The 144179-nt window shown below is 42.1% G+C and overlaps 3 protein-coding genes and 1 pseudogene across 5 annotated transcripts in view; 2 read left to right on the top strand and 2 right to left on the bottom strand.

Annotated features, from left to right (window-relative positions):
• The first annotated feature begins 2753 nt into the window (after positions 1–2753).
• Positions 2754–3785, top strand: LOC105712715 (nuclear pore complex protein Nup88-like; annotated as a pseudogene).
• A 23424-nt stretch (positions 3786–27209) lies between these two features.
• Positions 27210–105657, bottom strand: WDFY1 (WD repeat and FYVE domain containing 1). Of its 2 annotated transcripts, none has more exons than XM_021666521.2 (12): positions 105470–105657; positions 78485–78552; positions 72719–72792; positions 66466–66520; positions 61504–61654; positions 58992–59104; positions 55574–55700; positions 54356–54461; positions 45252–45353; positions 42131–42261; positions 40475–40583; positions 27210–38457 (listed from the first exon to the last, which is right to left on the bottom strand). In XM_021666521.2, the coding sequence occupies exons 1-12, from the start codon at positions 105604–105606 to the stop codon at positions 38398–38400; spliced, it is 1233 nt and encodes a 410-aa protein (XP_021522196.1). In that variant the 5' UTR covers positions 105607–105657; the 3' UTR covers positions 27210–38397. The 2 variants fall into 2 exon arrangements, with proteins under 2 accessions (XP_021522196.1, XP_064229016.1); XM_064372946.1 differs by lacking the exon at positions 27210–38457 and adding an exon at positions 38464–38735 and having other exon boundaries at positions 105470–105618.
• A 12880-nt stretch (positions 105658–118537) lies between these two features.
• Positions 118538–144179, top strand: part of MRPL44 (mitochondrial ribosomal protein L44) — a 37740-nt gene continuing 12098 nt past the window's right edge. The window contains exons 1-6 of the mRNA XM_012445880.2: positions 118538–118779; positions 121367–121835; positions 125889–126067; positions 128181–130880; positions 142740–142870; positions 143449–143560. Coding sequence (XP_012301303.2) covers positions 118601–118779; positions 121367–121835; positions 125889–126067; positions 128181–128352 — 999 coding nt within the window. The 5' untranslated portion in view covers positions 118538–118600 and the 3' untranslated portion in view covers positions 128353–130880; positions 142740–142870; positions 143449–143560. The remainder of the gene's footprint in view (positions 118780–121366; positions 121836–125888; positions 126068–128180; positions 130881–142739; positions 142871–143448; positions 143561–144179) is intronic.
• Positions 138840–144179, bottom strand: part of SERPINE2 (serpin family E member 2) — a 64035-nt gene continuing 58695 nt past the window's right edge. For both annotated transcript variants that reach the window (XM_064372944.1, XM_064372945.1), the window contains exons 7-9: positions 144098–144179; positions 141217–141300; positions 138840–139550 (exon numbers count right to left, since the gene is read on the bottom strand). The exon at positions 144098–144179 is cut by the window's right edge and continues 5 nt beyond it. In XM_064372944.1, coding sequence (XP_064229014.1) covers positions 139513–139550; positions 141217–141300; positions 144098–144179 — 204 coding nt within the window. In that variant the 3' untranslated portion in view covers positions 138840–139512. The remainder of the gene's footprint in view (positions 139551–141216; positions 141301–144097) is intronic.

The following is a 144179-nucleotide window of genomic DNA, read 5'->3' as shown; positions in this document are numbered from 1 at the left end:
TTTCACTTCTCAGATCACTCTATATTTAAATATTAGCAGAAGATGTAGAGAGAATGCAGTAAAAGCCACCATCAAGGCCACAGCAAGGGAAAAGAGTAAATTAGGGACATGATAATAAAGTAAAATAATAATGATCTATAAACCAAAATACTAACTTCCTAGAAATTGAGGAAGATCAAGCTATGAGTTTAAGAAACTGAAGAAGCAAAGGAGAGGCCAACTTCAAAGTCAGCTTAGGCAGTGCCTTCACAGGCATTAATTGAAGGCTGGTCCTGCTGTTCTTTAATGCCCTCTTATTAATGTCTTAAATAATCAACATCTCCAGTAATCCCTTCGGCAGTGTTCAGGAATTCATCTTGTCATGGTGAAACTTTTAGTATGAGGCCTTATGCTCTTTAGAAACCCCCCTTACTTTTCAAAAGATGGCCTATTATTCCAAATGGAAAAACTCTACTTAATCTATTTCTAAAGAATATTTTCAGAATTTTTTTTTTGAGACAGAGTCTCGCTTTGTCACCCAGGCTGGAGTGCAGTGGCGTGATCTCAGCTCATTGCAACCTTCGCTCCCCAGGTTCAAGTGATTCTCCTGCCTCAGCCTCCCAAGTAGCTGGGACTACAGGAGCCTGCCATCACACCAGGCTAATTTCTGTATTTTTGGTAGAGATGGGTTTTTCACCATATTGGCCAGGCTGGTCTCAAACTCCTGACCTTGTGATCCACACTCCTCGGCCTCCCAAAGTGCTGGGATTATAGGCGTGAACCACTGCGCCCGGCCAAAAATTTTAAATTATAAAATAATAAAGGTTCATTGCAGATTTGGAAAGCACAGGAAAGTGTTATTTTAAAACCTCACTCCAGGCTGGGCACCGTAGCTCACCCCTGTAATCTCAGCACTTTGGAAGGCTGAGGCCAGCAGATCACCTGAGGTTAGGAGTTTGAGACTAGCCTGCCCAACATAGTGAAACCCCATCTCTACTAAAAATACAAAAATTAGCTGGGCGTGGTGGCAGATGCCTATAATCACAGCTACTTGGGAGACCGAGGCACGAGAATCTCTTGAACCTGGGAAGCGAGGGTTGCAGTGAGCCAAGACCACGCCATTGCACTCCAGCCTGGGCAAAATAAACAAAGCACCATCTCAAAAGAACTAAAAATAAAAATAAAACCTCACTCTAATTCTACCAACAAGAGGCCAGGCACAGTGGCTCATGTCTGTAATTCTGGTACTTTAGGAGGCTGAGGCAGGCAGATCACCTGAGATCAGGAGTTTGAGACCAGCCTGGCCAATACATTGAAACCCTGTCTCTACTAAAAATACAAAACTTAGCTGGGTGTGGTGGCACATGCCTGTAATCCCAGCTACTCAGGAGGCTGAAGCAGGAAAATTGCTTGAACCTAGGAGGTGGAGGTTGCAGTCAGCCAAGATCGTGCCACTGTATTCTAGCCTGGGCGACAGAGCAAGACTCTGTGTCAAAAATAATACTAATAATAATAATAATTCTACCAACAAGAAATAACTATATTTAGTGTATTTCCTTGCGTATTTGTATTCTATAGAGACAGATATATATATGTTTAACCTGCTGATGCCTTGATCTTGGACTTCCAGCCTCCTCCAGAACTGTGAGAAATCAATTTCTTTCTTTCTTTTTTTTTTTTTTTTTTTCTGAGGTGGAGTCTGGCTCTGTCGCTAGGCTGGAGTGCAGTGGCGCCATCTCGGCTCACTGCAACCTCCACCTCCCAGGTTCAAGCGATTCTCCTGCCTTAGCCTCCTTAGTAGCTGGGATTACAAGTGTGTGCAACCATGACCAGCTAGTTTTTGTATTTTTTTAGTAGAGACAGGGTTTCACCATGTTGGCCAGGATGGTCTCAATCTTCTGACCTAATGATCTGCCAGCCTCGGCCTCCCAAAGTGCTGGGAGCCACCACACCCAGCCCTACTGGGTTTCTTGTAGTAGCATAGTTATGGAACAAATATTGATTGAACATCTACTCTGTGCTAAGAACTGTGCTTGGCACTGAGATAGAACAGTGAAGAGAGGAGTCGTGGTCCCTCTCAGGGTGAAGGTATAGTGTTACGGGGGAAGACAAATATGAAATAAATAATAACATACATAAATGTTTAATTACCATGAATGCTGTGAAAGGAAAGGATAAGATGCCAGCAAACATATAACAAAGAAATTCCTGGTGGACATTTGCTGTTTGCCTCTCCAGCATCCATTCCCCTGCTTCCTGTAATTTTCAGTTTGTGTTTGGGGACCCAACCCACACATAAACTCTTAACTTTAGGGGTGGCACATGGGGCTCTCCTGACCAATCAGAATATTGCTTTCCCATAGCAACAATGATTGGTTCTGGTTCTAAAATAAGCATATTCCCAGAGTCAAATAACTCAAGGCAGTAAGACTAAATTCTGGGGAGACAGATTTAAGCATCCGAGCGAAATGTGTGAGGCCGGCCCAACCTGCAGTAAGGGAGGTGCATGACTTCGAGCAACACCACCATTCTGTTGACTTCTCATCCAGCCCCCTTGGGCTTCAGAAATAATGCTGGGCTGGTGATTGGCTTTCCCTTGGCGACCCCACTGCCTGATGGGCTTGGCCTCGCTTTCACCCCTCCCCTGACACGAGCCTCTCGAGCTTCCGGGCCAGTTGCTCGGTGATTGGCCGAAGCAGTGAGTGAACGGCCACGGATTGGCTGCACTAAACAGCGGGCTGAGCAACTGGAGGCAGGGGAGTAGCTGGGCCAAGATGGCGGCCGCTGAGGGCCCTGTGGGCGGCGGCGACCTGTGGCAGACCTGGCTTCCTAACCACATCGTGTTTTGGCTGCTCCGGGAGGAGTCGACTGAAAAACCAGAGCTTAGCTGAAGCTGAGAAACCAGCTTCCTCGTCGTTGCCTTCGTTGCCGCCTTCGCAGTTGCTGACGAGAAACGTGGTCTTTGGCCTTGGCGGAGAGCTCTTCCTGTGGGGTGGAGAAGACAGCTCCTTCTTAGTCGTTCGCCTTCGGAGCCCCAGCGGCGGTGGTGAAGAGCCCGCCCTGTCCCAGTACCAGAGATTGCTTTGCAGAAATCCACCCCTGTTTAAAATCTATCAGGTCTTGTTACGTCTAAAACAACATCATATGGCACTTACAGGAATAAAAGGACTTAAGGTATTAGAATTACCTAAAAGATGGGGGAAGAATTCTGAATTTGAAGATGGAAAATCAACAGTGAATTGTACTACAACTGCTGAGAGATTTTTCACCAATTCTACCTCTCCGACTCTAAAGCATGCTACGTGGTATCCAAATGAAATACTGGATCCCTACATAGTGCTGTTAACATCAGACAACGTAAAAGAATTTACTCTCTACGTGAGCCCCAGACACCCACTAAGGTGATTATACTTTCAGAAGCCGAAGAGGAAAGTCTAGTACTCAATAAAGGAAGGGCGTATACCGCATCTCTAGGAGAGACAGCAGTTGCATTTGACTTTGGGCCATTGGCAGCAGTCCCAAGGAATATATTTGGATAAAAGGGCAAAGATGAAGTAGTGGCATACCCACTATACATCTTATATGAGAAGGGAGAGACTTTCCTAACATATGTTCGTCTGTTACACAGCCCTGGAAATACTGGAAAGCTGTTGGGTCCGTTGCCCATGCATCCTGTGGCTGAAGATAACTATGGTTATGATGCTTGTGCTATACTCTGCCTACGCTGTGTCCCCAGTATCTTAGGGGCTCATTGCATCACTGTCTATTCCTCAAGGAAAATTGTATCAGTATCCACTGGTATATGAGAGCCCTTATTTCACCAGTTTCTGCAGTAATGACAACCTATGTGACTCTTGATTTGAGAATAAATTCCAGCTGAGCATGGTTTAATCTCATCCCACATTCTTTCAATCTACTCTCATTAGGCTTCTGCCCTCACACCCCATCAAGCTACTTTTATAAGATTATCAATGAGATCACCATGAGCTTGTACTGTCTGATCCAATGAGCACCACTCAGCCTTCATCTCATTTCACACATCAGCAGCATTGAAGAAACCGCTCCTGAACCCCACCAGGAAAAAAAACACTGTTTTCTTTTTTTTAGATGGAGTTTCACTCTTGTAGCCCAGGCTGGAGTGCAATGGCACAATCTTGGTTCAACCTAATCTTGGTTCACCTCAACCTCTGCCTCCCGGGTTTAAGTGATTCCCCTGCCTCAGCCTCCTGAGTAGCTGGGACTACAGGCACCTGCCACCATGCATGCCCAGCTAATTTTTTGTATTTTTAGTAGAGATGGGGTTTCACCGTGTTAGCCAGGATGGTCTCGATCTGCCCTCATGATCCACACGCCTTGGCCTCCCAAAGTGCTGGGATTATAGGTATGAGCCACTGCGCCCGGCTGAAACACTGCTTTTGTACCCCTCTCTGGGACCCCCTTCTACTTCATTGGCCATGTCCTTCTGTCATTGTTGAATCCCCCTCATCTTCCAAACCGCTACATGCTGTCATATCCACACTCAATCTTTGGACAGCTCTCGTCTGCACACTCATCCCTAGTTTAGCTGGAACATGGAGTAAGTTAGGAAAGTGGGTGTTTTAAAGCTACTAGTGTAGGTTGAGATCAATACTTTGAAAAGAACTTATGCCAGTCAAATAATTTAGACAAGGAAGATTTGTCGCAGGGTTTTGAGTCGTGTTGATGAAAAGAGTCAAACTCTGTAAAGTATTTGAAAAGATTTATTCTGAGCCAAATATAAGTGACCCTAGCCCGTGGACACAGTCCTCAGGAGGTCCTGAGAACATGTGCCCAAGATGGTTGGGGTCAGGGTACAGCTTGCTTTTATACATTTTAGGGAGTCATAAGACATCAATCAAATACGTTTAAGAAATATGTTAGTTTGGTCCAGAAGGGTGGGACAACTCAAAGGCGGTCAGGGGGGCAGCTTCCAATATTTTCTGGTTGACAATTGGTTGAGTTTGTCTAAAGACCTGAGATCAATAGAAAGGAAATGTTCAGGTTAAGATAAAAGACTGTGGAGACCAAAGTTCTTTTGAAGTCTTATAGTGGCTGCCCTTAGAGACAATAGATGACAAATATTTCCTATTCAGATATTTAAAAGGTGCTAGACTTGGCCAGGCAAGGTGGCTCAGGCCTGTAATCTTAGCACTTTGGAAGCCTGAGGCAGGTGAATCATGAAGTCAGGAGTTTGAGACCAGCCTGGCCAATATGATGAAACCCCATCTCTACTAAAAAATATGAAAATTAGCTGTCTCAAAAAAAAAAAAAATGGTGTTAGGCTTTTAGTTAATCTCTTTGCTATTGGGAGGGCCTGGAAGAAAAAGATCTAGCTATGTGAATAGAGATTCTTTACAGATGCAAATTCTCCCCCACGAAGGACAGCTTTGAAGGACCATTTCAAGATATGGCAAAGAAACATGTTTTGGGGTAAAATATTTTTATTTTCTTCCTTGTCTCATAATGTTATGCCAAAGTCAGGTTGGAAAGTAAGTCATGATATATGGGGCTAAATAAAACCCATCTGATGAGAATGTATGGTTTGTAGGACATCACTCTCCAGACCTCTTAGATAGGAATTTGGGCAAGATAAAAAAAAAAAAATCATAGCTTAGTTATCAGTTAGGATGAGGATGGTGGGGGCAGGATACAGGGCAAGGGGCTGGAACAAGGCTGTGCCTGGGAGAGATCAACATGAGAAGGTATGAGGCCGCAGGGCATAGGGACATAATACAAGAAGAAACTGTTCTAACAGGTGCGAGCCCAGTTGGGTGAGACTTTAAATGTATTTTTTTCAGATTTGAGAAGAAGCTGGTCATCTGGCCAAGAAATTAAGAGTCTGTATATAACTTAATTCATAGACATGTGCACAAGTACACACACACATCCCCCCACAGAAGAGACTCTTTGAATTCCTCAAACATTCCATTCCTTTAGGTTGTGGCTCTTATCGCCTATTGAAATTAATCACTAGGGAAGGCCAGTATACAAATTCTCGAGTTGTTTCCATTTCTACATGAGCATGTTTACAACATATGTTCCATGCAGTCAGGATTTATGAAGAGAGAGGTACGCGTTCAGAGCCCGAGCCATGGTGGGTGCCAGACAGATCCCTAAGGAAAGTGCAAAAGCCAGCAAGCCAGATGCCACAGGTTTACAGTCACCAGGGATGTGTTCTGCAGTGGATGCCTGGAATAGGTCCCTCCTATTTCCCTCTTCAGGAAAAGGGAAAGATTCCCCTGCCCCAACCAATCTGCCAGGCCCCAGGTCCATCCATAAATTACTTTTGTCCATTATTGCTAAACACCACAGATTCATTAAAATGAAACAAAACATAGCTACATACATATCACCAAGGGGGGTTCTGCCTTACTGTTTCTTCATGACATCCTAAAGGATTTGTGTAGACATAGCACAATGTGAAATTGTGAGAATGTACAATTATTAAAGAATGAAGTAAATATACCTAGAGTCACTTTCATCTTTTGCACTAGGGGTTTAATGGTATCTTAATCCAGGTAACCTATCATATTAGTCCATTTTCACGTTGCTGATAAAGACATACCTGAGACTGGGCAATTTACAAAAGTAAGAGGTTTAATGGACTTACAGTTCCATGTGGCTGGGAAGACTACACCATCGTGGTAGAAGGTGAAAGCCATGTTTCACATGGTGGCAGACAAGAGAAGAAAGCTTGTTCAGGAAAACCCTAAGCAGCAAAGCATTCGAGAGGTGACTTAGGTGCTGTTGAAAGCATTCAGTTTTAAAAGGGAAACAGCATAAATGTTTGGAAAATTTGCAGCCTGATGGTGCCATGTGATAGAAAAGAAAAACCAATTTTCCAAGAAGAAATTCAAGCTGGCTGCAGAAATTACCATAAGTAATGAGGAGCTAAATGTTAATCGCCAAGATAATAGGGAAAATGTCTCCATGGCATGTCAGAGAACTTTGAGGCAGCCCCTCCCATCATAGGCCTGGATGTGAGACATGGAGTCAAAGGAGATCATTTTGGAGCTTTAAGATTTGACTGCCCAGTTGTGTTTCAGATTTGCATGGGGGCCTTTAGCCTTTTCATTTTGGCCAATTTCTTCCATTTGGAATGGGTGTATTTACTCAATACCTGTACCCCCATTATATGTAGGAAGTAATTAACTTGTTTTTGATTTTATAGGCTCATAGGTAGAAGGGACTTCCCTTGTCTCAGATGAGACTTTGGACTGTGGACTTTTTTTTTTTTTTTTTGAGACAGAGTCTCAGCGTCTCACTCTGTCACCCAGGCTGGAGTGCAGTGGCATGATCTCGGCTTACTGCAACCTCTGCCTCCTGGGTTCAAGCAACTCTCCTGCCTCAGCCTCCTGAGTAGCTGAGACTACAGGCGTGCACCACCACACCCGGCTAATTTTTGTATTTTTATTAGAGATTGGTTTTCACCATGTTGGTCAGGCTGGTCTTGAACTCCTCACCTCGTGATCTGCCCGCCTCGGCCTCACAAAGTGCTGGGATTACAGGCATGAACCACCACACCCAGCCTGGACTGTGGACTTCTGAGTTAATGTTGAAATGAGTTAAGACTTTGGGGGACTATTGGGAAGGCATGATTGGTTTTGACATGTGAGGACACGAGATTTGGCAGGGGCCAGGAATGAAATGATATGGTTTGACTGTGTCCCACCCAAATCTCATCTTGAATTGTGGTTCCCATAATTCCCATGTGTTGTGGGAGGGACCTAGTGGGAAATAATTGAATCATGGGGGCAGTTCCCCCATACTGTTCACATGGTAGTGAATAAGTCTCTCAAGATCTGTTGTTTTTGTAAAAGCATTTCCCCTTTCACTTGGCTCTCATTCTCTCTTGCCTGCTGCCATGCAAGACATGACTTTGCTCCTCCTTTGCCTTCTGCCATGAATGGGAGGCCTCCCTAGCCATGTGGAACTGTGAGTCAATTAAGCCTCTTTCCTTTATAAAATACCCAGTCTTGGGTATGTCTTTGTTAGCAGCACGAGAACAAACTAATACAAAATGCTAGATTGTCTTTACAAAAAAAAAAAAAAAAAGGGAGTGCATATTCAAAGGAAAAGAGGACTTTTTCGGAGGGCGGGGGAGATGGAGTCTGGCTCTGTTGCCCAGGCTGGAGTGCAATGGTGCAGTCTCAGCTCACTACAGCCTCTGCCTCCCAGGTTCAATTGATTCTCATGCCTCAGCCTCCTAAGTAGCAGGGACCACACCACTCACACCACCACAACGGTTAGATTTTTTGTATTTTTAGTAGAGGTGGGGCTTTACCATGTTGACCAGGCTGGTCTCAAACTCCTGACCTCAGCAGATCCACCTACCTCAGCCTCCCAAAGTACTGGGATTACAGGTGTGAGCCCCCATGCCCACCAAAAGAGGACGATTTTGTCTGTGTGATTATGCAAAGCCTGCCCTAATGGCTATTGAATTCTTTTCTTTTCTGAGACAGGGTCTTACTCTGTCACCTGGGCTGGGGTGCAGTGGTGCAATCTTGGTTCACTGCAGCCTCGACCTCTTGGGCTCAGGTGATCCTCCTACCTCATCCTCCTGAGCAGCCGGTACCACAGGCACTCACCATCCCACCTGGCTAATATTTTTTTCTTTTAATTTTTTGTAGAGATGGAGTCTCACCATATTGCCCAGGCTGGTCTCAATTCCTGGGCTCAAGTAATTTGCCCATCTTGGACTCCCAAATTGCTGGGATTACAGGCATGAGCCACTACACCCAGCCTGAATCCTTAACAATAATCTTTGAAATCTGCAAATAGACATGACTTACTTGGCATCATCAAACAAGATTTATCAGGTCTTTCTTTCAGAACAAAGCCCAGTCATAATGACAATCTGGTTAAAGTCTAACTCATCTAAAGATATGTGGCCCAGGGAGGAGCAGCTCCTGAGTTTCTCATCTGGTGTTACTGAATATGAAGTACTTGAGCAAAGCATGCTGATGGTTATCACGGCTCCATCAAAAAGGAAAAACCATGGCATGCAAATACACCTGAGATAGGGGCTGGCAGTTATAGTCCCAGTCAAAATTGCAGTATCTGTTGGAATAATGGGTGCTAAGATTTAAAGCCATTAGAGCAACCAGAATGTGGTCCCATGTGAAGACTAGCTGTTGATTTGATCCTACAGTCAGCATTGGTTGACTTGCCTTTCCCATTCAGGGTCTTGGTTTAAAAGAATGGGCATCATTCCTGACTGCTGCATCCCACTCTTATCTGAGTTTTGCTACCATTTACTTACCACCCACATGCATCCTGCTTTGGAAAACTGAATGCTCAAACAATCGCCACACTGTAAAAAGTGCTTAGGCCAAGCCCAGTGGCTTATGCCTATAATCCCAGCACTTTGGGAGGCCAAGGCAGGTGGATCACTTGAAGTCAGGAGTTTGAGACCAGCCTTCCCAGTCTGACATGGTGAAACCCCATCTCTACCAAAAAAAGTACAAAAATAAAATTAGCTGAGAGTGCTGGCATGCACCTGCAGTCCCAGCTACTTGGGAGGCTGGGGCATGAGAATTGCTTGAACCCAGGAGGAAGAGGTTGCAGTGAGCTGAGATCATGCCACTGCACTCCAGCCTGGCAACACAGTGAGGCCATGTCAAAAAAAAGAAAGAGAGAGAGAAGAAAGAAAGAGAGAGAGAGAGAGAAAGAGAGAAAGAAATGAAAGAGAGAAAGAGAGAGAGAGAAAGAAGAAAGAGAAAGAAAGAAGAAAGAAAGAAAAAGAGAAAGAAGAAAGAAAGAAGGAAGGAAGGAAGGCAGGAAAGAAGGAAAGAAAGAAAGAAAGAAAAGAGGGCTTATGGCTATTTGATATATCCAATGGCCTAGAACTCCAGAAGGTATAGGTAATGTTGATAAATTGCTCAATACAATGAACTTATGTTTGGGGCTGTGTTTAGAGCTGGGTAGGAGAGAGCTTCATACATGGAAGGTCTTTAGTTTGGTTTGAAGCTTGCTGGTATCACACATTGCCAACCCCCTAGCCAACGTACTGTACTTCATAGTTGCTGTTAAATTTCAACATCAGCCAGAGAATCGTTAGTTAGCCCTGGTGCTCCTGATGAGTAATCTTTGGTTTTGTAGCTTTTAGATGAACTCCCTATGTAATCCTATGACCATGTGTAGGCTCAGCATAAGTGCAGTCACTAGATAAATGTATATATTGGGCAAGGGACCGAAACCTCAAGGACGGTGATTCAAAATCCATAGCATGGTTGGGGCTTGGAGGGTTGGGAAGGGCAGAGAACAATTAGTCACCTAGCCCTCAAGCGAGTTGGAAAGGGAAACATTTGAGAGCTAAGCACCACCCAGGGTAATGTGCGTTCATAGCCCTGTGCTGAGCCCTGGATTGTCTTACAGGAGGAGAGAGGCATCTGCAGCCAGAAGCCTTGAACACTGGTCCAGCTTTTCCAACCAGCAAAGTGACTTTGGGCAAGATACTTCACTTCATTGTGCCTCAGTTTCCTCATCTGTAAAATGAAGATAATAATTTTTATGCCTTTTAAAGATGCTGGTAGGACTAGTCAGTACTTAATAAAAACAGCTGTTATTACTACTAATGTCAGAGGTGGTTTGTTTGTTTTTTGAGACAGAGTCTCTGCTGCCCAGGATGGAGTGCAGTGGCGTAATCTTGGCTCACTGCCTCCCAAGTAGCTGGGATTACAGGCATATGTCACCATGCTCCGCTAATTTTTGTATTTTTAGTAGAGATGGGGTTTCACCATGTTAGCTAGTCTGGTCTCAAACTCCTGACCTCAGGTGATCCAGCCGCCTCGGCCTCCCAAAATGCTGGGATTACAGGCGTAAGCCACCATGCCCATCCATCAGAGGTATTTGAACCCAAGTGACTCCATCTTGAATAGGGGCTGGGAAAATAAGGCTGAGACCTCCTGGGCTGCATTCCCAGAAGGTTAGGCATTCTTAGTCACAGGATAAGATAGGAGGTCAGCATGAGATAGAGGTCACAAAGACCCTGCTGATTAGACAGGATGCAGCAAAGAAGCTGTTCCAAACCACCAAAACCAAGATGGTGATGAAAGTGACCTCTTGTCATCCTTTCTGCTCATTATATCCCAGTTACGTTAACATGCTAAAAGGCACTCCCACAAGTGCCATGACAGTTTACAAGTACCATTTGTAAAGTTACCCTACATAGAAGTTATCCTACATAGTCTAAATGACTATAGTCTATATAGTCTAAAAGACCTTATATAGAAGTTACCCTATATAGTCTGTTCCCTCAGTTGTGGGAAATCTCTGCCCTTTTCCCAGAAAACTCATGAATAATCCACCCCTTCTTCAGCATATAATCAAGAAACAACTGTAAGTATACTCAATTGAGCAGCCCATACTACTGCTCTGTCCGTGAAGTAGCCATTCTTTTGTTTCTCTACTTCTCTGATTAACTTGCTTTCACTTTTACTCTATGGACTTGCCCCGAATTCTTTCCCATGTAAGGTTCAAAAATCCTCTCTTGGGTCTAGATAGGGATCCCTTTCTGGTAACACTAGAAGTAAATGTTAATTATTGTTTGTTTATTTGTTTTTCTGAGATGGAGTCTCACTCTGTCACCCAAACTGAAGTGCAGTGGTGTGATCTCAGCTCACTGCAACCTCCGCCTCCCGGGTTCAAGCGATCCTGCTGCCTCAACCTCCCAAGTAGCTGGGACTACAGGCACACACCACCACAACTGGTTAATTTTTGCTTTTTTTTTTTTTTTTAGTAGAGACAGGGTATCACCATATTGGCCAGGCTGGCCTCAAACTCCTGACCTTGTGATCCACCCACCTCAGCTTCCCAAAGTGCTGGGATTACAGGCATGAGCCACCATGCCTGGCCAATTATTAAAATTATAAAATTAAGCATGAAAAAACTTCCTTGTATACTCACTGTGCTCAAAATACCTTTTTCCAAAGCATCTGAATATGTGTAGTCTAACAAGTATGTTTAAAAGCAATGGTTGGCTGGGCGTGGTGGCTCACGCCTATAATCCCAGCACCTTAGAAGTCTAAGGCAGGCAGATCACAAGGTCAAGAGACAAAGACCATTCCAGCTAACATGATGAAACCCTGTCTCTACTAAAAATATGAAACTTAGCCAGGCGTGGTGGCATGCGTCTGTAATCCAAACTATTCAGGAGGCTGAGGCAGGAGAATCGCTTGAACCTGGGAGGTGGAGGTTGCAGTGAGCTGAGACTGCACTCCAGGTTAGGTGACAAGAGCAAGACTCCATCTCAAAATAATAATAATCATCATATAATTGGATACGGGATAAAATTTTTGATGGATAAAACCAGGAGGCAGAGGTTGAAGTGAGCCGAGATGGCACCACTGCACTCCAGCCTGGGTGACAGAGTGAGACCCCATCTCAAAAAAAAAAAAAAAAGCAATTGTGCTCTGGGTGCAGTGGCTCATGCCTATAATCCCAACACTTTGGGAGGCCGAGGTGAGTGGATGACTTGAGGCCAGGAGTTTGAGACCAGCCTAGGCAACATGGCAAAACCCTGTCTCTACTAAAAATACAAAAAAATTAGCTGGGTGGTGGGCACCTGTAATCCCAGTACTCAGAAGGCTGAGGCTCAAGAATCATTTGAACCCAGGAGGTACAGGCTGCAGTGAGCTGAGATTGAACCATTGCAGTCTAGCCTGGGTGACAAAGCAAGGCTCTGTCTCCAAATAAATAAATAAATAAATAAATAAATAAATAAAAATAAATAAATGCAATGGTGAGAGCTGAGTGGAACGCCTTGGGATATCACCAGCAGTGCGAGCCCCACTTGAATTTCACATGAAACTTAACAAACAAGCAGAACAGTTATTGCACACAGGAGCAGGGTTTGGGTGGTCACATGCATAGGATTCTGCAGAGTAAGTAATACAAAAGCATACTGGTATTTGGTAGATCTGTAAAGTGGAGATTGTTACCTGAAAAAATGCCAGTAGGCTGCTTCCCACATTCAGAAATATATGTGAGAAAATACTTTACCTTCTTCTATTTAAAACAATCAGGGCTATTGCAGTGGCTCATGCCTGTAATTCCAACATTTTGGAAGCCCAAGGCAGGAGGGTTGCTTGAGCCCAGGAGTTCAAGACCAGCCTGGCTAACATAGCAAGACCCCATCTCTATTTAAAAATTAATAGTAAAGGCTGGGCGTGGCTCACACCTGTAATCCCAGCACTTTGGGAGTCCGAGGCAGGTAGATCTCAAGGTTAAGAGATCAAGACCATCCTGGCCAACATGGGGAAACCCTCTCTACTAAAAATACAGAAAATTAGCCAGATGTGGTGGCACACGCCTTTAGTCCCAGCTATTCAGGAGGCTGAGGCAGGAGAATCACTTGAACCCAGGAGGCAGAGGTTGCAGTGAGCTGAGATCATGCCACTGCACTACAGCCTGGTGACAGAGATCTTATCTTTAAATCAAACATTCTATTCCTTTGACCTAGAGTTATAGGCGTGGGTGAAGCAATCAATTGCCAGAATTCAATCAGCACGGAGGTTTTCTCTGCAAACTCATCCTCCCCATATCTATTTTCTTAAACCACATTCTTTTCCTTGACATTTTTTTCCTCTTTCCCTACACATTTTAGAAAGCACTGAGATAGTTCCAGGTCTTTTGTGTAGGTTATTATTCCTCTTTTATCAGCAAGAAAACAGACTCAGAATGATTAAGTAACTTGTTAAGATCATCTCACTAGCCAAGCACTGGCATTCAAGTCTGGGTTATCTTGACTCTCCAGCCCGTGGTCTTTCCACTGCTGTTATCCATGCAGCCTCCAGTTCATGTTTTATCTGGACTTAGAGCTTTCCTTTATATCTGTTCATCTTCCACTCATTCGGCTGTATTTATTCTACCCAAACCTTGGATGTTTGTGGGCAAAATTCTGAAGAGGGCACCCTGTCCTGCACACCACGTTCACACCTCTTCGTCCAGCCTGAGGTGTAGAGTTGCCACCCGGGACATGGGCCAAGGTTCTAAGGGACTGTGTTCACTTCCTGGGTCCACAAGGGGGCGTGGTTTCAAAGGCAAGAACTTCCCAGCGATCTGCCTGACCTGCTTTCTTTCACGTCTCCATCCGGGAACTTAGAGGTCGGTCTTCGTGCGCGGAAAGATAGCCTGACCAGGTGGGCTTCTTTTGTTTAGAAAAACCCGCAAAAAGCTATGGGAGGACTCTGGGCCAAACAACCAATCAGATGTCAGAATCAAAGATCAGGCCGGGCGTGGTGGCTCACACCTGTAATCCAAGCACTTTGGAGGCCAAGGCGGGCGGATCACCTGAGGTTGGAAGTTCAAGACCAGCCTGACCAACATGGTGAAAACCCCGTCTAAAAAAAAAAAAAAAAAAAAAAACAGAATCAAAGATCAGTCATTCCAACGGAAGCTGGAAGGAACTCCTCTCATGGGAGGAGAACTTGAATGGGGCGGGAGTAAGTACTAGATTAAAAGACCTCATGCCCCTCACCTGTGCGGATTTTCTCTCTAGGGGATCTCTTCCCACGACAGCATGGGAGCTCGCTCACTCTCTCTGTCTCTCCCTTTCTCTCTGCCTAAATAAATCATTCTCTGCAAAATTCTTGGGGTCCGATATTTATTTGAAAAATATCCCCGTGCCAGAGCCCACCTGGCCATTCTTGGTTGGAGGAGAGCCCAAAGACCTGAGCACACCGGGGCACCTCCCATGGGGGAGCTGAGCCTCCTCCGCGTCCCTCAACCCGGTCACAGTTCCACTGATTCAAAGAGAGAACTCAAACCCCCGTGGGCCAAGTCCTGCTGAGGCTTTATGGAAGCCATGGAAACTCTTCCTCCAGAGCAGTGTCCCCAGGCTTGGTGTGCACAGAGTCACTGAGGCAGCACACTGAAGCCACAGCGACCCTGGACTAATTACAGCACTCTCTGTATTAGTACCCTACTCGTAGATTTCTTGTGATAATTCACCACAATAATTACCTGAAAAGTGTTTAGCATGATGCCTGGTACCTACCTAGCAAGTGCTTGATAAAAAGTTAACTGTTCTAGGCTGGGCGCGGTGGCTCATGCCTGTAATCCTAGCACTTAGGGAGGCCAAGGCGGGTGGATCATCTGAGGTCGGGAGTTTGAGACCAACCTGACCAACATGGAGAAACCCTGTCTCTACTTAAAAAAAAAAATAAAAAAAATTAGCCGGTCGTGGTGGTGCATGCCTGTAATCCCAGCTACTCAGGAGGCTGAGGCAGGAGAATCGCTTGAACCTGGGAGGTGGAGATTGCAGTGGGCTGAGATCAAGCCATTGTACTCCAGCAGCCTGGGCAACAAGAGCAAAACTCCATCTCAAAAAAAAAAAGTTAACTGTTCTAGCCAGGCATGGTGACTCATGCCTGTAATCCCAGCACTTTGGGCAGCCAAGGTGGGTGGATCACTTGAGCTCAAGAGTCCAAGACCAGCCTGGGCAACCTGGTGAAACCCCATCTCTACTAACAACAACAACAACAACAACAAACAATTAGCTAGGTGTGGTGGCACATGCCTGTAGTCCCAGCTGTGAGGTTTGTTCTTGGGTTCTTGCTGAGTTTAAAAAGAAGAAACTGAGGCCAACACAAGAAGATCCAATATGAAGGGTTTATTCAGGCTCCCGGGCGAGGTTCTGCTGTCCAACAGGAGGTGCCTGAGAAGTTGGGCAGACTCCTCTCAGACGTGGGGTTTTATAGGGAGTGAAGGAGCTCGATTGGTTGTGGGAGAGCAGGACTACTATTGGGTAAGGTTACAAGCCTTTGTTTGCATACAGGACTTGGCTGCTATTGGTTAGAATTGCTCAGCTGCTATTGGCTAGAAAGACTCAGCTGCTATTGGCTAGAAAGACTAGGCTGCTATTGGCTAGAAAGACTTGGCTGCTATTGGCTAGAATCACAAGACCTTGCTTGCATACTGGGTTCTTTAAGGGAAGGCCAGGCTATGCGAGAAGGGGAGAAGGGAACGTGCCCAAGCACGTCCAAGCTTTCAGACAAAAGAAGGGGGGGTGTGCATCCGAGCTCCCGGCGAGGCAACTGGCCTTACACCAGCTACTCAGGAGGCTGAGGTGAGAGGATCACTTGAGTCTGAGAGGTTGAGGCTGCAGTAAGCCAACATAAAGCCACTGTGCCCAGCCTGGGCAACAGAGTGAGGCCCTGTCCCAAAACAAAAATTTTGTTTTCATCTTGTTGTGTTCCTGAACTTTAAATCTCCTCTCTCCTCCTTCAGGGCACATAGCCCATCTGTTACAAATAAATAAATAAAAGTTAACTGTTCTTGTTGATACCAAAGTTTGTGAACCATTGTCCTAGGCAAACACAAAGAACTTACTTGGACTGTATCTGACTCATAAACAGTAGAGGCATTAGAGTTCCAACTCTCTCTGCCCGTGACAAACACATTCCACAGGCTTCAGAGTGCATTATTTTTCTGTTCAGCCTCAAACTCGCAATGACTTGGTTCATACTCAGTTCTCCCATCACAAGTGAAGCCTTGAAGGTAGAGAATCTAGGTAGAGAATACCAGATCTAAGGCAGAGAATATACCTAGCTTTTTGACATAAATGACTGGAGAGCTTGCATTAATTGTCTATTAATTTATTAATAACGGTTAAATGATTAGAGACTCCTAGAGCCCCGTTCCTTATTCACAACCCCTCATTCATCCACCATTACTTATTTCCTTATTAAGTTCAATTCAGCCATTCTATTTTAAGTACCTACTATATGCTAGGCGCTGTGCTAGGTACACATTGTTAAAGCAAACTAAATATGGCCTGAGAAGGACTCCATAGTTCTATATTTGAATCCTTATAGACAAACTGTAACCTGGCCTAATAGGCAGGCAAGATTGAAAACCTAACTTGGGAGCATATGCCTGCAACAATACCTGAGTCAATCCCAGTGGCCGTACTTCAACCATTCATAGACTGCTGAGTGTTCCAACTGTGTTCAAATAAGGCAAATGCCAACCTGTAACCAATCCAGCTGTTTCAGCATCTCACTGCTGATTTCTGTACATTGCTTCCCTTTTTTTGTCTATAAGTTTGTTCTGACCATGAGGCATCCCTAGAGTTTCTGTGAATCAGCTGTGATTCTGGGTCTGTGGACTTGCGAATCATTCATTGTCAACTAAACTCCTTTAAATTTAATTCAGCTGAAGTTTTCCTTTTTTTTTTTTTTTTTTGGAGGACGTGTGTCAAGGAGAGTAGAACCTGGGGGTGGGGAGGGAGGTGCCTTTAGGAAAAATTTATTTCTAGCAAATCCTAGTTAAGAAAATATTAGCAGCCGATTCCTACTTACGGTAAGCTTTGTCTTTTAAGAGCCAAGCCATTTGTCTGTTCAGACCCCAAAGCTCAATGGATACTTTACGTGGTCCCAAACCACGAAGTTTTCCTTTTAACGGTATGTACCGGTGAATGAAACAGATGGTACTTCTGCCCTAGGTGAGTTTATAATCTAGTGGAGGGACCAAAAATAAACTATATGCAAACAAAAATAATGTAACTGGGCCGGGCACGGTGGCTCACGTCTGTAATCCCAGCACTTTGGGCGGCCAAGGTGAGTGGATCACCTGAGGTCAGGGGTTCAAGCCCAGCTGGTCAACATGATGAAATCTCACCTCTACTAAAAATACAAAACCTAGTCAGGCTTGGTGGCATGCGTCTGTAATCCCAGCTATTCGGAAGGCTGAGGCAGGAGAATCGCTTGATTCGGGGGCAGAGGTTGTAGTGAGCCGAGATTGCACCATTGCACTCCAGTTTGGGGACAAGAACAAGACTCTGTCTCAAATAATAATAATAATATAGTTGGATATTGGATAAGATTTTTGATGGATAAAACCAGGGTCCAGTGATAGAGAATAACGGAGAAATCTACAGAGATGGGGGAATTCTGGGAGAGACTCTCTGAGGAAGAAACCTTTAACATGAAGCCTGAAAGGGGTCCAGCCAGGTGAAGGACGTGGGAGAGACAGAGAATGCCTGAGACTGAATGGAGACAAGACCAAGTGAGAGATCTAGACCCAGGTGAGGCAAGCCTGCTGGGTTCTGATAAACAGATTGAATTTTATTAGAAAAGAACCTCTTTCTTTTAGCTTATGGCGCAGAATGGCACCTAAACCTCATTAGTCCTCATCAATAAAGAACTTGTCAACACAGCCCCGCTCCTCCCTCTCTCTCTCACTCTCTCTTTCTCTCTCTCAACACAGGTTCTCACTCTGTCACCCAGGCTGGAGTATAGTGGTGCAATTATAGCTTACTGCAGCCTCAACTTCCTGCACTGAAAAGGTCCTCCCAACTTAGCCCCACAAGTAGCTGAAACCACAGGCATGCACTACCATGCCCAGCTAATTTTTCTATTTTTCTTTTTTCTTTTTTTTTTTTTTTAAATAAAGACAGGTCCTCACTGTGTTGCCCAGGCTGGTTTCAAATTCCTGGGCTCAAGTCATCTTCCTGCCTTGGCTTCTCTAACTGCCAGGATTACAGGCATGAGCCACCGTGCCCACCCTCATTCTTCTCTCTTTGAATCCCTTCTCAAATGGTGTCCCCCCTCCCAGGCCATGGCAGTGGGGTGTTTGCTTACCCGAGCCTCCCTGTGCAACACAGGAAATCATTTTTCTTAGGAGGTTACTGGGAGAGTCTTACAGTTTCCATCTCTCCCATTTAGTCATTGAACGTTTGCATAGATCGTTCTCTGGCATAAAACCTACACTTTCAGGCAAAGTGAGAGTCTGAATATTAGCTCAGAGTTGGATATCCATCTGGTAAAACGAATCTCCCAGAGCAGCACATAAATGTTTTCTGTTTTTGTTCTGGACCTTAAAGACTAAGTTAACAGTCATATGAGGTAGATGCAGGCGACTTTCAAGGAAAACCAAGGTCATTTTAGGCCAAGGCATGGCAGGGGAGACCTCCTGTGTTCATTTCAAGTAATAGCTACCAGTAAGGGCCTTTTTCCCTGCTCTGATCTAAAGAAAATTGAAGGCATTATGTGGGAAAATGTTCTTTCTGCACCAGGACTTTATGAATGAAATTCTTAGAAACTTCATTCATTCATTCTATATTTTGTTGCTGCCTTTCCAAATATTTCCTTTTTTTTAATTAGACAGTTTCATTCTGTCCCGTCTCTACTACAAATACAAAAAAAAAAAAAAAAATTAGCTGGGTGTGGCGGTGAGTGCCTCTAGTCCCAACTACTCAGGAGGCTGAGGCAGGAAAATTGCTTGAACCCGGGATGGGGAGGTTGCAGTGAGCCAAGATCACACCACTGCACTCCAGCCTGGGCGACAGAGTGAAACTCCATCTCAGAAAAAAAAAGATTCCCCCTGAAGAATGTTCCTGGGCTCTAGATACTCTTCCTTTCTGGACTTTGATTCTCAGCCCAGAAGCTCCATTGGAGGATGTCTCCCATGCTGGGCCATCCTGCCCACACTTGGAGAGTGGGGCCTCACCTACACCTCCAGCCCTTTTCATTCAGTCTTTATAGTTCCTTCATCCAGGAGACTAGAGGGTAACAAATGTTTTTTTAAGATGGAGTCTCACTCTGTCATCCAGGCTGGAGTGCAGAGGTGCGATTTCGGTTCACTGCAACCTCTGCCTCCCAGATTCAAGCAATTTTCCCGCCTTAGCCTCCTGAGTAGCTGGGACTACAGTTATGCACCACCATGCCCAGCTGATTTTTGTATTTTTAGTAGAGATGGGGTTTTACCATATTGGCCAGGCTGGTCTAGAACTCCTGACCTCATGATCTGCCCTCCTTGGCCTCCCAAAGTGTTGGGAGGCATGAGTCACCGAGCCTGGCCTGGTAACAAGTATTCTAAGGACTGGGTAAGAGAACGGACTGGCCCTGTCCAGTACCAGCCTTTTGTAAAAACACCTTACATTCTTTCTCTTTTCTTTCTTTTCGTTTCTTTTTTGAGACAGGGTCTCACTTCATCACCCAGGCTGGAGTGCAGTAGTATGATCTTGCTCACTGCAGCCTTAGCGATCCTCCTGCTTCAGCCTCCTGAGAAGGTGGAACTATAGGCACGCACCATCACGCCAGGCTAATTTTTGTATTTTTTGTATAGATGACATCTTGTTATGTTACCCACGGTGATCTCAAACTCCTGGACTCAAGAAATCCTCCCACCTCAGCCTCCCAAAGTGTTGGGAGTACAGGTGTGAGCCACTGTGCCCAGCCTCACCCTACATTCTTTTTAGGCCATGAACCAGGAACTCGGGATGCAACAACCAGTCTACACATGGCAACTCGCCACTGTGGGGTGATTTGCCTCCCAAGGTACTTCCCATGAAGGCTCCGTCTCCTCCATCTCCTTCCACAAAGCAGCTTCAAGCTCCAATAACTCCATCATCTCCAATTGAAAGAAGGAAGCAGAAAGAAACCAATATTTATTATCCACCGTGGGTACTGGGCTAGCTACTTTACATGTCTTAATCTTTACATACATTATATTATTGTACACTGGTTTTGATTTTACAGATAATAAAACCAGTGAATGTCCACAATGTTTGCATAACTTGCAACTGCTAACATAGCCAGTCAGTAGCAGCACTGGAATTCAAACCAAGATAAGTCTGGGGCCAAAGTCCAAGCTCTTTCTACCCTAGGCTGTCATGAACGTGTTCCTCAGCCCCTCCTTTTGGCCACCTCTGGGATCTCAGAATTGCTGGGCAGGTAATAAAAGGATATGTTTGGGAAGGGGAAAATAGAGGATATGAGGATCATGTTTTTAACCTATAAAATGGGAATAAAAATAAATTCCTACTTCAAGAGGTTCTTAAAAGGATTAAATAAATAAAATAATCCGGGTAAAGAATTTAGTACTTTGATTGGAAAAGAATAACAATGCATATTAGGAATTCTCCTCCCCCTCCTTCACATTTACCTTCTCTGCCCCCTCTGGACTCAGGTGCTCGCACAATAGAAGCAATAACTCTAGGCCATTTGGAAAAGGAGACAGCAGCCTGCTTGTAAAGAAAGGTGCCCAACTTTGCATCCAGACAGGCTTGGCCTCAAAGGAACACAATCTAAAATTATAGGCTGATAGCAAATATATATACACACAGACACACATACACACACACACACACACACACACACACACACACATATATATATATATTTTTGATGGAGTTTCACTTTTGTCACCCAGCTGGAGTGCAATGGCATGATCTTGGCTCACTGGAACCTCCGCCTCCCAGGTTCGAGCGATCCTCCTGCCTCAGCCTCCTAAGTAGCTGGAATGACAGGCAACTGCTACCATGCCTGGCTACTTTTTGTATTTTTAGTAGAGACAAGGTTTCACCATGTTAGCCAGGCTGGTCTTGAACTTCTGACCTCAGGTGATCCATCTGTCTCAGCCTTCCAAAATGCTAGGATTACAGGTGTGAGCCACCGTGCCTGGCCTTTTTATTTAATTTAATTTAATTTATTTGTTTATTTTGAGACAGAGTCTGTCTCACTCTATGGCCCAGGCTGGACTGCAGTGGTGCAATTTTGGCTCACTGCAGCCTCTGCCTCCTGTGTTCAAGCAATTCTTGTGCCTTAGCCTCCCACAAAACTGAGATTACAGACATGTGCCACCATGTCTGGCTAGTCATTTATTTTTTAGCATATAATGGAAAATATTTCTGACACACACAGACTGTATTAGTCCATTTTCATACTGTTATAAACAACTGTTTGTGGCTGGATAATTTATAAAGGACAGAGGTTTAATTGGCTGGGGAGGCCTCAGGAAACTTACAATCATGGTGGAAGGTGAAAAGGAATCAAGGCACCTTCTCCACAAGGTGGCAGGAAGGAGAAGTGCCAAGTGAAGGGGGAAGAGCACCTTATAAAACCATCAGATCTCGTGAGAACTCACTCACTATCACAAGAACGGCATGGGGGAAACCGCCCCCATGATCCAATTACCTGAACCTGGTCTCTCCCTTGACATGTGGGAATTACGGGGATTACAATTCAAGATGAGATTTGGGTGCGGGGGGAAAAGCCTAACCAAATCACAGACTAAAAACATAATCGTCTCCCAGGCATTCTTCCTTAAGAAGTTTATGGAAGGCCAGGTGTGGTGGCTTACACCGGTAATCCTAGCACTTTGGAAGGCCAAGGCGGGTGATCATGAGGTCAAGAGATCAAGACCATTCTGGCCAAGGTAAAACCCCGTCTTTACTAAAAATACAAAAATTAGCTGGGTGTGGTGGTGGGTGCCTGTAATCCCAGCTACTGGGGAGGATGAGGCAGGAGAATCACTTGAACTCGGGAGGTGGGGGTTGCAGTGAACCAAGACAGCACCACTGCACTCCAGCCTAAGCGACAGAGCGAGACTCCATCTCAGAAACAAACAAACAAAAAGAAGTTTATTGGAGGTGTTCTACCGAAATGAGGATGTGAACAGACAGGAAAGGAAAGGGGAGGGGAGGAGGAAAAGGAAAGAAAAAGAAAAGGGAAGGGGAGAGGAGACGAGAGGAGGAGGAAGTGAGAGAGAAGAAAAAGGAAAGGGAAGGGAAAGATAGAAGGAAAGAAAGAGAAAGGAAAGAGGAAAGTAAGGAGAAAGAAAAGGAAAGAGAGAAGAGAAAAGGACCCAGGACACAGACCATCCAACCCAAGTGAGACCACAGCCAGCTCTTCTCACTATCCTCCCCACTTAGGGCATCAACCACTTCTTTTTCAATCATGTCTCTTTAGCCAAAATGCCAATAGGATGAAGCAGGGAAAGGCTTTTCTTTTTCCCTCCAAACCTTTTATCCTCCTGTACAAACCATATGGACTTTACCTCCACAGTGGCTTGTTTCACTATTTTGCTTGGTTTCTCTTGAATAAATTTGAGAATGACTGACACAACCCCCAGGGCCTTTTCACCCATCCATCCAACTGGTCTTTAACAGTTTCCATGTTCTGTTCAATAATCCCCACTCAACCTAAGTAAGGAGTCATCTCTAATTAACTAAAGTTTCTCAGGAAGATGGACTTTTCCTTCTTATAAAATCCTGTGTATTCCTCAGACTTTGGAATTTTTATTAAGATGTAAATAGATTATCAATTGTCACTTGACTCCAGACTTTCCGCTACATTTCCCTATTTCATTTCTTTATATTGCAATGTAATGTCCAGGAGGCAACTGCCATATCTCCAGTGTTTTGCTTAGTGCCAGCACCTAAAAATGTGAAGAGGATATCTGAATCAATAAGTGGATGAACAAATGAATAAATATGTGTCTTCTTAGACATGCTGTATCTTCAGTGTCCTATCTTTTAACTTGACTTTGTTGAAATCACCAATTGGCTTTAGGTAATAACCAATTTCCTTCACTTCATCAGAGATGCCTAGAAGAATATATTGAATCATGTTTTTTTGTTGTTCACTAAATTAACTCTAATAAGGCCCCTGATGGGGAAAAAAAAAAGTTAAGTAGGCTTCAAGACGTATTCAAAGCACACACACTTCCTTTTATGTTCTTTTTAGTATTTGGCTTCTAGACACGAGTGTAAACACTGGAATAAATTCTGTAATGGTGTTTTATTCTCTGAGATGTAACTGCTTTCATGGATCCTGCTGTGACTTGGTTTTGAGACTTGGGCAATAGGTGGAAATAAATCCAGCACTATGCACTTAATTAGAAGCTTCCACTGGATGCATTAAGATGCAGACACAGTTTAGAGAGATTAAAGAGCAATTGAAATGATTATAAGAGCACAGAAGCAACTTCACAAACTAGGGAGACTTTTTCTAAATGTGTAGTTGCATTTCCAACACAATTAGGCGCTTAATTGTATACTCTTCTTAGTTAATACCTTTCAACGTATAAAACACCAGATTTACAAATTTTTTTATTTTTAGTTTTTTTTTAAAAGAAGACATTAGATTGTTTTAAAAAACTACCTTTGTTTACTGGCTTTGAAGATTTGAAATCTAAATATATATATATATGTTTCTTCTTACTCTTCATCCATTATGTTACCAAAGTTTTAAATGGTTCAAATTCACACAAGTATAATCTCAGTCTTTGTAAAATGATGTTAAAGTTTTTCTAAGAAATTTGTAAGGAGCCATGTGAATGATATATACCTCACATTTTCAGAGACCAGGTACACATTTTACATCATTGCATAATCAGGAGTTCGTTTTTTAAACATAATTAAATAAGAAGGGCCAAGCACAGTGGCACATGCCTGTAATCCCAGCACTTTGGGAGGCCGAGACAGGTGGATCGCTTGAGCTCAGAAGTTCAAGACCAGCCTGGGCAACATGGCGAAACCCTGTCTCTAGAAAACATACAAAGAATTAGCTGGGTGTGGTGGCACGTGCCTATAGTACTAGCTACTCGGGAGGCTGAGGCAGAAGGATCACTTAAGCCCAGGAGATAGAGGTTGCAGTGAGCCAAAATCATGCCACTGCACTCCAGCCTGGGCTACAGAACAGAACCTTTCCTCAAAAAAAAAAGAAAAAGAAAAAGAAATAAAGAAAAAGAAGATTTGAAATAACCCTATGTTAAAATGTACTTTTTTTTTTTTTTGATACAGAGTCTCGCTCTGTCACCCAGGCTGGATTGAGGTGGCGTGATCTCAGCTCACTGCAACCTCCACCTTTTTTTCCACCATGTTGTCCATGCTGGTCTTGAACTCCTAACCTCAGGTGATCCACCTGCCTCAGCCTCCCAAACTGCTGAGATTAGAGATGTGGGCCACTGGACCTGGCCAAGATGAGTAACTCTAAATATTGAACGTGAATTAGAAAACAACTTCCTGTTTTCCCTCCTCCTCCTCCTCCTCCTCCTTCTCCTCCTCCTCCTCCACCTCTTCCTTCCACTTTCTCCTCCTCTTCTTCTTGGAGGTATGCATTAGGAGTTCTGAAACTATTTTCTGTATATTCTAGGATTCAACAAATAAACAGATTTATTATGAATAATGGGAGATAGGTTTCTCACAGTTGCAGAAGGGAGTTATAAATCTAGAAAGGGAGGATGACATATGAGCCCTGTAGTGTTAGAGTAGAATTAAAGTTAAGAAGAATGCAGAATAGAGGTATGGAAATACACATCTGTGTGTGCAGGTATGTAGGTATACGTGTGTGTAAGTATATCTGTAAGTGTAGAGATATACAGCTATTAATATTTCCTAAGCTCTCTCCATTGAGAAGGCCTAGAAGTAGAGCCACCACAGAAGCAGTGAGCACACCCACACTGGATCTGGTTTCTAATTGCCATGAAATGAACCACAGCTTTTTGAAGAAATGGCAGATACCACAGCTGACATGAGGAGAGTACAATGAAAAAACTGAAATTCTCCTTGTGCTAGAAAGCAAGGAAGTGCTCAAAGAATGATAGTGACACATCAAGAGGACAAAGGAACCAGTTAGAAAGGGCTCCCACTGGCAAAATTTGGAACAATTTGACCAAGAAAATAAATAGTAATAGTTATATTATATAACCTATTGAGCAAAATAAAAACTCATGGGTCAATATGGATTTATTTATTTATAAATAAACAAACAGATGTGTTGCTATAAAACCTTTGGAAGGCCGAAAGGTTTTATTGGGGCAGGCCCGAAGGCAGCCGGCCAGTCCTCTAAATTAGGGTGAGAGAGAGATGATCAAAGGCCGTGAAGGCTGTTTACCCCACATCCATTTGTCTCCACACTAACTGTTTACTCATGTTAATGCTGTGCTAGGTGGCTCTGGGAAGATCAAAGGGGAATTACCTGTTAATAGTATTTACTCTGGGCCCCGGAACCTAAAGCTTTTACCAGCCTTAAAACCATTCTCTTAACCGTTAATTATCCACAAGTGTGTTAACTTAGAACCTCTGTTGTAAAACCTTAAAGGAATAAATGTGTGGACAGACAAAGGGCCTGGGTCGATTGGTTGCATTTCACCCTCTGAAAGCAGCCGAAGGCCATCCCTAGCCCACTTGAAACACTGTAATGGTGTGAGAGTGCATTCACTCATCCCTCGTGGAGTCAGGGTCTGCAGGTCAGACTTCCGCAGGTGGGGAGACCCACGTCTCACAGATGAGGTAAAGAAAAAGCTCTTCTTACAGCAGAAGGCAGCTAATATATGTAGAAGGATGCTGGAATTAGAAAATCACCAAGCATGGTGGCACGTGCCTATATTCTCAGCTCCTTGCAAGGCTGAGGTCAGGAGATCCTTGAGCCTTGGAGGTCGAGGCTACAGTAAGCCATGATTGTGCACTGCACTCCAGCCAGGGTGACAGAGCAAGACTCTATATCAAAATAAAATAAAAGACTATGGGCTGAACATGGTGGCTTACATCTGGTATCCCAGCACTTTGGGAGATTAACTCCCTTGAGCCCAGGAGTTGGTGATCAGTCTGGGCAACATAGGGAGACTCCATCTCAAATAATTTACTGATATTAGTAAATAAATGACCAGGGTGGTTTCAGATTGTGATAAGCAGATCAGGGTAATGTGACTCAGGGTTGGGATTAAGGTGAGGAACATCTGGCCGTCAGGATGGAAAATGTAAGGAATCAAGGCTGAGCGATATCAATCCTGCTCTTGCAGGATGCTGAGAGGCAGAGCCTCCTTAAGTTTTGCGCCATTTGAGAACACCAGAGAGTGACTGAAGGTGAACAGGATTCCATTTAGTTTAAGTTATAATTGAAACTAAAAAGCTAAGGTTGAAAAGCCTTGAGGCGTTCTGAGCAGATGTAGTTTGCACATAGCCCACATGCCAGAGGAAGTACTATATATACTTACTGGCTTTCTTAATCACGAAGCTCTCAGTGGACAATGCTGCTCTTCTATTTATTCTTTCTTCCTTTCTTTTAAAATTTGAGACAGGGTCTCACTCTGTCACCATGCTGGACTGCAGTGGTGTGACCTAGGCTCATTGCAGCCTCCACCTCCAGGGGTCAAGCCATCCTCCTGCCTCAGCCTCCCAAAGTGCTGGGATTATAAGCATGAGCCACCACACTCAGCCCACATTCACCCTTCTAAAATGAAATATTTGGTATGACTTTCTGCAATGGGATAATAAAATGTCTGTAGCACCCTCTTCTCAATAGACAATAAAGGCATCTAACCAAGTATTTCAGACTAGTTCCCCCACCCTACACCACACATGCTCAAGGCTGAAGATACTAGCAGGCAAAGCATTCATTCATGTGGCCTAAGCTGCTCTCATTTCCAGATTTCATCAATATCTTTTGTTAAATACGGCCATGCAATAATAATAGAAGTCTAACAAGGTGTAAAAACATAGTTTATCTGGCATTTCTGATTAACAGATCATCTGTCGCTATTAAGTCCAGACATAAAAAATAAATATAATGGTTCAGAAGACAACATAGCAAAAATACAGTAAGCTACAGGTTGGTCATTCACACATCAGTACTTGGAAACCAGAGATATTTAAATACTTATAGTTAGAAATTATTTATCTACAATTTAAAAATGACAGCACCAAAAAGCAAAAAACAACCTGGCTTTAACAGTTTTAAGTAGCAGTGTGTTCAAGCTATATTAGACCATAAACAACAAGAAAAGAGACCATTCAAATTGAATAAATAGCTATATTAATTAAGTGGGTTGTAGATACGAAGACATTAAAATATCTATTGACATGGGAGAGGGGAAATTCAGAAGGCAGTGACATCCATTAATCAACAATTAATTTTGACTGATATAGAGACAGTAGTATATATGAGAAAGAAGCAGGCTGGGCAACATGGCTCACACCTGTAATCCCAGCACTTGGGAGGCCAGGGTGCGAAGATTGCTTGAAGTTAGGAGTTCAAGACGAGACTTGGCAACATAGGGAGGCCCCGTCTCTACAAAAAATACAAAAATTAGTTGGGCATGGTGGTGCATGCCTGTAGTCCCAGCTACTTGGGAGGCTGAGTCAGGAGGATCACTTGAGACCAGGAGTTGGAGGCTGCAGTGAGCCATGATTGCACCATTGCACTCCAGCCTGGGTGACAGAGTGAGAGCCCCAACTCAAAAAAAAAAAAAGCAACAAATACTAAGAATGCCAGCATGTAAGATTCCAATTGAGAAAGAATGTTTTTAGAGTGCTCTAGCAGAAGGAATAAATGCACATTGGAGCCAACAAGGGCTGGAATTGAATCCTGGTTCTACACTGACTAGGTTGGGCAGGTTCCTTAGCCTTACTGAACTTTAGTTTCCTTGTCTGGAAAACAGAGATCCATGCTCATACATGAATGTTGTATGAGATAAAGAAAAAAGTGCATATGGAGTATATAGGCTGGACATCCGGTCAGTTCTGAATATGTTGGTTTTTTTTCCTAGCACAAATATTGACTAGGGTTTCACAACATCGCCTTTCAGCATAACAGCTGATCATCACCATAATTCTGAGCTGATGGCAGTCCCACCTTTCCAGTTGTTAAGGCCAAAGCTTGGCATCTTCTTTGATTCGTCGATTTCTCCTGCACCTCACATCCAGGACGTCAGGAAATCGTGCTGGCTCTTCCATCGAAAAGCATCCCAAACATGACTACCTCTCACCGCCTCCACCACCACTGCCCTTGACTGAGCCCCTGGGATTACTCCACAGCCTCTTCTGTGGCCCAGCCCCACGCCCTGCCCATGTACATGAGCCCCTGAAGACAACATACAGCCCAGAAAACAGAAGGACCCTAATAATACACAGGACGGATCACATCACACCTGTACTCAAGGTCTTTTGGTGGCTCCCATCTCTCTCTTTAGTGAAAGCCATCATCTTTACAAGGGCTCACCCTACGCGTCCCAGCCCCCTACCGAGTTCTGACCTTCTTTGCTCACGTGTTCCTCGTCACTCACTCCACGGTGGCCACTCTGGTCTCCTTGCTCTCCCCCAGACGCATCAAGCTTGCTGATGTCTTGAAGCCCTAGTTCTTGTTATTTTCTCTGCCTGGGATGTCTTTCTGAATTGCAGCTTAGCTATCTCCCTCCCCTCCTTCCAATTCCTGTGTATGTATCACCCTGATCGCTTGGTTTATTTAGGCAAGTTGCCCTCCAGCCACTGCCATCTCTGGTTATCTGCTCTTTATCTTTTCTCCATAACATGCACTACCTCCTAGCATACTGTATAATGTATCTATTTGTTAGGCTTATTGTTTACTGTCTGTCTGAAAGAACATACAGTCCACAAGAGCAGGATCTAATTTTTTTTTTTTTTTTTGAGATGGAGTCTTGTTCTGTCACCCAGGCTGGAGTGCAGTGGCATAATCTCAGCTCACTGCAACCTCTGCCTCCCAGTTTCAAGCGATTCTCCTGACTCAGCCTCCCAAGCAGCTGGGACTGACTACAGGCATGCACCACCACATTTGGCTAATTTTTGTATTTTTAGTAGAGACAGAGTTTCACCATGTTGGCCAGGATGTTCTTGAACTCCTAACTTCAGGTGATTCACCTTGGCCTTCCTAAGTGCTGGGATTACAGGGGTGAGCCACTGCACTAGGCCTCAATATTTTTTCGGTGAATAAATGGTGTTGGCCAGGTGTGGTAGCTCACACCTGTAATCCTAGCACTTTGGGAGGATCACGTGAATCCAGGAGTTCGAGACCAGCCTGGGCAATATAAGGAGACTCTGTCTCTAGAACAACAACAACAGAATTGTGTTGTATCTATAAAAGTATAATCAGGCTGGGTGTGGTCGCTCACACCTGCAACCCCGGCACTTTGAGAGGCTGAGGTGGGGAACAGCCATTGAAAACTTTCACTACAGGCTCACTCCCTAAGCAAATCCACATAATTTCCTTGTCATTTATGCATATAGCACCCAAATTATACACACACAGGCATCACTAAGTACCTACTACGTGCCTGACACTGTGCTCATGCTGTTGTATGCACAAATTCCCTGTCCTCATTGAAGTTAGAGGGAGGATAACACGAAGAACTGTGTGGCTGGATAGGAGTCAGCAGGGAGACCGTAGTGGGAGATGTCAGGGGGAAATGATGGATATTTTGGACTTGAACTTCTATGAATGGGATGGGAGCTGTGAAGGTTTTTTTGTACAGGAATGGCATGATTTGAGTCATGTTTTGATAGCTGCATTGAAAACAAGCTGATAGTGGCAGGGGCAGGGACAGGGAGACTGGTTAGGGGTGTGATGGTTAATATTGAGTGTCAACTTGATTGGATTGAAGGATGCAAATTACTGTTCCTGGGTGTGTCTGTGAGGGTGTTGTCAAAGGAGAGTAACTTTGAGTCAGTGAACTGGGAGAGGCAGACCCACCTTCAGTATGGGAGGGTGCCATCTCATCAGCTGCCAGCGTGGCTAGAATAAAAGTGGGCAGAGAACGCAGAAGGACTAGACTGCCTGAATCTTCCAGTTTCCATCTTTCTCCCATGCCAGATGCCTCCTGCCCTCAAACAACAGACTCCAAGTTCAGCTTTTGAGCTCTTGGACTTCAAGCAGTGATTTGCCAGGGGCTCTCGGGAGGCCGAGGCGGGTGGATCACTTGAGGTCAGTTCAAGACCAGCTTGGCCAGTATGGTGAAACCCCATCTCTACTAAAAATATTAAAAATTAGCCAGGTGTGGTGGCACATGTCTGTAATCCCAGCTACTCGGGAGGCCGAGGCTGGAGAATCATTTGAACCCAGGAAGCGGAGGTTGCAGTGAGCCAAGATCGTGCCACTGCACTCCAGCCTGGGTGACAGAGTGAGACTTTGTCTCAAAAAAAAAAAAAGTACCTGAATAACTTAGATATAAAGTCTTCAAATCACCTGAGCAAAGAATTGTTTTTATCCAGGTAAATCCAGAAATGAACGAATTTCTGCCTGACCATATGTTTTCTTTTTCCTCTCCCTTTCTTCCTCTTTTTAATACCACAGTGGGTTCATTCAACCAGATGTTCCTACTTATAAAAGTTGCTCGTTAATGAGTTCCTCTAACACCAACAGCTTGAGGAAAAGCGCACTACAGAATTTTCCACACATTCAGTCTAATGTGGCGATTTCAAAGCATGGAAAGAAATGTATCCAGTTTTGCTCTCCAATGTTGAATAAATGAAGAAAACAAGACCTAAATCAAAGGTCTAAAGATCAGGGACTAAGCAGGTCTTGTGTGATGGACACTGAGCATACAAAGACCAGCCCCTATCTTCCAGAGGCTTCCAAGTTAGAGCAGAAACGTAGGTTATAGGCCATTATCATGCATGGGTCAAGTCTCACGACAAGAGTTAAAGCATGCGGTGGATCTAGAAGACCATTTAAATAAATGTGAAATTGTTCAAAAATAATTTTCCTTTCTCTGAGTTAAGGGTTTTTTTTGTTTTGTTTTGAGACCGAGTCTCACTCTGTCACCCAGGCTGGAGTACAGTGGCATGATCTCGGCTGACTGCCACTTCCACCTCCCAGGTTCAAGCTATTCTCCAGCCTCAGCCTCCCAAGTAGCTGGGATTACAGGCACCCACCATCATGCCTGGCTAATTTTCCTATTTTTAGTAGAGACAGGATGTTAGCCAGGTGGGTCTGGAACTCCTGATCTCGTGATCCAGCTGCCTCGGCCTCCCAAAGTGCTGGGATTACAGGCGTGAGCCACCATGCCCAGCCTTTTTTTCTTTTTTGAGATGGAGTCTCACTCTGTCGCCCAGGCTGAAGTGCAGTGGTGCAATCTTGGTTCACTGCAACCTATGCCTCCCAGGTTCAAGTGATTCTTCTGCCCCACCCTTCCAAGTAGCTAGGATTACAGGCACCCATTATCATGCCTAGCTAATTTTTGTAGAGACAGGGTTTCAAAATGTTGGTCAAGTTGGTCTTGAACTCCTGACCTCAGGTGATCTACCTGCCTTGGCCTTCCAAAGCACTGGGATTATGGGCATGAACCACAGTGCCTGGCCAAGGTATTTTGAATTCAACAAATTATGCAAGCCTGTAAATCTTGGTATCACCTAACCAAAGAAATCTACAGCTATTAAAATATCTGGTTGTTTACTATTATCTTGCCAAAACTCAATATCACATTTATTTAATAAAGGAACAATACCTGGAATTTTGAAAAACTAAAATCATGTGATTGTTTTGTGACTTTTATTAGTTGTGTTTGATTTTCACGGTAGAGTCTGCAAAGCTATTGGCTATTCTCAGTATTATAGGTGCAGATGATAATCCCTGTTACAAGGGAGGATTTAAGTCAAAGTCCTTTAAGAGCATCATAGGTTTAACAGCCGTACTCTAGAAGACTGATTCCCAAGTTCTTTCAAATTTATTAGCTCGATTTTGGGATACCCCTCCATTCTTTGCTGTGCAGTAATGTTAATCTATTTTAGATAAAACTCAGGCCAGGGGTGGTAGCTCGTGCCTATAATCCCAGCACTTTGGGAGGCTGAGGCAGGCAGATCACTTGAAGTTAGGAGTTCAAGACCAGCCTGGCCAACATGGTAAAACCTTGTCTCTATTAAAAATACAAAAATTAGTCAGGTGTGGTGGCAGGTGCCTGTAGTCCCAGCTACTCAGGAAGCTGAAGCAGGAGAATCTCTTAAACCTGGGAGGCGGAAGTTGAAGTGAGCCGATATCATGCCACTGCACTCCAGCCTGGGTGACAGAGCCAGACTTCATCTCAAAAAATAAAATAAAATTTGCTTTCTAGAAGAAATTAAGACAAACATATACGTATGTTTATTACAGCACTATTCACAATAGCAAAGACTTGGAACCAACCCAAATGCCCATCAATGATAGACTGGGTAAAGAAAATGTGGCACATATACACCATGGAATACTATGCAGTCATAAAAAAGGATGAGTTCATGTCCTTTGCAGGGACATGGATGAAGCTGGAAACCATCATTCTCAGCAAACTAACACAGAAACAGAAAACCAAACATCGCATGTTCTCACTTATAAGTGGGAGCTGGACAATGAGAACACATGGACACAGGGAGGGGAACATCTCACACCGGGGCCTGTTTGGGAGGTGGGGGCTAGGGGAGGGATAGCATTAGGAGAAATACCTAATGTAGATGATGGGGTGATGGGTGCAGCAAACCACCATGGCACATGTATACCTATGGCACATGTAACAAACTGCATGTTCTGCACATGTATCCCAGAACTTAAAGTATAATTTAAAAAAAATTTTTTTTCAAAATAAAGAAAATAGGGTATCATAAAACACCAATTAAGAATCACTGCTTTTTAGAGAATATAGGAAGTGAATAATTGGTTTGCAATACAGGGTTACTAGAAAATGAGGTTGGACTTTGACCTCAGAATCTCCAGTTTTCCACTTGGGAAATTGATATAATTTTCACTGTAAATTAACTCCCAACCCATAAATTAAGACACTAAGAGATACCTTTTTATTGCCTATCCAAAGACACTAATTCCAATCTCGGCAACAGTGTGAGGATATTAGCAATAACAATAAAAACTTAGTAACACGCATATTGTGACCTGGCAATTCCCACTTTTTAGACTTTATCCTCAGAAAATAATTGGAAGAGTGGGCAAGATAACATACAAGCATCCTGAGCTTGTATGTTTTTAAATTAAAAAAAAATTTTTTTACTATTTAGTGTTTTAATTAAAATGATAATCTAAACATATATAATCTCATTTTATCATGAGATTAGTGAAATAAATGATTCAGCCACATATTAGGACAATGGAACACTGCCATACATGCTAGGATTATGCTGTAGTTAAAACACACACACACAAATCCCTAGCCACTCTCCCACCCCTGACACACACACCACACACCCCCACCTCAGTGAACTAAAACAATGAAGATTTATTTCTCGATCATGTAAAGTCTGCTGCAGGCCCAGAGTGGCTGCACTCTGTGGAATGGCTTAGCGTCACACTTCACCAACACATGCTTCATGGGGGCATGGAAGACCCTCTCCCCTGCAGTAAAGAGCTTCTGCCCACATTTTCATTTGCTAAAGCAAGTTACAAGGGCCTTTCTTGACCTTGACTGGAGACATGTGATCCCAACATATGCCCAGATGATGTCAAGAGCAAATGTCTACTGCAACCACGCAGCCATAAAAAATACTAATATGGAGCTCTACTTTTTGACATGGGCAAACTATCCATAATGTATCAAGTGGAAAAACAAGTATGGTCCCATTTAAAAAAAATCTAAGTGTGTGTTACAGATGCATGGAGACATTGAAAAAAAACACTGGGAAGACATACAAGATAAGTTTAATATTGTTTTCTCCAGGTAGTAGGATTACATGATTTTAAAAACAATTTGTGGCCCAGGTGCAGTGGCTCATGCCTGTAATCCCAGCACTTTCGGAGACTGAGGCAGGCAGATCACGAGGTCAGGAGCTCGAGACCAGCCTAATCAACATGGTGAAACCCTGTCTCTACTAAAAATACAAAAATTAGTCGAGCACAGTGACACACAACTGTAATCCCAGCTACTCAGGAGGCTGAGGCAGGAGAATCACTTGAATTCAGGAGGTGGAGGTTGCAGTGAGCAGAGATCACACCACTGCACTCCAGCCTGGGTGACAGAGCGAGACTCCATCTCAAAAAACAAAACAAAACAAACACAAAAAAAACAGCTTGCTTTATACTTTTTGGTTGTATCTTTTTCTCTTCCATTTTTTATTATATTATTTTGATGATGAGAGAAAAGAAAGCTATATCTATTTTGAAAAATACACAATTCACTGCCTTTGTGGTTTTTAAAATCAATCTCTTACCGGTTTAGTTGAGGTATCCGTTCTCCTAAATCTCAACCACACATGTTCACTCACAAAACTGAGCTGCTGAGAAGTAGAGCTTGATCTTGGTATCACTCGACAGAACTGTATAGTCAGAGAGCCTAAATACCCTGCACTATGCTGACTGCTACCTCAAGCAGCAGAGATAGTAATGTCCACCTCCCTTACAGACAACACAAATGACATGCTAGCACATTAAGGCCAGAGGCAGGAAGAAGGCCTGTGCTTTCAAGTCAGACAGACAGACTTCATAACACAAATTCTCTTGGTTTTCTCATCTGTAAAATGGGAGGACTAATGCGTTTCGCAAGTGTTGCAAGGATTAAGATAAGGTAGTGAAAGCACCCAGCACACAGAGGGTGCTGAAGAAATAGTTGCTACTGTTACTGCCCAATGTCCAGGTTGACTACAACAGAAGTGATACTAGGCAAACATAGTAACAAGCAAGGAATGTTTTATTGTGTGCATTTTCTAAAAACAAACAAACAAACAAACAAAAAAAAAAAAAAACAAAAAACCGAACCCACAAATAGGAGCAAAGAACAAAGTTTTCTAGCATCTCTGGGATACACAGGGCACCATGTCTTATAGAAACATAGCTAGTACAAGAACAAAGTGTACTAAGTAACATTACCCTTTGCTTCCCCAGTCAAAAAAGGCTATAGAGAAAAACACTTTAAATTGTACTCTAATACAAATTTGTTGCACAATTAAACTGCAACTTACTCAAAGAGTTATTGTATTGTAAACTGCAGAAAATAGAATAAGCATTCAATAAATCTGCTCACAATTAACAATTAAGCAATAGACACTTGAATAAATATAGCATGTATTACTTATTTGTTAAGCCTCATGTTTATGATGAGCAGACGGTTTATCATCATAGTTACAGGGTTTTTTACATTTTAGGAGATACCATATCCAATAACGGAAGTAGAAAGTACTTTAATGAAAAATGATTTTAGAAAAATATCTCCTTGGGTCCGAGCTACTATGGTATTTATCACATATTTGGGTCAGTTTCACTAGTTTAAAAATAGAGGTACTAACACACTGAATTTTTTCACGGGAGAACAAAGTGATACATTCTAGAGCAATATTATTTCTTCATATCCTTTAGGTAGCAGGACACAGCTAGGACGTAGTAAAGAGATTTAAAATGTAAGGAATAATTTGTTTCTACCTAATACTATAGGGGTATTGCTATCATTTGAACTAAGAAAGAGCAATTTTACAACTTGTTTATAATGAAGAATTGGCATTTCCTTATCACATACATACTAGATCTAAATATAAGGGTTTTCTCTAATAGTCTGTATTCCGTGATCCTTATCTATACAAATTAGCCTGCATAGTCACCAATGGAAAGACCAGTAAACTGTTACTTGAGGAACTAATTCAAATGACTCATTTAAGAGAAATGCAGTCAAAATAAGGCAATAACTATCAGCCTATCTGAACTTTCCTTCTGAGCAATTGAGTAAAATTGAGAAAATAATTTTTGCCCACCTCTATAAAAATATTACCCCATTTGCAACCTAGCTTGTGAGAGAGACAAGTCAAGTCCATCATGTTTGTCTCTAAAAAGAAAAACGATGATAGGCCTGGTGCAGAGCAAGCTATATGGAAACATCCACCTTTCCTTTTCTGAGATATGTCACTCCAATTCTTCCTTAAATATAAATTTCCTCCTTGATTTATATTAACCCCTTAGGAGGCACTCTAATAACTTTATGTTCCCTAGGGAACATAGGGTTTTTCAAGAATTTTTTAAAATAAAAAAGGTTTGAAAACTCAGCAGCTGTGATATTCCGTTCAGTCTACCACAGATGTCAAACAAACGGTCACATTTTACAGAAGTCGAAGGAAAACAAAACCACAGTTCTGCATTCTTCCACAGGGCAAGGAATTGATCATATTCTATTTTCCTTTCAGGACTTCATAAAATCCCTAGGATAGCACCTCTGTATGGGCTGAACCGTTAACTGAACTAAAATTAATACAGGAAGCTTAACATTCAACATTGTGCTTCAACAAAACTTACCACTACTCAATTTTTCTTCCAAACTATGTTAGTAATATACGTTTTGCAAAGAGTCCAGGGAGTTTTTAAAAGAATCTCTTTAGGTGATATAACACAAAAACTCTAAGGAACAACAAAACCCTTCAGTCTTATTTCTGAAGACAAGTCAACGTTTAATGTAGATCATTCCAGAACACGATGTACCTAACCCCCTCTCCTTTCCTTACGTGTGTCACACAGCCATTAAGACATCTTAGTTTAATTGCCTCCTTGAACTTTTTAGTCCCTCTAAGACGTCGTTAAAAAACAGATTTAGTCCTTTAGTTTTATCGTACGCAATGACCGTATTGTCTGGTATGATCCCAACACAGTGATGCAGTACTGAGGTTGTTTTTTTAAAAATCAATATCCATTAGTAAGATTAGCAAAGATACTGTTCCTATCTATTTTTATATTTGTCCTTTAAAAAGGTAGTCCCTTCTCCACTTACTTCCATGTCCCTAGAGAAACATATATACGTACTGCTGTTTAAAAAAATCAAACATACAAATACTGAAGTATTAAAAGACAGGCCCATTTCCTCTCTTCCTCATCCTGGTACACAGTGCCCAAAAGCTTTAGAAATGCCATTATGAGCAACAGCTTTTGCTAGTTGTTAGGAAGGCAATTTACGAGTTGGGAATTATTGTGCAAGACTTGACCGATGATGACAGCTCTGGGTCACTAACTTCCTTTTATGAAAACATGAATAATACTAGTTATAACTCATAGTGTAAAAGCTGTAGAATGCTTTTGTGGGGGGTATATTAAATTGCAAGAATATTGCAGAGCCCCGTCTTAGAACGACAAATAGAATGTTGGTTTAGTGAAGAGGACTGGGCTGTTCCATGCAACACTCTGATCATTTCACATCACAATGGTGGCTGGGTTTTCCATCAGTCATTGCTAACAGCAATGAGAAGAAGTCAGGCGACTTGTGTGATTCACATGTTAACAGCACCATAAAAGAGTTTTGTCCTCGGAATTTAGGGGAAAGGGTTACAAAAATTTCACAACTTAATGACAACCTCAAAAGTTCACCCACGGCATACTGGCTGGGAAGAGAAACAATTGAAGCAAGCCAATGCTAAGTGCAGATTATGGCACTACCCAAAAATAACAGATCTCTTTAAGAAGTGCATCAATAACTAAGCATAGAGGATATTCACATACTGCCAGCTCACAGGGAAAGATCGAGGTTTTGTAAGTTCCCAATGCCTCCCCTCAAAAAAGAGAGAACAAGTCTTTCTTCCCCCAGTTTCTGCTCTGACAACAGCCGCCTTGGGAGGCCCCCTAGGCTAAGTGAAGTGTCTGTACTCACAACTGCTTTGAGAAAGTTCTAAGCATTCACTTTTTCATTTGATTTTTTTCCCTGCTAAAACTCATTTGCTAGATCATTCTTTCATTACACATTAGCTCACTGTTTATGGGGAAGTTTCACTGAAGTAATTCCAGGCTTCAGGGAACCACTACGGATAGACCTTTTCCATATCAGTCCCCATGGGTAAGTTCCACAAGTGCCCCAAAACACACCTTTACATTTTCTTTTTAAAAACGTTGATTTGTTTGTAAGTGGCTACTGTCCATTCACGGGACAGCGCTGTGGAGCTGCGTGGGAAGGACTTCATTTGGTGGAGTTGCTGTTCTCAGGTGTGGATGTCGCCCAGCTCTCAGATCAGTGTGGAGAAAACCCAGTTGCCAGACTGCAGCCCACCACAGGCGTCATGTCCCAGATCTACAAGGAAGGAAGAAATGCAGAAAAGGCAGCAGTGATGACCAGGTCTAATGGCAAGAGTCAACACAACAAATGACTGTGAAACCTGAAAAGGTGTCACAATAATGAATTCTCTCTTTCTCTTCTTTCATAACACCTCCTTAAGATTTATAGGAGGCTGGATGGCTGGGTGCAGTGACTCATGCCTGGAATCCTAGCACTTTCGGAGGCCTAGTCGGGTGTATCGCTTGAGCACAGGAGTTCGAGACCAGCCTGGTCAACATGGCAAAACCCTGTCTCTATCAAAAAAAAAAAAAATACAGAAATTAGCTTGACGTGGTGGCACATCCCTGTGGTCCTGGCTACTCAGGAGGCTGGTGGAAGGATCACCTGAGCCCAGAGGCAGGGGTTGCACCCAGCCCAGATCACACCACTACACTACAACCTGGGTGACAGAGCGAGAACTTATCTCAAAAAATAAAAGAGTTTTAGAAAGATAAAACAATGTAGTTTCATTAAAATGTGAACAAAGCATATAAGTAGTGTCTTTACACATAAAAATTACATAATAATAATGTTTTAGTATAAATTCAATTTTTTTTAGAAAAGCCCATCAGGAATATAAAGTATTTCAGAGTTTCAGCACTCAAGAGTGGTACTTAGGCGGGCCGGGTGCGGTGGCTCACACCTGTAATCCCAGCACTTTGGGAGGCCGAGGAAGGTGGATCATGAGGTCAGGAGTTCAAGACCAGCCTGGCCAAGATGTTAAAACTCTGTCTCTACTAAAAATACAAAAATCAGCCGGGCGCAGTGGCAGGCGCCTATAATCCCAGCTACTCAGGAAGCTGAGGCAAGAGAATCTCTTGAACCCGGGTTGGGGGGGTGGGCAGAGGTTGCAGTGAGCCGAGATCATGCCACTGCACTCCAGCCTGGGCGACAGAGTGAAACTCTGTCTCAAAAAAAAAAAAAAAAAAGAGTGGTACTTAGGTTAGGCATACTGGCTCATGCCTGTAATCCCAGCACTTTGGGAGCCTGAGGTGGAAGGATTGCTTGAGCCTAGGAGTTTGACACCAGCCTGGGCAACATAGTAGGACCCACTCTCTACAAAAAATCCCCCCAAAATTAGCCAAGCCTGGTGGCAGGCACCTGTAGTTCCAGCTACCTGAGAGGCTGAGGTAGGAGGACTGCTTGAGCCTGGAAGGTGAAGGATGCAGTGAGCAGTGATGGTGCCACTGCACTCCAGCCTGGACAACAGAGCAAGATCCATCTCAAAAAAAAAAAAAAAAGAGGGGTACTAAGTATGAAAGACTTCATTTCAATTTATGTGTTAGAGACCCAGGGATTTAATTTTTAAAAGGTGTGGTTATTCCTTATATTGAGGATGTATTCTGCCCAGGATGAAAGGAACGTTGGCAAGGGAAGGAAGGTCTTGAGATGGGTCAAGGGTGAGGGCCAAGGCCAGCAAGAGAGGAGAACCCTGAGGTCAGCTCCACCAACAGGGATATACAGGGTGCCCGACTCACTCTGTCAGACACTGCAGGGGGAGGCACCACTGGGATCAACCACCACTGAGTGCATGGAAACTCACAGGCAAGCAATTTATTACTCAAGGTTTTTCTTTTTTGAGATGGAGTCTTGCTCTTGTTGCCCAGGCTAGCGTGTAATGGTACAATCTTGGCCCACCACAACCTCCACCTTCCGGGTTCAAGCGATTCTCTTGTCTCAGCCTCCTGAGAAACTAGGATTACAGGCATGTACCACCACACCTGGCTAATTTTGTATTTTCAGTAGAGACAGGGTTTCTCCATGTTAGGGTGGTCTCAAACTCCCCACCTCAGGTGATCCACCCCCTCAGCCTCCCAAAATGCTGGGATTATAGGCGTGAACCACCATGCCCGGCCATTACTCAAGGTTTTAAACTGGCAATCGGTTGCTTATAAATGCTTGCCAATCAGAAAGAGTGACTGTCTCCTGCCCATTCACAGCATGATAACAGGCAATCTCAACTGAAATGCTGACAGACAATTAGCCAGCTTACCTTTACAATGCGGTCGGTCCCACAGGTCACCATCAGTCCCCTGGCAATATCCATAGACATGTGGGAAATGTTATGTTTTCCTTCATGAAAGGTTGCTAGAGAAGTCCGACTAACAAAGAGAAAAGAGATCACTGAAAACTCACTTTACTGTACCTAGAGCTAATGGGGTAAGTTTTTTTAGCAACATAAAATAAATAAATGTGGCCAGGTGCAGTGGCTCAGGCTTGTAATCCCAGCACTTTAGGAGGCTGAGGCAGGCAATCACTTGAGGTCAGGAATTCAAGACCAGCCTGACCAACATGGTGAAACTCTGTCTCTACAAAAAATACAAAAATTAGCTGGGCATAGTGGTAGACACCTGTAATCCAGCTACTAGGGAGGCTGAAGCAGGATAATTGCTTAAACAAGACTGTTTTATAAAACTTTCAAAATAATTGATTTTTTTTTTTTTTTTTTTTTTTTTTTTACTGGAAAGGCCGACACATTCCCAGATATAAAAACAAGAATCTTCAATATAAAAGAGGAACTGCATTGAATAAAATCACACAGCATGGGCAAAACATTCATCAGAGCTGCAGTTTTCCCTGAAACCTCTGCCATGCACAGGAGCAGTGCCTCTCACAGCATTGGCTTCAACTCTGCCCCCAAGCCCAGCTGCTCCAGTCCCATCACTGGTTCATTTACCAACACCAGTGGTGATGCACTAGCTTTCCAATTTGGTCCTCTGCCAACGTTTGCCTCTGCTGCTTTAAAAGACAATTCAAAGGGAAAGAAAGAAAACGGTGGTTCTGTTCTAACAGATTTGCCTAAAAGTCAGGGTAGAATGGGGTATACAGACAGATGTGTCTCACACACAAAGAACAATTTAAGAATAGACTGTTAGGCCGGGTTTGTGTGAAAGAAAGAACGTTGGTCTCTAGAGTTTTTCCAGTAGTTAAATTCACATGCATGTGTGAGCAGAGGTCTGGGCACTGGATACTTTTGTAGAAAACCAGCTCAACCACTGCCATCCACATGTGCATGGACTTTTCCCTGCACACCAGCTGGTGGGATGCAGAGGCTCAGGGTGTCCACTCAGTTACTGGACCATGTAACTTAGCATTCCTCACCATGCAAAGGAGAAAGCTGCCCAGTCAGAGGGGCAGATTGAGATGCACAGTGCTTGTCTTAAGTCATAAAGCTAAGGCACGTTCTCTCTTCAAAAATGGCTTGGGGGCTGTACGCTGTGGCTCACGCCTGTAATCCCAGCACTTTGGGAGGCTGAGGTAGGCGGATCACTTGAGGTCAGGAGTTCGAGAACAGCCTGGCCAACATGGTGAAACCCCATCTCTACTAAAAATACAAAAATTAGCCAGGTGTGGTGGTGGGCGCCTGTAATCCCAGCTATTCAGGTGCTAAGTCAGGAGAATCACTTGAACCCAGAAGGTGGAGTTTGTAGTGAGCCGAGATCATGCCACTGTACTCCGGCCTAGACGACAGAGCAAGACTCTGTCTCAAAAAACAAACAAACAACAAACAAAATGCTTTAAGAAATTCAGAAGAAACAAACATATATGGTTAAACATATATCCGTATCACTTCTCAGGCTCCTCACATTTCAGAGAACCATTAGACAGCTTTTAAGAGGCAATGAGACAAAAATATGCAAATACTCACTCTTCGTCTTTGATGGAGTCATAACAAGAATCACAAACCCGGACTTGGAACTCGAAGCCCATGACGGGGTAACTTGAGCGCTTGCTGCTACACTTCCCGCAGACAGCCTGCCCGCATTTCCTGCAGTGATGCTTCATGGGTGATCGGGAGGAGGAAAACAGGGTGTTAGCTTTCGCTTTGAAGCACATGGTTTCCCTCTAGAGTAGGGAGGATATGCCTTGAATTATAATCACCCCAAATCAATGTATCAATCAACACTCACAAGATAGACGATTTTGACACTAGTCAAGGATTTCCCAAAAATCTTGGTGCACTGGTCAAATGTTTTGCTTTTCATTCACTCATATTATCTGCCTACATGTTAATAAACAATATTATTAACATTAAGTTTAGTTCACTTAGGAGCCTAACCACTGCAGATTTTGGGAAGGAAAAATCTATTCCTCCATCAAAAAAAGGTTGTTTTTTTTTTTCTTTTTAGAGACAGGGTCTCATTCTGTCACCTAGGTGGAATGCACAGATACAAGCACAGCTCCCTGCAGCCTTGACCTCCCAGACTCCAGCGATCTTCCCGCCTCAGCTTTCCAAGTAGCTGGGACTACAGGTGTGTGCCACTATGTCTGGCTAATTTTTTGATTTGTTTGTAGACATGGGGTCTTGCTGTGTTGTCCAGGCTGGTCTTGAACACCTAGGCTCAAGTGATCCTCCTGCCTCGGCCTCCCAAAGTGCTGGGATTACAGGTGTGAGCCACCATGTCCAGCCTAAAAGGTTTTAAAATAAGGTTTATTTATTTTTATATAGACAGGGTCTCACCATGCTGCTCAGGCTGGTCTCAAACTCCTGGACTTAAGCCATCCCTTCCATATTAGCCTCCCAAAGTGCTGGGATTACAGGCGTAAGCCATGATGCCTGGACTAAAATAAGTTTTAAATGCACACTATGCTCTCACTAAGAAACTAACATCCATAATCATATGTTTTGCTTTTTTTTTTAAATCTCTCAAACTGTGATTCTGGAAATAAGCCTCAAGAACATTACAAAAGAAACCAATTATGACTGATTTTGACATATTCTATTACCACCAAAAGTTTAGTGACCAGCACCTCTTCCCTCTTGTATTAACTGTTTATACATGGAAGTAAAATCCATTTCTCTGTGCTTCGTTTAGAAGTAGGGAATACTTCACCTATTAGTTATATTGCACTAATTACCACCAGCCACGCACTGTGAGAACTTGGCTAATGACAGACAGAACTCGGGTACTATTTCAGAGCTTCATAATGGTCTGAGAACTAAAATAAGTCCTGCCTTGCCTGCCAGTCTCATATGAGACCTTACCATGGAGTAGCTCTGTAAGTAAAATTTTTAAAAGTTTATTTATTGGCTGGTCCAAGTGCGGTGGTGTTTACAACTAATTGATCACAACCAGTTACGGATTTCTTTGTTCCTTCTCCACTCCCACTGCTTCACTTGACTAGCCTTAAACTAAATAAATAATTAATTTAAACATTTCTAAAAAGTTTATTTATTTATTTTGAGATGGAGTCTTGCTCTGTCACCCAGGCTGGGGTGCAATGGCGTGTTACAGTGAACCCCAAGTTTCTCTTCAAAGAATCAGTATGTCACTATGTGCAACTCTCTTATTCTTTAATTCTCTATTTTAAAGTTTAACTTCCTTGTAATTCCAGTAAACAACCTTCTCCACCAGTTCTAATCAGTAGTTCACATCTGTTTCCTGGCCTCCGGCTCCATCTTGACTCATCCCAGTCACTGCTCTGGTCACCTTCTTTGACCTAGGTCACCCCTGGCTACCTGCTCTGACCCACCCATAACCATCCTTCCTGCCAAAACACCCACCCTGCCACTCCAGCTCAGACCCCTGCTCTCTTTAAAATAGCCAATCAGGATTAGTCTAGCTTGTGCAGTCTAACCCTAGCCAAAAGGGGAACAACACAGCAGTAGGGACAACCCCCATCAGGCCTAAGTGCCCCTCCCTCAACTTGTCCAAGTGTGCGGCCGCCGTTGCTCCATCCATGAGCCACACCCTTCTATAGAAGTACTGCCTTGCTGAGAGGATTTATCTTTAAGTGCTATTTCTTTTGCGGCATCGAAATTTTACTTATAACAGGTGCAATCTTGGCTCACCACAACCTCCACCTCCTGGGTTTAAGTGATTCTCCTGTCTCAGCCTCCCGAGTAGCTGAGACTACAGGTGTCCACCACCATACTCAGCTAATTTTTGTATTTTTAGTAGAAACAGTGTTTCACCACATTGGCCAGGCTGGTCTTGAACTCCTGACCTTGGGTGATATACCTACCTTGGCCTCCCAAAGTGCTAGGATTACAGGCCTGAGCCACCATGCCAGAACAAAAAAGTTTATTAACACATACTAACTTTAGGTTAATCTCTCATAGAGGTGCAACCAATAATAAAAGAAATAAAATCAGCATTCTTTTTCACTTACCTGCACAAATTCATATTTGCCCTAAGTAACTACCTTCAAGGTTGCTTTGAAAATGTATTTTTTTTTTTTGGAGAACTTTAGTATTACAAGAATCCCAGGAGTTAAGAGCATCTTTGAAATCTACAGGCTACTTGGAACATATTTCTTTAATTAAAAAAATAAAAAAGAGTACTCAAAACATGCTTACTAAAAATGTTCCAGGTATGCTTATAATGGAGCAATTTAAAATAATCTACAACTCATACGGTCAGGCATTCAAGTGAGGACTAAATTATCACTTTTTATCTGTTTGTGACAGCATAAGGTATATAGCTGTATAACCTAATTTATCCTAATTCTGTTCTTGGCTAGCATAAAACACTGACTTTAATAAGTAATAGTCTTAAACTGAAAGATCTTGTGCCTAGTAAAAATAGGCTCTCAGGATTTTCTACACACCCCTGCCTTTCCAATACAGGACAAGTATTGGAACAGTGAGGTAATAGTCTCATTGGCCCCAGGAAAGGTCTTCCTCATTGTTAGTCACACAATGATAAAGACACAGAAAATGTAGGAATTAATAGCATTTGCAAAAACCAAGTGTGATTCAAAAAACCCAGATTAAGTATGCAAATAGTGAAATACACAATCAAGCCAGCTCGACAGTGTCTACTCACTTGTCTCAGCCCCAGCGTCTTTGTGTCCCACATCTGCTTTATGTTCCAGAAAAAGGGCTGCTCACATTTCTGACAAGAATCACTTTCCAACCACTGAGGAGCCTAGGGGAGCAGAAAGTCAAAGCCGACATCAGTGTGTCTATATGTTTACTCCCATGTTTCAAAATTAATATGACAGTTCTAGACCTCGCCGGGGTTAGCATTTATTTTTTTCTTTTCTTTTTTTTCTGAGAAGGAAAGGAGTCTCAATCTGTCGCCCAGGCTGGAGTGCAGTGTGTGATCTTGGCTCACTGCAACCTCCGCCTCCTGGGTTTAATGACTCTTCTGCCTCAGCCTCCCGAGTTGGTGGGACTACAGGTATGCACTACCATGCCAGGATAATTTTTGTATTTTTAGTAGAGATGAGGTTTCACCATGTTGGCAAGTCTGGTCTCAAACTCCTGACCTCCCAAAGTGCTGGTATTAAAGGCATGAGCAACCACACCCAGCCAGTTAGTATTTCTTTTTAATTCCACAAAATATTTTAGATAGTTGTCATATTTAGTATTATGTTTAATTGTGTGTGGGGGTGGGTTTTTTTTGAGACAGGGTCTCACCCTGTCACCCATGCTGGAGTGCAGTGTTGTGAACATGGCTCACTGCAACCTTGACCACTCAGGCTCCAATGATCCTCCTGCCTCACCTCCCAAATACCTGGGACCACAGGTGTATGTCATCATGCCCAGCTAATTTTTGTTAATTTTTTGTAGAGACAGAGTCTGTTTCCCAGGCTTGTTTTGAACTCCTGGCTTTAAGCAATCCTTCTGCCTCAGCCCCACAGAGTGCTGGGATTACAGGCATGAGCCATTGCACCCAGCCTTAATTGCGTGTTGAGTAATTATAACAGTTTTAGCCGTGGTTACAGGATTGTTCAATTTGTAATCTATAGATAAGAGGAAGTAAATCAGTTTTTATGGTGAGAGGGTTGTCTTTATGTATTTCTTTTGTATGCCAAAGATATTTGAACTCTAAATCCAGTTGAGTAAAAACCCAATACATGCAGCAGAATCTGGTGACCTAATGCTTGGAAAGGTTTGCAGGGTCACGGGTGACTAACAGAAGAGATCTGACAAAATCCCATCACTAGTTGCTCTGGGTAGGGACCATGCTGGCAGATTTGCCCCACTTTCCTTCCCAGCCACAGCAGCAGGTCCCTTCCTCCTGAGGCCACACGGGCATCCTGCAGCCTCCACTGAGCAGCAAGCTCTGGTATTGTAAATCTTGGTGCACTTGATATATCCACAGCCTGTCACACAGTAGGTTCTTTTCACATTTTTGTTGAAACAGAGGAATCAGTCTCAAAATTAATTTGTTAAAAACTCAGAAAACAGGCCGGGCGTGGTGGCTCACGCCTATAATCCCAGCACGTTGGGAGGCCAAGGCAGGCACATCACCTGAGGTCAGGAGTTCGGGACCAGCCTGGCCAACATGGTGAAATCCTGTCTCTACTAAAAACACAAAAATTAGCCAGGCATAGTGGCACGCCCTGTAATCCCAGCTACTTGGGAGGCTGAGGCAGGAGAATCACTTGAACCCGGGAGGTGGAGGTTGCAGTGAGCCAAGATCATGGCATTGTACTCTAGCCTGGCGACAAGAGCGAGACTCTGTATCAAAAAAAAAAAAAAAAAAAAAAACACTTAGAAAATATTTCTCTAAACAAAACATTTAAAACTATTATACTCAATTCTAAGACAAACCTGTTAAAAGCCTGTTTAGGCCAGGCGTGGTGGTGGCTTGCGCCTGCAATCTCAGCACTTTGGGAGGCCAAGGCAAGAGGTTCACCTGAGGTCAGGAGTTCAGGACCAACCTGGCCAACATGATGAAACCCCATCTTTACTAAAAATACAAAATTAGCCGGGCATGGTGGCACACGCCTATAATCCCAGCTACTCAGGAGGCTGAGGTGGGAAAATGGCTTGAAACTGGGAGGCAGAGGTTGCAGTGAACAGAGATCGCGCCACTGCACTCCAGCGTAGGGGACAACAGCGAAACTCTGTCTCAAAGCAAACAAACAAACACAAAGCCTGTTTAACCTCAATCACTTGTTATATAGGTGCAACGAAAATAGTAGGAAATATTTTTTCTAAATATATATTAACATATTTGGTGGTTTGAAGGATGGGTGCCCCAGTTCTTCATTTTGTCTCCTATTGCATCAAAACTTTTGGCCTTCCTATTTATTTTGGATCTGTCACTAGAAATATTTCCACATATAACAGACATTAGAAAGGTCTTTGGTTGAGGGGGGTGCAGAAGGCATTCACAAGTAGACTGAAATAGGCTGAGATAGAAGAAAGGTTTCCTTTTTTTTTTGAGACAGAGTCTCAGACTGACATCCAGACTGCAGTGCAGTGGTGCAATCTTGGTTCACTGCAACCTCCACCTCCTAGGTTTAAGTGATTCTCTTGCCTCAGCCTCCTAAGTAGCTGGGATTACAGGCGTGCACAACCACACCCAGCTACTTTTTGTGTTTTTAGTAGAGATGGGGTTTCGCCATGTTGATCAGGCTGGTCTCAAACTCCTGACCTCATGATTCGCCCACTTTGGATTCCCAAAGTGCTGGGATTACAGGTGTGAGCCACGGCACCCAGCCCAAGAAAGGTTTCTTTAAATAACTGGGGAATGTTGGAGATGAGAAGGGATGAAAGAAGAATAGAGATGTGTATCTATGTGAGAAAAATTATTTTCTTGATGTAGAATTACTTCGTTTCTCTGATCAATGGAAGACAGGTGGTGATAGAGGCTGGTGATGTGTGAGGATACTACCTGGGGACACTGTCCCTAAGAGAGACGCAGCAGTCCGAGCTGCCAATGGCATGGGATATTTAATTGCAGGAGGAAGAAAAGTAAGTACAGCTTCCTAGACTTATGTCTGGGACATGCCCAAGTGTAACTCTTGCAAAACCACAGCCATGTGGACCAAAAAACAGCACAAAAATGTATTCACTAAGCCATTTCCAAACAATTCCAGTAAAGGCTAATGTGCTTTAGGGACGCTACAATGAAGGCTTTAATGGAAACAGAATAATAAATGAACATTCATTTCAGTTTACACTTCCCATACTTAGCAGCAGAGAATTCGATGTTTAATTTAGTGCACAAAAATGTTAAGTGTAAAAAAGAACTGATTTGCAAACTTGCCCATTATTGCTCAGTGCTTTAGAAATTTACTTCTTTCTTTTGTCTACAGTTAATGGCTGATTTTTCTATTTCCCTTGACCACACAGTGTCTATTAGGTATTACTTAAAATAAAAATCTTAAAGCGGGAGGCCGAGGCGGGTGGATCACAAGGTCAAGAGATCGAGACCATCCTGGTCAACATGGTGAAACCCCGTCTCTACTAATACAAAAAATTAGCTGGGCATGGTGGCGCGTGCCTGTAATCCCAGCTACTCAGGAGGCTGAGGCAGGAGAATTGCCTGAACCCAGGAGGCGGAGGTTGCGGTGAGCCGAGATCGCGCCATTGCACTCCAGCCTGGGTAACGAGCGAAACTCCGTCTCAAAAAAAAAAAAAAAAAAAAAAAAAAAAAAAAAAAAAAAAAAAAAAAAAATCTTAAAGCAAACTTTACCAGTCTGGAATTCAGAAATCTGGCTCTCAACCAAAACAGAGTGGGGCTTAAACTCTCTATTTTTCTTGAGTTAAAATTTGGTTAAAAAAGAAAAGAAAAAATTCCTAAATGAAATGTCTGCATTTTTCCCCCTTAGTCTCTCATTTATGACATTATTGGCCTGGTTTGATTCACAAATTTTAATTTTTTTTTTTTTTTTAGACAGAGTTTTACTCTTTCACCCAGGCTGGAGTACAGTGGTACGATCTCAGCTCACTGTAAACTCCACTATCCAGTTTCAAGTGATTCTCCTGCCTCAGCCTCCCAAGTGGCTAGGATTACAGGCATCTGGCACCATGCCTGGCTAATTTTCGTATTTTTAATAGAGTCGGGATTTCACCATGTTGGCCAGGCTGGTCTCGAACTCCTGACCTTGTGATCTGCCCACTTCAGCCTCCCAAAGTGCTGGGATTAGAGGCGTGAGCCATTGCACCCGGTCCTAAAAATTTGTTTCCTAGGACGTAACAGAGTAAAGGAACTAAGGTGGGCAGAATTGAAGGCAAGATAGTTTCGGGAAAAACTTTGTCAGTCCTACATGAAATAGTTTTTACAGAGATACGAAATTGTATTACCATGAAACACACATGCAACATTTGTGGTCAGAATGATGAAACTGCATCATCAAGAAATGAGCAAATTATATCAAATTCAGACTTCTTTTTTTTTTTTGTTAAGACAGGGTCTTGCTTTGTCACCCAAGCTGGACTGCAGGGGTACAATCATGGCCTCACTGCAGCCTCAGTCTCTGGCTCATGTGATCCTCCCTCCTCTCAGCCACCCTAGTAGTTGGCACTATAGGCATGCACCACCACGCCCAGCAAATTTTTTGTACTTTTTGTGAAACAGGGTTTCACCAAGCTGCCCAGGCTGGTCTTGAACTCTTGGGCTCAAGTGATCCGCCTGCCTCAGCTTTCCAAAGTGCTGGGATTATAGGCGTGAGCCACTGTGCCCAGCTGTACATTTTCATCAAAGTGATTGTCTTTAGAAGGGGATGGCATTTGAGTTGTTTCAATTACCCAGAGCATTCTTTTAACACAAAAGGCCTCTATCTCCAGCAACGTCTGAAGCAGTACATCAATGGATTTCCTAACATTTTAGTTTTCAAGTGACTCAATTTCAAGCAAGGATTTAAAAATATATATACAGATAAGCCATTTTTAAATTCTCAGGTTTTTTTTTTTTGTTTTTTTTTTGAGACAGTCTCACTTTGTCACCCAGGTTGGAGTGAGTTGGTGCAATCTCAGCTCACTGAAACCTCTACCTCCTGGGTTCAAGCAAGTCTCCTGCCTTAGTCTCCCCAATAGCTGAAATTAGAGGTACCCACCACCACACCCAGCTAATTTTTGTATTTTTAGTAGAGACACGGTGTCACCATGTTGGCCAGCCTGATCTCGAACTCCTGACCTCAAGTAATCTGCCCACCTCGGCTTCCCAAAGTTCTAAGATTACAGGTGTGAGCCACTGTGCCCAATCTAAATTCTCAATTCTTTTTTTTTTTTTTTTGAGATGGAGTCTTGCTTTGTTACCCAGGCTGGAGTGCAGTAATGCAATCTCAGCTCACTGCAACCCTGTCTCTACTAAAAATGCAGAAATTAGCTGAGCTTGGTGGCACATGCCTTGTAGTTCCAACTACTTGGGTGGCTGAGGCATGAGAATCACCTGAGCCCAGGAAGCAGAGGTTGCAGTGATGAAAATATATGCTTAAAATAATTTGAGATAACAAACTAAAATAAAAATCAGAAACAAATAGCTTTTTAGAACACATTTTAATATAAGAGATACCCCTAACTTGATTTCACTTAAAACTCAGAATATAGCATTATACTTTAAGCTAACATGAACCATCCTAACATATACTTACTATCTAAGGAGAGACTTTAGTGCTGAGAAGAGCAAGAGAGAATATTAATTAGGTACACAACGGCTTCACTCGCGTTTCTACATCTTTTTCCACCTGCCAAATCTGAACAAAGATGACAAGAATCAATTCCATTGCTCTACTATCACTAATTGCTGTACTCATCGACACTGCACTAGTATACAAAATGCTATATATTCTATAACCTACTAGTTTTAAAATAAAGTTCTCTTTCAAGAAGATTCATTCTAATCATTGTTACTTGCTCATTTACATTTCGTGCCTACTTACAGAGAAGGAGCCCTTCTAATTATCATCTGGTAGGGAGGCAAATCTGCTCCAACGTGACAGCATAGTGGTTGAAGCCACAGTGGGTAGGAAACGGTCCAATTAGTATCGACAGGGGCCTTGGAGAGAAGAAATTCCAGGCATGCATTGCAGAGCTAGAGAATCTGGGATCAATCCTCTATGCCATCGCCTAAGAAAGGCCTATAAAACCCTAAAGGCCAGGTACAGTGGCTCATGCCTGTACTCCCAGCACTTTGGGAGGCAGAAGCGGGCGGATCACTTGAGGTCAGGAGCTCGTGACCAGCCTGGCCAAGATGGTGAAACCCCATCTCTACTAAAAATACAAAATATTAGCCAGGTATGGTGGCGTGAGCCTGTTGTCCCAGACACCTGGGAAGCTGAGGTGGGAGAATCAGTTGAAACTAGGACAAGAAGGCTGCAGTGAGCTGGGATTGCACCACTGCACTCCAGCCAAAAACCCTAAGGCAGGGTCAGAGCCTTAGAGATCACAGGCTGCTTATCCTTACAGTACATTTTCTCAGTTATTAAAAAACAAACAAAAAAAACCTACTAAAAATAATGCATCTTTTTGACACAATTTGCCCTGTCTCTTCTACAGATGCAGTTTGTATACACAGGAAATGCCTTGGTTGATGAGACTATTTTTTCTTTCTCTAGATATATAAATATACTCCATAATGATACACTTTGAAGGTAGGAATCCCACTACTACTTTCTAAATACTTTTTCTAAAAAGAATTTACCAACGATAAAAACAGCAGATTAAAATCTAAGTTGTGAAACCCTTGGGAAAGCCACCAGCAGTGCTGGGCACCAACGGTCTCCGCCCCTCATCACCCAGGGAATACAGCCTCTCTCTGAGTTTTCTGCTCTCTCAGAGTAAGACTGAAAAACAATAGGCCAAGAGCCAGGAAACAGAACAGTATACTAGCTGTTCTTGGTTCATATAACTAGTAGCTGATAAATATAAAACACAGTTCAAAGAAATCTTTGCAAATATAGTACTAAATATCCTATAATACACACACACACACACACACACACATACACATTTAGATGGATTTTTGCTCATCGTCCAGATTGGGGTGCAATGGTGTGATCTCAGCTCACTGCAACCTCCACCTCCTGGGTTCAAGTGACCCTCCTGCCTCAGCCTCCCAGGCAGCTGGTATTACAGGCAACCGCCACCATGCCTGGTTAATTTTTGTATTTTTTTAGTAGGGACGTGGTTTCACCATGTTGACCAAGCTGGTCTCGAACTCCTGACCTCAGGTGATCCACCCGCCTCAGCCTCCCAAAGTGCTGGGATTACAAGCATGAGCCACCGCACCTGGCCACATCCTATAGTATTGAGCCAATGTTATCATGTTTAATAATAAAATATTATAAGCCTTACCAAATAATTTTTAGAAAATTCAAGAAGAGAAATTAACCAGCAGACACGAAATCCAAATTTCCTCTATTTGACTTGTCTTACAAACTTACAAAAAAATCTCACAAGCAGTATATCTCTGTTATGGACTGCATTTTATTATTTATAAGGTAGTCTATTTCTTTCATTAGATTACAAATTTCTTGGGGACAAGAATCTTTGTATACAATAGCCATAAAGTCTGGAAATGAGTAATGTCACCATGTGAAAAAAAATAGATGAAAGCCCCTTGATTACTTCCACCGGGATATGCTAAAACTGAAGGTTTAATAACTGAGAATCAGACTCACAAACAATCAGAGACAACACAAAGCAGACACATGCAGGGACTGGTGGGAATTCTGCATCAACGCATAATGTCTGTTGCAGTGGTGCACAGCACACTGAACAACATACTGCCATAAAGCACAGGACACTGAACAGAACATGTGATGTCATGTAACATATATGACATCATATACGGTACTGCAATGCAATATCAATAAGCCATTTATTATACACATTCACTTAAGTTTCCTGGCTGTAAAAACACCCTGTAGGTGCCCAACACATTTTTTTGAAATTAAACTATAGGTCATGAACATCCCTTATGGTCTAAAATCTTCTCTGGCATCAACTTTTTTGCTTTTTGCTAACAACATCATAAGTTGTAGATGTCACTTAGAAAAGAAAGATAATGCCAGTGCAGGCAGAGATGAGAATGGAAACCTTGATTGGAAATCATTTGACATCTATAAAAAGCCTTAAGAATGTATATATCCTCGGACCCAGAAGGTCTATTTTCAGAAATTCATCTGAAATAAATAATTGATCAATCACACAATGACAAGGTCAAGAATATTCACTGCAGCATTATTCAAAATATTTTAAAAAGAGGATATACACAGTAGCTCATACCTATAATCCCAGCACGTTGGGAGACTGAGGCAGGAGGATCGCTTGAGCCCAGGAGTTTGAGATAAGCCTAGACAATATAGTGAGACCCTGTCTCAACAAAAAAAAATTTGAAAAATAAAGTGTGCATGGTAGCGTATGCCTGTAGCCCCAGCTACTCAGAAAGCCGAAGTGGGAGGATTGCTTAAGCCTGGGAGGTTGAGGCTGCAGAGAGCTACGATCATGCCACTGCACTCCAGTCTGGGTGACAAAGCAAGACCCTGTCTAAACAAAAAAAAAGAGAGAGAGAGATTTTTTAGACAATTAGACTGTCTAAGAACTGGAAGAGAACTGAGAAGTCATTTCATTCTACAATTCCACTTTAGAAGCAAACAGATACTTAGAGAAATTAAGGCACTTAACCAAATAAGGTCTCACAACTAGTTAGTGGCCCAACCAAGTTAGAAATTAGGTCACCCAAAAAAAAACCCACTATATCAACATGGACTCAGTGAATTAGAACTCAACAGGAAGTAAAAGCAGAGAAAAGAAAATATACTTTCCCAGAAACATGTCAAGTGTCTAGCTACATTTCTGATAGCAGTCACTGATGCACCTCTTAGGGTTTCCTACAGGAATGCTTTGGGACCACAGTGGTGCTTCGGAGGACCTCTATGCAGTCCAAATCCCTGGATATGCCAGAAATCTGTCTCAAAGTGTTTTCTCAGTGTATTGCTCAAGGTTGAGAACCAGCCTAAATGCTGTTTGTAGATACTGCATGTCATTGGTAGAAACTCAAATGAGTAGAGGAAGCAGTACAAAATGACACACAGGACCTTATCAGAAATAACACATTAGCAGGAGAAGGAGAAGCTGGCACTGTCTGCACCTGGACCAGCATTTACAGCTTGCGGGGTGAAAAACCAAGAAGCTAGGTTCTTGGGGGTCTCTCCTGATCAGCCTGGACTTGCCCTTGCCTCTTACCTCTTCTCTGCTAACATCCATGTTCCACACTGCAATTCCGCCGTCCGAGGAACAGGAGACGAGCTGCCTGGTGAGCTGAAGGTAGCACAGCGACTGCACCTTGTCACTGCAAACAGCACACACAACAGTTACTTGTCTCCACGTGGAAAAACACAGAAACTGTCTTCATTTAGGCTCAAATAGCTCTCCTGATTAAAATCAGCAAGTGGTAGTTTACCACCGACTATTTAGTATGGTAACACGAATTCCAGTGTAAACTTTGCTTGGCATTTTATAACTCATAGTACAGAATGATACTTTCTATAAAATCCTTGACTACTTTGAAATCAGTCATTAAGAATTGTAGGCCAGAAATTTGATGAGAGAGGTATGGTTTTCGGGACCAATCACCATGATTTCTCTTTCAGATGCATAAGGTTTACCTACTTGTTCAGAAACGAAAAAGAACAAAGGAGGTATAATTCCCTTACTGAACACAATTCATATGAACAAGTAGTCAAATACTACAGAGATCACTAGTGTGCACACACACACATAGACACACACATAGTTGGGGTGAAAACCTCTGTCCCCTCCTGCATGCCTGTCAGACTACCCCTTAGGATGCCCCAGGAAACAAGCTCTCGGCCTGTTATACTCAGGTACAATATGCCTCCTCAGCTAATTTTCAGTTTGATTGTGATTACAGTAACAGCTGCAGCCTAGCCAAAAAGGAAAGAAAGGAAAACAGAGTGAAACGGTCTTTCTTTTTCTTTCAGGGCTAGAGGGCAAGATCCTACATATACAATGGTGAATTCCACTGTCAAACTAGACATTATTTCTTAAGTTAGTATGTTTTAGAACTGAAAAAAAAAAAGAGTTAGGCTCCCAGCTCAGTAATAGTATCACGTTACATGCACCCTTCCATGGTCAAAGTCCTCACTGTGTCTCTATCCTATGCCTGCCTTCCTCAGATATTTCAGCCGTGTGATTCCCTGAAAGATAAAGTGGCAAGTGTTCTTTGGACTAAGAAGGAAGAAAGCCCCCTTTTTTTTTTTTTCGCTACTAAACATCAGACACTCAGGGCTGACAGACAGCAGTTAAAAGTGAACTGAGCCCTATCAAATTGCCATCTTAGAAGAAAGTTTGCAGAGAGTGATATCAATCAGACTACTAATGCCCTTCCCTGGCTCTCCACCAACTTGGATTCTTTCCCCACCCCCACAAGTGGTCACGCACTGATGGCCCTGAAGTAAGAGCGTCCGGCCTTTTCTTCCTCCGATGTCCCACATGATGATGCTGTTGTCAGATGCTCCTGAGAAGAGTAACCGCTGAATAGGGTCCCACCAGAGGCAGGCGACACTACCTAGGGATTTGTGAGAGAGAGAGGGAGGCAGGGGAGAGGGGAGGGAGAAGAGGTAAAATATATCTACGTCAGGATGTACACATTTGACAGCTGAAGACCAAACAAGGACCAGCTGAGTCTTTATCCAAAAGGTACCACCTTCATGGTGTATGATGGGTCATTCAACCACGCTATCATGAGTCATACAGAAGACACAGCACCATTATCCACAGTTGTAAGATTAGAATTTTCAATTGTGCATCCAACTAGTTGGGGCCAGGCATGGTGACTCATGTCTGTAATCCCAGCACTTTGGGAGGCAAAGGCAGACGAGTCACTTGAGGCTAGGAGTTCAAGACTAGGCCTAGCTAACATGGTGAAACCCCATCTCTAAAAACAAACAAAAAAAAATACAAAAATACAAAAATTAGCCAGGCATGGTGGTGGGTGCCTGTAATCCCACCTACTCAGAAGGCTGAGGTGGGAAAATTGGTTGACCCCATGAGGTGGAGGTTGCAGTGAGCCAAGATCACACCACTGCACTACAGCCTGGGTGACAGAGTGAGACTCTGTCTCAAAAAAAAAAACCTGCTTTGAATACAAAGATTTTTAAAATAAGTTTTTCCTTGTTCTCTGGCAAAAAAAAATTATAAAGTAGTTACATATGAAATGTTCAGAAAAAGTTTCTGAAGAAAGAAAATGCTACTAATATTTAATGAGAAAAACCAGTAAAGTTTATGGTGTCCATCCTACACAAGATAAAAAGTCTAGATTATTCTGGGTCTCTGGGACCTTGCAGGCATTTTACTCCAAGATGTCTATGTTTAAGAAAATTAAGTACCACAGAAAAAAGTCTGTTGGACACTACACAATTATGTCAAGTAATTTAAGTGAAAATTCTGAACCTCACAGTTCATACTTTATACTGGCTAACTTAAATTTGAATCCCTTGGAGACTCTTTCTTTTTACAGGTTTATCTTTCAGTAGATCCTTTCCTTGTTCATCGACTGCTGTTTGTCTAGAAAAAATATTATTAATCAACTTAGTAAAACTGAACCAGCCACACAAGCTAATAATTTTGGTAGGTATACAGAAAGTTAATGATGCCATATTCAAAAGCAAACACACACTACTTTCTCACATACACTTTCCAAAAACAGAACAAAGGAAAAACAAAGAAATACTCTGCAAAGACTTCAGGGGTTAGTTCACATGACTTTTGACCCTGTGTAATCTATGTGCCATCCATTTCAGTTAGAGGCCTAAGGGCAGATAAATACGGTCTTTCAACATGAAAGCTACTAAGTAGTTACCGGAACCCATTCTGCCCTTAGCAACCCTGAAAAAACTGAAGAGCGTGGGGGTCATGAGAAAATTAGTCATAAACAGAAAGTGGTTTTTTCACGGGCCTCTGCTTTCCTGCCCAAATCTATTCTAACTTGCTGTTCTCTTTTCTTCTTTTTCCCCTATAGGGTCCTTGATCTGATATACTCTATTTCACCTAAATAGATTACATAGAAAGCATAGTGTACACTTATTATTTAGTAACTGTAGTCATAAATAAGTCCATCATTAATTCTTTCCGCAATTCTCCAGTTCTCCATAAACCAGATGGCCTCAAAGCTTATACTTTGTGACACATATCAGAATTTGATCCTGTGATGTGTATGAAAACTGCAATCCATTACAGCTTAGCATCTGACATAGTTTAGACATGTGCCCCCTCTCAGTTTCATTGATTTTTTTTTTTTTTAAGACAGAGTCTCCCTCTGTTGCCCAGGCTACAGTGCAGTGGCATGATCTTGGCTCACTGCAACCTCCACCTCCCAGATTCAAGCAATTCTCCTGCCTCAGCCTCCCAGAGCAGCTGGAACTATAGGCGCCTGCCACCATGGCCGGCTAATATTTTTTTTTTTTGTATTTTTAGTAGAGACAGGGTTTCATCATGTTGCCAAGCTAGTCTCAAACTCCTGAACTCAAGTGATCTGCCCACCTCAGCCTCCCCAAGTGCTGGGATTACAGGTGTGAGCCACCGGGCCTGGCTTCTAAATTTCATGTTAAACTGTAATCCCCAATGTTGCAGGTGGGGCCTGGTAGTTGGCTCATGGGGGTGGATTTCTCACGAATGCTTTAGTGCCATCCCTTTGGTGCTCTTCTTGAGATAGTAAATGAGCTCCTTTGAGATATGGTTGTTTAAAAGTGTGTGGCACCGCCACACCCCTACTCCTGCTTTTGCCATGTGATATATCTGTTCACGCCTCACCTTCTGCCATGACTATAAGCTTCCTGAGGCCCTCACCAGAAGCATGCCGGCGTCATGCCTCCTGTACAGCCTGTAGATTCACGAGCCAATTAAACCTCTTTTCTTTATAAATTACCCAGTCTTAGATATTCCTTTATTACAATGCAAGAATGGCCTAACACAGTATCCAATGAAACCTCTTTATTACATATGTGTATGTGGCAAATCACTCAACACAATCAATGGACTTTTAAAACCCCTCCACAGAGCTTCACCTACTCACTGCACTACAGAAATAAAATTCCACCCAGTCATTCTTTTCCCTCAGTCCCTACCCAGGATATGTTTCCCAAGCAGTGGCTGAACCAGCCCATACATTCCTTCTAATTGTATTTATCAGATCTCGCTCAGGGGCTTAGAAACTGATACATTTTTTGAAGTAATAATAACAATTCTTCCAAAGGTCTTACCACTTAGAAGTAATTTTAAAGGTCTTCTGAACACAGTAACTTATTTTATTTTTATTTTTTTGAGACAGAGTCTCACTCTGTCACCCAGGCAAGAGTTTAGTGGTGTAATCTTGGCTCACTGCAACCTCCACCTCCCAGGTTGAAGTGATTCTCCTGCCTCAGCCTCCCGTGTAGCTGGGGGTGGGATTACAGGCATGCACGACCATGCTAGGCTAACTTTTGTATTCTTATTAGAGATGGGATTTTGCTATGTTGGCCAGGCTTGTCTCAAACTCCTAGCCTCAAGTGATGCACCCAATTTGGCCCCAAAAGTGCTGGGATTACAGGTGTGAGCCAGCACACTGGCCATAACTTAATTTAAAAAGGTAAGCAACATAGAAATTATTATCCACACAAGCAATTTAGAAGGGATTTCAACAATATGAAATGAACCCATCACCCCACCTTCAGTTAATTTTCACTGTAAATCCGTATCTGGCCAATCAGAATGAAATCTGACAGATCATGAGGAATACAGCATTCATGAATCCACAGAGTGGAGAACTGAATTTGGATGCCCAAGTTAGGCAAAAAAACTATTGGGTGATAATATAGCCTACCTTCGTGTCCTTTGAGGGTTGTGATGACTGAACACGTGTTCTGTTCAAGCTTCAGCAGGGTGATCTGTCCAGAATAATCACCAACAAAAGCATACTGAGTGTCAAAGTCATATCTGAGGAGATGCAGTCAAGGATGTAGAACAGAAATCACCTGAAAATCCTCTCATAAGAGAGATGCCAGCATTAGTCAAAGTTAGTTTTCAAAGTTAGAAAACATGCATTTTAAAGAGAATAAGCATACACCTAAAACTATAAGAAGAAAGGAAATACCCAATGGAAAACCATGCAATATGTAAATATTGAAGGAAAAATTTAAAACAGCTGTTATTACTGGGAAAGTTTATATTTATTCATTTAACAAGAATTCATTGAGTGCCTGTTACTATATCAAACAAGATCCCAGGAACTGGCAATAAAAAAAGATAAAAGCTGGTAGGGCAGACACACAGGAAAACAAGTAGATATAATCAAGTACAATAAAGTGTCAAAGAATGAAATTTCTAACTAATGGGCCCGGGTGCGGTGGCTCACGCCTGTAATCCCAGCACTTTGGGAGACTGAGGCAGGCAGATCACTTGAGGTCAGGAATTCAAGACCAGCCTGGCAAGCATGGTGAAACCCCATCTCTACTAAAAATACAAAAAATTAGCTGGGCGTGGTAGCACATGCCTGTAATCCCACTTACTTGGGAGGCTGAAGCAAGAGAACAGGTTGAATCCAGAAGGCAGAGGTTGTAGTGAACCGAGATGACGTCACTGCACCACTGCAGCCTAGGTGACAGAGCAAGACTGTCTCAAAAAAAAAAAAAAAGTGCTAACTACTGAAAACAGCAAGAATGCTCTGAAACATAATAGTTATTTATGAAATATCTCTGAAAACAATGTAAATCTGACAGCTAATACAAGAAATGAATCCATGTCTCTTTTGGCCTAGAGAATTTAGCTGTAAATGAAGGGGATGATTCACTTTAAATTACTTTGGTAGTTTAATAATCCAAAACACAGTTATTTGTGGCAGTAGTACATTTAAATTTAGAAAATATATTAACTATCAGTCACAACTCATGACTTTCTCAATTTGTGGCCACAGATATTTGTGGAAAACCAGAAATTTATATACAACGGGTTAACTACTATTTATATTAGGAAAGCTATTTACAACAGGATAACTATCACTCTTCCAAAACACCGGTCAAAAGGAGCACCGTAAACTAGGGCATGACTGTGATTCTGTCTCATTTTCTACAAATCCATTATGAGAGGCCTAGCACATAACAGAAATGCTTATGTGGCACACACTATATCTGTTTTTTTTTTTTTTGCTTGATTCTAAACCATATGGTACTATTTAAAATATCTCATGCTGTGCATTCATTTGTAGCAAACATTTTAAAGAAAGGCTTTCAATGGATGGAATTTTACTATGCCAGACACTCAACTCTGAGAGAGAAACTACCGAGGGGTGTTTGCCTGTTATTGATAACCTTGATCTTGCCATCACTGAGATACACAGCAGGCAGAGGGAGCCTCAGGTAAAGGTGAGCTCTATATGAAGCAAATTCCACATAGTAGCAGGAATTTTTTAGGCAGTGATTTTTTGCATTTTTGGGGATTCTGAGGCATTTTTGAGAGTATTATAAGGATTACGGGCCCTCTCCACACACAAAAAAGCATTAGGCAAAAGTTTTGTGTAAAACTCCTTGTAGTCCATTTAGGAACAAATCTCAGGGCTATAAACCCTTAATATTTGGTATATATGCTTACAGGGTCTGCAAATAACCAATTACCAGAACACAAATTCCATTTTTTTCTTCTTCACACAATAAAAAGTCTTTCCATTAGAAACACAAAGATGTGAGAGGAGGGGTTTGCATTAATGAACTTGGGTTTCCTACAATTTTGTATTAAAACCCTATAGCAGCCAGGTGTGGTGGCTCACACCTATAATCCCAGCACTTTGGGAGGCCGAGGTGGGTGGATCATGAGGTCAAGAAAACGAGACCATCCTGGCCAACATGGTGAAACCCCGTCTCTACCAAAAATACAAAAATTAGCTGGGCCTGGTGGTGTGCATCTGTAATCCCAGCTACTCGGGAGGCTGAGGCAGGAGAATCCCTTGAATCCAGGAGGTGGAGGTTGTAGTGAGCAGAGATCATACCATTGCACTCCAGCTTGGTGACAGAGTGAGACTCTGTCTCAAAAACAAAACTATAGCACCTCCCAGCAGAGAACAATTCATTTCATTATTATTTTTAATAAACCCAGTTTACAGCAAAGAAAAGCAAATATGGAAGTTCTTGGATTTTCGGTGAAATATGTATTAGGTTGGTGCAAAAGTAATTGCAATTTTGGCAGTTACTTTCAATGGCAAAAAACACAATTACTTTTTGCACAAACTTAAATAGGTTTCATTCAGTCTTTAGATCTCGGTTAGCAATTTGGGATGAGATTCAGAACCAAACACTGAGAAGCAGAGGCCAGGAGAAGGAGAGGTCCATGGCTCTGAAGGATACTGCAGACACGAAGCCCAAGATGTGAAGAAATGCCTCCCGAGCATGTTCCCGCTCCGCGTGCACATCCAGCTCACACACTTGTCGTGGCCAGTACTGATCACCCACTCTGTGGCCAAGCTGAAGATAATCGCAGATACCCGGTTCTGATGAGCTGCAGGAACAGAAAGGTGAAGAGATAACATCTTCAGAAACAGCACTCCACGGGGAAGAACTCTCAATCTGATCAGCTGGGACAGAGCTGTGTACAAGAGTGTATCGGAAATGCCTGTCCTCTGTGAGGAGATTTCAGACAACCCGCCCCAGCTCAACAACTCACTAGCACAGGCTCTCTCTGAGGCCCTGCCCTCTGCCCCCCCATAGGCGTGGCCACCAGAAGCTAGGAATTGAATAATAGATTAGAGAGTATATATTTTTTTTGCTATGCTCAAGAGAACATTTTTACCTTGCTCTAAAAAACTGTAACTATGAATGAGAACCATGTAGGAAGCAGCAGTCATAACAGTTCAATTTTTTTTAATCGTTTGTTTTGAACCCTTAGAAAACAATGGCATTCTAAATAAGAGCAACTGCAGTTTTCTAAAATTAAAAAATGATGTTACGTGTTTTGTTTCTGGAATACTTTTTATCAGTGTTAGCCTTTTATTATTCATAAAGACAAAGCATTTGTAAAGTTCTCTGTTCCAAAATAACAGTTGAGAATGAGGAAGGTATTCTCTCTATTACCCAACTCTGGAAATATTTCCAGGTCAATTATAAGCCACACCAGGGCAGTGTAACCTGCCTTCTACTTCATCTGGTACAGACTTTGCATGCAGTAGATGTTTAATGAATGAAGTCAAAGGCCAGACAAACTGCTGACCTTGCTTTCAGCTGTACAGACTGCTTAAGAAGAACTGAAGGACTCTCCCCAAAAGTCTCCATGAAGGTCAGATTCATCCACTGCTAAAAGGTTACATTGAAAAATTAAATACTCATGAAGGATTCTGAAACTTAAAGGATGCTATGACACCTATTAATCTTAAATTCAGCTGGGCCAAGTGGTTCACACCTATAATCCCAGCGCTCTGGGAGGCCAAAGCAGGAGGATTGTTTGAGGCCAGGAGTTGGAGACCAGCCTGAGCAACAAAGCAAGATCCCATCTCTACAAAAAAATTTTTAAAAATCAGCTGGGTATGGTGGCACTTGCCTGTAGTCCTAGCTACTCAGCGGGCTGAGGGGGGAGGATTTCTTGAGCCCAGGAGTTGAAGGTTACATTGAGCTATAATTGCACCACTGCACTCCAGCCTGGGTAAGGCAGCAAGACCCTATCTCTACTTAAAAAATAAAAATTTAAAACTGAAAAACATTAAATTTGAGTCAATTATGTCTCGCAAGATCTGTCTCAGTGTCTGATGTGGAGCCTAATGCTTTTTCTGCTTTAATGATATTTAATTTGCATGAATACTTACAGGGTATGTATTATTATGCCCATTTTCAGATAAGAAAACCAAGAAACAAATATTAAATATTAATATATGCTGAAAGTCTAATAATGGATAGATTAATTTGGGCTGTCTGACTCAAAATGCTTTTTCCACTAAACCTGTAGTTGTTAAACTCAGGCCAAAGAGTCATAAGGTTTAAACCAGTTTGTGGTAAAGATTTTGTAGCGAATAGTCAACTATTTTTTCCTGGGAAGAGCCATCCTATTTCTAAGATTATATCCTTTCTGCTGTTGTTGCTTTTGTTTTTTTTTTCCAGGTATCCTTTTTTTTTTTCAGACAGATTCTAGCTCTGTCGCCCAGGTTGGAGTGCAGTGGCACTATCTCGGCTCACTGCAACCTCCGCCTCCAGGGTTCAAACAATTCTCCTGCCTCAGCCTCCTGAGTAACTGGGATTACAGGCTTGTGCCACCACACTCGGCTAATTTTTGTATTTTCAGTAGAGATGGGGTTTCATCATGTTGGTCAGGCTGGTATCGAACTCCTGACCTCATGATCTGCCCACCTCGGCCTCCCAAAGTGCTGGGATTACAGGCTTGAGCCACTGCACCTGGCTAGGTATCCTTTCTTTTATGAAAGTATGGTGAGATGTGGTCATGCTTATTTTGCTTCATTTTTCAGTTTTTAAACTTTCACCTGGCAAAGAATATAGCAATCCCTCTATTAGTCCTCCAAATATTTTCTAAAATTAATCAATGAAATATAAAGGTCCAGGAACCACTGCAAAAGAAAGCTATGCTGCCTGATATCCCATAAAGAACTTTGACAACCAGTGGGGCGTGGTGGCTCATGCCTACAATCTTAGCATTTTGGGAGGCCAAGGTAGGCAGATCACTTGAGGCCAGCCTGGCCAACATGGTGGAACACTGTCTCTACTAAAAACACACAAAAAAATTAGCTGGGAGTGGTGGCTTGAGCCTGTAATCCCAGCTATCAGGGAGGCTGAGGCAGGAGAATCGACTGAACCCGGGAGGCAGAGGTTGCAGTGAGTTGAGATCGCTCCGGTGTACCCCAGCGTGGGGAATGGTGCAAGACTCTGCCTCAAAAAAAAAAAAAAAAAAAAAATTGACAAACAAAATACAGATAAAAATAACATGAGATGTGAATATGAAATAATTTGATCAAGAACTTAATGATAGATGAAAAAGTACACTCACAGAGAGACATGTTATGATTATTTTTTTTAAAGAGACAGGGTCTCGATCTGTTACCCAAGCTAGAGTGAGGTGGTGTTATGATGGCTCACTGTAATCTCTAACTCCTGGGCTCAAGTGATCCTCCCACCTCAGCCTCCCAAGTAGCTGAGACTACAGTGTGTGCCACCATGGCTGGCTAATTTTTTTAAAGAGGTGGGCTCTAAGTTGTCCAGGCTGGTCTCAAACTCCTGGCTTCAAGGGATCCTCCCACCTTGTCTTCTCAAAGTGCTGGGATTACAGGTGTGAGGTAACACACCTGGCTAGATGAAATAATTTATGAAGGAATTTGCCTTTTGACAAAAACATTGACCAGGCATTTAAGTAAAGGTCTCCAAACTCATAGGTATATACTTCATAAAGGAACTTACAGATTCTTGATTATTTTAAAGATAAACCTATACATGATAGCTGATAATTCAAAGCTGTTTCTGGTATTATAACAACACCATAATGCTAGTGCATTATTCAACAATGCAAGACTGGAAGGTGTCATTGTTCAATGTTACAAAACAGTTTCCCTGACCAACATACTCCAAGTGCAAATGTATAGTCATTGTTGCATCACTTTTCTTCTATTTTATTTATTTCTTTATTTTTGAGATGGAGTCTCACTCTGTCGCCCAGGTGGGAGTGCAGTGGTGCAAACTTAGCTCACTGCGATCTCTGCCTCCTGGGTTCAAGCAATTCTCCTGCCTCAGCCTTCTGAGTAGCTGGGACTACAGGTGTGTGCCACCATGCCCAGCTAATTTTTGTTATTTTTAGTAGAGACAGGGTTTCACCATGTTAGCCAGGCTGGCCTTGAACTCCTGACCTCAAGTGATCCATCCACCTTGGCCTCCCAAAGTGCTGAGATTACAGGCGTGAGTCACTGCATCAGGACGCTTTTCTCCTATTTTAAATTTGGAACAGGTGAAACAATATGTAGGGAAAAGCAATCAGGCCTTATGAAAGTATCCTATTATTAGACCACATTTCGCCAAGATGAACAACACGTATGTAAAGTATCTAGACTCTTAATTTTTACTTTTATCCGCAAGCATTAAATATAACATTTTAGGAGTACAGGGTGAATAAAATGAGGCTAAATGTATGTCTTCTGCTGAAGTTTCTGGGAATCAGCTAATTGGTCTGATAGGAATCCACAACTTAATCAAAATGCTTTACTTTTGCAACATCAACCTGAAGTTGTCATTGGGATCTTGCTTTTGTTAAGTTTTAAAACACTGAAATTTAATATTCATCTAGCCAATTTTACATAAAGTAAAAACTGAAAAAAGGTATATGTCACAGATGTCACAAATCATTGATAGCTTTGTCGTGAAAAGTGCTTACAATTCCATCAGAAAACACTACAACTCCCTGGGAATATGCGCGAAAGCATAAACAGACATTCAGAAAAGATGACAAATGGTCAACATTAAATAAAGCTTAAATAATTTTCAAATTGGGAACTTTCTTGACTATTAAACAGGAAGAAAAAATTATAAGGCGGCAATGTTGTGAAGACTTCATGAACAGGTATTCTCAGCCACGATTCCCAGGACTGTAAAAACTTACACTATTGCTGTGAAGCAGTTTGCAAAATAAATCTAGGGCATTTAAAAAACTTTTAAGGTCTGATCCAATTATTCCACTTTGTAGGAATTCATCTTTAAAAAAAAAAAAAAATCCTCACTGAGCACCTAGGGACTTGTCTTAAATAGAAGTAATCAGAATTACAGAATTTGGCCAGGTGTGGTGGCTCACACCTGAATTCTAGCATTTTGGGAGGCTGAGGTGGGAGGATCACTTAAACCCAGGAGTTCAAGACCAGCCTGGACAACATAGTACGACCTCATTTCTATTTAAACAAAACAAAACAATGGATTATAGGATTAGAGTCAGAATAACAGTCGAGAATACACACACACACACATACACCCAGGTATACACTTATTCAAGAATATACACACACACACACGTGTATACACATATCAAAAATTGTATACACACTCAGCTATATATATACACAGACACACATATGAAGAGTAGTTTGTGTTATCAAAAAATGGAAGCAGTACACATATCCAATAATAAAAGAATGGTTAATTAAATCTGATACATGTACCCAATATACAAAATTTTAAATGCTAATGAGCAAGCAAAAGCTGAAATAAAGACAACACTCTTTCATACAGTGGAGGTAACAAAACTAAAAAGTTATAATTTTCATCATAAGAGATGATGTTCTAGTTTTGTGTAGGTCTGCATGTATGTGTACCCAAGATAATGTGCATTATAATTACCTGGGTAGGTCTTGATAAAGTTCATTTTATTAAAATCTTCAGAAACGTGAAATTCCTAAAAGTAAATGAACAAAATAAAAAATTAAAAGAGTTATGGTTTTAAAAAAATAACAGAAACTTAACTTTCAAAAATGAAGTAAAATCCAAAAATGATTATCACAAGACCTGGGACTTAAGATGAGTTCTTTAGGAATGATATGAATTGCTTCTTTCATCAGACCTGTCCTCAGGCCATCATTGCTTTGGGAGAACAGACCAAACTGAATGAAGTAAGTGCTGCTGATCAGCATGCCATTTCTGTCCACTTCTTTCTCCCCAAATCAGCACTCTGCATTCCTTTGCCCTCCTACTACACAATTTTATTCTCTTAATTACATGAAAAATCCCTCAAGACACTGCATTTTGAAGCAAAACAGCAAAGACCCCTCACTAACAGAGCTCTCAGCTACAGTAAAAACAGGGCACTGAGTAGCTCAGAAATTTAGTGGGAGAAAGTACACCTATTTAATATACAAACACAACGACCAAGAAATTTAGAGATTGTGGGTGGTTTTCATCTTATTTTTATAGTCCTGTATTTTCAAAATTTTCTTGTATTATTTATTTATTTTTTTACTTATTTTGAGATGGAGTTTCACTCTTGTTGCCCAAGCTGGAGTGCAGTGGCGTCATCTTGGTTCACTGCAACCTCCGCCTCCGGGTTCTAGTGATTCTCCTGCCTCAGCCTTCCAAGTAGCTGAGATTACAGGCATGCACCAGCATGCCCAGCTAATTTTTGTATTTTTAGTAGAGATGGGGTTTCACCATGTTGGCCAAGCTCGTCTCAAACTTCCGACCTCAGGTGATCCATCCACTTTGGCCTTCCAAAGTGCTGAGATTACAGGCGTGAACCACCGCACCTGGCCTCAAATTTTCTATAGATGTAATACTTTATAACTTGGAAAAGAAATTTAAAGTACATAGTTTTTATTGAAAAAAAAATCAACCTCAACATGAAACTGTGAAGATAAAACTTTAAAGAAAAATCACTAATTAATATTATTATTATTTTGAGACAGAGTCTCGCTCTGTTACCCAGGCTGGAGTGCAGTGGTGCAACCTCCGCCTCCCGAGTTCAAGTGATTCTTGGGCCTCAGCAGCCTGAGTAACTGGGTCTAAAGGTGCGTGCCACCATGCCCAGCTAATATTTTTGCATTTTTAGTCCAGACAGCATTTCACCATGTTGGCCAGGCGGGTCTCTAACTCCTGGCCTCAAGTGATCCACCCGCCTCAGTCTCCCAAAGTGCTGGGACTACAGGCATTAGCCACTGCACCCAGCCAAGAATACTATTATTGATCAATGCTGAATTGACATTGATATTATGAATTGCTGACAGACCAGAGTGAGGGGAAAATAAGCGCACAAAAGAGTAAAGATTTCTTGTTCTTCATCTTGTTTTTGCAAAGTAGAAATATGTATCAGTACTGTATATATTAAACTGTATTCAGTGGAAGAGCAATTGATTGATTGCTAACTAATGCTAAACTGGATTTGCATTGCCCCTTTCCATCGAACAACTCTAACAGTTTTTATGTGCCATCCTATAATGACAGTCTCCCCTTGAACCAAAGGCCACCAGAAGGGTCTGTAGGGAGATAAATGCACCAATATTGCACCACTGCACTATGTGAAGCTTGTACTTAGTGGCTTCTCGTTATGTATGCACCTGCACATCGTCATGATATTCCTACAAAATTGTCAGGAGAAGGGGAAAACAGAGAGCTTCAGCATTCACTACCATGGCATGCATTACCGGCGCCATCAGCTGTGGCCTGCTGCTGTGAGAACTGTGCAGGCAGGGAGCCTGTCCCTTCCACCGGCTCTTTCTTCCTAGCCCTTAAATCAAGGCTTTTTTTTTTTTTTCCTTCTTTTGAGACAGATTCTTGTTCTGCCATCCAGGCTGGAGTGCAGTGGTGCAATCTCTGCTCACTGCAACCTCCACTTCCCAGGCTCAAGTGATCCTCCCACCTCAGCCTCCTGAGTAGCTGGGGCTATATGGGTATGCCACCACACTAAGCTAATTGTTTAAGTTTTTGTAGAGATGAGGTCTCATTATATTGCCCAGGCTGATCTCCAACTCCTGGGCTCAATCCTGCTGCCTTAGCCCCGCAAAGTGCTCAGATAACTGGCATGAGCCACCATACCTGGTCCAAGGTTTCTTCTTTCATTAAGAAAAACAATGAAACTCTCATAACTATACTTCTACTTTCCTTGTCCCCTTCTCAGTCAAAAGCTTCTCTAACGACCAGCCCACTCCGGTTACCCTCAGGCTCTCTGGCTCCCTCATCTCCCAGTCACATGTCAGTCCATGGCTCACCAGGGCTGCACCACCACTGCATGGAGAGGCTCTTGTTGTTATCAGTAGCTGCCCTCTAATGCCTTCGCAAGGGCACCACCCAGACCCGATTTCATCCTCTCCCTCCTGCCCTTGACACGGTTATTCACCTACTCCCTGAAACTCACTGGCTTCCACAGCTGCACTGTCCTGTCTGGCTCTCCTCTCACTTTGCCCATTCTTCCTGTCTCTCCTTTAGGCTCCCAGTCCTCTGGCTTTCCTTTAAATATTGACATTCTGCCAGGAATGTGACCTTTGCCCTCTGCTTTTCTCAATCTACCCACTCTCTAGTTCATGGCAGCCACCATTGTAGTTTCCACTGACATCCAGGTTCAAAGAACTCCCAACCTCTGCCCAGACCAAACCCTGAGGTTCAGGCACACGTGCAAGTTCAGTTCTCAAAACTGATCTCATCACCTTTCCCCAAAAAGATCAGCATCTTTTCTGTCTCTGAAGACAGCTAACTCCTGGCTAGAAACCTGTAGGTCACCTTAAAGCTCATTTCAACATGCACATTTATTCAAACACCCAGCCCTGCTTCCCAGACAGTTCTTGAGGCCACGGCCTCTTCTCCATCACTGCCCCGGTGTTTCATGACTACATTGGGGTTCGGAGGCAGCCTCCTAACTAGCACCCGTACTTTCAGCCTTGTCCCCTCAAAGCCTGCTACACATTTGTCACGCTGAGCTGACAAAAACCAGAAACCTGCTCCTGCTCCTCAATGGTTTTAAGGAAACTGTGGAGTTTCCCTAAAGCACTTGGTCCTAGGGTTCACTAGAGGACTTGCTGCTTATTATACAAATTCCCAGTCCCCTCCCTAGAGATTCTGAAGCTCTGGGTCTGGTGTAGAGCCAGGGAATCTGTATTTCAGCAAGTTCCCTCAATGATTAGTATGACCATGCAAGGTCAGGAAATTCAGCTTACATGAGGTGGTCTGGACCCCTTAAAATCACACTCAAGGATCATCATTCCCCCTCCTCCCTGTCTGACCTCCCCTTCGACCCCACTCTAACACACTGTCATTGTTTAGGCCTCAGTCTGGGCCCCGGCTTCTTTCATTCCCTCCCCAGCTACTCACTGTCATTCTTGTGGCTTGAAAAATGACCTGATGATGATGCCCTCGGCCCAGACCTCTCTGGGGCTCCAGTTTTGTTTATCTTGTGCTGACCTCACATGGCCGTTCAGAAACTCACTGGTATCTCAAACTATGGCTGGCTCTCACTGTTCCCTCTCCCTCCAACTGCCTCCCCTGCCCAGCCTTGCCCTTCTCAACAAATGATACTACTTCCTACCCAGCTCTCAAGCCAAAAACCTGGCTAGCACCCGACTTCTCTTCCTCTCTTCTACACAGCCAACTTATCACAGATGTCTCCAAGACTTATCTCAAGTCCATCCACTTGTCCCCTTCTTCATGGCCACCAAAGCTAGACCGCTATAACAGCCCAATTCCCCCACCACTACTCTGGCTGCCCTTCAATCTCTTCTCCACCCAGCAGCTAGAGGGATCTTTGAAAAATGCAAACTATATCATGCTATTTATCTGCTGAAAACACTTTAACAGCTTCTCATTGCAATTACAACAAAATTTAAAGCTTTATTTTTTTGTTTATCCCAGACCTATAAGACCCTGCATGACCTGGCCTCTGCCCACTCCTCCAATTGCCCAAGGGTGCCCCACTACCGCCCAGCACCATCAAGCCACAATAACCTCCTCTGATGCACAGAGATCCTTCCCACTTTGGGTCTTCTAGACTTTCATTTCTGGAAACTCTTCCCTGGCTCACTGCCTGGCTGGCTCTGTTACAAAGATGCCAATAAAATTAAATGGGGAAAAAAATAATCTTTTCAACAATTGGAGCTGGGATAACTGGATGTCCACATGCAAAAGAATAAATGTGGAACCCCTCCCTGATACATATAAGAATTAACTTACAGTGAATCAAAGATTTAAATGTAAAGCTAAACTATAAAACTCTCAGAGGTAAATATAGGTGTAAATCTACTTATCTTCATAGGTATACATGACCTTGGATTAGGCAATGGTTTCTTAGATACGATATCTAAAGCACAAGTAGCCAAAAAAAAAAAAAAAAAAATAGATAAATTGGACTTCACTAAACTTAAAAAAAAGTAAAAAGGCAGCTTTTAGAATAGGAGAATATATTTGCAAATCATATATCTGATAGGGGTCTAGTATCTAACATACAGAAAAAACTCCTACAACTCAACAATTAAAAAATACTCTGTTAAAAATGGGCAAAGGACTTAAATAGGTATTTCTCCAAAGAAGATACACAAATGACCAACAAGCACCTAAGAAGATCCTCAACATCACTAGTCATTAGGAAAACGCAAATCAAAACCACAATCTGGCACCATTTCACACCCACTAGGATGACCATAACAAAAACAAAGCAAAACAAAACAAGCAAAAAATAACAAGTGTTGGCAAGGACATGGAGAAATCGGAAACTTGTATGCTGCTGGTAGGAATGTAAATGGTGCAGCCACTATGGAAAACAGTTTGGTAGTTGCTTAAAAGGTCAATATAGTTACTGTATGACCCAGCAATTCCACTCTTAGGTATAGATACACAATTGAAAAAAATATGTTCATATAAAAACATATACATGAATTTTCATAGCAACTTTATTCATGATAGACAAAAAGTAAAAACAACTCAAATGTCTATCAACTAATAAATGGATAAACTAAGTGCAGTATGGAATACTATTCCACTGCAAAAAGAATGAATGAATGAATTCAAATAAGCATGAACCTTGAAAACATTATGCTAAGTGAAAGACAGACATAAAAGGCCACACATATTGTACAAGTCTATTTAATATAAAGTATCTAAAGTAGGCAAATCCCTGGATTCAGTAAATTAGTGATTTCCAGGAGCTGGGGGAAGGAGCAATGGAGAGTGACTGCTAATGGGTATGGGATTTTTTTTGCAGGGAGGAGTGATGAAAATATTCTGGAATTACAGAATGGGAATGGTTGCACAATCTTATTAAACCACTGAAGTATATACTTTAAATGATAAATATAATTTTTATATGTTATATTTCAATTAAGAAAAAACAAATATATGCATACGATTTGACCCACAAAAATGCCAGTCTCTAATAGACTAGAAATTTAAATACCAGGTCCTTTGCCAAAGATAGTTTGGGAAATATTGCCTTAAAGAATTCTGTGAGTTGCTGTCTGAATGGCCACACACACAAACACACACTGGCAGAGGCTCTCCACCATCACAGCTGAGGGATGGGGGCTGCTGTAGGTGACATAATCACTCTATGAAGGCTATGCTCCATGGGTCAGCTGCAGCATCCAGCCATCAATTATGACAGCATTCTGAGCTCCATGGAACTAGTTCAAAATTAAGCAATAGTTTAATTTAATCAATTTATGACCTAATGTCTATACTGAATTAAACTTTTTCTTTTTTCTTTTTATTTTTTAAACATGGTTTCCCTCTGTTGCCCAGGCTGAAGTACAGTGGTGCAATCTCAGCTAGCTGCAGCCTTGACCTCCTGGGCTCAAGCAAACCTCCCACCTCAGTGGCTGGGACCACAGGTATGCACCACCAACAACTAATTTTTTTGATTTTTTGTAGAGACGACATCTCACCATGTTGCCCAGGCTGGTCTCAAACTCCTGGGCTCAAGCGATCTGCCCGCCTCAGCCTCCCAACATGCTGGGATAACAGATGTGAGCCACCGTGCCTGGCCTAAATTAAACATTTTTCATGCCAAACAATCAAGCATCCATTATTAATCTAAAGTTAACTAGTCAACATGATACATGAAAGGTCAATATAAAGAATATAATTTAAAAAATATAATAAATGCATTCTAAAAGTTGCCTACCATTACGGCTCCATTATCCTGGCCCACGAATATCCGTCTGCTGTCATGATGGTAAGCCATAGCAGAGCAAGGAGCTGCCAGAAAGACAAAGACCATATTACAAGCAAAACTAAGCACTTTAAGTCATTCTTCAAAGTACATTATGATTAAGAACGATATAATTTAGGTTCACAGAAAGAGGGTAAAAATGTTTTACAAAAAGTACATAAATTGACAATGTTATTAAAGTTCTCTCTTGTCTTAGTTTAAAATCTTAATTTTACAAATCTTCTCAGTTATTTCAATAATGTTGGGTGAAGCAAGCCAGCGTGAAGTTTCATCTGACTGAAAGGCCTACCTGTAGCTTGGCAAGCCTTGGGGACAAGCACTTATGGTATGTGATCTGCTGCCCAAACGCTCAGGAAGTCATCCCGTCCCTGCCAACCTTCCCATCAAATGTCAAAGAGTAGCTAGAATCTGTGCAAAGATGGGTTCCCAGCACCAGAATTCCCATTCTATGGCATATGTGAGCAAGCTGGGAAAGTCACCTTGGGATTACTTTTTCCCCCTCAATGGTCAAAAAAATGCTCCCTTTTGCAATGATACACACAAACCCTGTTTATAGTAAATGGAGTTGTGAGGTACAGACAGATTTTCTTGTCCATAGCAGTCTTATGTGACTGGGAGAACAGCTGCCTCTCCTCACGTAAACACTCCTTCCATGTTCTACCTACCCTCTTTCAGAAATCACAGGCTAAAGAATGAGTTTCAGAAAGGAGAAACTCTAAAATTGCTTTCTTTTACCAAAAATTAGAATTAAAGTGACTATAAATTGGAATATTTGGAAAAAAATGTTTGGGTTTGTTTCAGCCCAAGGAATTTTAGTTAGCAATGGAAGAACTGAAACAAGAAAACATATGCCAGGGAAAAAACAAAACAAAACAAATTTGAATTTACTTTGGAATAAAACTTCTTGTAAAAGGCAGCTGGATGTCGTGGCTCATGCCTGTAATCTCAGCACTTTGGGAGGCTGAGGCAGGAGGACTGCTTGAGGCCAGGAGTTATGACCAGCCTGGGCAACACAGCGAGACTCCCATCTCAAAAAACAAAGGTAAAAGAAAAAAATGTCTTTTAAATGAAGTCACCATTTGAATATAGTTTAAAGTTCTCTCTCTCTAGTAGGCTGATATCTTTGCCAAAGGAAAAAAGTAAACTATAATACTGGATTTTACCCCAAAGTAAAACATAGCTAACTACATAAGCAGACCATAGAGACTGTTTCAGTTGCATCCAATAACTACGTAGTTGGCTCTGAAAGGTAGGTACTGGAATTGTGTACAAAACAATTAGAATTGACTATGAGCCTGTATACCTTTATCCACCATATTGATGTTTAAGATTAAAAGAGTGATCATGTTTAAGAATTATGACCACAAAGATATATATACATATCTGTATACAATCAAAATGCTCTTTAATAACCATGCATACACTTATCTTTGACAAATCAAATCATGCTTTGATGAGTTCAGAGATTCACTGCCATCATTTTGCTTGCTTTTTAGCTGATACTAAATGCATTAAAGTTTTTTTTCAATGTTTTGAACACCCAACCCTGTAACAAATGACATAAATATATAAAATCCCTCTTTTGTGTAAAAATTACAAAGTGCTGGGTGATTTTATCAAGCTAGACAATTTTTACATTTGAAAAAAGAAAAAAAAAGGCTTCCTTTGTTTGGTATTATACAGTGATATCCTAGCTCTCTCTCTAGAAAGGGGGTTTCTAATTGAGATAAGCACTATAAATTTCATGTAGATGGAGAGGAGTTGGATACAAAGCAAAACAAAAATCATCTTTCAAATCAGTTAACCTTTTTTTTTTTTGAGATGGTGTCTCACTTTGTCAGCCAGGCTGGAGTGCAGTGGCACGATCTTAGCTCACTGCAACCTCTGCCTCCTGGGTTCAAGCGATTGTTCTGCCTCAGCCTCCCAAGTAGCTGGGATTATAGGCACCTGGTTAATTCTTGTATTTTTAATAGAGACAGGGTTTCACGATGTTGGCCAGGCCAGTCTTGAACTCTGACCTCAAGTGTCAGCCCACCTTGGCTTCCCACAGTGCTGGGATTACAGGCATGAGCGACTGCCCAGCCACATCAGTGAACTTTTAAAAGGCATCACTGCAGTCCAGAATCAAATGTTTAAAACTGTGGATCACACTAAATCCAGCTGCATATTTTGTTATTAGTTTTTTCTCCCTTTGGAACATGATCAGAACCCTTCATTTATGATTGCTTGCATGCTACATTTATGTGTAACTTAGGATTGCTCACATGCCATATTTATGTCTTGCTTATGACTGCTTGCATGCTAGGAAGGGAGACTTGAGTAACTGCCACAATGATTGGCCCACACAGCCCACATGTTTACTGTCTGGCCCTTTTCATAAAAAGTTTGTGGACCTACCCCATCACTGTGGTGGAAAGCATAGGTTTGGAGTCATAGATCAGCGTGGATTGGAATTCAATGACAAGCAATCAACTTAACCCTTCTGACCTCAGTTTGCTTGTTCACAAAATGGTAAAAGTATTATCTGCCTTGCATAGCTGTTATGATGATTTCATAAAATTATATTACCAAAAAAAAGGCATGAAGTACACAGTAGAGACAGAAGCCAAGAGTTACCATTTTTCTTCAGCTAAACAGATTCTGAAAGTTCTTTTTTTATGTGAGGTAATGTTATAGAACATAACTGGACTATGGTAATATACTAAGGCTTGGCTTATTAATCACTCTTGTCAAGTCACAGGAAAATGTTTAAATTAGTGGATAACCACTAAGACATCCTGCAGATAGCTTTTAGAACCAACATGGCATTCTTTTCTTTGTATTCTGAATTTAATTTTGAAATAAAAAGTCATTCTAAAACAGACAAGCAGTTATTTCTCATAATTCATTCCCTCTGTTTTCTTCTTGTGGTGTACCTGCAGTTTTATCAGTAGATACAGGTCCAAATAGTAGCAATAAAGAAGCATCTAGAAGTAACACACTGAACATGTGTAGATACAAACATGCAGGTGTTGACTATCCACTGCGGAGAAGCTGTGTCGGTTCTTTCAAGCTCCTTCTTCCTGAGCTAGAAGCTCCTTGAGGAGGTGACAGTTAAGCCAAGTTAGAAAGGGCTGGGGACCGAGAGATCCACTGCCACTTGCCCAAGAGCTAACAGCCAAGAGAGCACACACATTTCTACTGCTAAGGTTTTGGTGCCCTGGGAGAGAAATTAACTACAAAGTTGTACTAAATATTTGGGGGAAATGCAAGCCAAGGAGTAACTGAAATAAATATAGGACAAAATCCATCTCAGTCTCTGTCTCTATTCTAATGAGCATGAACTTCGAGGTTAAGGACTTGGGGAGATTACGCTATGACCAAAATATTAATGATGGAGGAAGGGAAGGGTGGGAAGCATAAGAGCCATGGTATTAACAAAATTTTCCACAATGATGACAAAACATTTCCCAGCACTGATATACATTCACTGTTGCTCCTTCCATCTAGCAGATCTATCTCTGGGTCACCGGAAAGCAAAGAATTAGCCTAACAGAAGTCTTTTTGGGAGACTGGGATGGGTTGGGTAACAGCTGGGCTCAGAGGCCCAGGATGTCTCACCCACCTCTGCCCTGCTGCCAAAATTCCCAAGTCAATTTATCAGACAGGCTCCACAAGCATCTTCACTAAGACATCAGTCACTTCATACCTCAAGGTGAGAATTTAGTGTGAGAACCAAGGCTATGCATCCACAGTACATACAGACATAGGCAACAGAAGAGATGCCTCTGCTTGGCATAATAAATTATGATCAGGTGTTCAAGAAGTCTTCAAATGTCCTATGTATTATAAAGCTTTACTATTTCTTTCAGAATAGTTATCTTCATACCAGGGTTCCCAACCTCTCAATTTCACTGAATGATTACCAAGGCAGAGAAGCTGGCCAGTCTGCCCAGGCATAGGTAGAAGACAGAAAAATAAAAAAAACCCTAATAAACGACTAACTTTTTGTGAAAATTATTACAGAATCTTAATGCTGCATGCACAATGGAATATATGTGCAAAGGAGAAAGTGCTACCAGAGGAGAGAGTTGCCCGAAAGAATGACTCAAGCTGATGAGATATAGTTTGCTGAATAACTGGCTGCTGTCTTTATAACAAACTCCACAGCCCTGGAATACCTCTTAAGAAAGTGGTGAACAGCATCAACAACATCTGCAACCACTGTCAAGAGCTCTTCTTTGGAAAACTTTATAATGGTCTTCAGTAACAAACCATCAAACATGCACTAAAGCCTTTTTTTTTTCTTAGGGGGTCCTCTTTGTGTTAAAACGCTTAACTGAGGAAAATCACTCATTAAGAACCAAGCCTCAAGGAAATTAGCAGCTACAGAGGCCTTCTGTCTGGCTGGCTACTTGGCATGGCGGGAGTTGACTCGCCATCTGAACTGTGGTGACATCCAGGCATTCTCTGCAGGGCTTTCTTTTCCCGAAAGGTTGAAGAAAAGAAGTGGGAGACAAGGATGGTGACGCTGCTTAGATTCACATGAAGGGCTAAAGTTTATGTGTCTTCTTATGTCACTACATCCTAGGGGGGCTTTAAAGTCTCAAAGCAGAAGCTTCATCTTCCAGATTTTTTTTTTAAGATGGAGTCTGGCTCTGTTGCCCAGGCTGGAGTGCAGCAGCACAATCTCAGCTCACCGCAACCTCCACCTCCCGGGTTCAAGCGATTCTTCTGCTTCAGCCTCCCAAGTAGCTGGGACTATAGCCACGTGTCATCATGCCCAGCTAATTTTTGTATTTTTAGAAGAGACGGGGTTTCGCCATGTTGGTCAGGCTGGTCTCAAACTCCCGACCCTGTGATCTGCCTGCCTCAGCCTCCCAAAGTGCTGGGATTACAGGCATGAGCTACCGTGTCCGACCCATCTTCCAGAATTATTTATAGAACATACCTGACTGCTGAGAAAATTCTCTATTTAGAATGTGTTGTACCTTGGACCATATCTCTCAGTATGTCCAGAGTTTGTGGAAAGGTTGGGCAAAGGCAGTCATGAAGCCATAGAGGGCACACAGTCCTTTTTTAGTGCAGATATCAGCTACTACAAAGGACAAAGTTGCTACTAACATTAATATAAGTTGGCCAAATTAAGACAAAAAAAAAAGAGAACATGTTCATTTTCCTTTTTTTTTTTCAGTTTTGTTAAAGTTGACTTCAGTTAAGCCATATACTCAACTTCCTTTGCAAAAGGAAAGGACTTTTCCTGTAGTTTATTACAGCCTGTCAGAGGTATTAGGCAACTAAGAAACTCAGGTTGAAAACTAGCACAATATTTCATCAGACATTTTGAAATTTATTTAGTTAGTTAGTTATTATTATTATTATTTTTTTGAGATGGAGTCTCGTTCTGTCACTCAGGCTGGAATGCAGTGGCATGACCTCAGCTCACTGCAACCTCCGCCTCTGGGTTTAAGCGATTCTCCTGCCTCAGCCTCCCAAGTAGCCAGGATTACAGGCACTCACCACCACACCCAGCTAATTCTGTATTTTTAGTAGAGACAGGCTTTCGACATGTTGGCCAGGCTGGTGTTGAACACCTGACCTCAGGTGATCCACCCGCCTTGGCCTCCCAAAGTGCTGGGATTACAGGTGTGAGCCACCATGCCCAGCCGACATTTTAAAATTTAAATCATCAAAAACATTAGCGACATTTCTCTCAAATGGGACAGTTCAGCTACTTACAGGCCATTGTGTGGTAAATGCTGGGCCAGTATTGACCACTGTCTCTTTTCAGCCATACCCGGATGGTTCTGTGGAAAAACAAAAAGAAAAAATAGAGTCATTTTAGTAATTTTATCTTTTGTGTTCCATGAGAACTTAATTTTTTATATTTGACACTATTTCCTAACTGACCTTATAAAATTAACTGGAAAAACTGGACAAATATATACATATATGTACACATAGGTATATAGTAGATAACATATATATTTTATACGGATACACATTATATAGCATATCATATAAGCACATCATATACATACTATATATAGTCGCATACAGTATGATGATATAAGGTAAGTTATGCAGTACCTAGGAGTCAGGATTTCAAATCATTTTAATAATGTGAAAATGTTCATTACATAATGACATAGAAAGAAAACAGAACTGTTAACTATGTTTCTTGGTAAAAACAAATTGTGTGCACTTGGTGGTTGATTGTCTGGGCCAAGAGGAAGGCGGCGGTGGCTGTGAGTGGGAAGAGGCTCACGGAGGAGTGGCATGGGGAGGGGTGCCGTGCACACAGGGAGCACAGCATGGCAATTCTGTCTTCTGCCCCGGGAGGAAATGAGCCCACACCATGTCTCTGGGGCCCTCTTTCATTAGAACATGCAGAGGGCGATGAGGAAATCCTGTGCACATGCAGGAAAATGACAAACGACCAAAATAGCCAAAGTTTAATATTTGGGTTTATGACCGCAGAAAAACAATGGGAGCACTACGGCTCCCGCTCCTGCACTCTCAGGGCCTCTGGGTGCCAGGACTCTCCATCTCCTGCATCCCTAGGACACCTGGGAACTCCGTGGGTGATCACCCTGCTCTGTCTCTGTAGTTTACTCATGACCAGTTTATTGTCCCCACTGCCAACTCTGTGACAATCATTTTTATATTTCTTATTTATTTCTGAGACGGAGTCTCGCTCTGTCACCCAGGCGGGAATGCAGTAGCACGATCTCAGCTCACTACCACCTCCACCTCCCGGGTTCAGGCAATTCTCCTGCCTCAGCCTCTCAAGTACCTGGTATTACAGGCACACACCACCGTACCTGGCTAATTTTTGTATTTTTATTAGAGACAAGGTTTCACCATGTTGGTCAGGCTGGTCTCGAACTCCTGACCTCAAGTGATATGCCTCCCTTGGCCTCCCAAAGTGCTGGGATTACAGGTGTGAGCCACCACACCTGGCCTTATTTATTATTTTTTAAGACATGGTCTCGCTCTGTGGCCCAGGCTGGAGTGCAGTGGTGCAATCATGGCTCATAGTAGCCTCAACTTCCCAGGTTCAAGCGATCTTCCTACCTCAGTGCCCCAAGGTGCTGGTACTACAGGCATGAGCCACTGCACCTGACCCATTTTTATATTTTTAATGGCAGTGTAGATTCTGGCATACAGTAGGCACTAAATAAATGTTCACACCCTTAACCCAAAATACATGAAGACTAAATGTTGATACCATATGTTTCCATAGTTTTGAGGTCAAAACAAGTAAAACCGGGTGGTGGGAAGCATAGGTAGGGTGCCCTGGAGGCAGTGTCTCCCCTGACCCTCGAGACCAGGGGGACCGTCACATCCCCTGACCATAGCACTTCCCAGGAGGTTCATCTGCTCCTTCCCCAGCGCAGTGCCAGTTACCACAAGACCTGCAAGCCAGACCTATGCAAGCACCTATACAAGTCGGGAGACCATTTGTTTATGGTAATGAAGGGCGTGACAAGGACTTAGTCAGGGACTACCACCTGAGTCCCTGAGTCCTCATTCACACTGGAGAAAAGCTGTGCAGCTGGTGGCTATAACCAAAAATTCAACATAAAATAAACTTGAAGAAGTATTTTCAACACAAACATGAAAATGCACAAAAACAATAGGTATATGACTTGAAGGCCGTGAGAAGATCTTCAAGAAGCATCAGCAGCTGGACATCTACCAGGGCCAGCACACAAGTGACCCACTGCTCAAGTGTGCCCAGGGGGATCATGAAGCACCCACTGTATATATGTCAAAGCACCTATCCCTTTGACATATATCGTGCAGTCCTCATGGGCCTGGCCACAGGCAGGGCCCACGTGGCTTCTGAAACCTGAGAGAAACTCCTGAGAAGGAAATAGTAATGACACGTGCAGTATGCCAGAAAACATTTACATGGAAAGATGATCTTCAGCAGCACATGAAAGTTCATCCAAGAAAGGGACATGGGTCGCTGCCCAAGAGAAGAACGGGGTGGAGCCTGCACAGCTGTATGTCACCTCCAGAGTCACAGTCGCCTTTCAGGAGGAAAAATGCCCTGTTGTGTGTGAACAGGCTGTCTGTGGGAAACCTTGCAGTAAACAAAGTCTCACCAGGCACGGCTGGTACACGATCTTGACAAGAAAATGGAGCTCAAAGTAAAACCATCTCGTGAAAAATGGAGTTTGGCCCTTGCCTCAGTGGATAGATCCCTCCTAAAGGGAAAAAGATGGGCAAGGCTTATCTTTGCCTAACACGGAGAGCAGTTGAACCATATATATGGAAGACAAGGTGCTCTCGACAGTGGCTATCCTCACCCTCAGCTAAACATCACATGGCTTTGTTTACAGGACTGCAGACCAGTGGGCTTGGTTAACTTCCCTTGGAAGCCTGTTTTTCTTTATTAAAATCACTGAGGCAGAGAAAATGCAACAACAACAACAAAAAAAACAGTAAAACTGGTCAGAGACCAGAGACAAAATCGGAATAGTGGTTGCTTCTGGGGTAAGAGGAGGATGGAATGCAATCCGAAGTGGGAAAACTTTCTAGGGGAATGGCAAGGCTCTGGGCATTGGTTACCACAGGTATATATATTTGTTAGAACCTGTCCAACTCTACACAAGACCTATATACACTATTATATGTGATTAAAAGAAAACTAGTGGTTGATCTTCATTCATCCAAACAAATAAGATGACCTAGCATCACAGTGAGTTAATGCTATTTCGTATGTGAACTGGATAGAAACAAGCCTTCAGGCTAACACAATTGGATCAATCCTCTAGATCCACCTACCAACTGATGGAAAATACAGAGGACACAGGAACATATTGAGCACCATTCAGCAAATTCACGACTACAAGAAACTCTATATAGAGAAATGACTCACTTTCTTCTACAAATAATTTGCAAGGGGTAAAAGAGAGAGAGGAAGGACAAGTTTATGATTAAAGAGATTTTAGAGGTCTATCAAGCAATTAAAATGTGTAGACTTACTTAAATCCTAATTCAAACTAAAAGATATGTATAGCTAATTGAGAATATTTTAAAGATTATTCTTTTTTTTTTTTTGAGACAGGGTTTCATCATCCAGGGTGGAGTGCAGTGGCACGATCACAGCTCACTACAGCCTCGAACTTGTGGGCTCAAGTGATCCTCCCACCTCAGCTCCCTAAGCAGCTGGGACTACAGATGTGCACCACCATGCCTGGCTATTGTTCATTCCTTTAGGTGTGTTAATGATGTCGCTATTTGTTTTTGAAGAAGCGAGCAATAATTCCTATATATCACATTTGCCATCCTCATTTGCCATCTTCAGCATGACTACCACAGTCTAGGTCCCAATTTTCACACAGCAGTCAGCCTGTTCTCACAGGAGTAGTGGATTCTTGCCTCCCTCCACTCCACCTCCAGTGTGCTGACCCCCAGCTACCTCTCCCAAGGAGCCACCTACATCACAGTGCTCCTATGCTCAGAACCCACCATGTACCTCAAATCCAGATTCAACTCACATTAGTGCTTATGACTCTCCAACCCAGAGCCTGCATCCCAGTGAGCTGTCATCTCACGTTCCCTGAATACATCTAGCTCAGGTTATGCCCTAAGCCTGCCTTCCTCCCACCCTACCAAGAACTCTTCTCTCCAGACAGTGTTTTCTGGGCAGATCACAGAATAGATGCCATTTTGGCATAACTTCTTCATCTAAAAGAATCAGTGGATGCTTCCAATGATGATCTTTAGACATGAACGACCAATATGTTATTGAAGTGTGTTGACTATATTCTACATTACTTAAATCAGAATGTTTATGGATATAGTCTGATAAAGAGGATGAAGCCAAAACCATTGCAATAAACAAGAGGCCAACTTCCTGCTAAGCATTACATTAACTCTGTTCAAGGATTTTCCCCTCCACCTCCAAACACATGGCCACAAAGGCCAAGGCACCCAGAGATCAAGGCTTCATGCAGCACCATTTCATGCTTACAGGCTTCATTCGTACAATCACAAAGTAAACCTGCCAGCTGCCTGTGTGTTAGGGTATTTTTGGTCTAAGGAAGAACAGAACGCTGACACGTTTTAAAACTCTCCAGATCAATCACAGCATCTTAGGTCATGAATGTGTAGGTGGCTCAAAGGACCTAGTGGCATGTGCTCTTCCAGTGCTCTTGGAAAGAAGGGCACAATTCAGACATCAGAGAACTCTGTTGTGAGGAGAAAATCTTAAAACTTGTCTCTTCCAACCAAGTATTTAACCTGGAAAAGTCTAATGTTAATTTCATACAGCTTTAGAATACTTAAACTAGCCCAAAGTCAAAATCGAAGCTACTTAGACTCCAGTATTTTGAACACAGTATTATTTCTTTTGGAAGACAACATCAGCATATAGTTTAGTTGGCACAGATTGGACCCATACTAAAACTCAACTAATAAACTAGGAAATTGTCAAGACTTCCACGATCTCTTAGGGTGTTTTGTTTGAAAACAGTCAGTCACATCTCGGCTGAGAGAAGGGCCTCCTTGTCTGGGAATCAGGTTCCAAATGAGGCAGCTGGTCTGGATGGCTGTCTCTACCTTTGTCTTCACACCTTCACCTGGATTCCCTTCCATCTCTATTCAACTAGGCCCTTCCTCTTCCGAGATTAAATCAAAGCAATGTTAAGGTTAACCCTTAACACTCTTGTACCCCAAGAACCTATGTATTAAACAGAGATGCTCATGTCTATGAGTAATATAAGAATGTATTTTGTATTATGTCCAGAATATTTAATAAATTGTTAAGATAGTTTTAAGTTGGGTCATTTATTTAAAATTCAACAAATTCCAGACTAAAAAAGTTACTATCCAGTAAATTGGAAGTAATCTACTATTCAGTAAGTCAAAAGCAACATAATAATATAGTTTAGTAACATTTACAGGAGCAAACTATTTAAAAGTATAGGATGATATTAATAAACCATCTAATCACTAAAGTATCAAGATCAGGTATAATTTTTGTATAAATCACAGTATTTTTTTGTCTAGATGAACGTCTAAATCACTCTTTCCACTAAGATAAAACGGCTTACATTTTCCTTTAATATTTTGACAACTTTACACCCACAAAACTCGTATTTTTCCTGCTGCTTATTCTGCCCATTTTTCTAATGGCTGGATTTTCTTTTCTATTCTAAAACCATATCAATCTGGGGAAGAGAAATCTTTCCCTAAAACCACAACCTTAGAAACATGTTCATTCTTTTCCAAGCTCTATTTTTAAGTTGTTTTAAAACAATGGTATGATATTTTTCCAAAAGGTCCTTAGAAAGGAAATGTGTCATTGCTTTCAGAGCCTAATAAATGTTTTCCAAACTTCCCCATGCTACCATTCCTGTGGAGAGTTTCTAATGTCTATCTCCTCTGCACTTTTAATTAGAGAAGCAAGGACTTGCATATAGCCACATTATCTTCCAGGGACAGAGGAGAAAAGGTATCTCCACATACAACTGTATTAAACATACATAACTTACAGTGTATGCACACTACTACCAACGCTTTATTTATTTATTTATTTATTTATTTATTTATTATTATTATTATTATTTTTGAGACAGAGTCTCACTCCATCACCCAGACTGGAGTGGAGTAGCACGAGCTCAGCTCACTGCAACCTCCAACTCCCAGGTTCAAGCGATTCTCGTGCTTCAGCCGCCTTAGCAGCTGGGATTACAGGCATGTGTCACCATGCCTGACTAATTTTTGTATCTTTAGTATAGACAGGGTTTCAACATGTTGGCCAGGCTGGTCTTGAACTCCTGGCCTTAAGTGATCCACCCACCTGGGCCTCCTAAAGTGCTGGGATTACAGGTGTGAGCCACCGCACCTGTCCCCATCACTTTACTTGTCTGTCATTGTTCAGCACTAGAGATGATTCATTTGTTTTCCAAGTAAATAAAATTCCAAAATTGATTCATATTTTTTATGTTAAATATTTCAGATTAAAATGTTTTTAAAATGTACCACTGTCCAGGGATAAGCAAAGGAACAACTCAAAACAGAAGCAAAATGCCCCTTCTGGGGCTCTCATAATTGTTTATCAGAAATGTAAATTAGAACTAACTCTCTGGAAAGAATTTTGTTCCAATATAGAGAGAAACAAATACACCTGCCCAATAGTAATCATGATGACAACAACACTAATGATAAACTTTGATTAAAGAATTTCCAGCTTGGAAATTGGTTCTATAAAAATTAGTTAATAGAATAAAAAAAAGAACTACAAATTTAAAAAACTTCATATAAGTTATTATCCAAGAAGTAAAAATGGGGAAAATATGTTAAAGAATGAAATGGGTTAATGATAGAGTAATTCAGTAGCTTATACAGTCATTACAAGTAGTTATGAAGTCCTGGAGCCCCAAGAAATGTTTACAAAATGGTCAGCTTTTTTTTTTCCCTATAAAAAAAGCATAACACAGAGATTATTATAACCCTCAGAGATACTGCACGTTTGTCACAATAAAGTAAATGTTGCAACAAACTGAGTCACACAAATTTTTTGTTTCCCATATAAAAGTTGTAGTTACACTATAGACTGTTAAGTGTGCAGTAGCATTATGTCTAAAATTCAATGTACATACCTTAGTTTTAAAATACTTTATTGCTAAAAAAAAAATTTAACAATTATCTGAGTCTTCAGCAAGGGGTAATCTTTTAGCTAGTGGAGGGTCCTGCCTCAGTGTTGATGTTGCTGATCCATCAGGGTGGTTGTTGATGAAGGTTGGCATAGCTGTGGCAACTTCTTAAAATAAGACAACCATGAAGTTTGTTGTATTGATTGACTTTTCCTTTCCCAAAAGACTTCTCTATAGCATCCATTGCAATTTAATAGCATTTTACCCAGAGTAGAACTTCTTCCAAAATTGGGAGTCAATCCTCTCAATCCCTGCTGCTCCTCCATCAACTAAGTCTACAGAATATTTTAAATCTTTTGTTGTCATTTTAGCAATATGCATAGCATCTTCATTAGATGTCAATTCCATCTCAAGAAACCACTTTCTTTGCTCATCCATAAGAAACTCTTTATACATTCAACTTTTATCATGAGATTGCAACAATTCAGTTATATCTATATGTTCCACTTCTAATTCTAGTTTTCTTGCTATGTCCACATCTGCAGTTACTGAAGGCTTGAACCTCTCAAAGTTATCCATGAGGGCTGGAATCAACTTCTTCAATATTGACAGTTTAACCTTCTCCAAGAATCATGAATGTTCTTACTGGCATCTAGAATGGTGAATCCTTTCCAGAAGGTTTTCAATTTACTTTGCCCAGATCTATCAAAGGAACTATTTATGGCAGTTATAGCCTTATAAAAAAAATTTTTTTTGAGACAGGATCTTCCTTGGTCACTCAGGCTAGAATGCAGTAGCACAATCATGGCTCACTGCAACCTATGCCTCCCAGGCTCAAGGAATCATCTCACCTCAGGTTCCCCAGTAACTGGGACTACAGGCACATACCACTACACCTGGCTAACTTTTTAAAGGTTTTTGTAGAGATCATTTTACTGCCCATGCTGGTCTCAAACTCCTGGGCTCAGGTGATCCTGCCACCTCAGCCTTCCAAAGTGCTAAGACTATAGGCCTGAGCCACTGTGCCCAGAAAAAGTGTACCTTTTAAATCATAAAACTTGAAAGTCAAAGTTACTCCTTGATCCATGAGCTACAGAATGATTATTGTATCAGCAGGCATGAAAACAACATTCATCTCCTGGTACATCTCTATCCTCAGAGTTCTTGGGTGACTTGGTGCATTTTCAATAAGCAAATAAATATATATAGGGAGAGGGAGGGGGAGGGGGAGGGGGAAGGGGAGGGGGAGGGGGAGAGGGAGAGGGAGAGGGTCTCACTCCATTACCCAGGCTGGAGTGCAGTGGCATGATCTCAGCTCACTGCAACCTCCACCTCTTAGGCTCAAGCAATTCTCATGCCTCAACCTCCCAAGCAGCTGGACTTAACATATGTGCAATACCATGCCTGGCTAATTTTTGTATTTTTAGTAGAGCCAAGGTTTTGCCATGTTGGCCAGGCTGGTCTTGAATTCCTGACCTCAAGTGATCTGCCTGCTTTGGCCTCCCAAAGTGCTGGGGTTACAAGCATGAGCCACTGTATTTTGAAAGGAATCTTTTTCTCTAAGCAGTAGGTCTCAATAACGGGCTTAAAATATTCAGTAAACCATGATGTCAATAGACATGTTGTCATCCAGGCTTTGTTGTTCCATTTATAGAGCACATGGCAAAGTAGATTTAACATAATTCTTAATGGTTCTTGGATTTTTGGAATAGTTAATGAGCACTGGATTCAACTTAAAGTTACCAGCTACATTAGCCCCAAGAAGAAAATCAACCTATCTTTTGGAGCTTTGAAGCCAGGCACTGACTTCTCTCTGGCTATGAAAGTCCTAGTGGCATCTTCTTCCAATAGAATTTTGTTTTGTCTACATTGAAAATCTGTTGTTTAATATGGCTGCTTTCACCAATTACATTAGCTACATCTTCTGATAACTTGCTGCAGCTTCTATATTAGCACTTGATACTTCACTTTGTATTTTTATGTTATATAGATTGCTTATTTCCTTAAACCATATGCCAATTCTGCTAGCCTCAAACTTTTCTTTTGTAGCTTCCTCACCTCTCTCAGCCTTCATAAAATCAAAGAGGATTAAGGCCTTGCTCTGGATGAGGCTTTGGGTTAAGAGGATGTTACGGCTGGTTTAATCTTCTATTCCGATCACTAAACCTTTCTCCATATCATCACTAAGGCTGTTTAGCTTTCTTATTCATGTTTTCACTAAATTAGTACTTTCAATTTTCTCTAAGAACTTTTCATTTGTATGCATAACTTGGCTGTTTGGTGCAAAAGGCCTAGCTTTTGGCCTATCTCAGCTTTTGATGGGTCTTCCTCACTAAGCTTAATCATTTCTCTCATTTGATTTAAAGTTAGAGACAAATGGCTCTTCCTTTCACTTGAACACTTAGAGGCTATTGTAGGGTTACTCACTGGCCTAATTTCAATATTGTTGTGTCTCAGGGAATAAGGAGGCCTGGGGCGGAGAGACAGGGAGACAGGGAGACAGAGACAGAGAGAGAGACAGAGAGAGAGAGAGAGAGAGAGAGAGAGAGAACCAGCCAATTGATGGAGTAGTCATATCACACATACTATCATTTATGTTCACCACCTTATATGGGCGCAGTTTGTGGATCCCCAAAACAATTACAATAGTAATATCAAAGATCACTGGAAACAGAACACCATAACAGATAAATAATAAAATTTGGAATATTGCAAGAATTACCAAAATGTGATACAGAGACACAAAGTGAGTACAATGTATTGGAAAAAAGGCACAGATAGATTTGCCTGATGCACGGTTGCCATGAACCTTCAATTTGTACAAAATACAGTATCTGAGAAGCACAATAAAACAAGGTATGCTTGTATCAAATCATATGACTAAATTATGCATTCACACTACATCAGGCTGCACAGGATAGGCAGGGAGGCTGATAAGGGGCAGGCAAAGGGGAGGAGAAGAGGATCCACCTGCAAGGCAGACAATGTCTTGGGATCCTTGTGAGAACCCCAGAGAAAAGATGTGGAGGCTGAGTACCGGCAGAACAGAAGGGTACCTGCTGACCTCCCAGTGAGCCATAATTAAGCACTTTGCAATGAGCCTTGAGGCACTTGGGGACTTATTTAGTCTGATTTTCAAGAGTGGCTACCTAAAATTCTACATATAAAAATGTTCCACTCCCTAAGAGTGTGTCATTTAAATTGCTGTCCTCACCAAAAGTAAAAACAGAAGCCATTAGAATCAGAAGCAATTTCAAATACAGGGGAAAGACTTTCCTGTTTTTTAATAAGGCAGACACCAGAGGCTTCAGCTGTCCATCACTGAAGACACTCACCCTGGCCTATGCTGTCCTTCAACATGAACTTGCGCCTTGGGTCAGGCTTGAGATTCTGGAGCACCATCTACCACTAATGAGGATATTAGGGGATTGACTCACAGGGTGCAGATCTTAGTTCAGACATTAGTGCAGAGGGGTGAGAGAGCCCCAGCACCAACAAGGAGAAATGGACCTGGACACCAGACTAGAGGTGCCTGGGTAGCTGGGGCCCTTGACAGCATGGTTCCCAAAGGAGCAGTGAACAGAAGGCAGGGCCAGCAGAGCTGGCAAAGATGTCAGATGCAGAAGGATAAAGGAGAAGACGCTCCCAAAAGGCATCAAGCTCTTAGGCCTAAAAGTTACAAGGCAATAAACTGTGCCTCTTCATTAGCATGTGTCCCTGCTTAACTTTTTTTTTTTTTTTTTTTTTGAGACAGAGTTTCACTCTTTATGCTCAGGCTGGAGTGCAATGGTGCGAACTCTGCTCACTGTAACCTCCACCTCCCAAGTTCAAACAATTCTCCTGCATCAGCCCCCCTAGTAGCTGGGATTAGAGGCACCCACCATCATGTCCAGCTAATTTTTGTATTTTTAGTAGATAAGGGGTTTCACCATGTTGGTCAGGCTGGTCTCAAACTCCTGACCTCAGGTGATCCGCACACCTCGACCTCCCAAAGTGCTGAGATTACAGGCATGAGCCACCTTGCCTGGCCTCCTGCTTAATTTTTGTAAGCTCACAATGCTGAACTGCTGTGGCACACACAAGGCTACTTCTGGCATTCTAGACACACATCAAGATTCATGAAAAGCAACTCTGTGATTCCCCACCTCCCTGCATTTCCCTCTACCACCTTCTCAAAAAAAAAAAACAAATTCATGAAAAGCTTTTGGTCTGTTGAGAATGAGGTGCCACATCCTGATGGCAGGGATGACAGACGCTTCTGTCTTCACTTTACACTTAAAAAAGCAGAAGCAAGGAGAGGTACAAACTGAAAAGCATACAAACCAACAGCAGCGCTGCATCAGCCTGACTTCAGTTATCTGCCTGACCAAGTTTCATTCTCTCTTATCAGAAGATGGTGAAAATTTGTCTTTCAAAACATTACAAAAGTAAACAAAAAATTAGGTTTAATTTCAAAGCTCACTTGGTCCAAAGAAATACTGACTTTGTGCTAAACAGGAGGGGTGATTCTAACAAAGTCTCTCACAACTCCAGGTCTAGATTTAGCCGAATCTAGCTACAGCATGTGATATAGTATGTAAGTGCCTGTGGTGAAACAATTTAAAAAGCAGTGTGCTCAATCCTTTACTCCTCCCTGTATCCATGCTCCTTACAATCAGCCATTTAGCAGCTCTTTCCATCAAGAGATGGAATATATTCTCTGATCCTTATTTTTTTCTTTTGAGACAGAGTCCGGCTCTGTCACCTATGTTGGAGTGCAGTGGCTTTATCTCGGCTCACAGCAACCTCCGCCTCCTGGGTTCAGGCAATTCTCTTACCTTACCCTCCTGAGGAGCTGGGATTACAGGCATGCACCACCATACAAGGCTAATTTTGTGTATTTTTAGTAGAGACGAGGTTTCACCATGTTGACCAGACTGGTCTTGAACTCCTGACCTCATGTGATCCATCCTCCTTGGCCTCCCAGGCTTACAGGCATGAACTACCGCACCTGGCCTATTTTTCTGAGCCTTGAATATGGGTTGGCTGGTGATGCTATGCCCAAAAGAATGTGGCTGAATAGGGTGCTAGTACTGGGTCCAGAGGCCTGGTTTGTTCTCACTCCCTGTCTTGGAAGACTGCCACATCACATGAACCACAGGGGCCAGCCTACCAGAGGACAAATGACATGGGAGAGAGCCCAACTGTCCCAGCTGAATCTCCTTGACCTGCCTATAGCAAGCTTGCTCCCAGGCATGAGAAAGAGTCTAGCTGAGCTCAGCAGAGCTCGCCCACAGCTGGCCACAAGCATGAGTGGGCATGGCTGAGGCCAGCAGCACTGCCTAGGTGACCTGTGGGCTCATGAGCAATGACAAATACCTGCTGTTCTGTGATAGTTAGCAATAAAAAATTTTAAAAGTAAAGAAAGAAAAGAGCAAATTTTGAAAAAGAAAGAAAAAAATAAGATAGACAAATACCTGCTGTTTTAAGCCACTGAGCTTCGAGATGGTTTGCTATGTAGCATGAGCTAACTAATATAATGCTTTCTGCTCCAAATAAATAGTACACCTTTAAGAATACTTGGGAATCTGAGGTTAAAATTTAAAATAAAAGGCATTTGGGATTTACTGAATGCCAAGGATTTCAAAGTAGATAGGACAAATAACTTCATTTCAACTCTTAGTTGAAATATAGGATTCCCATTTTGCACAAATGCTAATTTGAATTCTTAAAAATGGAAGCAGTCACTGGAAGTACAAAGTAAAGTTATTACTCTTAAATATCATATAATAATGTTTGTTATCCTGTCTACCAAGGATAAAAATTCAGTATGCTTTACCTTTCTATAGTAGATCTATGAAAATTGGAGTTCCAACCACAGTTATGATTAAGAATAAAGTGTTTATTCCATGGAGATTAGTCTTTGATCTGCTGAAAGACATGCCTGATGGTCAGAATAGGTAGAAGGATTCCTTTTTATTTCTTCCACTGTTAAACTCTATCAAAGAGCTAATTAAAAGCAAGGTTAAAATACACTTAAGGGAATCACTAAGTCTCGAAAGCCTCATCTATTTAAGCCACAATACAGTAGGAACAAAGATAGATTCAGGTATAATTTTTCCTGTAGAAAGCACTGGCTCACAAACAAGGAGGCATCTTGCAGGAGTCATTAATATTTTTCTTTTTTTCTTTTTTTTTTGAGACACAGTCTCGATCTGTTGCCCAGGCTGGAGGCAGTGGCACGATCTCAGCTCACTGCAGCCTCTGCCTCACAGATTCAAGCAATTCTTCTGCCTCAGCTTCCCAAATAGCTGGGACTATAGGCATGCGTTACCACACCCAGCTAATTTTTGTATTTTTAGTAGAGACAGGCTTTCACCACGTTGGCCAGGCTGGTCTTGAACTCTTGGCCTCAAGTGATCTGCCCGCCTTGGCCTCCCAAAGTGCTGGGATTACAGGCATGAGCAACTGCACCTGACCTAATATTTTTTTCTGTTTTTTTCTTTTTTCTTGTACCAGAAAATGCACTGGAAATATTTTTAAATCTGTAATTCCATAAGGATATATATTTGGGTTCAATACATATTTTATAGTACTATTATCAGTATGATTACCTTGAAAATTATGCCCACACTTTGATAAGCAAATTCAACTAGCACATAATTATTTCTATAAAATCACAAGGCCAAGTTCTACCTGGCCTGAAACAGCAACATCTCTAAAACTGAGTATCTTTTTAAAACTTTCTCAAAGAAACACCCTAATCACTTCAAAAACAGCTGAATTAAAGCAATTTAACCATCTTTAAATTTTAAACTGATATAAAGAGAGCATTCAATTAATCATTTAAAAAGAGTATATTTACATTGGGAAGCTGAGGCGGGTGGATCACCTGAGGTTGGGAGTTCGAGACCAGCCTGAACAACATGGTGAAACCCCCATCTCTACTAAAAATACAAAATTAGCTGGGTGTGGGAGGCTGAGGCAGGAGAATCACTTGAACCTGAGAGGCAGAGGTTGCAGTGAGCCAAGATCACACCATTTGCACTCCAACCTAGGCAACAAGAGTGAAACTCCATCTCAGAAAAAAAAAAAGTATATTATATGTTACAAATTAAGCCCAACGTCCTGATTTCTTTTAAATTCTGGGCAAACAGTAATTCTGAGAAAATCTGATTTTCTGGTCATTCTTAGGGATGCTGATACTATTTCATATCTTGGTAAATCTGTGAACATTTCTGTCACCTATAGCAAAGGATATTTTTTCCTAGTCTGACAAACCTTTCAGAAGATACAGGAAAAAAAAAAAGTGTACTTCTGGTACACTAGATGGTTCCATGCTTCTTTTTCCCTAACAGATTTGTTGACGAATTCAAACAAACTAACACTTGAGGCATTACTACAAGCTCTACACTGCTTCGTGTGTTAGAAAAAAATTTTATTTTTATTTTTTTTTGAGGCAGAGTCTCACTGTTGTCACCCAGCCTGGAGTGCAATGGCACAATCTCAGCTCACTGCAACCTCCGCCTCCCAGGTTCAAGCAATTCTCCTGCCTCAGCCTCCCAGGTAGCTGGGATTAGAGGCACCCACCACTACGCGTGGCTAATTTTTATATTTTTAATAGAGACAGGGCTTCACCATGTTGGCTAGGCTGGTCTTGAACTCCTGATCTCAGGTGATCCACTCACCTCAACCTCCCAAAGTGCTGGGATTACAGGCGTGAGCCACCGTGCCCAGCCAGAAAAAATTTCAAAGTCATCATTTAATTAGTAAAGACAAATATGTAAATGAGTAACAATAATATGATGTGGTAATAGCTTTGAGGACAACGAAAGGGTAGATTAATGTTAGGGTGTGGGAAAGGGTAGATCAGTGTTAGGGAGTGGGAATGGTGTTATACTGGGTTGGGGGATTTGGCAAGGCAAACACTGACCAAGAAGTCCTAATGGATGAGGGGTTAATTAAGCAAATGAAACTGAGAAGACGGTGTCAGTGAGGAAGAATAGCACAGCAGTAAGAAGCCTCTTTGGGATACTGCAGGTATCCCAGGAATTCCATACTAGGCTGTATTTTCTTTCTTTCTTTCTTTCTTTTTTTTTTTTTTTTTGAGACTGAGTTTCGCTTTTGTCACCCAGGCTGGAGTGCAATGGCTCGATCTCAGCTCACCGCAACCTCCGCCTCCTGGGTTCAAGCACTAGGCTGTATTTTCTACAAACCATAACCTAGAAACCAAAAATGCCTCCCATCAACACTGGTTTCACTCCAAGCACACTCATCTCCCTATAAGCCCTTGCAACTGGACTCTACTGATGGAAAGTGTCTAAATCAAGTACAAAGAGAAGGAGAAAGAAAGAGAAAAAATTCCAGACAAGCGACTTTTTCCTTAAAATTTCTTTGATGGTGGTCCGCTGCAGATTCACCTTGACCTTGAAGGGAAGTGTTCTGAGTATAGCAGTATGTGGTTGACAAAGAAAAATGAATGGTTAAAGAGATTATTTCACAATAAAGTACAGGAAAAATACATCATGAAATCAGTATACATGTGCTCATGATAGTTTAACAATTCTCAGAAAAATTTGCTAAGCATACTTTGTAGAGAGGGAAGATGAATACCTAAATTCTAGAAACAAATATCATTAATTACATTACAATCTGCTTCTTAGGAAAGAACTAGCAGATTATGAAAGCTAAACACAGCGGGGGAGATGTTTACGGTGCAGAAATGGTTAAGTCTGTATCATTCAACCAGTGGCTACTAATGCAGTACCTGGTGGAGTACAGACTATGTGGGAAGATAAGATGAATAAATATAAAGCAACAGGAACTAATACCGGATTGCAATTAACTAGGCATAGTCAGTAAGATACTAGGAGTGTTGAAGGAAGCTCAGAAAGGACAGAGAATGATGCTAGGAAGAATTATTCCATGGAGGAGGTGAAACTTGAAATGGATCTAGGAGGTGGAACTTGAAGTGGACCTAGGAGGCAAAGGAGGATGTGAATACAGGAGAAAGGGCAAGGGAGGTTCCTGGTGAGGGAGGCAAAGGCATCCAGGTGGGAAATGTACCGGATGTGAGTGGGGCAGAACACACATTGACTTTACTGGACACAAAAGAACCATAATAAACGAGAGACAAACAGTGGAAATAGAGCTTAGCAGGGACTAGTTATGGGGTTCCCAAAGTCCTTTTTTTTTTTTTTTTTTTTTTAAGAAAGAGTCTTGCTTTATTGCTCAGGCTGGAGGGCAGTAGCACGATCTAGGCTCACTGCAACTCCTGCCTCTCAGTTTCAAGCAATTCTTGGCCCCAGCCTCCCAAGAAGCTGGGATTACAGGCCACCCTGCCTGGCTTATTTTTGTATTTTTAGTAGAGATGGGGTTTCACGATGTTGGCCAGACTCATCTAGAACTCCTGGCTTCAAGCAATCTGCTGGCCTCAGCCTCCCAAAGTTCTGTGATTACAGACATGAGCCACCCCTCCTGGCCCCCAAAGTCCTTTTACAGACAAGATTAAGTAAGGAGCTAATGAAAGGTCATGAGCAGGAGAAAGACACAACAAAAGCCTGGTTGCAGATACGAGATTGGTGAGACAGATCCAAGTACAGTATGCTGGAACTCAGGGGAGCCAGTTAATAGGCTTTGAAAGATGAGGTTTAAAAGATGATGAGGACAAACGCTAGGGTAATTATGGGCAGGTGGGCAGAAAAGAGTGCCCACAGCAGGCTTGATGCTGCTGTCCTTAGAAAGGCTTGCTTGCAAGGTTGGCCCTTGGCAGGTGTCTGGGACCTGGTTTATCCGGAGGGGGCCTAACTACTCCCTAACTCCTATGAATGGCTCACTGTGCTTCATGCCAGTATAAAACATGTGGTTTATGTTGACCACCTACCTTTCTTCTGGGAGTCTGGAATTTTGGTACATGTTAGGCCAAGAGCGCCTATACAACCAGCCTCTAACACTAAATAAAATCTCTAAAGAGCTTCCCTGATAAACTATATTTGACACATGCTGTCTTAATTCAATCTGAATCAAGCATGTCTTATCACTCCACAGGAAGAGGACCCTTGGATGACTTGTGTCTGGTTTCCTCTGGATTTCACCCCATGTGCTGATTTTGTTTTGCGTCTTTTGGCTATGATAAATCACAGCCATGCTTATGACTATAATGTGTCAGTCTTTCTAGTGAATCAATGAACCCGATCTTGAGGATCTCAAATATAGCAGGGGAAAGATGTCTAAGGGAAACTAATCACTGACATGACCTACAAGTAACCAAATATGGAAATAAAGAAAAGCCATGACTCAAAGACAGTTCTAAGAATTTGGGATTGTAAATAACTCCTCAAATGGTATTGTCCTATTCAAGCAGGAAAATTTTTTTCATTTTCACACATGCATGTACATACACATACACACATACACACAAAGGAGAAACATATTTAGCCTTTCATAAGATTAAAGTAATAAAATGCAAAATAAATAGGAATGAAAATAATAGTAGCAAACACTTGTATAGTGCTTTCTCTGTGTCAATTTAGTCTTTGATAAGATTAAAGTAATTAAATGGAAAATAAATGGGAATGAAAACAATAACAGCTAACACTTGTATAATGCTTTCTCTGTGCCAGGCACTCTTCCATGTCGTTTAATTCACCTAATCCTCACAAAACCCTGTAAAGCAGAAAACTGTGATACAGTGAGGTTAAATAACTTGTCTAAGATCACAGGGCTGGGATTCAAACAGAGGCATTCTGGCTCCCAAGCCTCTGTTCTTAACTATGTTATAAAAAGAAAATGATGGTAACAATGAAGGCTCACTCTAACAACTCAGGAGTAAATGTGTGGCCACCCAGGCTTCCTGCCTTCTCAGGTCTTCAGTTTATTCTAGAACACAAATTAAAGTCTACTTTTAGGCACTGCATGACGACGAAAATACAGCAGTTAACATCCTGGTTTTCTGTATTAACTAATAAATTCCAGCTATGCCAAGCTTCCTCCCAGGCATAACACTTAAAAATCAAGTTGTTTATTTAAGATTGTTTCTATGTGAACAATTAATAAATATACAAATTTTCCCCAAAACCATCTTAATAAACTTAGAAATATCTAAGTGGAAACAAATATATTAAAGTAAATATTTGGTATAATTTTAAAAAAAGGAAAATGCTAAAAAACATCTAAGAGTTGGCTTTCTGTATTCTTTACTCTTTCCCAGTCTAAGTATATTTTAAATCACATGAGATTTATCTTTGACTTGGGACAAACAAAACTGAGTTTCCTGCAGAAATCAATCTTGGCCACCCCTGAAGCAACAGTATAAGCACGTTCATCCACAAATTCATTTCTCAAAAATGAAGACAGTAGGCCTATAGCCTTAACTTATTTATAATACTTTATAAAGCTTTTACCTTTTAAAAATTATATCATTTGACCAGGCACGGTGGCTCATGCCTATAATCTCAGCACTTTGGGAGGCTGAAGCGGGTGGATCACAAGGTCAGGAGTTCGAGACCAGCCTGGCCAATATGGTGAAACTCCATCTCTATTAAAACTACAAAAAATTAGAAGGGCGTGGTGGAGGGCGCCTGTAATCCCAGCTACTTGGGAGGCTGAGGCAGGAGAATCACTTGAACCCAAGAGGCGGAGGTTGCAGTGAGCCAAGATCATGCCATTGCACTCCAGCCTGGGTGACAGAGCAAGACTCTGTCTTGAAAAAAAAAATCATATCATTCAGTCAACTGACTGTCTATATTTTTGGTTCAGTCCACAGCAAAAAAGTCCAAAAAGCAAACATACTGTTCCCTACTGTCTCACCATTTTAGTTCTGTTCTGAAAGCAGAATCTTATTTTCTGTTTCCCCTACCAGGAAAGTCACCACTGCAGTTCAAATTCTTAAACTTACTACTGAAGTTATCTTGTTTTTGTTTTTTTAAATACAATTTTTGGATAGAAAGAAGGTCCTAGTCTTTAGCCAGTGGGCATAGTGGCTCATGCCTATAATCCCAACATTTTGGGAGGCTGAGGTGGGCACATTGCTTGAGCCCAGGAGTTTGAGACAAGCCTGGATGACATGGTAAAACTCTGTCTCTTCTAAAAATACAAAAATTAGGCCAGGTGTGGTGCTCACGCCTGTAATCCCAGCACTTTGGGAGGCCAAGGAGGGCAGATCACGAGGTCAGGAGATTGAGACCATCCTGGCCAACATGGTGAAGCCCCATCTCTACTAAAGATACAAAAATTAGCTGGGTGTGATAGTGTGTGCCTATAATTCCAGCTACTCAAGAGGCTGAGGCAGGACAAACACTTGAACCCAGGAGGTGGAGGTTGCAGTAAGCCCAGATCACGCCACTGCACTATAGCTTGGGAATAGAGTGAGACTTCGTATCAAAAAAAAAAAAAAAATAGCTGGGCATGGTGGCACATGCCTTTAATTTCAGCTACCTGGGAGGGTGTGGTAGGAGAATCACTTGAACCTGGGAGGCAGAGGTTGCCGTGAGCCGAGATCACGCCACTGTACTCCAGCCTGGTAACAGAGAGAGACTTTGTCTCAAAAAAAAAATTACAAAAACTAGCTGGGCATGGTGGCATCTGCCTATAGTCCCAGCTACTTAGGAGGCTGAGATGGAAGGATCAGCTGTGCCCAAAAGGTTAAGGCTACAGTGAGCCAAGCATCATGCCATTTCACTCCAGCCTTGGCAACACAGTGAGACCCTGTCTCAAAACAAACAAAAACCAATAACAACAAAAAGAATGTTAGCCGGGTATGGTGGCATAGGCATGTAGTCCCTGCTACTCAGGACTCTGAGGCAGGAGGATCACTTGAGCCCAGTTCAAATCCAGCCTGGACAGAAGAGTAAGACCCCATCTCCTAATAATAATAATAATTCTTTACAAAAATTCTCAGTTCCAAAGTTAAGAAATTTAAAGTAAAGTTAAAAATAGTAATTTAGGTTTAGCAAAAGAACAAAATTTAAATTAAAGAGCTTAAGGTAATTGTTACTTCAGCAAAATACAAATTATTTGATACAAGAAGTATTAGTACCATTTTCTACTAACCATTCATGACACATTAATCCCTAAAGGTTTCCAAGCAAAACCCTGAGCTGACCACCCAAACTACTAATTACCTGTGACTCCCAGGTGTCATGGAATTAAACTTTGATATTCCACATTGGCTTAATACTCTCTAAAGCTCTGACTGTATCTAGCTTTGTCATATGTAGTTTGATTACAGTGAACTAGGTGGGTACATGAGAATGACCCCAACCAAATACATCCCAGAAGCTGACAAAAAAAGAGGATAAAATGTAAGCAGTATTCTTTTATTTTTATTTTTTTTGAGACAGGGTTTTGCTCTGTCACCCAGGTTGGAGTGCAGTGACACAATCTCAGCTCACCTCAACCTCCCCTTACTGGGCTCAAGTGATCCTCCTGTCTCAGTCTTCTGAGTAGATGGGATTATAGGTGCGCACTACCATACCCGGCTAATTTTCATATTCATTGTTCTTTCTTGGTGATTGTACATAGGCAGGCACAGTGACAAATAACACTCCTTTCTCGTAGAACCGTGGTTCTAAGTGTGGTCCCTGAACTAGCAGCATCAACATCACCTGGGAACTTGACAGAAATGCCAACTCTCAGGCCTCACCTGACTTTCCAAATCAGAAACTCTGGGTGTGGGGTCCAGCAACCCAGGGTTCAACAAGACCTCCAGGTGATTCTGATGCACACTCAAGTTAAAGAACAAGTGTTCTAGAGAGGCCAGATAAGTACATGAAGCCTAGACCTGGGTTTCTCAACATCAGTACTATTGACATTTGGGGCCCAATAATCCTTTGGTGTGGGGCATATCAGGATACTGAGATGCATCCCTAGCTTCTGCCTGGATGCCAATAGTACCCTTTTGTATTAGTCCGTTTTCACATGGCTGATAAAGACATACTAGAAACTGGGTAATTATAAACAAAAAGAGGTTTAATGGACTCACAGTTCCATGTGACTAGGGAGGCCTCACAATCATGGCAGAGGGCACAAGGCACATATTACACGGCAGCAGACAACAGCAAAATGGGAACCAAGTGAAAGGGGTTTCCCCTTATAAAACCATCAGATTCCTGAGACTTACCACCACAAGAACAGTATGGGGGAAACTGCCCCCATGATTCAATTATCTCCCACTGGGTCCCTCCCACGACACATGGGAATTATGGGAGATACAGTTCAAAGTAAGATTTGGATGGGGGCACAGCCAAACCCTATCACCTCCCCCACTCCATGACAACCAAAAATGTCTCCAGATATTGCTAAATGTCCCGAGGGGCAAAACCACGCCTGGCAGAACCACTGGCCTAGACTTTACAAAAGTGGACACTAACTTCAGGAAGGCCCTCATTCCTTTCATGTTTCCTCTTAAAATGCTCTTAGTTAGTTCTCATCGCTTTTAACATTTGTAAAATGAATTCACTTCAGCTGGACCCTACTTTAAATGTAAAAAGCTACTGGCTCATGCCTATAATCCCAGCACTTTGGGAGGCCAAGTCGGGTGGATCACAAGGCAGGAGTACAAGACCAGCCTGTCCAAGACAGTGAAACCCTGTCTGTACTAAAAATACAAAAATTAGCCGGGTGTGGTGGCAGGTGCCTATAATCCCAGCTACTTGGGAGGCTGAGGCAGGAGAATCGCTTGAACCTGGGAGGCAGAGGTTGCAGTGAGCCAAGACCACGCCACTGCGCCCCAGGCTGGGCAACAGAACAGGACTCTGTCTCCAAAAAAAAGCTAGTTTTCTATCTATTAAAGCAAAAGTTGTATAGAGAAGGTACAAGCCAATTTTTAAAGAAACTCTGAAACTAGTAGAAAGAAGGATGGTTAATATAATCATGGCAAAAGGTAGAATCCTAGCATTTTACACTTGTTGCCTGTATACTCAACTATTGATTGATACTGCCTGGATTCACTTTCTCCATACGTATGGAAAAACCAGGTGCATGGCGGAAAGAACTAGGGCCTCAGAGTTAGATCTGGGTTCAAATCTCAGTCCTATCACTTAATAACTATATGATTCTGGGCAGTTACTTCAACATCTGTACCTCAGTTTTCTGACCTGCCAAACGGCCATTACAATATGATGCATACACCATACATTCCATAAGACCTGGCACAGCACCTGCAATTAAATGCATTATACTGCTATTTCTACAGTAAAACAGATGAATATTCACACTGCATTCAGTAAATAAAGATTACAAATAGTCTCATTTGTTCATGCCAAATTTTAGCAACAAATGAGTGTTCAGGTCTAATTTACACACACACACACACACACACACACACATACATTTCTGATGTTTAGAATGCACTAAATTTTGGAACTGCTGATAAGAGAAGGTGACTGTACCTGCCTTATGGGGAGGCAGTGTGAGGACTGGATGCAGTAACATAAGGTTCAATTCTGTTCTCATAGAGAAAAGGGACTTTCAACAGGTTAGCTATTGTTATTTCTAAATTACAAATTCCAATCATGTCATTTGCTTGTTTTGAACTCTTTGATGGTTCTGTACTGTCTGCAAAATAAAGTCCAAATTCCTAAGAGTGGCATACAGGAATACTTTTCCAAAACTGGATGCTAACCAGGCATGGTGGTTCACACCTGTAATCCCAGCATTTTGAGGGGCTGAAGCAGGAGGATTACCTGAGTCTAGGAATTCGGGCTGCAGTAAGCTACGATCATACTACGGCACTCCAGCCTGGGTGACAAAAGCAACACCCTGTCTCTAAAAAAATAAAATATTTTTTTGAGATGGAGTTTTGTTCTGTGGCCCAGTCTGGAGTACAGTGGTGTGATTTCGGCTCACTGCAACCTCTACCTCCCGGGTTCAAGTGATTCTCCTGCCTCAGCTTCCCAAGTGGGTAGGATTACAGGTGCACACCACCATGCCTGGCTAATTCTTTATTTTTAGTAAAGACTAGGTTTCTCCATCTTGGTCAGGCTGGTCTCAAATCCCTGACCTCAGGTGATCTGCCGCCTTGGCCTCCCGAAGTGCTGGGATTAGAGGTATGAGCCATCACACCCAGCCAATTTTTGTATTTTTAGTAGAGATGGGGTTTCAGCATGTTGGCCAGGCTGGTATCGAACTCCTGACCTCAGGTGATCCACCCACCTTGGCCTCCCAAAATGCTGGGATTACAGGCGTGAGCCACTGCACCTAGCCTAAAAAAAAAAAAAAGAACTTTTTAATTTAAAAAAACAAAACAAAACAAAACTGGACACTGGTCCTTCTAGCTCTCAGTCCTCTCTGTTGCAATTGTTACCATACACCTTTTGCTATAGTCACCTAGAAATAGCTACAGTTCTTTACCTCTTACAATTCCCTCTCGTCCTGTCCTTCTTCCTCTGCCTGGGACGAGGGCGCATCTCTCCTTCCTCTCTAGGAATATGCCACTCCTCTATCCATGAAGACCAGCTCAACGAACTTCTCTAGGAGTCTGTCCCCAAGCCCTGGCCCCAGCCCACAGAGCCTCTTCTTCCTGTGGCTTCTCAGCACTAGATGCTGACTACATAGGGGCCATCTCTTCACTAGACTGGTCAGTCCTTGGAAAAGAGTAACTTAGCTGTCAGTTGTCTCTTTCCCCTATAGGTCTAGCATGGAACCCACACATGTGCTGGGATTACAGGCATGAGCCACCTAGCCTGGTCAAGGTACTGTGGCTTTTGATCCTTGTTGTATCAGGGCCTGGCACTCAATAAAAAAGCTTTTTCTTTTTTTTTTTTTTTGAGATGTAGTTTTGCTCTTGTTGCCGAGTCTGGAGTGCAATGGCATGATCTCAGCTCACCGCAACTTCCGCCTCCTGGGTTCAAGTGATTCTCCTGCCTCAGCCTCCCAAGTAGCTGGAATTACAGGCATGTGCCATCACGCCCAGCTAATTTTGTATTTTTAGTTGAGACAGGGTTTCTCCATGTTGGTCAGGCTGGTCTGGAACTCCCAACCTCAGGTGATCCACCCACCTCAGTCTCCCAAAGTGCCAGGATTACAGGCATGAGTCACTGTGCCCAGCTAAAAAAGCTATTTCTAAATGAATGAGTAAATGAGTGAAGAGCATGACACATATTTATGACAATGTGAAAACAAACCACCATAGCCAACACCAACAAAAAACCCACGTCCATGTGCTTTCATTAAATCTCGTGAAGGGCAGCCCCTACTAAAAAGGTTGTTCTCCCTTCAAGGAAGTTGCAAGGGCCTGAACGTACAAGAAACCTCAAACATCAACCCCCTTCTGGTCCAGTCATCTATCTGGGCTCTGCAATAACAGTGATGAGCAAGTAAAAATGTGAGCAGATGCAAACTCCCCCAGAACGTCCCAGAGCAGCTTAGTAATCACTTTCCAAAAACATTTATCAGCACTGCTCCTGACTGGCAATCTCAAATATTCAGCAATTTACTCAACATGCATGAGTCACGAATAAAACATTTGACTGAATAAAGGCCGCTAACTTTTTTTTCTTGAGATGGAGTTTCACTGTTGTTGCCCAGGCTGGATTGTAGTGGCGCTATCTCTGGTCACTGCAGCCTCCGCCTCCCGGATTCAAGCAATTCTCCTGCCTCAGCCTCCCGAGTAGCTGAGATTACAGGCATGCGCCACCACGCCTGGCTAATTTTGTATTTTTAATACAGACAGGGTTTCTCCATGTTTGTCAGGCTGGTCTCAAACTCCCAACCTCAGATGATCCACCTGCCTCGGCCTCCCAAAGTGCTGGGATTACAGGCGTGAGCCACCATGCCTGGTCAAGTCTGCTACCTTTTAAAAAGCGTTGTCTGCATCTACATTCACATCATGCAAGAGTCATTATTATGTCCTTGCCGTTTTCAGGTCCCCATCTTCTCCCCATGTCTCAAGCACCCGCTCTCTCTCACTCCTTCCTGCTTTACACACCCACACCCAGGTCCTACCAATCACTCCCCTCGTTTGAGGTCAGCTACGTGTGAACCAGCAGGGGCAGGCCACTGCCTGCTCACAATTAGTTCATTATTTAATTGAGGAAAAAGGCACAAGCTCACTCAAAAGCAATAACCAAAGGACCAACAGGCGCTGGGGGCTTCAGGCTTTCTCTTCCCATTCAGGACAAGTGTCAATGTCACTTAAAAGTATAATTACAAAAGGCTAGAGACCATGCCTTCAGCTTTAAGAGAACAGCAGTACCTTCTGTCCTCCAGAAAGCCTTTGGATTTGTGGACTCTCACTATTTAAGACGGCTCATTGCATCAAGGAAGCACAGCTTCATTCAATAAACATCAGTCATTTCCTTCAAATTCCCACCGGAAAGCTACCGACATTGTAAACCTTTAGGACTTTAAAGACGCTAAAGTTTTAAGTCAAATCGTAAATATTGCTCCAAGCCAATCACTCAGCCCCAGAAGACCAGAGAGCTGGTGGGAGTCCTGGGTTGCAGTTCTGGTTTCACCAGTATCTCCATAACTTAGTAACAAGCTACACCTCCACTGGCCTTGGCTTCCTCTTAGGAGAAATGAGAAAACAGGACCAAATCAGTGTTTCCCAAAGTGTGGTGAGTATCCAATGAAAGATGTCACAGTACAAGAGAGGACTCTGCGTGCACACCAATGAACACGTTTTATTAGTTTATTCTGTCGGTGAGTAATGTTAGTTTTCCTAATGATGATATAAATAAAATTTCCTTTTAAAATAAACGCATCTAAATCTTTTTAAAAATGAGTCACTTTCACGAAAACCTATTTAGTTAAGTAAGAGTTTAGGTGATTCTAGCAGCCGTGGCAAAAATAACTGGTCTATAGGCCTGGCATGGCGTGAAACCCACGAGTACAGGAGAAGAGAGCGAAAGCGGCTGGAGGTTCCTCGCAAAGAGGCAAACCCGGGCACCAGGGCCTTCGGTGACCAGCTGCGGGTCCTCCAGGCTTCCAGAGGAGACGATTTGGAACTGACCTGGGAGGGCCCAGAAATATCTTCCGAGCACCAGGCCAAACCCCGCAAGAAACAGAGACCGGAACGAAGGTCCCAGGCTAGTGCGGCACCACGGGTCGGGGTTCCCGGGTTGGAGGGGCGCAGTGGGCTGGGAGGGGCGCACTGGAACTGGAGTCCCAGGCTGGAGCGGCGCGGTGGGACGTAGTTTCTGGGCTGGAGAGGCGCAGTGGGACAGGGGATCCGGGCTGGAGTGGCGCGATGGGACAAAGCTCCCGGGCTGGAGTGGCGCTGTGCAACAGGAGTCCCGGGCTGGAAGGGCGCGGTGGCCCAGAGGTCCTGGGCTGGAGGGGCACGATGGGACAGGGGTCCTGGGCTGGAGAGGCGCGGTGGGACAGGCGTCCCGGGTTGGAGGGACGCGATGGGACAGAGCTCCCGGGCTGGAGGGGTGCGGTGGGACAGGGGTCCCGGGCTGGAGGGGCGCGGTGGGACAGGGGTCCCGGGCTGGAGAGGCGCGGTGGGACAGGGGTCCTGGGCTGGAGGGGCGCGGTAGGCTGGGAGGGGCGCGGTAGGGCGCACTGGAACAGGGGTCCTGGGCTGGAGAGGCGCCGTGGGACAGGGGTCTGGGCTGGAGAGGCGAGGTGGGACGGGGTCCTGGGCTGGAGGGGCGCGGTAGGCTGGGAGGGGCGCGGTAGGGCGCACTGGAACAGGGGTCCTGAGCTGGACAGGCGCGGTGGGACAGGGGTCCTGGGCTGGAGAGGCGCGGTGGGACAGGGGTCCTGAGCTGGACAGGCGCGGTGGGACAGGGGTCCTGGGCTGGAGGGGCGCGATGGGCTGGGAGGTGCTCGGTAGGGCGCACTGGAACAGGGGTCCTGGGCTGGAAAGACGCGTTGGAACAGGAGTCCCAGGCTTGAGTGGCGCAGTGAGACAGAGTTCCCGGGCTAGAGGCGCGCAGTGGGACAGGGGATCCGGGCTGGAGGGGCGCGGCGGGACCGGGGTCCCAGGCTGGAAAGGTGCAAGCTGAGACTGGAGGACCGGCGGGAGGGAACCCGGAACCCAGCAGATCAAAGGGGCGCGGCGTGGGTGCGGGGCCGCGCTGCCAGGGGGAGCCCCTCACGCAGGAAGGGCCGGGCCCGCGGACCCCACCGCTCCCACACCCCGTCGTCACGGAGTTCGGGCCGCCCCGGCTGAGCCTGGGCCTACCTGTCCTCGCTGGCAGTGATCACGCCGTCCTCCTTGGGAATGAGCAGCGCGGCCGTGACGGCGTCCTGGTGCCCCTCGATCTTGCTCAGTAGCACCGGGCGGCTGCTCTGCGGCCTGGCGTGGATCTCGGCCGCCATGTTCGCGCAGCGACAGCGGCTGCCTCCTCGGCTGGCGGCCCATCAGCTGACGGCCGGGCGGGCGGGGACACGCCGGTTTCCCCTCCGCAGCTTGGCCGCTCCGGCGCCGCTCCGCCGTAAGCCCTCGAGTGCTGCCGCCGCACTGCCCGTATTGCCTGGGGATGCCGCGCACACTAAAAGTCTGTGGCTGGGAGAGGACCGCAGAGGGCGCCTGCGGAGAAACAGTGAAAGTAAGGAACGTTAAAAAGTAAAGTAATTCACCCAGGAATGGATTAAGCAACTGGAGGGGACGAAGAATTGTCTACCAAACCAGAGATTTCAGAAATAACAATACTACATTTCATCTATTCGAAGAAGCCATTGTTTGAAAGACACACCCTACTTTCAGAAATGTTAAAATGTGAAAAAAAAATACAGTGCATCTTAAAATCTTTGAACTACAATAGATGGCACTCACTGAGTGGTGACGATATACCAGGCATTAACTCATTGTCTTTGCATGTCATTTAATACTGATAATCTTAAGAGATGAAGAAATAGATGCTTTTGTATTCCCATTTTAGAAATGAGAAAACAATCAGAGAAGTTTGATCACTACCTTAAGACTGTATAGCTATGAGAAGGAGAAAAGCAGCCCTTGATCTCCAGGAGCTGCCTGGTAATATCAGCTGAGCTTTGGTGTTGCTAGGAGGTGTTTGCTTCCTGTGGAACATAAACATTAGAACATCAGACAAGGCCACTGCATAATCATGTCTAAACACCACCAAAATAGGAGTATTGTACACACCACAAAAATTACCAAACGTCCCCCTATCCTGGCTAATATGAGTGACTCTTATTTCTTTGTTAATTATAGTGTTAACCTCTATCTAGTCTTCCTCCAGTAGATAAGATTTATTAAGATATAAAACCTTAGAATTATACCCATTTCCTGACAACATCCAGTCCAGAAGAGAGCCTCTCTTCCTTAAGCCCTCCCAGGTTACCTAACACAAACACAAATCCTATAATAAAACCATCCTAACATTCTTTTATCCAGACATCTCCCCATTCCCAACGGTGTGTCTTCTCTCTCCAAAAGCAATCAAGCCGACTTGTTCCTGGTGGGTTTTGGCTAGATGTCATTGACAACTAGTAAGTTCAAGAGCCAACACTGGAACTCAGGAAGTCAATGACTGCAAAGACTCCCCCTCCAAACCTCTGCCCCCACTATTTTATTCTGACACCGGAATTGCAGAATTGCATTAGAACCGTGCTGTCCACATGACTATAGATCACTTGAAATGTGGCTTGTCCAAATTGAGATGTAGTACAAGTGCAAAATACTACTGGATTTTGGAGACTCAGTACAAAACAAAAAAAGATGTAATATAGTTCATCAATAATTTTTACAATGATTACATGTTGAAATGATACTATTTTGGATATATTGAATTAGATACTATTAAAATTAATACGACCTGTTTCTTCTTATTTTTTTAAGGTGTCTAATAAAATTTTAAATTGCAGATGTGAATCACATGGTTACTTCTATGTACAGTGATGTACTAGAACTTTCTTTTTTTTTTTTTTGAGATGGACTCACTCTGTCATGCAAGCTGGAGTGCAGTGGTGCAATATCAGCTCACTGCAACCTCCACCTCCCAGGTTAAAGGGATTCTCCTGTCTCAGCCTCCTGAGTAGCTGGGATTACAAGCACCTGCCGCCATGCCCAGCTAATTTCGTATTTTTACTAGAGACTGGGTTTCACCATGTTGGCCAGGCTGGTCTCAAACTCCTGGCCTCAAATCCGCCTAATCAGCCTCCCAAAGCGCTGGGATTATAGGCATGAGCCACCACTGTACTAGTACTTTCTCATGATGAAGTTATTAGCAAACATTCATGGATTTATTTATTCATATATTCAACAGATATATATTGCACATTATGTGCTGTACGCTGATGAGATTAATAAGACATGGTTCTTGTGAGGCTGCACCATGTAATAACTAGACAGGCTACTGAACAAGTTCATTTAATCAACCAATATTTCCCAAGTGCTTGCTATGAGCCAGGTGCCATTCTAAATGTAGCAGGCTCAAGGGAGACAAAAATCCCTCTGCTGTTAGAACTTACATCCCAGTGAAGGAAACAGATAGTAAACTGTTTCCTCTATGTAATTATATAATATATTAGATTATATATCTATTATATTTATATTATAATATGTATCTAATATATTTATATTATAATGTATATCTAATATATTTATGTTATAATATAATATATTATAATATATATCTGATATATTTATATTATATAATTTAAATATATTTATATTTATAATAGATTATATATATAACATATATTAGATGTATAATCTAATATATATTAGATTATAAATATATATTTAAATATAAATATTTATATATTAGATAAATATATAAATATATTAGATATATAATCTAATATATTATTTAATTTATTTAAAAAATAAATTAAATAATATATTAGAAGATGTTAAATGTTATGGAGAAAATAAAGCAGGGTAGGGTGATAGGGACTATAGGGATGTTGCAATTTTAAATAGGATGGTGTGCTAGATTCAGGTACACACTGCACAGATCTGCTTTCAGGGAAGAAGAGTGGTCGGCAGAGAGCCTCTAGCCTTCAGCTCCTCCAGGGTCTGCCCCAGCTGCCGAGAACCATTGGGTCTCAGTTGTTCTCTTCACAAGGAGCCCACATTCAGTAACTGAACAAGATAGGAAGATAAAGTCCTAACCACCAGGACACATGGATGGGCAACACTTGCTCTAGAACCCTCTCCTAGACTGGACAAGGCTTTGTAAGGCATGTATTGCAGCTGGCTTCTCCTGCCTAATCCTGTTACTTCCCCCTCCCTTCACAGCTATCGATTCCTAATAAATACCCTGTGAGCCAACCTCTTTCACAACATCTGCTGAGACAGGTGGCCAGTGAAAGCCTCACCGTAAAGTTATATTTTGAGCCAAGAAGGAGAGGAGGGAGTAAGCCACGTGGAAATGTGGGCCAAGTACTGTTCTGGAAAAGAAAACAGCATGGTTAAGTCCTTAAGGTGAGCACATGGCAGGGGTTTTGTAGAGACAGCCAGGTAGACCTGAGGCTGGAGCAGAGTGAGTGAGGGAGTGTGCAGAGAAAGACAGTGCAGACAGGTCACCAGACAGACCATGGTGAGCCCAGAGACCATTGATAAGGGCTTTGGTTTTTACTTTAAATGAGACAGGAAGCCATTGGAGAGTTTTGAACAGAAAGCTGGTTTAATCTGCCTTCAATTTTTTTAAAAAAATTTTTATTCGTTTATTTTTTGAGACCAAGTCTCACTCTGTCACCCAGGCTGGAGTGCAGTGGCATGATCCTTGCTCACTGCAACTTCCACCTCCTGGGTTCAAGTGATTCTAGTGCTTCAGCCTTCCAAGTAGCTGGGACTACAGGCGGATGCCACCACACCTAGCTGATTTTTGTGCTTTTAGTAGAGACAGGGTTTCACCATGTTGGCTAAGCTGGTTTCGAACTCCCAACTTCAGGTGATCCATCCACTTCAGCCTCCCAAAGTGCTGGGATTACAGGCATGAGCCACCGTACCCGGCCTACTCTGTCTTCAATTTTAAAAGGCAAGAGTAGAAGCAAGGTGTCAGTCAGGAAGTTAACTGAGAAATTAACAGGGTATTTGAGGAATGATGTGGCGTTCTAAGGGTGCTGGTGTTGAGGACATCAGATTCTAGACTTATCCAGAAGATGGTGCCAGTGAGATTTGTGGAATATGAAATATGGAAAATGAAAGAGTTAAGAATGACACCAAGATTTGTGTCATTCTTAACTCTTTCATATTCCATATTCCATATCCATGGCCAAGCAACTTTCCAGTGGAGCTGCCATTTATTGATCTGTGGAATATGTAAGGGGAGCAGGTTTGGAAGAGAAGAAGGAGAATTCAGTTTTGGATATAGGAAGCTTGAGACGAGTATTAGGTCTCCACTTGAAGGGGCTGAGTAGGCAGCTGAATACAGGTTTTTGTTTGTTTTTGTTTTGTTTTGTTTTTCCAAGATGGAGTCTTGCCCTGTCATCCAGGCTGGAGAGCAGTGGTTCGATCTTGGCTCACTGCAGCGATTCTCCTGTCTCAGCCTCCCTAGTAGCTGGGATTACAGGCTTGTGCCACCATGCCCGGTTAATTTTTGTATTTTTAGTAGAGACGGGGTTTTGCCATGTTGGCCAGGCTGGGCTCGAACTCCTGACCTCAGGTAATCCACTTGCCTCAATCTCCTAAAGTGCTGGGATTAAAGGTATGAGCCACTGCACCCAGCCTGAATACAGGAGTTTTCTGTACGCTACCAAATAGTAGAAAGGTCTGGGCTGCAGCCATTACTTTGGGAGTTAAATGCACAGGGATGGAATGTGCTGGGCCACCCTCTGCAGGGTCAGCAGATGCTCACTGGTTGGTAGCAGAGTACAGGAGCCAAGTTAATGCTTGATCTTAAGGCAGCAGGATAGACAAAATTGAGAGAAAAGCCCTCTACAAATAATTGTTCAAAATTTTAATTGGGGCTTTACCTGTTAAAGTAAATTAAAATGGAAACCACGGCTGAAGAATCCCTGAACAGAAAAAGCCAATCAGGCCTCCTAAGTGATCTTAACCTTGCTTGAATTGTAAACACAAGTGAAACTTAACTTGAGCTATTTCTTGTAAATGCCTACATTAAAGAAAAACAAAACTTAAGCTCAACCAATCAGAAGCAGTCAACAGACCTATATAGATAAGGATATTCCCACAGGACACACCAAATAAGGCCACTTTATAACTGTAATCAATTATTTTCTTTGCATTATTTTGGCATTCATTCTTCCAAGCTTGTCCCTTATGCTTTTCCAACCGAGCCCTGGAAACATTTCTGGTTTAGAGCTGCTAATTCATGAATTGCTGTTTGCACAGATAAGCCTTTTAAAATGTTATTGTGCCGTGGTTCATCTTTTTCTGGGGGGACAGAGTCTTGCTCCGTCACCCAGACTGGAGTATACTGCTGGGATCTCAGCTTACTGCAACGTCCGCCTCCTGGGTTCAAGTGATTCTTGTGTCTCAGCCTCCTGAGTAGCTGGAACTACAGGCATGTGCCACCATGACCCCCTAATTTTTGTATTTTTAGTAGAGATGGTTTTTTACCATGTTGGCCAGACTGGTCTCAAACTCCTGGCCTCAAGTGATCCATCATCCTCAGCATCCCAAACTCTTTGAGGATTACAGGTGTGAGCTGCTGTGCCCAGCCCTCTTTTTTTTTTTTTGAGACAGAGTCTCATTCTGTCACCCAGGTTGGAGGGTAGTGGCACAATCTCAGCTCACTGTAGCCTTTGGCTCCTAGGTTCAAGCGATTATCCTGCCTCAGCCACCAGAGTAGCTAAGAGTAGGGCATGAACCACCATGCCTGACTAATTTTTGTATTTTTAGTAGAAACGTCGGTTTGTTATGTTGCCCAGGCTGGTGTTGAACTCCTGAACTCAAGTGATCCATCTTTCTTGGCCTCCCAAAGTGCTGGTACGGCTGAAAGCCACTGCACCTGGCCTGGTTTACCTTTATAGCAGGACTTTTGTGAAACACGTGTATAGTATTTACAGCCATAAAAGTACATTGCATCCAAGAGGGAGTATGTGTATAAATAACCAAGAGGTATAAGGACAGAAGTCTTGGAAAAATTAACAGGTGTGGAAGAGAAGGAGGAGCTAGAAAAAAGACGAGAGGAGCCCCGTCCCCCTACTCCCTTTTACCGGACTCCATGAGGTAGGAGGAAAATGGATATTGTGTGTGTTGTCCTGAAGACAAAGGAAGAAGGTGTTCTGAGGAGGAGGAAGTGAAAATGCTGCAGATCAGCCAAATGAAATGACTGGAAGTTTCCGTGACTGGTAGGGACAAAACCTGACTGGAGTGGGTGCAAGTGGTCATAGAAGAGCATTAGCACAGCCTCTTGGAACTGATAGACTCCAGGTACACAGAGAAAATTGAGTTTTTTTTTCATGTCAATGGCTTTGGGGTACAGGTGGTGTTTGGCTACAGAGATAAGTTCTTTAGTGGTGATTTCTGAGATGTTGGTGCACCCATCACCTGAGCAGTGTACACTGTACCCAGGGTGTGGTCTTTTTTTTTTTTTTGAGACAGAATCTCACTCTGTCACCCAGGCTGGAGTGTGCAATGGCACGATCTTGCCTCATTGAAACCTCCATCCTTCAGGTTCAAGCGATTCTCCTGTCTCAGCCTCCCGAATAGCTAGGCTTACAGGTACCTGCCACTGTGCCTGGCTAATTTTTGTATTTTTATTAGAGACGGGGTTTCAACATCCTGGCCAGGCTGGTCTTGAACTCCTGACCTCATGAGCCACCTGCCTCAGCCTCCCAAAATGCTGGATTACAGGCGTGAGCCACTGCACCTGGCCCACTCTGTGGTCTTTTATCCCTCATCCCCCTCCCACCTTTCTCTTTATGTCCCTAGAGTCCACTGTATCATTCTTAGGCCTTTGCAACCTCACAGCTTAGCTCCCAGACATAGAAATAACAGATTTCTGAACTGCCCTGCTGAGTTAGAAGATGGAATCAATGAATAAAGTTCTACCATCCACTGCCAGCTATGCGATCTTGGACAAGTCCCTTTACCCTAACAGTAGGAAGAACGTGGTCTTCATAGTCGGAGAGCTTTACTGTTAACTACCAATGACATCTTTGGCAAGCTAGTGTCTTTACCAAGTGTGCATTTCTAAAGTGAGAATAATAATACCTTTTAGTGGTGATGTAGGAAGCAGAGATAATGTGTGGTGATTATTGTTAACTCATGTTTCTTACCTTGGATTTCTTTTTTTTTTTTTTTTTTTTTGAGATGGAGTCTCACTCTGTGGCCTAGGCTGGAGTGCAGTGGCACGTTCTTGACACACTGCAACTTCTGCCTACCTGGTTTAAATGACTCTCCTGCCTTGGCCTCCAGAATAGCTGGGATTACAGGTGCGTACCACCACACCCAGTTAAGTTTTGTATTTGTTGTAGAGATGGGGTTTCACCATGTTGGCCAGGCTGGTCTTGAACTCCTGACCTCAAGTGATCCACCTGCCTTGACCTCCCAAAGTGCTGGGATTACAGACTTGAGCCACCGTGCCTGTTCCCTTACCTTGGACCTTGGTCTCTAAATGTCTGTCCTGCCATCACCTCCTCTGACTCTAAATACCTGTGTCATGCTAGACTTCCTTGAGGAAGTATTTTATAGTTGTACTGTAAGAAGGATAAGGATGATAATAATAAATGTCAATATTATTTCTTGTAATAAGAAGTTCCTACCTTTAACATGAGGATGAACTAAGGTATGTTAGCTTAATGGGTCAGCATTCTAATGTGGCCTTGACTTTCTACTCTTGACATTTCAGATACTTTAAGTGTAATCACAGGCTAGCCATTTGCCTGTTGCTATCAGATCCACTCTGTGCCTTGCTTGGTCTATATTGCAGGGGGCTGACTTCTGCAAACTACATATCCCAGACTCCCTAACCAACTTGCTTCCTGATAAGTTTGTATGATGGAAGTAGTGGTGGGACATTGGAAGGTAGGAGGAGGAAAGAAGAAACCAGGGTATTTCTCCTCCACTCCTTCTGCTTAGGGAGCATGCCTTCTCTGTGGCTTCAGTGCCCACTGGCTATAGCTTCCCTCTTTTGTCCCAGCCCTCAACGGGCAGTCTCTGCTGGGGTTCTTGGTCCCATTAGGCTCACCTAACTCCTGTGCTCTGGTACCATCTGTTCCCTTTGTCTCATCAGTCTTGCTGCTGCTAATCTCTTAAGCCTTTCAGTTCTTCTGACACCTTTGTAACTAGTTCCTTGTATTAAATTTCCTTCTTGGAACCATCTGGTGTGCCTTTGTTCCCCTGATAAGACCCTGACTGATACAATTATAGCGATTTTGATACTTAACTTATAGTACTGTTAAATTAAGTTTGGACTAAAGCCTCCGCTGAACATATTTTAATTTTAGCCTAAAGGTTTCTCAGTACATAGTGAACTGTAACCTAACTTGATGTCTAAAAGAAAGACTTGTCACCTGCTCTTGTAAAAGTAGCTGAGTCTCAGCTAACCACAGGCTGCCCTATTCAAATAAGCAGACACCAGCTGTTTCTGTTCCTCATTTGCATTTTCTGTCCATATTTTTTCCTTTTACTGTCCATAAATGTTATCTGACCATGTGGTAGTCCTGGAGTCTTTCTGAACGTGTTCTGGTTCTGGGGATTGCCTGATTCATTGTTGTTTGCTCAATTAAACTCTTTAATTTGTCTAAAGCTTTTCTTTTAATGCTATCATGAAGACTGTCGACAGAACTCCACAGAGAATATGACATTACATATGTAAATTATAATGCAATATTTCACTAATTGAGTATTTAAAAAAATAGATACAAACAATATAATGATATAAATGATAGTCTTATAAAGAATAATTTATTCACATGCAGTCTCCAGATTATCCAGATTCTTTATTTTTCTCCCCCGAGTCAAAGTCTCGTTCTGTCACCCAGGCTGGAATGCAGTGGCCCGATCTCGGCTCACTGCAACCTCCACCTCCTGGATTCAAGCAATTCTCCTGTCTCAGCCTCCCTAGTAGCTGGGACTACAGGCACATGCCACCATGCCCAGATAGTTTTTGTATTTTTAGTAGAGACCGGGTTTCACCATGTTGGCCAGGTTGGCCTCGAACTCCTGACCTCGTGACTCACCCACCTCGCCCTCCCAAAGTGCTGGGATTACAGGCATGAGCCACCACGCCGGGCCCAGATTCTTAAATTTATAACTTTTAATGGCTATAATCTGGTTAACTCTAATCCAGAGGAAATGTGGAAACAAATTATCAGTGTCTTTCAGCAATTGCTACAATGTATACCTAATTAGTGTTTATCTGTTCAATACATGTTAAATCTGTGGAATAGACTGAAAATGAAGTCTACGGTGATTTATTGTTTTTAGACATGCTTCGTCTCCTTGGACCTTGCCAAAAGATCTGGAGACATTGTTTGATCCCAGAGAGGAAAGAAGACTTGATAATCTCATTCAGTAGTTTTGCCAGGAGTTCTTTTAAGTCATTCTCAGGATTTTACCCAAGGTTTACACTGCAGGCCAGCATAGTAATCACATTGCAAAAATCTCAAACCACTTTTACAATGCTTTATTTATTCAAAAAGCCAAACAAAAGTGTGAAGTTTCAATATTATAGTCACAGTGGTCTGATATCTCTACTTTCCCTCTCATCACAGGTTTTTACTTATTTTTATAACCCTTTAAAATATTCCTTTCCCTGCAACAGGCATCCCTCTCTCTCAGATCCAAACGTTGCTCAGTTTAGCAGAAACATCAAGGAACATGGGTAAAATGGAAGCACTGTGCTCGACATCTTCCCTGGTATTTCCTGAACTTGTTTCTGAAAAATATCTCTAATGACAGGAAAGGGGACCTGTTCCTACAGGGGTTAAAGGGTCGGGCAGCTTTCACTTTTTGAAGGGGAATTTACCAAGTCATCATCATTCCTGATGACTTTGTGCATGCTATGGAATGTTGTTCCTCCTTTCCGTCTCTTCTGCATCCAGCAGAATCCACGCTTCCATCTAGACCCAGCACTCTGAGGCCATCCCCTAAGTCTCATGAATATAGAGTATTTTTTATTTTGCCATTCTCATCCAATCGATGTGACCCTAAGTGTATTAATTATCTGTTGCTATGTAACAAATTACTTCAAAACTTAGTGGCATAAAGAAACAAATGTTTATTCTCTCATAAATTTCCCGGGGGTCGGGAGTTTGGGAGCAGCTTAGCTGGGTGATTCCGGCTGAGGGTCTCTCATGAGGATGCAGTCAAGGCATTGGCCAGTAGGCAGTCATCTGGAAGTCTGACTGGAAGTGGAGGATCCATTTCTAAGACCACTCATTCATTCACATGGCTGTTGGCAGGAGGCCTCAGCTGCTCACCACATGAGCCTTTCCACATGGTTTCTTAGGCATCATCATAACATAGCAGCTGACTTCCTGATAGGAGACTAATCCAAGAAATACAAGGTATTTGATCAAAATGGAAGCTATGATATATTTTATCACCTAACTCCAGAATTGATTAAAAAAAAAAAAATCCATAGTCTATTGGTTACACAGACTAATCCTGGCACAATGTGAGAGGGGAATATAGAAGGGTGTAAATACCAGGACGTGGGAATTGTTGAGAGCCATCTTGCTGGCTCTAACACATCTAAAATGTTTTACTTCCATAATTATGAATTAAAGTGCTTATATTAGAGTTATACTAACATCAATGCTTTTTTTTTTTTGAGAAAATGTTTTTTGGAATAAGCTCCATGAAACCAATTAAATTTCTTGACCACTTTTCTATACAGCACAAGTATCCTATTTCTAATTGTATTTTCATGTTTGTATTGCTTATTAATGTATTTTCATGAACATTTTTCCCACATTTATTTCCTAAGATGTTATTTGTTGCTCAGGCTTACTAAGGCTTTTTGCTAGTTAGTTTTACTATCATTAGTTTTCTGTTGTGGCTTTTAGATCTATCAAGTTAAATTTTCCATCAAGTCAAATTTTCCAAATCGAAGTTGAACAGATATAACTTTGGTGAAGACTGATTCTATATCGCTATGTATCAGTAACTCCAATTTTGTATTTTGAACAGTTTTAACTATAGTAATTTTCATTCTATGGTAATTATTTCTGTATGTAATTTTCCTTATGAGTTGGATTAAAGGTCCTATTAGGTAGTTATTTCTTAGCTAATCTATGAAGTAGTGGTGAGTAATCTCAGATGTTTCAGAATTGCTTGATTGTCCAGGAAGGTCCTGTAGCAGAGCTCACTGACTTTGTTCTCCATCTTTCTGTGTCCTATATTCCAGATGCCCTCACCATAATTGAAGGAATATATCAACAATATCCCTGGCATCAAAACACAAAACGTTAAAGTGTTCCCCATGGATTAAAGTGAAGTGTCAATTGCCTCACCTTCTCTTCTTCCTAAATGCGACTTTTTCCCACCCTTCCACCTCACCGTAACCCACTGAAAACTGGAAAGTTGTTGACATCTGTGAGCATTGATCAAATTAGAGCTAACAGCAGGTGAAAGGAAAATCAGGTTTTTGAGGGCCGAAAAACACATTGGCCTTTTTCTTTCTTAAAGTTTTCTGAGCCTGGATCCTGGAACCAAGTGCTTCTCCTATTATTTGTTTATTGAATAAATTTAAAAATGTATAAGTAAATTTTTAAAAACTGGTTAATTCCTGAGTTCTGTGAAGGGCGTTATTAGAAGAAATCTCATCAGGACCTACTGCAAATTATGCTCTCATTGTATTACTGAAAAACTCTCAACACAGATACATCTCATTTTAACTTAACAAGATTGTGCTACAACTGGCTTTAGATTATTTTTCCTAATAAATTAAATTCTACAGAAATGACAGTTCCCTGTGTTTTCTCCTATTCCAGTTACCAGATTGATATTCCATGAATTTTCAGTACTTTGCATACGTTGTAACACGAACGTCAATCGTAACCTCCTTTCACCCCTTCTTGAAGAATTTACTTCAACCAGAAATCCATCAGCTTGTTTTCTGGTCTGTGCCCAGCTCCTCTTTTGCTCTCTTCCTTCCCAAAGGGAACCCTTTTATAAGCTGGGATGAACCCGTTAGATTCTCCCTTTTGAAATGGTCAAGCTAAGAAATCCAAACTGAATTGTATGATCCTGGTATTGAAGATTCTCAAGCTAAGTCATAACATGCTTTGTGGTCTGTGCTTCAGGGAGATGAATGTAGGTGAGCTGTGTCTGGGGAAGTGAGGAGGTTACCAGGCCAATTCCAATAACCACAGAAAGAGGTGAGGAGAGCCATCAGGTACCTGCAGTGAAAATAAATTGTAAAAGCACTTGGTAACTGGACAGAATAGGAGGTTTGTGGAAACAAGAACAATCAAAGACATAGGAGTTCAATCTGAATGACTGCTGGGAACACAGATGCCTTTAAAAAATAGATCACAGACAGCATTGCCCCTTGAGGGTCTCGATGTTCAGTAGGGAACTCAAAACTGGGAATTCAGACAAGCCTCCCTTTGTGACTTAATAGGTTCTTTTAAAAATTGTACTGTATTTACAGTTTGATAGGAAAGCAGAACTGCATTGTTAAAGAGTGTTAAGATGAAGAAGGAAGAAACTGTAATTCCACTGTTACCGTTTTTACGTTTCTTTTTTCCAGTCATTTTCCGGATGTTCAAAAACATGTACTATTAGATTGTTTTTAAAGACACATTTTAATTTTGGATAAGCCAACATTTCTGAGTCTAGGGTTTCCAAAACTAAGGGTTTTGGAGACGTGCTGGGTCAAAAATAGAAACTCGGTAAATACTTGCTCAATAGTGGCCGGACTGATGGTCTGGAACCCTAAATAGAAATTAAGAATGTTTTCTTTTTTGAGGATTTAAATGTTTCCTTAAACTGAAAGTGAAACAGATTGTTTGCTTTGCTGTAACGAGAGAAGGAACAAGAGAACAACTGATAGGATGAAGCAGCTTCTCCCAAAAACTTTGAGACCCCAACGCCCTCAAGCCCTGATCACTGAAAAGTAACTCGAAGGACGCTAGAACGAGCGCACGCGCAGTGTCAACGCGGCCCCAGTCACCCCGCCCCGGGAGCTGTCTCCGCCCCCGCCCTCTCTCAGTTGCCCCGCCCCGGGGGTTGTCTCTGCCCCGCCCTATCACAGTCGCCCCCCAACCGCGGGCTGTCTATGCCCGCCCCCTTTCAGTCGCCCCGCCCTCTCTCAGTCGCCCCGCCCTGGGGGTTGTCTTTGCTCCCGCCCTTTCACAGTCGCCCCGCCCCAGGAGCTGTCTTCTCCTCCGCCCTCTCTCCGCGTACCCAGTTCCGGGGGAAGTGTGTTACGGCGACACTGCTCCGACTACTTTCGTTTCGTTTTCCATCACTTTCTCCCCTGCAATGGCGTCAGGGCTGATAAGACTGCTCCAGCAGGGGCCTCGCTCGCTCCTGGTTCCAGCCGCCACCAAGCTGGTCCCTCCGGTTCGGGGAGTGAAGAAGGGATTCCGCGCCGCCTTCCGCTTCCAGAAGGAGTTAGAGCGTCGGCGCCTGCTGCGGTGCCCGCCGCCGCCTGTGCGCCGGTAGGAGCCGCCTCGGGAAGGGGTCAGGGTGGCGGTCGCAGACACTGGGTTTCCTTTCCGCGGTGTCGTGCCTGCGGCTGATGCGCCCCTGGGTTGAGCCTTAGGAATTTTGCGATAGAGACACCCGTGAGCTGGGCGCGTGGCCTAAGGCAAAGAAAATGGATTTGTGCCGCGGGCGGTAGAGCTCCAGGCTGCCCCCTACGTTTTGAAATTCCCACTTAGGATTTTATCTACTGAAAATTGGGAGAAATGGGGCTGGCTGGAGGGTCTTCCTTATGTGGACTTGGGTGCTGAAGCCCCCATCTGTAATGCCTGCGAATTCCGACAAGAGAGAAGAAAGCAGTCCACAACGTGGTAAATTAAGGAGAAAAGAAAAAGAATCTACAACCCGAAGTCTGTCTAGAGTAAAAGGAAAATAAGTTAGCTTTAGGTTTTTGCCTTAATTAGTCTTTTTTTTTTTCTACTGTGTCCCAGGCTTCTTTATTTAAGAAAAAGTGATACATGTGGGGTTTAAAATCTAGAGCATCATTGAACTTCACTTTCCCTCCAACCAGTTGCCCCAAACTTTCCTACCCCCATCCTTTGTGTTCCCAATCCCTTCCTTAGTGAATGAAGAACTTAATCCCAAAAGCCCTGGCACAGACTCCAGGTTCTCTTTCCCTAGCTTCTCCCCTCTCCCTGTCCCTTATTTCTAGAAGGGCAGGCACCTGTTTGAATGCATGGGCGAGACCAGAGGGGTGATGGAGACGGGGAAATACTTTCCCTTTAGGAAAAGGGACCCAGGAGTACAGTGCAGTGAAGTGAGGGGTCTCATAGCACTAATTAGCCTCGTTGTGGTAGCAGGTTTAGCATAGAGAGACAGGTTTTTATACCTCCAAATCAGATCAGACTTTACATAATTTAACTTCTTGCATCTTGCTTTTTCTCTTTAATAAGGTGTCTTCGACATGTCATGGCATTGCAAAGAGATGTACCTCACTCTTTTTTATGGCTCTGTTTTTGGGCCTATGAGCTCCATATTATTGCCATTATAACCTATGTAACAGTATGTATCTTTACTTCACCTTTGAGGACGCATATATAGTATGAAATTTTGAAAGCTATTAGTACTTTAACATTGTCCTTCAAAAAATGTTAATCCACTTTGTACCCCTACCAGTAGGAACGGTCTTCTAACAGAGAAGATTATGGCAAAAAATAACGTCTCTCCTTAATTCACATTCCCTTATTTATTATAACGTTAAGTATTTTAGGCTCTCAAAGTTGGAAGAAACTTTATGGATCTATTGCATAGATTATATAGGCATATGTGTATTATATGTATATCTTATGACTTTCAACCCAGCTTTTTATACTTTGCTTACCTTTGTTTCTTAAAGGGGTTTTATTTTGAGTTTATCTTTTTTTTTTTTAAGACTTTTTAGTTCATTCTTGGAAATGATGATGAACTTTTAACCTACTTGTAATATTGATAGATTATTTAATTGCTAACTTAAGTGAATATTTCCAAAACCTAAACCAATAAAATAAAGAATACAGGTTGCCCTTCATATCTATGTGTTCCACATCCGAGGATTCACCCAATGGCAGATCAAAAATATTGGGGAGAAGGGAGAATGATTTTGTCTGTGCTGAAGATGTGTAGACTTTTTTTCTTGTCACTATTCCCTAACCAATACAGGATAACAGCTATTTATGTAGCACTTACATTGTGTTACATGTAAGTAATCCAGAGATGACTTGAAGTATGCGGGGGATGTGCATAGGTTATATGCAAATAGAGGTGTACCTCAGACATATTGCAGGGCATATAGACCATGGCAATAAAACGAGTCACATAACTTTTTTAGTTTCCCAGTGCATACTTAAGTTATGTTTATACTATTCTGTAGTTTATTTAAGGTGTACAGTAGTATTGTCTAAAAAGCAATGTATGTACCTTAATTTAAAATATTTTATTGCTAAAAAATGCTGACACAGAGACACAAAGTGAGCACATGCAGAATTGTTACAAACCTTCAATTTGTAAAAAGAATATGCAGTAAATCTGCGAAGCACAATAGACCAAAGTGCAATGAAATGAATGAAGTATGCCTGTACTACACCATTTATATGAGACTTGAGCATCCATGAATTTCGGTATCCAGGAGAGTCCTTGGAACCAATCCCCCACAGATATTGAGGGATGACTGTAAATATAACGTATCTAGTGTTTATGGCTTGAATCTGAAATTATCATTTGTGTTCTGTACTTAGGTATAAAACATAGTTTCATGGTTAGAGTAGAAATAAGGAACCTAGAAGTTAGGCTAATGGCTTATTCTTTTATATTGAAGAACCAATTTCATGTGACAGTTGGATCAAAGGGAAAATTAATCCAATCGTTTATGTAGAATATAGCGAAGAAGTGCTAGTATTTATCTGACTTCAGTTTTAACATTTAGAATATCAGCCTGGCATTAAAAAGAAGTCTAACCTTTTTTCATTTCCTTTATATAATTAATAACATTACAACACAGTGAAAAATTTTTATATCACAGTAACAGGTTGTTCTCTTTACCATCTCTTACTGTCTTTACATTTTCAGTTCGGAGAAGCCCAACTGGGATTACCATGCAGAAATACAAGCTTTTGGACATCGGTTACATGAAAACTTTTCCTTAGATCTTCTCAAAACTGCATTTGTTAATAGCTGCTATATTAGAAGTGAGGAGGCCAAACGCCAACAGCTTGGGATAGAGAAAGAAGCTGTTCTTCTGAATCTTAAAAATAATCAAGAACTATCTGAACAAGGGACAGCTTTTTCAAAGACTTGCCTCACACAATTTCTTGAAGACGAGTTCCCAGACTTGCCCAAAGAAGGCATCAGAAGTCTTGTTGACTTTCTCACTGGTGAGGAAGTCGTGTGTCACGTGGCTAGAAACTTGGCTGTGGAGCAGTTAACACTGAGTGAGGAATTCCCAGTGCCCCCGACTGTATTACAGCAGACTTTCTTTGCGGTTATTGGAGCCCTGCTACAGAGCAGTGGACCCGAGAGGACTGCACTTTTCATCAGGGTATGTAATTATTAATTGCACGTGTTTGAGTTAGACAGAAGGGAAAATTTTCTTTTGTAATTCATTTCTTTGATATATCACCTTGGAAGTGAATTTTTCTCCCAAGAAAAACTGAGAAAGACCTACAGCTTTTTTATGGAAGGGCCTTAATTATTCCAGGTATCTCTTATTGTGGATATCATCAGAAGTGAGTATTAAATTGTGAGTTGTGATTTCTGAAGGACCGCAAGCCATGTCATCTTTAGGTTTACATCCTTAGGGCCAAGGATACTGCCTGCATGAGAGATACTCAGTAGATGTCTGGTGAATGCGTGAAGTCAAAGGACGCTATGCCGAGGCCTGTGCTTCAGTACCAGCTGCTGTTCTGCTCTTCCAAGTGTTGAAATCTTGGATTTCAAGTCCCTCTCATGTATAATTCTTTGTTAGCTAGTAGCTTAGCTAATTCAGATTCTTATGTAATTGGTACAACTTGACGCCCACTGTCCTTTATAATTTATTAACTGGGAGAAGTTTTATCCTGTGCTGTTGGATGAAAGCATGAGGTTTTGTTCACTTTTTGATAATAGAGATTCCACACAACCACTTTTTTTTTTTGAGACGCTGTTTCCCTCTTGTTACCCAGGCTGGAGTGCAATGGTGCAGTCTCGGCTCACCACAACCTCCGCCTCCTGTGTTCAAGCGATTCTCCTGCCTCAGCCACCCGAGTAGCTGGGATTACAGGAATGCGCCACCATGCCTGGCTAATTTTGCATTTTTAGTAGAGATGGGGTTTCTCCATGTTGGTCAGGCTGGTTTTGAACTCCTGACCTTATGTGATCTGCCTGCCTCAGCTTCCCAAAGTCCTTGGATTACAGGCATGAGCCACTGCACCTGGCCCTACACAATCACTTTAAGTCATAAAAACAGTCTTGATTTAGGCATCTATCAGACTGACATTCAGTCTTTAAACCAGCGTCACATGCTGTTGGAATCTGTTCGTTTAGTTTTGATACCAAGTTTGATAATTTTGTTACAGAATATCTGTGTTTACTGACACTTCAGACAGGTAAGACCTTTCTCCTTCTCTCCCCCCAGTTAAGATAGTTTTTTTCTATAGAAATTCTGACAAAGTTCTCTTTGATTTCTAGTCTCTTTATTATAAGCTTTGTGAAGTTTTAAAACTCTAAACAATTTTGGTGACCGTTTTGAAATTCTACAAGGTGGTCACGAAACTATATTGGAAATATTTACCATGTTTTAATGCCTCTTAACAGTTCCAAGTAAAGATCTTATGAAACATAGTTAATTCAAATATCTATTTCTAAGTTGAGCTTTGATGTCTCCCATAGTAGAATTGACAGGTTTGGATTGTCCTATTTCATTTGTTCATCCACTTAATGTTGAGTGCCTTCTTATGGGCCAGGCACTGTGCTGAGCTCTGGAGCCACAGTCTAAATAGAATTTGATCATACTCACAGCTCATTAGTCAGATGGAATGGATTGTGGAAGTGCTTTCGGAGAGATGTTAAGGTGCAGAGTGAACTCAGAGGATGCGACAACCAACTTTAGTAAGGCTAGGAAGGGTTTTATAGAAGAGATTTTTGCCCCTAAAAAGGATGTTTTGGGAAGACAGTGTCAAGGATGAGCTTCTTCTTGGGAACTATAGTTAATTTTTTGTGGCTGGATTATATTGCATTTGGAGAAGTGATCAGAGATGATTCTGGACCTTTAAGAGCCAGTGTGCAGAAGAGCGAACAGTGTTACTCAGAGAGTGGTTTGGGCATCAGTATTAGCATCGCTGGAGAACTTGATAGAAATGCAAATTCTCAGGTGTCCCCTCAGAGTACGTAATCTCTGGGAGTAGGGCCTAGGAATCTATATTTTAACTAGCTCTTCAGGTGATGTCTGCATCTGGAAACTAAAATAGCACTCTTAGCCATGGGTAAGTATTTGATGCTCTTGTATCGAGACAGCTGGAGGTGAGAGGTTTTTAATGATCAAATGTACATTTTAGAAACATCATTTCTTCATACTGCTTCCCTATTCTGGGGAGATAAGATTGGAGTATTCGACTCACACCCTACTAGAAAGTTTTAATAATAAATTAATAAGACCAGAAGCAAATAACAAAAAAGAAAAGGAAGTAATAGAAGGTAATCACTTAAGAAAAATTGAGCTTTCTTTCTATATTCCTACTAATATCTTAGGTGATGGAAAAGAATTGTGTTTTCTTACCTTACACTTGGTTATTCCATGTGACAGATAGCAGGTCAGTGATTTTTGTATATGTTTGTATACATACATATCCCATAAGGCATATCTACCTCTGTACCTTAAAACTTTCAAAATCCCCTACTGAGAACGGATTTATACTTTTTTTTTTTGAGACAGCATCTCACTCTGTCTAGTGTATCCAGGCTGGAGTGCAGTGACGCAATCACAGCTCACTGCAGCCTCGACTTCCTGGGCTCAAGCCATCTTCCCGTCAGCCTCCCTAGTAGCTGGGACCACAGGCATGCACCACCATGTCCAGCTAATTTTTTTTTGGTAGAGATGGGGTCTCATTATGTTGTTCAGGCTGGTCTTGAACTCCTGACCTCAAGTGATCCTCCCACCTTGGCCTCCCAAAATACTGGGATTATAGGTGTCAGCCACCACGTCTGGCCTAATATTTTTTATTAATGAAGCTGAAAGTGTTCATCCACTTAATGTGCGTGGAGGAGTGTTGTAATGAATCGACTTCATGAACTAAAGGATCTTTTTAAATTTCTTTTCTCCTGCCTCCATCCATCCTGTTATCATATTACTAATGTTTGTTGATACAAGTTAATTGGAATATGTAAATTGCTGTGAAAATTAACGTTTGCTTCCCTAATTTATATACAACATAATGTTTTTTACTGGCAAAATCAATCCTGCTTTGAATGTTCATAATTTCTTAGTTATCTTAGTTATATAAATAATTAATAGTATGTTGCAGTTTTAAAAGACAGTTTATGTGAAATTATTAAATGATTTTTTAAAATTATTTTTTGTTTTTTATTATTGTTTTTTGAGACCGAGTCTTGCTGTGTTGCCCAGGCTAGAATGCAGTGGTGGCACGATCCTGGCTCACTGCAACCTCCACCTCCCTGGTTCAAGTGATTCTCCTGCCTTAGTCTCCCTTGTAGCTAGGTTTACAGGCATGCATCATCCTGCCCGGCTAATTTTTGTGTTTTTAGTAGTGAGAGAGTTTCACCATGTTGGCCAGACTAGTCTTGTACTCCTGGCCTCAAGTGATCTACCTGCCTTGGCCTCCCAAAGTGCCAAGATTACAGGTGTGAGCTACCGTGTCTGGCTGAGTTTTAAAAACATTATTAATGGAGGAAGTATTGTTATCTGAGTGCCATTTTACATGAGTTTCTACCAGAAGTTATTACTTTTTTTATTTGTTAACTCAATTCTTTAATTTTTTTCTTGCCTGTAGGAATATAATTCTAAATTACAAGATAGGACAGGGTGAGGTGACTAATGCCTGTAATTCCAGTGCTTTGAGAAGCCAAGGCAGGAGGATCCTTTGATGCCAGAAGTTGAGACCAGCCCGGGCAACTTATGGAGACCTTGTCTCTACAGAAAATTTAAAAACTAGCCAGGTATGGTGGTGTGCACCTGTAGTCTCAGCTGCTCAAGAGGCTGAGCTGGGAGGATTGCTTGAGCCCAGAAGGTCGAGGCTTCAGTGCACTTGAGATCAGGCTTCTGCACTGTAGCCTAGGCAACAGAGTGAAGCCCTGTCTCAAACAAGAAAAAAGGAGTCTGCCTTCTGTGGCATTTTGGTGCTGTTTGAAATAGGTTTCTCGGGCTTTCAAGTTTTTTTAAAATCCAATTATGATTTTTGTAATAAAATTTATGTAAAAACTATGGGAATGAAAGAGAATAGCACATTTTTGTCTTTCATTTCCCATTAAGTTTTAAATTTCTGTTAAAAATGTACTTTGTTACTTTTCTAATTTAAAAAGTGTAAAAAATGTATTTTGAATTGTGGTCCTAATGTTCTTTATACTACTTAAAATGTATAAATTATATTTTTATATGCAGGACTTCTTAATTACTCAAATGACTGGAAAAGAGCTCTTTGAGATGTGGAAGATAATAAATCCCATGGGGCTATTGGTAGAAGAACTGAAGAAAAGGAATATTTCACTTCCTGAATCAAGACTTACTAGGCAGTCTGGCGGCACCACAGCTTTGCCTTTGTATTTTGTTGGCTTATACTGGTTAGTGAAATTTTAATCTTTATAACTTTGAGGAAATCCTAAAAACAGACTCCTCACAAAGCCTTAAAAACAGACTCTTCACATTCCATAACGAATGTTAACATAATCTCTTCAAATTCCTTAATTTGAATTGCATTAAAAGATTTTTTAAAAAATCTCTTCCCTGTGGCTATTTACTACTTCCTTTCCTGCTAGTTATTCTTAAGAGGAATCTGAGTTTTGCTAATCATAGCTTTTGTCAGCCAGCTATTTACTATAGACTTTCAGTATGTTATCTTAAATTTTTCTGTGTAAAATTACAAATGAGGCCAGGCACAGTGGCTCATGCCTGTAATGCCAGCACTTTGTTAGGCTGAGGTGGGTGGATCACAAGGTCAGGAGTTCAAGACCAGCCTGGCCAGCATGGTGAAACCCCGTCTCTAGTAAAAATACAAAAAATTAGCTGGGCTTGGTGGTGTGCACCTGTAATCGGGAGGCTGAGGCAGGAGAACTACTTGAACCCAGGAGGCGGAGATTGCAGTGAGCTGAGATCGTGTCTCTGTACTCCAGCCTGGGCAATAGAGTGAGACTCCATCTCAAAAAAAAAAAAAAAGTACAAATGTTGACTTCATGTTGCAGATTTAACCTTAATCCATTCTTGTCAGTAGCTTCAACTGAGCCTAGAACTAGAAAAGGAAGGGCTTAGTTGTCCATCAAAATGTATAAATCACCCCATGTTGAGAGCTATTTAGTTTTGTTAGTAAAAAGTTGACCTGCCCCAAATTAATTTCAGATGTTAAGATTGAAGTGTTAAATGTAAATATTGAATATTTTTTAAAATGCTAGATTAAAATTTAGGTAAAGGTTTTTCTAATCCTTGTATCACAAAAGACTGTAAGTATAAAAGAAATAGAAGTTACTACATGGGGAAAATTGATAGTGTTGTAAAAAGTTTCCTTTTCAGTTTACTCCTTGTTACTTATCTGATTGGCAGACCTTTTAAACATATCTTTTGTCACCAGTTTATTCACTGCTGGTAGAAAAAAAATGTACTCAGTATTTCTGTGAATAATTTTGACAAAATGCCAAGCATCTTAACATTTTTTATGTTCTCTGATTATGGTATTTCAATTTTTGGTTGTTTGCCTTAAATTTGCAGACAGATTTCATGAACAAAGACATTTGTTGCTTCCCTCTTTATGCTCCGTACCTTGAACAGTTGCTGGGACATGGTGGTCAGTAAATAGTTGTTGAACTAAAAAAAAAAAAAAATTAGAAATAAATGTATTCCACAAGAGGGAAATGGTATATGCACATGATGAATATAGATAGTACAGCTATTATAGGTGACATTTTAAAATAATTTTTAATGAGATCGGGACATTTTGGAAAATGATCTTTTATCTAAAAAAAAAAATGTAAGAAGTGATTTGCCATATTACTACAGTGATTACTATTGGCTAGTAGTGTTTTTGTAGATCTAATGTTCTTTTTTTTTCCTTTTTATTTATTTATTTGTTTTTAAATTTTTGAAGAGGTCTCACTATGCTGCCCAGTCTGGTCTTGAACTCCTGGGCTCCAGCAATCCTGCTTTGGTCTCCCAAAGTGTTGGTGTTACAGGTATGAGCCATCACACCTGGCCTAAAGTTCCTAATTTGGAAGTATAGAACTGGTTTCTCATTTGTGTTAAAGTTTAAATGGCAAACTCAAAAGTCGTAATTTTTTCAACAGAATATTTTCCCAAGTTATATCACACATTAAAAATAAGAACAGTCATAATTCCTGATAATATTTTTAATAGTTTCAGGTTTTTGTAAGGAGATATTTGTTTCCATATTCTTCCAATTCTCATCAACAATTGAAAACGTAGATACTACTTGCTTTTTTGGACTTTAAAAATAGAGTTGTATATATTTCTAAGGAAACACAAATGTATCTTTGTCTAATTACCATATGTAATGAACTTGCAACAAAGCTAGTTAAAATCCAAAAGGTGATCTATCAAAGCTATTGTGTTATTTCTAATGGGTGTTATTGAAATAAGATGTAGAAAGCATAAGTGCTTTATAATTGCTTTGTGTACTGTCTTATCATGGTCCAGGTGATTGAAGACAACTGTTTGTTCTCTTTCTAGTGATAAAAAGTTGATTGCAGAAGGACCTGGGGAAACAGTGTTGGTTGCAGAAGAAGAGGCTGCTCGAGTGGCCCTTAGGAAACTTTATGGATTCACAGAGAACAGACGGCCTTGGAACTATTCCAAGCCCAGAGAAACATTGAGAGCACAAAAGACTATCACTGCCAGCTAGCCAGCCATGGATGTGGCAGCCTGAAACGTGAGAGCAAAAGTCAGATAAATGTCAAAGGTGTTTCAAGCTAGGTATTTTCAAAATTGCAAAGAAATAGGTGTTTTTTGTTTTCTACTGTGTTTCTAAAATTAAATAAATGTTAACTAAGTCACTGTTGGTTTTGTTTTTTTAAAAGCTTGGTTTGATCAGATTTTTTTTTATGGAGATTGAGTCTCGCTCTGTGGCCCAAGCTGGAGTACGGTGGCATGATCTCACCTCACTGCAACCTCCACCTCCTGGGTTCAAGTGATTCTCGTGCCTCAGCCTTCCTAGCAGCTGGGATTACAGGCATGTGCCACCATACCCGGCTGATTTTTGTATTTTTGGTAGTGAGAGGGTTTTACCATGTTGGTCAGGCTGGTCTTGAACTCCTGACCTCAAGTGATCCACCCGCCTTGGCCTCCCAAAGTGCTTGGATTACAGGTGTGAGCTACTGTGCCTGGCCAGATGAAATATTTTTTGACATTTTTGCAAGAAATTTTCTTAAAGTTCTTGATTTAATTGTATAGAATTTGTAGTATTAGGTATATTTTATTTGCCTCTATCTTTGGGGTGTCGTAATTCAAATATGTGTCTTACATGAATTTTGTCCTGTAAAACCAATAAAAAAGTTTTTTTTTTTCTCCAAACATTACATTGCATTTTAATTTGATATACCCAGTAATGGTAGGAAGATGATGAACTTTGCTTCTGTAATACAATTTTAACCAAAATAGTATTGTTAAAACTTTGGGAAATGCATAGTACGGATTATAAATAGGCAGCTATTTACGTGATCCCTAAATTCTAAGTTTAAAATTCTGTATACTTCTAGTATGTTTCTTGTTCAATTTCTAATATAAATAGGAAGAAAAGGCAAATTTTATGCTTTTAAGAAATTGCCTTTACTAAGAAGTTGAAACTCAAAAACAGCTTAAAATGTTAATGGTGAAGGGAAAATGAAGTATGTATCAATTCAGTTTAGTATTCTCCAATCATAATAATAGCTAGTATGAACCAAGCACTGTTCTAAGTATTTGAACACATTTAATTCGTAGAGAGGTTTTGATTTTCTAATCCTTTGTGGTCAGTTCAGTAATCCCCCAACTGCAAATTCCTTTTCATTTATCATTTTTAAAAACTTTTTTAGTTTCAGTCTGCCAGTAGTCACTCCCAAGGGTTAACAAGAATAGCAGGACCTATGAGTTGAGAATAGAAAAGAGATAAAATGCTAAAACGATCAGTACTTTTGCCATGATTTTTTTTTTTTTTTTTTTTTTTTTGAGACTTCTTGCTCTGTTGCCAGGCTGGAGTGCAGTGGTGCAATCTCGGCTCACTGCAACCTCCTCCTGGGTTCAAGGGATTTCCCTGCCTCAGCCTCCCGAGTAGCTGGGACTACAGGCATATGCCACCACACCCAGCTAATTTTTTGTATTTTGGTAGATACGGTTTCACCATGTTGGCCAGGATGGACTCAATCTCCTGACCTCATGATCCACCTGCCTCAGCCTCCCAAATTGTTGGGATTACAGGTGTGAGCCACCGTGCCCCAGCCTAAAAGAAAATTTTTTTTTTGAGATGGGGTCTTGCTCTGTTGCCCAGGCTGGAGTGCAGTGGCAGGATTTCAGCTCACTCTAACCTCTGCCTCCAATGTTCAAGTGATCCTCCTGCCTCAGACCCCATAAAAGCTGGGATTACAGGCATGCACCACCATGCCTAGCTAATTATTGTATTTTTAGTAGAGATGGGGTTTCGTAATGTTGGCCAGGATGGTCTCAATCTTCTGACCTCATGATCCACCTGCCTCAGCCTCCCAAATTGTTGGGATTACAGGTGTGAGCTACCGCGCCCCAGCCTGAAATTTATTTTTCGAGATGGAGTCTCCCTCTGTTGCCCAGGTTGGAGTGTAGTGGTAGAACTTCAGCTCACTGTAACCTCCGCCTCCCAGGTTCAAGTGATCCTGCTGCCTCAGCCCCACTAAAAGCTGGGATTACAGGCATGCACCACCATGCCCAGCTAATTTTTGTATTTTTAGTAGAGACTGGGTTCGCCATGTTGGCCAGGCTGATCTCAAACTCCTGACCTCAGGTGATCCACCCGCCTCTGCCTCCCAAAATGCTGTGATTATAGGCGTGGACCACCACGCCTGGCCCTGAAATTTTTTTATAAAGAAAGTTGAAGGAACTTTGAAATGCCTTTTCTGAGACTGGCTAAGATAGTGGAACTTGAGTCTTATTAGAAGGTTTATAGCTCCCAAAGGTAAAGCAGGGACTATTTTTGCAGGGGAAAATTTGAAAAATAACTAGTTGACTGAATTGGTAGGTTAAAAGTAAAAGTTGACCCTCGAACCACGTGGGTTTGAACTGTGCAGATCACTATGTATATGCAGATTTTCTTCTGTCTTTGTCACCTTGAGACAGCAAGACCATCCCCTCTTCCTCCTGCTCTTCAGCCTACTCAGTGTGAAGACAAGGATGGAGACCTTTTTGATCATCCATACTCACTTAATAGTAAATATATTTTATCTTCTTTTGATTTTCTTAATATTTTTTAGCTTACTTTGTTGTAAGAATAATGTGTATAATATATATAATATATGTATTAATCAGTTGTTTATTAATATATTATCAGTAAGGCTTCCAGTCAGCCATAGGCTATCAGTAGTTAAGTTTTGGGGATGTCAAAAGTTTTATTCAGATTTACTACTGCATGAGAGATCAACATCCTTAATCCCTGCATTGTTCAAGTGTCAACTATATTTTACCTTATTTTAAGAGTTAACTTCAACTCCTAGTAATGGAACAGAAGGTTAGAGGACCAAACCCAGTGGTAAAATGCTGTTTATGTGTGTTATCCACAAGTAAACATGATTTGATAAGCATCTTACTGACATTGTAGGAGAAAAGAGATAATATAATGAACTTTTCTGGAAAGCAAAAGACAGGTCTGACTACTTATCCAGTGTCTGTGAGATGGCAGAATCTAGCTGTAGTATGATTCTAATTTTTTTTTAAGGTCAACATTAAACAAGAAAGTCTAAAGAATTCATTTGTAAACATAGTAATCCTTTCCCTCCTGCTAAATGGTGCTGATTGTGCATTCCCAAATTTCTCCTGTTCAGGGGAGTTTGCGGGACCTTAACCTACAAGCTTGGAGGGGAACTATCATTACTTTTAGGTTTTCAGGCTTCTAAACCTTTAATGCTTTGAAATTTACATGTGGGGCAAGTCTAGCTCCAGTTCATAAAACTACTTTGCAAGTGGAGATCCGTATGCCTTATATAGAATGTAATTTCAACATATTTTTAAGTAAAGCCTTCTTAGAACTTAAATTATTAAGTTGTACTTTTTAAAAGCACCCACTAAAATAGGGCAGAAATGTAGAAAATTTAATGTAGAAAAATCGGCATACATTTTCAATTGTATATCAAATAGCTTGAAACTTGGAACCAGTCTCTGAATAACTATTTGTCCTATGAGCCTGACTGCATAAGTATGATATGTGGGCATAAGGAACATGTGGATGCAAGGGTGTCATCAAATGGTGCGTGCGACCAAGAGCATTCAGTGACCATTTGAAGGACTAGCTTTTTGACTAATGCCTCATCCATGTTGAGAAGACAGTCATAAGACTGTAAGGAAGCACTGGCATTTGAATTTAGGTTTACCCCAGAGAAAGACATTAGTCATTTCCTTTGAAATTCTGACTTTTTCCACCTTTTCCCACACTCTCTAGTTCCCTGTTTCCAAAGTATAATTGTACCAAAAAAGTCCCCTAGCTAAAAATGTAACATTACTGTTTACAGACTACATAACCCCTATTCTTTATTTTATTTATTTATTTATTTATTTTTTTTTTGAGATGGAGTCACGCTCTGTCACACAGCCTGGAGTGCAGTGGCGCAATCTCAGCTCACTGCAACCTCTGCCTCCTGGGTTCAAGTGATTCTCCTGTCTCAGCCTCCCAAGTAGCTGAGACTACAGGCACGTGCCACCATGCCCAGCTAATTTCTTTATTTGTTTAGGAGAGACGGGGTTTCACCGTTTTAGGATGGTCTCAATCTCCTGACCTGGTGATCCACCCTCCTCAGCCTCTCCAAGTGCTGGGATACAGGCGTGAGCCACCGCGCCCGGCCACCCCTGTTCTTTTAAATTCATATTCTTTTTATTATGTGCATATGTAAGAATGAGGAATATTACTCTCAAAATGTTGTATGTGGTTACAAGAAAGTAAACTAGAAACTAATACTAAACTCCAAGTAAGAATGGAACAAAGTGGAGCTTTTTGTGTTCAGCGCTGTGTAGATTTTGGCCACAAGATGGTGCTGTAATCCTATTTCACAGTTCAGTATGTGAATTGTGCCATTATGGGGAACCTATTTTATACCTATACCTGAAAGATTATATGGCACATGATTACCATGAAGTACAACTTTTCAAGGCCCCTTTCAGCTCTAATATTCCGTTAATACTTCTTCAGGAGCCCGCTCACCATGTTCTTCCTTTGCCTTAGGATATTATAAGAATTTGATATATGAACAATTCACCTCTGATGTGAAGGTGTGGATATTTGAGCTGTTCTCTGTTCAGTGGAAAGAGGGAAGATTACAGGGCTGCCATAGATAAAACTTTCGAAATACTTTCTTTGAAGGCCTCTTCTTGCTGTTTCTTTCTTCCTTCTGCCTTTTGTTGATAGGAGAAGATGCCCTGCAGAGGCAAGGGGGATCCTGTGTCTCTCGGGACGTTTTCTGAAGCTAGATGTGGACATTCTTCCCATCAGGGTGGCCAGCTCACAGCATCCCCAGCAGAGGGTGCTCAGCCGCTGGCATGCTGCCCAAGTTCTCCATCCTAAGCCCACTTTGTTTTTCTTCCCCTCAGTTCATCCCTGTTCCATCTCCCCTGGCCTTAGTTTGCAAAGTCCCTCAACCATTGTCCTCTGGGATCTAGAGGCTCTTCACTTTGGTTGGATATCAGAGCACTTATTTGAAAGTTATGGTTCTCTCTGTATATTACCAAGAGTGATTGCCAGATTTAATCCCATCATGCACACTAATAACCATTTTTCCTGGAACTTATGCAATCAAAAATCACAATCACATATGCTCCTGAAAAAGGAAAGCTGTTTTGGCATTGGTGGTATTTGTGCTTTCCACGAATACTTATTTGTTGTTTATTTATCTGCCTGCCTGTTAGTGTTTGCCAACTGCAGAAGACTAATGGTTTAAGAAAACTTTCTGGGAGAAAAGCAATTGAGAAAATTGAAAACATTAACTTACTCCTTCTTCAGTTGAGGAAGAACTATGTTATTTGATTATTCAGAGTATCTTTTCAGCTGAGTTGTTGTATATTAAAATTGCAAATGCACTTGGTGTGATAAACAACAGCTATCTCTCATTTTGCAGATTTCTCCTTTAAATCACAACATCTCTATCTCTTTTTCTTCAAGATTTAAGAGATGGTCAAAGGCACAATTTGGGAATCTCCAGAGAAATGGAGCTTTAAAGCCAGCAGTGTCTTCCACTCTTTGGCCTCCCAAAGTGGACTCTCAGTAGGCAAATAACACAGTGCCTTTCAACATTCACAGGAAGTCAAGGACATAGAAGTCACCACCCGGCTTACCCAGCTCTCACCTCTCTCCCAGTTGTCACCACTGATCACTCTGAGGAAGTGGGCAATTGCTACTCTGCTGGCTCAGGGGAAATGCCTGCCTTCTTGGACCCCTTCATGTGAAGCTCATGTGTTATTCAGTTTTTTATTTTCAGAAAACAGCCCTACTGGTACAAAGGCCACTCCCTTGGGCCTCTTTGTAAACCTCTGTTATGATTGGGATTTTCTTTTGCTTCAAAATTTCCTGTCATATCTCCTCAGGGCAGAGTCAAAGGCCAGTAAGGCTGAGCTTTCAGTGTATTTGGGGCAGTGCTTGCTCTCTTCCTCCTCTGTGCCCAAGGCAGAATTGAAAGTACCCATCTCATTACCTGTCAAAGGAGTGACTACACTGATGGTTTGTTTCATTTTAACAAAGGTCTGTCATTTTGTTACTTTAGGAAAACTGCAGCCTGACTCTTGCTCAAACGCAGTGTGACATCTAATCTATATGATAAATGATTTGCTCAAACATGTCTATATACTGAGGCTGGAGGACAGCTTGAGGCCAGGAATTTGAGAGCAGCCTGGGCAACACAGCAAAGACCCTCACTTTACAATTAAAAAAAAAAAATTAGCCAAGTGTGGTGGTGTGTGCCTGTAAGTCCTAGCTATTCAGGAGGCTAAGGCAGGAGGACTGCTTGAGTCCAGGAGTTCAAGGCTGCAGTGAGCCGTGATCACACCACAGCACTACAGCCTGGGCAACTGAGAGACGTTGGAGTGATGGTGTGATTTAAATGAGAAAGATGCAAAATGAGAGATCACTGTTCTTCATCACACCAAGTGCATTGTTAATGTTTGCAGATAACATTATTAGGGGCCTGGTACAGTGGCTCACTCCTATAATCCCAATACTTTAGGAGGCCCAAGGGTTTGAGACCAGCCTGGTCAACATAATGAGACCCCATCTCAAAAAATAAATTATTAGGGCTGGGAAGTGGCTCACGCATGTAATCCCAGCACTTTGGGAGGCCAAAGCAGGCGGATCACAAGGTGAAGAGATGGAGATCATGCTGGCCAACAATATGAAGCGCTATTTCGACTAAAAACACAAAAAAATTAGCTGGGCATGGTGGCTCATAACTATAGTCCCTGCTGTTTGGGAGGCTGAGGCAGGAGAATCGCTTGAACCTGGAAAGTGGAGGTGAGGTTGCAGTTAGCAGAGATCGCGCCACTGCACTCCAGCCTGGCAACAGAGCAAGACTCTGTCTCAAAAAAAAAAATACTAGGTGGCAAAATGGAAGTGGAATTTTAAATTTTTCAAAAAAGTTAAAAAATGTCTACACAGCAAGTATGATCTGTCACCTGTAATTTCTGTGGCAGTCTCCAAGTCTAAATTTATTCTAGTTTCCCTCAGGGAAAGGAGTTTCCATAAATTTGATCATTTTGAAGTAAGACAAGGCCTACAGACCATTGACTTAAAGATATATCAAAATGTAGGCCAGGCGCAGTGGCTCACGCCTGTAATCTAGCACTTTGAGAGGCTGGGCCAGGAGGATCACCTGAGGTCAGGAGTTCGAGACCAGTCTGCCCAACATGGTGAAACCCTGTCTCTACTCAAAATACAAAAATTAGCCAGGCGTGGTAGTGAGTGCCTATACTCCCAGCTACTGGGGAGGCTGAAGCTGGAGAATCGCTTGAATCCAGGAGGTGGAGGCTGCAGTGAGCCGAGATTGTGCCACTGCACTCCAGCCTGGGTGACAGAGCAAGACTTCGTCTTAAAAAAAAAAAAAAACCAACAAAATGTAAAACTTGAATTATATAAAAATCAATTGACAGGAATTTCCCCGCTTAGTCCAGAGATTCTAAACAGATCCCCAAAGTCTGACAGGATCAGAACCTGGGTGTGGACTGATAAGGAAGTTGGGAGGATCGAGTGAAAATATAGAATGTGTAGTCTGGGAACCTTGATACGGTGATTTTTCCAGATTCTGTATATTGTAAGTTTAAAACTTTACTATCTAATGATCAAAAAGGTGCTCAGAAACAGGACCAGATACTTCAAAATTTAACATGTCCTGTAAAATGTGAGAAATATACTATCGGGGAGCAGCCTCTCTGTATCACATAATCTGGTCACTGTTTTCAGCAACATAAGAAAGACAAATTCTGGTCCTTTCTGGAATGAGCACCGCAGGAGTCAGAAGCCCGGGGATCTTTGGCCCTGAGACACCTTTATGACTTTTTTTTTTTCAGACGAAGTTTCATCTTGTTGCCCAGGCTGGAGTGCAATGGTGCGATCTTGGCTTACTGCAACCTCCACCTCCTGGGTACAAGCGATTCTCTTGCCTCAGCCTCCTGAGTAGCTGGGATTACTGGTGCCCGCCACCAAGCCTGGCTAATTTTTTGTATTTTTAGTACAGATGGGGTTTCACCATGTTGGCCAGCCTGGTCTTGAACTCCTGATCTCAGGTGATCCACCCGTCTTGGCCTCCCAAAGTGCTGAGATTATAGGTGTGAGTCGTCGTGCCTGGACTTTGTCTTTTTTAAATAGAGACTCAGTCTCACTCTGTCGCCCAGGCTGGAATACAGTGGTGCAATCCCAGTTCACTACAGCCTCAACCTCCTGGGCTCAAGCGATCCTCTCACCTCAGCCTCCTAAGTAGCTCAGACTACAGGCACATACCATCATGTCTGCCTAATTTTTAATTTTTGTGGAGACGGGGTCTTGCTATGTTGTCCAGGCTAGTCTTGAACTCCTGGCCTCAAGGGATCCTCTTGTCTCAGCCTCCCAGAGTGTTGGGATTATAGGAGTGAGCCACTGCGCCTGGCCACTTTTAGGTCTCTCTTGGACTCATACTCACTGTCATGTTTGTTTCCACATCTCATACACACACTTGGCAACAGCAAGCTATTTTGCTGAGCTAGGATTATGTCTCTCCCTTCCAAGATGAAACGATTTAGAGAAAGGACACATTTATCTCTGTACTCTCTAGCACTTGGTGCCTGATAGGCACTTGGGATGGTTAATCATTAACTTGATGGATTAAGGGATATACAGATAGCTGCTAAAGCATTACTTTGATGTGTGTCTGTAAGGGTATTTTTGGAAAAGATTGGCATTTGCACCAGTGGACTGAGTAAAGAAGATTTGCCCTCACTCAATATGGGTGGGCACCATCCAATTGGATACAACAAAAAGGCAGAGGAAAGGCGAATTTTCTGTCTTCTGGAGCTGGAATGCCTGTCTTTTCCTTCCCTTGGACTAAGAGTTATACCACCGCTCCCCTGGTTCTCCACCTTGCAGATGGTGCCTCATGGGACTTCTCTGCCTCCGTCATCTTATGAACCAATTCCCATAATAAATGCACTCTCGTATCGTTATCTGCCTCCTGTTAGTTCTGTTTCTTTGGAGAACTCTGACCAATATAGCATTTGAATGAATAAATGAAGTAGCTAAGTCTCATTTTATGGGTAACACTATTCCTATTTTAACGTATTCAAGACAATATAACTGCATAGGAGTACAATACTGGAAAACCTAGTAAATAATGGCTCTAAAAGCCATTAATAATTATTAGCATGTTTGCTGGAATATATGTGGATTGAGATAGCCCTCAAAATAGTTTTTTGTTTTTTTTTTTTTTTTTTGGCATTTGCTCTTCAATAAGGAGAACAATTCTTCCTGTTTTCCCTTTTCTCTTGGTTAGCCAAAGTACACATATGGGCCAGGCCCAGTGGTTCACACCTATAATCCCAGGACTTTGGGAGGCCGAGGTGGGTGGATCAACTGAGGTCAGAGGTTCGAGACCAGCCTGGCCAACATGGCGAAACCACATCTCTACTAAAAAAAAAACAAAAAAAAAACCCAAAAATTAGCGAGGCATGGTGGTGCATGCCTGTAGTCCCAGCTGCTTCGCAGGCTGAGGCGGGAGAATCTCTTGAACCTGGGAGGCAGAGGTTGCAGTGAGCCAAGATCACACCACTGCACTCCAGCCTGGAGAACAGAGCGAGGCTGTCTCAAAAAAGAAAAAAAAAAAGGAAAAAAGTACACATACATAGTTGTGAACAGCGAAGCTCAGCCCACTTGACCAGTAAGAATTCCAAATGGTAAGCTGACAGAGTGCTGAATGTGAGGTTTTAATGTATGGTGAAAGGCAAGTAGAACTCAAGGGCTAAAAAGAAAAACCATTTTTAAGTCTTGATAAATATTTTAAACTTAAATTCTGACTTAGGTTAGACTGCATAAATCTGTAAGATACTAGTTTTTTAAAAAGCAGGCAAACGGTAACATCAGAATTATGATGTTTGGAGGCTATACGCAGTGGCTCATGCCTGTAATTCCAGCACTTTGGGAGGCTGAGGCAGGTGGATTACTTGAGGTCAGGAGTTCAACACTAGCCTGGGCAACATGGCAAGACCTGTTATAAAAAGAAAAAAGAAAAAGAATTATGATGCTTGAGTTCAACTTGGAAAGTTACCTGAGAATAAAAAAAACTGTCATTTCAAAAACACTCCTGACTATCACCAAAAAGGAAACAGACACTGTTCCCTCAGATTTCCAAAATACACGATACCCAGCAACTTCATTCTGCACTTGCTACCAAATCTGCATCTTTGCTGAGAATTCTTAGCCATTGCTCGAGTGAACGTAGCTGAGATTAGAACTAGGATTACTGTAATAGTTACCCCATTGAAGTGATCTATAAACTGAGACGTGTTGAAGCACAGAAAAGATTGTCAGGTCTAGAGAAAAAGGATATGAAAAGTCTCTGGGCTTTGAATTTCCTGATATTTACATAAGTACAGAGGTTCAGTAGAAGAGGCTGAAATACGTTTAAAAGGCTCAGTTTCTTCTATTGTATTTTCAAATAGCAGAGAAATGGCTTTATTTTTACTACTCATAACACTTTATTTTTACTTTGTACAAAATACAAAAATGCAAATCCAAGGAGTACAGACCAGTAGTGGCAGGCACACTGTACATCAGCAACCTTGTCTAGCAAGACAGGAGTTTTTTAAACTTTTAGTGAATACATGCATTACATAAAACAACAACAAAAACACAAAGAGCCTAGAGATTTCACTCTTTCTACCCCCAAAATAATGCTTACCATCAAGACTTTGGATGGAGGTGGGGGAAAAGAATTTAAAAGGCAAATCATGTTTTTTTCATAAAAAAGTAAAAGCTACCATAAAACATTTTTTTTTTCTGTCACACTAATTAAATTTCTTCCGAAAAGCCGCACATATAGACAAAACAAAACAAAAATTCCTGAACTGGACAAACAGCAAATACTCAAGAGGGTTGTTAACCTAGTAACAGTTCAGTAGTTTAAAGAATCTTTTAGACATTTGGAAGCCTTTCCATTCATTCCTCAGTATAGTCCTCCAATACCTCCCAGAACAGAACTTGTGTCATTGAGTCTGTTCCTAAGAACTAGTTTTGAAAAAGAAGCGACGTACAAAAATATTTAACAGAACTATGAAAGGTGCAGGAAAGGAGTCTTTCTTCGTGGCAAAGTAGTCTTTGCTTCGCATGGTTTCTTCTGCATACTCTTCAGGGTTTGTTTATCTGCCCCATGAATAACACAGCACCTATAGAATTGAAAGAAAATAACGCATGCCTCTGTAAATTAATAATCCTTAGAATAAGATGGCAGGTATAATGTTTAAGGGAAGGGAAAGAATCACGTTTGACCTCTTGCTCAGTGGTGTTGTCTAGCAGAACTTTCTGCAGTGGTAGAGATGGTCTATATCTTTGTTGTCCAGCATGGTAGCCACTAGTCACATGTGGCCAGAGAATGCGTAAAATGCGGCTAGTGTGACTAAGAAATTGAATTTTTATTCTTTATTTCTTGAGACAGAGTCTCACTTTGTTGCCCAGGCTGGAGTGCAATGGTGCAATCTCGGCTCGCCGCAACCTCTGCCTCCCAGGTTCAAGCAATTCTCCTGCCTCAGTTTCCCAAGCAGCTGAGATTACAGGCACCTACCACCATGCCCAGCTAATTTTTTGTATTTTTAACAGAGATGGGGTATCACCATGTTGGCCAGGCTGGTTTCAAACTCTGACCTCAAGGGATCTACCCACCTCGGCCTCCCAAAGTGCTGGGATTACAGGCATGAGCCACTACGCCTGGCCAGAAACTGAATTTTTAAAGTTAACGTTAAATAGCAACATGTGGCCAGAAGCTCCCTCATTGGATGGCTCAGTTCTGGAGCACATCAGTTAGAATATCATGGATGCAATGAGGTAAGAGGATAAGGAACTATCTTATATTACTGATTAAATAAAATAGTAAAAGCTAAAATATATTACTGATTAAATAAAATAGTAAAAGCTAAAATATATTAGTGCCTACTCTTGTACCAGCAAGAAGCCAACCGTTCCACAAAGACAAATTTATACTTCATAATCATAGTAAGCGATCAGAACTAGTGTTCTCATGTTAAAGATGAGGCCTAAGGCCAGAGCCAAGTTTGAACCATGACTCACAGAGCAAAATCTACTGAATTAACAATTCCCAAGGTATAGCAATAGGGTGGACTTACAAAGTGATACAGTTTGGCTCTGTGTCCCCACCCAAATCTTGCCTTGAATTGTACTAATCCCCATGAATCAAGGCACAACCAGGTGGAGACAACTGAATCATGGGAGCAGTTTCCCCCATACTGTTCTCGTGATAGTGAGTTCTCACAAGCTCTGATGGTTTTATAAGGGGTTTCCCGACTTGCTCACCTCTCATTTTCTCTCCCGCTGCCCTGTGAAGTGGTGCCTTCTGCCATAATTGTAAGTTTCCTGAGGCTTCCCCAGTCATGTGGAACTGTGAGTCAATTAAACCTCTTTTCTTTATAAATTACCCAGTCTAGGGTATTTCTTCATAGCAGTGAGAACAGACTAATATACGAAAGTTTGAAGTTATATGGCTTCTAGCAAAATTGAACTACCACATTTATATAAACATGGAAAAATCAATAGATGTCAAAAGTGTTCCAAAGGGATGCTGAGCCTCTCTGTATGTTAAAAACCACAATCTGCAAAACCTAAAATCCTGTCAGTGTGTAAAAGATTCCATCACACTCTGTAAACACAGCCTTTGTTTTCCTATCTCTCTAACATGGGTGGTTATATTAGTCACAGTGTTTGCAACTATTGACATTAGGGAAATGAATTATGGGCACCACTGTTGGATAAAATTAAGAGTGCAATATACCTTCCGAAATTCTAACAAGGAGGGAATGATAGGGGAGGGGAGTCACTTACCTGTAGGATTATGTCGGATGAAAAACAGAAAAGGTCTGTCTACTATAAACCAGGGAGGCGATGATCTTGCAATTAGAATTGCAGCTATGGGAAGAAAAGGAAAATGTGATGTGCACCAGCATGAGGCCAGCAAGTTGGCTACCTTCATGGACCCTCAGATGCTGCTGTCCGAAGACACACTTCATGCTTGTCCATAGGCTGGCCATGTTACAACAGGCTCAACAGTCACCATTTACTAAGCCCACCTTGGGCCAGGCCCTTTACATTACTGTCTCATCTCTTCTACACTAGCACCATTTCTGATAAATGTATTTATTCCTCATAGAGTTTTGATGTGGATTAAATGACATAAGACACATTATAGCTCTTAGAACAGTGTTTGCCACTAAACACACCTAATGAATATTCATTGTTATTATTAGCTATTTTTTTATTCACACCATCTGCTTTGCTGATAAAGCCCCTGGTCCTTTTTCTTTTTTTTTCCTCTGTTGCCCAGGCTGGAATGCAGTGGCGCAATCTCAGCTCACTGCACCTCTACCTTCTGGGTTCAAGTGATTCTCCTGCCTCAGCCTCCTGAGCAGCTGGGATTACAGGTGCACACCACCATGCCTGGCTTATTTTTTTTTTTTTTTGAGATGGAGTCTTGCTCTGTCACCCAGGCTGGGGTGCAATGGCACAATCTTGGCTCATGCAACCTCTGCCTCCCGGGTTCAATCAATTCTCCTTCCTTAGCCTCCTGAGTAGCTTGGATTATAGGTGTGTGCCACAGTGCGTGCCACCATGCCTGACTAATTTTTGTATTTTTAGTAGAAACAAGGTTTCACCATGTTGGTCAGGCTGGTCTGAAATTCCTGACCTCAAGTGATCCACCCGCCTCGGCCTCCCAAAGTGCTGGGATTACAGGCATGAGTCATCACACCCATCCCTGGTCCTGTTTAGCTTCCCTCAATCTTTACTGTGTATCAAGGCCCAGCCCAATTCTTAGCTTTTGTGTCTGTGCCTTCTCCTTCAGCACACTATTTAGGTTTCCTCTGCACTGGAATGTCGATCACTCATCCAGGACCTATTACCTTTTATTGCTGTTCAGCTTACCAGGTGTAGACATCTGACTTGGAAAGCAAACTTAGGCTCATGAGTCTTGGCCATTCCTCATCTGCCATGCTTGCTTCCATTTAAAAAGACTGAGCCAGGGCCTCAAAGGAGGGTAGGCATGGGGCATTACTACCACATGCCTGTTGCAATGGCTCAGTCCTCTTGCTCAAACCCCATAAAGTATTGAACTCTTGGGCTTGATGTTACACAGGAAACATTTGCAGTTATGCTGGGGCAAGCCCTTTTACCCAGGGTTATTAAAAACAAATATTAAATAGCAGGTGTTATGGATTGAACTGTGTCTCCCCCAAAATTCGTATGCTGAAGCCCCAAACCCCTAGTGTGACTGTATTTGGAGATAATGCCTTTGAGGAGGTAAGGAAGGTTAGGTAGGGCTACTCTAATAGGACTGTTGTCCTTATTTGAAGGGGGAGAGATACCAGGGATGTGTCATATGGAGAAAAGACCACGTGAGGATACAGGGAGGAGGCAACCTCTGGAGATCCAGAGATCTCAGGAGAAACCAAACCTGCCAGCATCAACACCTTGATCTTGAAGTGTGAGTTCTGTTGTTTAAACTACCTAGTCGATGGTATTTTGTCATAGCAGCCCAGGCAGACTAAGACAGGAGGACCTGCGCAGTTACACAAGGGTTTGCACTGGGTTTAATACTCTGCTGTTAGTATCTTGAAATTCTTAATACATTCTGAACACAGGACCCATATTTTCATTTTGCTCTGGACCCCACAACCTACGTAGCTGGTCCTGATAGTTATACTCCTTGGCAAATTTGATCAATAACTTTTAGATGTTACTTAAAATTACCTAGAAAAAACAAAGAGCATCTTAAAATTTCCAACCCACTTTTTATTCCAGGTTCTTTGTTTTAAATGCTACTTTAAAGGAATTTTTAAAATGTTTATTCAAGAAAAGCAATAACACATCTATTGTGAATATAAAAGATATGTTTCAATGACCAGAGATATTTGACCCAGCTACAAGTATAGCTAAGATTTTTCACTTTATGGGCTCGTAGAGTTGGCCAAATCTATTCATTTAATTTCCTACAGGTAATGAGGGGTGAAAAACCCGACTTACGATTGTTCTGTTTTCTCCTTCATTATATAAACCACTTAGGAGAAAGCAGATGTGGATGTTCTAATTATCAAGGAAGGCTATGTAGCAATCCTGCCGCAATTCAACAGATGCTGGCGCATTCTTCAGTTTGTCCTGGATTGCCTATTTTCCTGTAAGTACTTGTTTATTTTATGTTTAAATCTGAAGATTGGTCTTTTCTGGCCAGTAAGAAGCCAGAACATGTTTTATCCTCCTGAGCAGGGGTCAGCAAACTACTGTCCTCAAGGTAGGTCTACCAGGCCAAATCCTGTTTTTATCAATAAAGTTTTATTGAAACACAGCCACCTCTGTTTACTTGTATTGTTAATGGCTGTTTTCATGCTACAGTGGCGGAGCTAAGAAGCTGTGATGGAGATGGTATGATACACAAAGCTGAAATACATACTACCTGGCTCTTTATAGAAATTTGCTGACTCCTGTCCTAGAGGAATTTCTGTCACTGAAATGCTTTGCTTTAATGAAACAGATTCTAAGCTTTGTGGTTACAGGTCCTCAATCTGTCTGTACTCACTGCTGTCTCCCGAGGGTCAACCCACACACAGTGCCTGGCTGAAAGAGGGCATATTACATATTTTCTGAACTGATGACTGTACAGGAGTGCGTTTGCTTCCTTGCTAGAGGAAGCCCTGCCATGTGACCCAGTGCTTACTTGTTGCTGCTGAAGCTTTGGTTCCATCTTCACTGACTTCAATTTTTGCTTTTTGCAAGATTTGAGAAACATGGAGGTTTTC

This window comes from Aotus nancymaae, unplaced genomic scaffold (genome assembly GCF_030222135.1).
Source record: "Aotus nancymaae isolate 86718 unplaced genomic scaffold, 86718_ANA_hifiasm-v0.15.2.pri h1tg000008l, whole genome shotgun sequence".
Classification (NCBI taxonomy): Eukaryota; Metazoa; Chordata; class Mammalia; order Primates; family Aotidae; genus Aotus; species Aotus nancymaae.
Note: the sequence above shows the minus strand (reverse complement) of the source record. Positions and strands in the feature narration are given on the sequence as shown.

Coding starts and splice junctions, on each gene's coding strand:
- WDFY1 (XM_064372946.1), bottom strand. CDS start 105,606: ATGGCGGCCGAGATCCACGCCAGGCCGCAGAGCAGCCGCCCGGTGCTA. Junction 72,793..78,484: donor CATTTACCACACAATGGCCT/GTAAGTAGCTGA, acceptor TCTTTCTGGCAG/CTCCTTGCTCTGCTATGGCT. Junction 59,105..61,503: donor TCTTGGGCTTCGTGTCTGCA/GTATCCTTCAGA, acceptor GCATCTCCTCAG/ATATGACTTTGACACTCAGT.